Source organism: Falco punctatus (genome assembly GCF_963210335.1).
Source record: "Falco punctatus genome assembly, chromosome: 4".
Taxonomy (NCBI): Eukaryota; Metazoa; Chordata; class Aves; order Falconiformes; family Falconidae; genus Falco; species Falco punctatus.
In genome coordinates, this window is record NC_137583.1 from 77,935,342 (window position 1) to 78,079,520 (window position 144,179).

General features: G+C 39.7%; 1 protein-coding gene across 3 annotated transcripts; it reads right to left on the minus strand.

Moving 5' to 3' along the window:
• Positions 1-303: 303 nt before the first annotated feature.
• Positions 304-102,317, minus strand: SLC25A13 (solute carrier family 25 member 13). Of its 3 annotated transcripts, XM_080384597.1 has the most exons (19): positions 101,678-101,708; positions 99,408-99,422; positions 77,707-77,760; positions 73,559-73,701; positions 66,845-66,960; positions 51,124-51,263; positions 44,370-44,516; positions 42,643-42,781; positions 41,693-41,786; positions 41,437-41,521; positions 39,168-39,252; positions 38,555-38,713; positions 31,845-31,897; positions 30,723-30,803; positions 18,366-18,506; positions 6,485-6,623; positions 2,589-2,747; positions 2,418-2,508; positions 304-1,520 (listed from the first exon to the last, which is right to left on the minus strand). In XM_080384597.1, exons 1-19 carry the CDS (start codon positions 101,687-101,689, stop codon positions 1,331-1,333), a joined length of 2,043 nt encoding a protein of 680 aa, XP_080240723.1. In that variant the 5' UTR covers positions 101,690-101,708; the 3' UTR covers positions 304-1,330. The 3 variants fall into 3 exon arrangements, with proteins under 3 accessions (XP_080240723.1, XP_080240724.1, XP_080240725.1); XM_080384598.1 differs by lacking the exons at positions 99,408-99,422; positions 101,678-101,708 and adding an exon at positions 102,288-102,317; XM_080384599.1 differs by lacking the exon at positions 99,408-99,422 and having other exon boundaries at positions 101,678-101,777.
• Positions 102,318-144,179: the final 41,862 nt, after the last annotated feature.

The window sequence follows — 144,179 nt, forward strand, 5'->3', positions numbered from 1 at the left end:
CAGCTGACTAGGTAGTCAGACTCTTCAAAACCCATTAACCTCCCCCACAAAGTAGAGGTCAAAATATCAAAGCTTACGTCAATCCTGTTTTTACCTGAGGAAAAATGTCTTTTTTCAGTAACATTTACACCAACAGATGTCTTTTCTACACAGGGGTATTCAGGTAATTTGTTCTTAAGCTGCAGGTGTTTTTATAGCCTACACATCAAAGTATTAACTTTATCTTAAACTAAGTTTATAACTGGAGTTGAACAGGACATTTGATGTACTATGCTGTTTCTGTAACAGAATACCATGTGTGCATCTGTTTGAAACATTTATTTCTATCTTCATAAATACATAATCTTCTAAACACTGTGCAAGGCACCAAAAAATTAAGTAAAATCTTTTCTTTTAGAGTATTTTAATCTCTTTTGACTCAATGAAGTAAATAAGAATCTGAAACCACCTATTTGCCAATTACAAGCCAGCAGTTAAGGCAGGTACCATTGATACAGTGCATGAATTTTCTATTGCAGATATTTAAACAAGCAGCGTTTTACTATAGAGTGCATATACAAACTGAATTCCAAACACCAGCAACCCAAGATAGGCACCTAGTTATGAAACTTCCTCGTATGTGTAGTAGAATGCCAAAAGTTCTGCCATAAAGTGCAAAGACCATGGACAATAACACTTTCTTCTGAGCATTTTGATACCAGTAACATAATACAATGGCTAAACATTTATAAATGTGGTTTCCATTACAAAAACATGTTCCACATAAAAGCTTCATAATACAATCCAGAAACAGAACTTGTGCGTGTACATATTTAAAAAGTTGAAGCTGTACTGGCATACATAGGTACCGGGTATGTATTTGCTGACCTCTACAGATACACACTAAGTTCATAACCAATTTACACGTACAGTCAAGATAATTCCACTTTGAGCACCGTGACATCCACTGAGTTCTTCCATTTGAATGACGATGTGTAGCATCCGCCCTGCTCATCTGCAACTGAGCATTGCCTGTAAAATGATCTGGTTCGCAGCTCTCACCCAGCCCTCCCCAATAAACGGAACCTAAAATTAGTGTCTTCCCAACACAAGCACATGTCAGATGTGGACAAATACATTCATGGTCCCAAACTTAAAACAACTGGTAAGAATTTCACAGTGATCTGGTTAAGGAAGCACAAAGACAAATGATTACATTTAAGATGAAAACTGCCCTAAAACTCAAATGAAGCTAAACTGTTACATGATGAGAAGCTAAAGGAACAAAGTATTAACCAATTAGAAAAGTGGCTCTGTCCCAACTAATAACAAAAAGCCTACAGCAATAAACTTAGGGTCCTACTGCTGCAGCAGCCTTTGAGGTAGGTGGCGATGGCTTAAATCGAGGTAGGTAAAGTCCAAACTTGTTTTCGATCCCTGCAAAAGTGGCAACTGCCAGTTTGTAACCACCAACATGGTCAGGGTTAGGAGCAGGGAGCGTGATCCTAGATTTAGGAACTGGCTCTGATCCAGCTGGTTTTCTGCAAAATAATCAAAATGAGAAATTAATTTCCACAGAGTAAAAGTAGTGTTCACAAAAATCTCCTCCATAAAGTAATGTGAAGGAGACATCTGAGCGTATCTCTCAGTAACTAACTAAATTAAATGCTACAATGTAATGAGAAATGCCCTGTTTTAAAACCTTCCAGAACAGTTAGGAGCCTCCGTGTTGATTCAACTATGGCCAAATCCAAATAAGATTTGTAATGCGTTAATCTAAACTGCATTGTGGGGGAGGAGGGGTTCGTAAGTCTCTGCTACAGTGCACGACCACTCCAGGAGCCTAGCAAAGTCTAAGTAATTTTTGTGATGGCTTTCGAACTACTGTCCCCAAAGATTCATGAACAGTCTGCACCTGCTCCTGGGATCACATTCAACAGCAATATACACATCCATCTGTATCATCAGCAAAGGCAGGAGGCAGAGCTGAAGCTCCAACAAATAGGTTTTGGACTTGGTGACACACCTATAGACTGTTTTGGATGTCAAACGTCCTGCCTAATCAGGCACTCAGATCCTCTACCAAACTAATGAGGACTAATGCAGAGCATATTCTAACCTGGCAGGCATGACATTTCCTCTGCAGTTACATCCCCAGCCAATTATTTAGCCTCTCACCGTCTCTGTTGACACTAACACAGGTCCCCAGCTTGAAACTGTGATACAAAATGCGGTAATGTCTTGCTGTGAAACAGGTACTGGAATATCATCCTAACTTCCACCAGTGTAGCGTGGCATAAATAAAATTTACAAAGCCTTTGCAACGTGTCCTCTGTAATAGCGAGACCCTGACTCTGACATGTCAAGGAGCACCAAGAGCCACACAGAACCAAGTGCAGCTTCAAGGTCCCAAGCAGGTTCAACGAGAACATACTTACACTCCCCCAAAGTCCACGTAAAACCATCTCTGCAGTAGCTCGTAAGTCACCAGAGTAACGCCAAACTGAGGAGAAGATCGAAACACACGAGCTTGAAAGAAAAGAAAAGAGTTCCTAAGTGACAAAAACCACAATTAGAAATAGCTTACTAATCCAAGCTCTTTTACACACCTCCTGCTCCTTTCCACAGAGCTTTTGGACCTTCCTCTCGAAGGATCTTCGCAAAGCAGTCTACAACACCGCTGTAGGTGGTCTGTCCCGCCCGGGCTGCCACCTGTAGCCTTGTTTTGATTACATCTGCAGGGGTCACCAGAGAGGCTGCAGGCATACCTACACAACACAAAAATCATCAGGTGGGTACCACTGCCTTGCCACATATGCTACACACCTCATTTACCCAGGGATAGCTGTGCTTTGTGTCCTCACATCAGGAGAATCCAACAACATCTCATTTAAGCAGAAGCTGCAAAGGAAAACAAGCCACAAGAGGCAGCCGCTGTGGATGTGGCTTCACCCGGAGAGAGCTTCTCCTAGAGGAACAACCGTATCACGTGCTTCCTGCCGAGCTGGGAGGCATGGGCTGGATTTTTCAGCACTAACCAGAAACTTGCATAGTTAATAAAGCAGAAAGTTTTTGGAGGTGAGGTCGATCTTTCCCTTTCCTTTTCATGCCTCTCTGTGGTTCCTGGCATTCTGGTTGCACACTGTGCTAGAATAGCCTGTACACATGCACACACACACCCCCACCCTGCAGTAATGTCACCGAGAACTAGATAATGCTGTGCATGCTCAGCAAGGCATGAGAGCTAAGGTTCAGAAAAAAGGGTCATTCTTCTCATTAGGGATGGCAGACTGCTCAGCTGCAAAGCCACAGCTGACATCCTCAGCAGAACACTTGGAGAAAGATTTAAATTTACCCTGGCAGATAATCTTCTGAAAGCAAAAAAATCCAAATTACCAATGGGTGGTATTTCTAAAATCATTCCTATCCAAACTGGGGCTGCCCATGTTTAGAATTGGAAAAAAAAAAAAAAAAAAAAAAGCTGCCGCCCCCCCCCCCAAAAAAAAAAAAGCACTAAGACTGTACCCAGAAGACACTGTCTCTTACGGTTTTATTACTTTTCCATTCTGCATCTGTTCCAAACCAACTTGGTCAGACATAGATGCATAAATCTCCTTTGCTTTCTTTTTTTTAGGCTTCATAATTCTGTAACAACTTTTGTCCAAACCAGCGTGGTCTGGCTGCAAGCACCAGAGCACTCTTCCTGCAGACTGCTCTGAGAGATGTAAGTGTGTGCGTATCACCAAAATAAGAACCCCTCCGCCTCTCCCAGACCCCCCAAAATAACGCACACGCTGAACTTGCACAGTTGTCAGTCTGGCAGGCAAGTGCTAAAACCCAGCAAAGGTTTCTGAACTCCAGAAATGTTGAAATTCCTCTTTGCTTAGCCTTACCCACACCAGGATATTGGTTGAGTCTCCAATTTAAAGCCGTACTTTTGCCCTTCAGAAGCCAACCAGTGTTTTCAAGGAAAACCAAAGGACGTACTTAGAAACAGTTCTGCTTACTACACATTGACTTCCATCTCCTTATTACTGAGGATATTTTGCAGTTAAAGATGTTTTTAATCCTGCTTTTAGGAGCTATGTGTACAGGACAAAAGACTTTACAGACAAAAGTTTACAGGTCTCTGCTGTGAGGAACTTACAATCAAACTAAGACAAATGGCACAGCAGGAGCTTACAATAAAAAAAAGGAGGAGTGAGGGGAGGAGAAGGAAGTTCACGGAGGCAATAAGCAGATGGAGCAAATCAAGGAGAGATCCTGTAGCTGATATTAGGATTATCTCAGAAAACACCATGGCACAGCAGGTTGAGACATCTGGTGAACAGTGAAAACCAGAAGCAGATCAAGCTAGATAACATGCATGTTGCGTATGTCCCTAACAGCAATGAAAAGGAAGAAAACAGACCCAGCAAAAGCAACACCCGCTGGCAAAAGACGCAGGTGCATATCTGAGCACGGCCAGCGTGAATACGCCATTACCACAGGCTGTGGAAAGGCCGTGTTTCCCACGCCCAGACGGAGCTCATGCACACATCTGAAGTCTGACGACCAGGTGAGATTGCCGGCCAGAGCAGAGACATCAGCCCAGAGACCAAGCCAGCGTTTCAGAGATCGCGGGTTTCGTTTTGTCTTCCCCTTGACTTTCCTGTGGCAATACTGCGGACACGTACACCCTCACCACGCTTTACTTGTACCCAGTAAAACAAATTCCTTGGTTTTGTAAACAGTACGATGAGTGCTGTATCTTTAACAGTGTAATTTGCTCATGAGAGTTAACCTAGGATGGGATTCACAGGAAGCACTGGATAAAATTCACGTTATAGCTAGTTTGGTAAGCCATATCAGCAACAATAAAGACTGCTTCTGTGCCTGAACTTCAAAGGGATGGTTATCTCAGTCTGCAATCACCTGACAATAGCTAGAAAGAGAAAAATAGGAAAATCTAAGAAATTACTTGGCTTAAAAATGCCAGCTTATGTTTCAAGTCTGTAAATATGATCTAAAGTTCAAAAATTGTTTTGTTCCATTAAAATGGGTGAGAAATAAGCTGGCTGTAAGCTCCTGTTGGGGGGCTTGGGGGCTGGCTCTGGTTTGGGGTGGGGGAGGGGAGAAGACAAGGGGGTTTTAAGCACCAGTCATTTGAACACAGCTGGTTTTCCTGGTGCCAGGTCAATTCCTTTGGACTACGAGCTACTGAATACACAGCTATGTGCTTCAACAAGACAAACTAACTACTTCTTAAGGCCAGATACTGGCGATAAAAGGTCCCTGTTCCTCAAGAGACATAGCCCCATGTACAATCCTGATAAAGAACAGTTTCCCCAGGGAGAAGCAAGCTTAAAACCAAATGAGAAAACATAGCCAGACCACCTATCTGCAATGGATTCATGCCACTCCATCATTTTTCTCACCTAGCAGTTGCAGCAGCCTGTCAGGCCATGCTGGAGGAAGAACTTGGCTGCAGCTTGGTGAGACCAAGCAGACCTCGATGAACACGATGGAAATACCCCCTGATGTGAGCCCTCTGACTTGCTACACACTCCCCCAAAGGTCCTGTTGCACAAATTTTCAAGCCCATTTGTTTCCTAAGGGGAAAACCCTGGACACAGCAGGACTCTCAAGCTGCCCTCTCTAGGAAGCAGCTACTAAACGGTGCTCCCCTTTGCGAGTAGAAGCTGGGTGCCCTGCCAGGGACCAGCTACGCATAGACACAGAAGCAAGCTGAGGCTAAAAAGTGTGTCTCTGACTTTTCCCTTAGGCTTTGGTGCACTCCAGTTAAATCTGTGACAAGTTAAGCATGGTTTGGGTCTCCTATCTGCTCTGCAGAAGACTAAACTAAGAAAGTGCTCAAGATGACACTCAGCACCTCTGTCACATCTAGGTACACTAGGAATCGGCAACCTGTGGCACAGCAGAAATGTTTTCGAACTTTTCTGTTTTGTTTCATACTTTAAAAAAGCGGTAAGGGTAAAATCCTCATGAAACCAAGTAACTGCATAGGCTACCATGGCTAGCAAGTAATTGTTGTCGTTTTGTCACACTTTATGTCACCGTGTTTGGACAGCTATACTGCCAGCATGGCTTTTGGACTCTATATACCAAAATTCAAGAGTCTTCTGATCCTAAAGAAGTTCACGAATGACATGATTTTATTTATAAACCTCTTCAACAAAACTTTACCAGTCAGTCAGACACAAGCCAAAACCAGCACAGTAACTTCAATAGGAATGATGATACGTGTTAACAAAACATCAGCACTTAAATCTTTCCCGTTCTTTTGCCTCCTGAACATTATGGTTATACCAAGAACTTAACAGTGTCTTTATTTTTAACCCCAATTCACTCTACAGCATGGTAGATGTCTGTTATTTAGGCACAATATTGAAAAATACAGTATAATTGCATATAGTTCTTCAGAGCTTTTCTAAGTTCTCACTGCCATAACTATTGCACTGCAGATGCAATATAGTGCCATGCAACAAGAAATTTGGGCACTTACCAGCTATTGATCCAGCTAAGAGCAGGTTTCCAGGGCTAACCCTCCCATCTTCATTTGCAAATGAAGCTTTCAAATGAGCATAACAGGGGAAGTAAATAGCAGAGAAGGGGATGTCACGCAAAAAACATGCCTTAGCACCCTGTGTTGAAAAAGAGAACAAGTTTTGAGAATATGCAAATTTAACTATGGTTTACAAACAGCAGAGAGCAGAGCAACATTGTATTTTTTTTTGTTTTGTTTTGTTGCAAAGGGCTTACAGAAAAAGCAATTTCTTCTCTCAGAATTTTGAGATCCATGTTTTTCACCCTGCTGAGGAGACTCTGTGTGTTGTTTCTTGGTTCAGTAATTTCTGTCATTGTATTTATCTTGTCTACTTGTTCTCCCTCACTCCCTAGTACTGTAGTTATTTGCTGATAATAGAGAAAATGTCATGTGTTGGAGTAAACTCTGATAACACCTTTGCAGAATTTTAAATAGTTCACACTGTAGCTGTGCACATGTAGTGGGAGTTCAAGATGTGTCTGAAGTAGACTGAGCCACAGGACAGGTCTGTCACCTCTCATTCCCACTTACAGTAAGTACTTTAAGGAAGATAGTGCTTAGTCCATGCATCTATGCAGACGCTGCAGTTGCTAATGCAACACGTATCAAGGGAGAGAGGGAAAGAAAGAGCATAGGGACCTACCACAGAAAAGTGACAGGATTATTCACTTGTGATTTTTAAAGTACAAGCTATCTAGGGTACAGTTTGTTCCAAGTTTCAGTTCTTACTGTTGAATTTGCCCTGCTATCAAGTTGTGTAAGCAGTACAAACAGCCATCAAAGTTACCAGTAATGCATCTGGTTTCAAAACTTAAGAGGGTGGAAAACAGGCAAGGAAAGTTTTGGGGTAGCGGCAAGCAGTCAACTCTGTTCCAAGCAGGGGGCAAAGCAAAAAAGCCACTAGGGGAGGTCATCCAAAATAAGATACCAAATAATACCCATGCTCTAACAGCAGAAGGGACTTGCACTCTGCCTTTCCTCAATATGGAGATTCAGAGGACGCCACAGCCCGAACACACCAGGACTGAGACCAGCAGGAAGGCACAAACAGGAGGTAGCTTCATAAAATGGGTAAAATCTTTCAAGCTCGATCAAGAAATGGTTCACGGATGAGCCTAAGCCTCTTCTCTTTGAAGTAAGGGTGGAGTCACGGTGAAACTGCTCGAGGTACATCCATAAGCCCTCCTGGGGTGCCCTTGTTACTGTACTTATCTTGTATACAGATCTACTGGGGCCGTGGCTGAGCACCAGACATTTCACAGGGGACATGCTAATATCCACAGAATTTAATTAAATATAATGATATGCCTGGACATATCTGTAAGCTTAGCTGGTACTATAACACCAGTTAAAATATAGTGCTTATTCAAGTCGGATGCTGGTTACCAAGCAAAGACACCAGAGCTGCAAGGTATCAGGACAACTGAAAAGCTGCCTTTCAGCAAGGCAAGGCAGGGGCGGGCGAGCGGGAGGTGTGGCAGGAAAACCAGGTCCTGCGAGCCAGTTCACGGGAGATGCTAATAAGTGCAGCCTGCAGTCAGAGAATGCCTCTGAGAAAATAAAGATTTCTCTAAAAACAGCCATTAGATCTTCTAGTAAGACCTTCTGTGTCACTGACTCACTGAACGCAGTGAGCGCGTCGTGCTCTGCTCCAGCCCCAGCTGCTCTCCACCACGCTGCCTCAGGTTATTCCTTGACATTTTCAGACCAAGAAGGGACTGCCTCCCCTGACAATCCCTCCGTAGGTTAATGACCCTGCTGTTCAGACCCTTTGCCTTGTTGCTCAGCTGGATCTGTCTGATTTATGCTGCCAGTCACTGGTTCTCGTTATGCCTTCCCAGATACACTAAGGGAGATGCCGCAGAGGAACCTGATGCGCTGCTGTTGCAGCCGCTCCGCTGCTCGCCCGCATGGAATGGCATGATCAGCCACGGAACAAAGTGATGCTGGGCTGGATTCTCCTCACAAAGTTACCTGCAAAGCCCACACACTTTACCTTGAGAGCACAGAGATGGTAAAACTTTTGTACTGTATTCACCAGAGACACAAGAGTTCTGGCCTCTCAGTGCACAACAGAAGCCCATTTTACAGTTTACTTTTAACCTTCACATAAAAAGAAAAGACCAGGGGTTTACCAAGTTCTGTATGAAAAAAACAACGTTTTAACAACCAAATGTCTGCACTGTATTTTATCTCACAGAAAAAAATCATGAAACTCACTAATGAAACATTCACAGACCAACACGGTTTCTTCAGAAATTTATTTTTAGAGCATGCTTTTCCTCAGAACAAATCTCCTTGCTGCCTTTGCCCTCAGGGCACGTTACTTTTATTTTCTTGGCAATGCTGCCATTAAACACTGCACGCATTTTTCCCTCTGCATTTTTTTCATACTCTGAGATACCTCGACAAAAGTTAAAATAACTTACGGAAATCAATAAACTCCAAACGTGAGCAACTCTTAACCCGAGCTGCTAATATTCCTCCCCCTTCATTAACAGGCTCTTTTTCATGGGGCAGAAACGGCATATTGTTAGTATTGCTAATAATGTATGTTCAGGTACGCAGGGAGGGAGGGATGATCCATGAACTTGGTTGGCTCAGCATAAACAAAACCTGGATCAAAACTCGGGTCCACTTTAATAATAACGCAGCTTGGCTCCAGTCCAGCATCGCAACAGTCTAAAGTTTCCCCCCATCGTTCAGTTTAAAGTCTGGGAAAGCATGTTTAAAAGCAGGCCTCATTTAACTTCAAGTTAATCATCCGCAACCAGCCTAGGCCAATTAGGAAGGCTTAGGGAGATCGGCCACAGTATCTTGAAAAGCAAAAGAAACATTTATTTTACTTCCCGCACCTTTTTGATGTGGACAACATGCTGAAAGCCAAAAGGAGTTTTAATCAATCCCCAGAAAGCTGTAGGGATCATCCGCCGAGTTTATTCTGGCAGCCAAGGTGCAGACCTGCCAGGCATGAAATTGTTGGGAGATCCTACACACCACGACATGTGCCTCCCTCACACAACAGCCAGTTGGCTCCCATCTTCAATCTCTTTAATAACCTTAAAGCTCTTAATCTCGGCTAGTATCTCACTGAATAAACCAGCAGAGGAAAAAAAAACCCGATTGTCAAAGATTCGGCTAAATAAGCCCAAGTCAGTGCCGGGGCAGGTTCTTTAGCATGCTAATTCCTGCTTATACCAGCTCTACCTGCAAATAAGGCTCTAAACAAACTATTTCTATTACAAGGGGAGGGTAATTATACTGACAAAGGCACCTCTGTGTCGGGTTGGGCAGAAGGAGCCGGCAGGTCTGGGAGACGCAGGCTTAACCTAGTCTCCTGCAGTGAATGCACATTGTCTAGTGCAGGGGGGAAAATGCCAGACTGGGGGGACCTAGCAGCATTCAAGACAACAGTGGTGCACCTTGTCTGGGAGGGTTATTTAATGCTTCTGGCACCTGTACTTACAGCCACCCCCTCTTTTTCTCCTTTACAGGTTTAGAATTTATTTGGCATGTATAATTGTTATTTTGATCCTATAGCTACAAACAATAGGCAGCATGTCATTTCTTGATCATTTTGCATTCTTCTTGGGTTTTACTACAGACTTAACCCTTTGGAATCGGAGCCCTAACAGCACCTAACAGGTTTTGTAACAGTTAGTCAAATATTACTGGCATTTGCTTTCAAGGACTGTAATTTTTTCTACTGTAAAACGACATTACCTTAAAAGCTGCTTTAGTGTTTTATTCACATATATTTACACCAACCAAATATGAAACTGATTTAGCACAAAGTTAGAGGAATAAAATGCTGATTTGAAAAGTTGTGCCAGCAATTCAGATTCCGTTTGCAGACAAAAATTATAGTCTTCTTACCTGGAAGGGCTTTTTTGTTTGTTTGTTTTCAAAGAAAAATTCTGAAGAGCACGTTCCCATGTATGAGAACACAGTCATAAATAGGCATGGTGGATGCAAATTAACATAACTCAAAACTTCTACTACTCCGTTTCGTATGTTCATCATCCTGCTGTAAACCCACAAATTCAAGAGGTGAAAAACCTCAGCTGTTATCAAAGCAACCACGTGGGAGCTTGGTACACATCCTGTCACCTGAGATTACACTTTCCAGCTCAACACACCAGAAGCTTTATGAAGTTGTCAAAAATAAAAGAGAGACTTCTGAAAGCTTTTCTGACTAGTTTTGGAAATGCAAACTGTGTTGGCCATATCAACCAAAGCCCAAATCTGAGCTAAATACCTTCTAGTAATTGTAATCATAAACATTACCACAACCAACATATCCTTTCCTCAAGGATTCATTAACTACCGCATTATTTACCGTTATCTTGGGAGCACAGAACAACTTTGCTGTACAAAATTATGGAGTGGCGCTGTCTGTTAGGCTGTAAAGCACCATTCAGAATGATTACTTGCAAAAAGAGTAATATTTTATTAAACCTTTTGTGGCAGATATTATATGGACATGAGTTTCTATGATGTACAAAATTAGTAGGTGTACAATGTGTACATGAGCACTTTAAAGAAGTCTTTCAAAACCAATACAATATAAATTCAACTGACTTTAATGGGACTTTATGCATATTACTGCGTAAGATAGGCAGAAGACAGAAACTGTATTAGCTAATCTTGTAAGATTACGTCAATATTTAACCGTGACCAGAAATTAAATAAAATCTATTAAAATACTGAAAACTAGAAATGCGTCCTTTCCCATTTCTGCCAACACAAATGACATTTTGGGTTAGGTTAAATGATATCTTCCCTGACTGGGATATGTTGTCTCTGTATTATTAGGAGTTGCTGTCATCTCCAGAACATCTGTAGCTAAAGAATTTACTAGTTGTAAGTTTTCATGCCCTGGTGCTTTCATAGCAACAATTACTGGCAGAAAGAAGACAAACAGAGGAAACAAATTCCTTCTGCAAAAGTGCTGTTATGTGCCTCGCCAAAGGAGCAGCTGGGTTTTGAGAAGTATAATGCTTTAAAATACTTATTTACACAAGTAGTTCAGAATTTTAGACAAAGGCAGAAAAAAATATTTGCTTTCTAGCTTTAAAGAACTACAGGGGTTCAACCCAGCAGTTAGCCTAATGAGCTGTATGTGTCAAATCTTTTTATTGCTGGAATTAACACGCATTTTATTTCTAAGCTGCGTATCGTTACAGAATTGCTAGTATCTGAACACCCAGTGAAGGCGCAGTGAATCTGGGAGGAAGTTCTGACTTTAAATTGTTCTACTTACTATGATGGACAATTAGTTGAAGTGAAAAAATCTTTCTGTTTTTCCAGTCCCCCTGGTCTTTAGTTCTTTGGGAGGGAAGGAAGAGAAGGAGAGGAGATCTAAAACATCTGACCTGAAACTCTATGCATCATTATAGTAATTTTCCTTCAAATAAAAACTAATTTTAGCGTTACAAAGATATACCAGGATAATACCGGTCTTCCTGGACAGTCTCCTCTAAGCACTAGGATGGTCTATTCCACTGTGCAGAAGGTTGAGCAACCATGTCAGAAGGCCAGCATGGATGATCAGGGAACTCATGATTGAACTCAAATGCAGAAAGTAAAAAGAAAACAGAGGTGGGCATGGGCTGCCCGGGAGAAATACTGAACCACTGCTTGGGCATGCAGAAAATGAGTCAGAAAAGCCAAGGGTCAGCTGGAGTTCCATCTAGTAAGCAATGTGAAGGGGGAGTAAAATGGGTTTCTGTAAGCACAGCAGCAGCAAAACGACAACTAAACAAATTGTGAGGCTGTTGCTCAATGGGGGTAGGAAACCTAGCTACAAAAGTACATGGAAAAGGCAGAGAAATTACTTTCACCCTGCTTTTTACTAGTAAAATCTGTCCTCAACCCTCTCAGCTCCACAAGCTTACCAGGAAAGTTGGCAGAAGCAAAGCACTACGTACAGACAGAGCACCTAAGCCATCTGCACATACACAATCCGTGAGACCACAAGAGATACCTCCGGTGGTGCTGAGATAGCTGGCTGGTGTCACTGTGAGGCAGTCATTACCTTCAAAAGGTCAAGTCAGCCAAGAGGGTTCTGATGACTGGAACAAGACAAGCCACACCCATCTTGAAGAAAAGGAGGAAGGAAGATCTGGGAAACTACAAGCTGTTTGGGCACACCTCTGTCCCCGGGAGGTTTATGGAGCAAATGCTCTTGGAAGCCATTTCCAAGCATATGGAGGGCAAGAGAGAGATTGGGAAAAACCAATATGGATTTACCAAATCACGGCTGACCAACCTGTTTGCCAGACCTGTGGATGAGGGGACAGCAATGGATCTTGCACACCTTGACTATAAGCAAGACTTTTGGGATGGTCTGCCATAGTACCTTCATAGCTAAATCAGTGGAGCAGGAACTGCACTCTCGGCGGATTAGCGCATGAGATTGAATCAGGGCAGCAGCTAGTGTGCTACAGGGCAAGGCTGCTATCCAGAGACACCATCAGAGGATGGAGAAATAGGATGACAAGAACATCATGAAGTCGAAATTAGCAAATGCAAAGTCCTGCATCTGGACTGGAATAGTCCTATGCAGCAGTACAGGTTGAGGCTGAGTGGCCAGAAAGCAGCTTTGGAGAAAAGATCTGGAGGGTACTGGTGGGAAAATTGAGTATGGGTCAGCAACGCCTCTCTGCAGTGAAGACAGACAGCTGCCCCCTGGGCTGTAGTAGCAAGGGTGCAAGGGAAGTGATTATTCCCCTCCACTCAGCACTGGTTAGACCACACCTGCAGTCCTGTGTCCAGTTCTGGTCTCTCCCTTACAAGAAAGATGTGGCCACACTGGAGCGAGTCCAGTGCAGGGCCGACAAGCCAGCTGGGTAGCCTACGGTGTTATGAGGAGAAGCCAAGGGAACTTGGTGTGCTCAACTCCAAGAAGAGCAAGCTGTGGGGAGACCTTACTGCTCTCTTCAGCTACTTAAAAGGGAGGGTGCAGGGAAGACAACTCTTCTTGGAAGTGCACAGTGGAAGGACTAGAGGCAATAGACAGAAGCTGGAACATGGGCAGTTCTAATTAGCCATTAGAAAAAGGGTGAGGGGTTTTTGAGTTATTTTGTTTGTTTAAAACCGCGAAGGTGGTCAAATACTGAGTTGAGTTGCCCAGATGACCTCCAGACTGGCTTTCAACGCAAATTGTTCTGATTCTAACATCAAGTCTGCAAGTAGAGCACAGCACAGGTGTCTGCACAGTACTACTGTGAATTGTTTTGTGTCACTGGCACAGCAGAGCATCACGCTAACATACCAATGAATGACCCAAAAGAATATTAATCTCACTAATAGAGAGGGGCATCAAAACTATGCAAAGCCAGCTTCTCAGTGATCCTCAAATGGCTATTAATTTGGACTACAATGCTGGGGTAATTATGATCATAATCAATACAAGATTCACTCAGCTGAATGCAAAAAGGGTTTACATAGCATTTCCTTTGTGAATTTGTTGACATGAGACATAAGATTTATTTCTCCATGCCTTGGTTTTCTCTATTAATGCAAAATGGGAACATTGACATTACCTATATCAGGGGTGTGTGGGCATTTTATTTTAAAATCCACACAAGGTGCTCCACAGGTAGAAATTAATACAAAATAGAAGAATTCAAACAACAAGCAGTAGATCTTATTAAGACACGCAGGAATTTGCCTTATGAAGCTAAGACCAATATAGGTAATTCTTCACATCTTCTGGCTGTAGTTACAATTAACGAAAGTACATTCCTCCTCGCCGACTACTATATGGAAGACTTACAGATTTTCACCCAAATTTCAGCATAAAAGATTCACAGGAACTAAGCAGAGCATGCTGGATTGATGTATGGTGGTAAGAACAGCTTTCAAAATGATTTATTTCTGGACTGGGAAAAGAGAATTTTCACTGCACTCCTTGCAATGCAGTAAAGGAACAGCACCAAAGCAGAGCAAGACACAGAAAAGCCAGCGTGCAGCAGACTGGGTGGCCTGTTCTGATTTAAGAGGTTTGTAACAACACAGAAGTAAACTCACACTGATGAGCAATGGAAACACTTCAGCTCGGCTACGAGCATGCAGACTGACTGGTCATCACAAAAAACCAACTGCTTAAAAATATCAGGGCTCCCATTTTGAAAAATTATCATTATGATACTATTAGTTACAAGTTAACATCATGCCTTCTGGGCTCCAACTTCCTCTTAAATATGTGATATCTCTCCATTTATTCCATCTTCATAAGAAGCCTACTTTCTCCGCTGCCGGCAGTACAGACAAATCATTGATCCTCGCTCTCTGTGGATTTCGCCAGCTCACCATCAGGTTGAGGGAATGACTTTTCTTCCCATCTCAACACAACAGCTTTAAGGAAATGCTGTAAGCAACAGAGGATCCTGTCCCTCTGCACAGCTTCTCATACTATCCTGCCCTACTTGGCTTCATCTACACAATGGCCATCTTCACCTTTTCCAGGGACACATCACCTGATAATCATTAATGAAGATATCAGAAGTTTATTATTTGGGTGGTCGGTGGTGGAAACTGCTGTAGTAAACTGCAGTCAACCCTTCTTAGAGCAGTTTTACAAGAATTTCTAGCAAGTCAAGTAGAAAAGGAGGAACATTATGGTCTTGAACCAAAACTGATGCAATAATTCATTTTTGTTGGCTTTGCTTTCTTTTGGTCACAAAAGAAAGAAAAAAAAATCCAGAAAATATGTAGTTCAGGCCATACCAAACAGAAAAACATGAAAACAAAAATAATTTGTTGTCAATAATGAAATGAAATATTACATTTAAATTTTGGGTTGTTAAACTTTTTTTTTTAAAGAAAACTTACGGGGGGGCGGGGAGAAGACATCGATTTATTTCAAATTAAAATCCCTGAAATGAAAAGTCTACAGAATTTTGCTTTCAACACTTGCAAAAGTAATTTAATCAGTTGGTCTGAAATCATGGCTAAGATAGACCAGTGTTTAAATAGCTGGGATACTTACATGAAGGCCCATTAAGCCCACAAACAAACTTCCAAGATCTACAAATAAAACTGTTTTCTAAACCAAGTATCTATTCTGTTCTTCTGCAGCAGTATGCATCGAGTTTTACTTAGATTACTAAAATAAGTACATTCAGAGCTTGAGATACAAGCCGTGTGTCTTGAAAAACAAAAGACAAGGCTAAAACAAAGACTTAAGATGCAAATGAGAGTTGCTCACATTAGAGTGAACAGCATGAAAAGTACTGATATACACAAAATCCTCATTCCTGTTTTAGTTTTAAAGCTACTTTGACTCATTGAGAGTAAGCTTTCTAAATTTACTGAGACATTTCAGTTCTCATTAGTAGAACACTTATTATTTGATGGTCACTTGGTCATTATATTCATTAAATTAATCTACTAGAGGCAGCATCGAAGAAGGTAGCACCTATGAAATCTAGCCTCGTCTGAACTTCATTTTAAACCATTGATGTCTCTGGGTAGCATTTACTGGGGCTGGTGACTTTGATGAAGGAGTTATCCCTGTCTGGCCTCACCAACGCTGCCAGCTTCAGCACAAGCATTCAGGAGGGGACTGGTTTTGCCTCTAACACCACTGTTCCACAAGCACCTCAAGGCAGTATAAAATTCCTCTGATACAGACTGATGGGTTCCCCATGCCGGGAAGCCACTCCTCCCTTTGCCTGGGTACAACCATCCTGAGGAGCTACAGAGCTGGTCTGGGTTCAAAATAAAGTAAGCCATAAGGAGGAAGAAGCTTTACTTCTAACGCGTTAACTGTTCCAGATCATTATGTGGCTACACCAACACTCCTGCTGGCATATGGGAGAGGGGGCAGATAGGATTGCCATTGGTTTTTTGGCTACAGTGCCAAAGTGTTTGGTGGACAACAGCACAAACCTGCCCAGTGACAGAGCTGGCCGTGCCTAAGGGTGCACTTGGACGCACAAGCCTTCTGACATGGCCTGTGCTCTGCTGGGTGTATAACCATGATTGCCAGGTTAAATTCTCTAGTTTTGTCAGATCACTCAAGTTTTTGTAGGCAATGGATCCAAACCGGATATACAAATGGACATAAACATAAGGAACAGGGTGGAGGGGAAGACAGACAGAGAGAGAGAGAACAAAAGAGTAAAACCAAAACCCTTCTGTGGCTTTTCTTGTGGAGGTAAACAGACTTAATGAATGAACCAACGAAATGCGTAGCTTGTGATTAAATAACTGCCTGTTTCGATGCAGCATAGTGCTGTAACCAGCTCCTGTTCAGGTGTATTCCTTACAAACATTCATCAATTATCTACTCTAGAAAACAGAAATAATTCCTAATAAGACCCAAGACATTAATGCCATTTAAAAATGGAAAAATGGAGCAAATTCTGCTCAGCCATCAAAGCAGGTATTCAGAAAAAAAACCAACTAAAAATGCTAATTTTAGTAAGTCTTTCTCATTTTGTTTCATTTTTACTAGTCCAAGTAAAAGTCAGTAGTTGCCCTCCACTCCTGCACAGTCTCAGGGATGCAGACTGTTTACCATAGCCATGTTTTCACTTGTAAATGTTGACCCAATCAACACCATAATGTCATTTACTAGGAGTTTACACAATAGCATCAGCTTCAGTAAAACACCTAAAAAAATTAGCAAGTCAATTTAAAGGCAAAACCAACTCCCCATTAAATCTTATTCAGACCTGCAACTTCTCTCCAGGCCAAAACATACATACATCTGCTCGAAGGCAGACTTGCTCTTTGTAATGTTAACAGAACAATTTAAAAGAACTGGATGCCTAAAAATGGAGATAGAATTTATATACTTGGAGGAGGGGGACAGGGCTTATTTGGTGGTTTTCAAAGCATCTTCAATTTAGGTTACACTGCTGTAAATAAGAAACAGAGGAACACTGCCTGCTGCACTGGAAATACTGGGACAAAAATGGTAGTGTGAAAGCTTTCTACCAAGACGTAAGCTGCAGAATCTGAAGAAAGATCACACGGTGCCCTGCAGTATATGGCATTCATTACAACTTTTTTTTCAATACTGTGTGTAATTGCTATCTCAAAGTACTCCAAGAACTTTCATACTCCCCCACATCTAGTATCCTTCATCTAAAAGTAGAAGGCAGTACGTTAATCCTTTAAATGATTTGCAATATACATCCTATTAGATTCAACAGAAGATGTTTCTAATCCTGTTGCAGTTTAACGTTAAACCTAACTTTGTTTCAACATATTTACGTGTCTATGTGAGGACAGTAAAGTAGAAAGCAGAACTGTTGAGTTTGTAGTATACACTTGTAAAAGCAGCTTTTCCTGATATTATTTGTGGCAATGTTCTTCTAAAGTAGCAAGAAGAAACTTGCTTTAGGAGCTTATTTTTATGTGGGGCTCACTGTCTGTATTTCTTTGCTATTTTTGCGCTGCAATTAATTCCCCATCACCAAATTAACAATGACAGCTGGGAAAGTTGCTGATTCAGACACAAAAAAAAGCACAGCTTCAAAACTGTAAGCTCTATATCATGAAGCAGATGAAAATAGGTTTATTTTTGCACCAGGCAGAACATCAGGAGTCACAAAATAATCACCAATAAACAATACTTACACCTCACAAAGTGAGAAAAGAAATCTTAGTCAGATCCACAGGAACCACAGGCTCAAAAACACAAGACAGTTTCTTCCATAAGTTAGAAATGAAAAATGAAGATATACTATCACATAATAAGGAAGAATTTCTTAAAAAGTACAATTATGTCTACCTATGAAAGTCTGTGAGAACAATGAAATGATCCTATGATTTGAAACATTCATAATTTGTTTTAATTCATGTATATATTAAAAAAACATACCTTGTAGAGACCAAAAAAGCCTAAATCCCGTAATACAGTGAGGGCACTAACTCGTGGACCAGTAGTAATTTCTCCAGCCACCTGTAATCGAATCTTGACAATTTCCAGTGGATTCGTAAAGATCACTTGAGAACCTCCAGCCTGAAATTAGAAGTGGAAGACAATACATTAACTCGCTACATTATCTGCAGTGTACATCCATCCCATTAAATTCAAGAGAAGACATTTTTAATCCTGCTGCAGTCAGTCAAGCTATTAGCAGACAAGAGTTTTAGTATTAATTAATCAACTGCAGCTCACAAGGTAAGAAACCTACCCCCTCAAGAGATGAGTTGTCAGGAAAACCAGAGAGGAAGCAGGTCAGCCACTGCAGCACTCTGCAGTATTCAGACAGACACGAGTTCAATTCTTGTTGCAAGGATACATTCCCCAACACCAAGTTATGCAACACTGACAACCAAGAACACCGTAATGCAAGTAATGAAGTGAAAGGAAGAATTAGTAACTTAAGTAAAGAAACTGAGATGTGCATGCCAGTACACAGAAAGTGAAAACGTACCACTGAAGAGTAAAAGTCTGGCAGAAGCTTTTTCAGTTTTGGTGTGAGTTCACAAAACAAAGAACAAATGGATTCCAAAGACCAGAACTGCAGATATATTGTGCTTTTTTTTCAGACCCCACCGAACTACCGGTTTCAGTGTCGTTAAATGCTGTTTGATTCAAGAGTCTGAGCTCCACATCATTTGTGCACCAAGTAATAAGGAAAAGAAAGTCTACAGACTGAAGGATTCTGTTAATCAAGAACCGCTAGATGCTTTTAACATGTCAGCCTTGGTTGTCAGGTTGGGAAGACATCACTCAAACAAGTTTGAAAATTAGATTTGAAACACAACAGTGGCCAGCAAACTCCCCGCTAGTTCTTGTAAAGTTCATTTAATTCACAATATGTAATTGAGGGCATAACCTTTCTGTTATACTGACAGATCCCATTAAAAACTTGAAATGAGAAAAAAAAAGGTAACATGAAAGTTACCTAAGTGTGTGAAAAAAAAAATACTCATTCAAACTCCATCTGGCCAAAATTCAACTGTGTCATTCTAACTTCTGTTAATGTCTTAATTATGTGGCCCAACAGCTATGCCCTTCTCTAGGTTCTGAAATCACAAAAACTATGCAAAGGGCAGCCCTCACCCTCACCACAACAAAAAAACTTTTTCTAGTTTTTTTCTAGAAGGTAATGACTAAAGTGAAATAGGCTGCATTTAAAAGCACTTGCATCTAGCCATGTCTACTATGTAAACACCATGTGCACATCTTTTTTAAATTATCCAAATGTTAAAAGAATTAATCATAGCTGAGATTAACTATCATTCAAAATAAAAAATATGCACAGTAATATGGTTTAAATAATGTGCTGAAGAAATGGCAAATCGCACGAACAACTATTCTTGTCTACCACTTAGACTGAGCGTACACGGTGTGGTTACAAATTAAAGTCTTTACATAACCCCCAAAATATCCCAAATGTTTCCTATTTTGACCAGAAGAAGTATGCTCTTGTGTAACTCAACGGGTTTTGACTTTCAAATTGGCATAATTTAATTTAACTGCTTTTACCAAACCAGAATCCCGGTACATATATAACTGCTATTCTTGTTGCCATCAGAAATTAGGCTGATAAACTATTTGGCACGTACATGACTTCAGTTTTGCCCTTAAAATGAAATATATTAAGTAACTAAGTATTCAAAATAAAAAATTACCTTTTACTTGTCTACTCATCTAGCAAAGTCTCAAAATAATAAAAAAATCCTGGAAAGGTCCTTATGGTGAATTACAGATTCCTACATAATAAACATTTTAGTCTATGTATTATAAATATTAAGTGTTCCCACATGCCATCACACGTATTTTCTTCTTAAAAGGATAAAATCCCAATTGCAGGTGATAAAAGTACATTTGCAAGTTTGCTATACCACAGCCCTCCTATACTACTTAAAAACTCATACCAACTGACCTATATTAGCACAAATAAACTACTTTCCCTCAGTATGATATTCTTGCAGTTCATTGTGCCATGATTCCATGGGAAGTGCTCCTTTAATTTTCACTACGGGAAAACCATATTAAGACGTAAAAGATGTAATAATAATAATAATAATAGTAATAACAACAACAACAATAAACAATGCACCAAAACACTGAGCACTTTAAGAATCTATTAAAATGTTTATAAGTGTACGCTATAGTTAAAGACAGGAAATAGAAACATATCTGATTTTAACGGAGAAAAAAGGGAAATAATTTCTGACTTTAAGCACATGTAATTGTTTATGGTTGCATCTCCAACCCAGCTGCATTGACACTTGCAGTATCAGATATTTGTGGCTTTGCGTAAGTGACACAAGACTTCCTCTGCTTCAGCTTTCTATTTGAAAAATGGGGATGCAATTATCTACCCACCTCACACAATCAAGTTTGCTGCATTCAAATTTCTATGAGACCTGCGTGCACTACGCATTACTAAAAAGGCTACCAATTTTGCTGCCTGCAAAGCAGGTCTGAAGAAAGACAATGGAAATTTCCAATGAAGTCTTGCTACAAAACTGTCCAGGTGCTAGCCCAGAACTCCCTGAACAACCTTTGTCCTCCTCTGAATTTGATCAAAGATACACTAAAAAAATCACATGGTGAATAACCGAGGGTGATGAGCCAGACAACACCTGACAGAGGGTCTTGGTAGGAGGGTTTCTACCACCTGCCTGCTTTGTGATGGAGAGGAAGGCTGGTTTATCAGCCTGTGCTGAGGCTTTTTTAGCAGTAACAAGTACAGTCGCCTGGTGGGGAGCTTTTATCACTCTGTTATTCAACCATCAATGCTGGCAACTACAGCTCCTTACCCTCAAAATGGGGGAGAAGCAACTGGAGACGGCTACTGTACTCTTTAATGAAATGATTTCTTGCTTATCTAGTACTGGTAACTCCTATTGTGTCATTCATCACCACAGTGTGCAAGTGTCTCATAAATATTAATGGTATTTCCTCCCAGCGCTCCTGTGAGGAAAGTACAATGACTCTAGTTTTACAAGAAGGGGATTTGAGGTAAAGAGGTTAATTGTATGTGTGTGCATCCCCCTAGCTCAAACACACACAACTTGTAAGTCTCCAGATACCCTGATCTCCAAATCAGTAGCTTGAATCACAATAGCATGGCCTCTGTCTTCTGAGTTTTTGCATATGCAATGAAAGAAATCTCATCAATCTATTTTTTTTCCAGTCTCTTCAAGGTGCTGGTATAAACTGTTATGGAAAAAACAGACAAAACATCAGCTCATCATAGCACCCTGCTCATTCATTCTGTTTGGCCAAAGGTTGAAGAACATTGCCTTCTTGTTTGCTAACTTTTGCAGTTGAAAGTGTATCTCATTTTAAGATTTTTAACTATGTTCTCAAAGGTCAGGATTTGAAAACTATGAGGCCAGAATACACACAGTTTAAGCTCAGGTTGCTCAAGCTTAATAATTTCTCCACTAAGTGTCACAAATACCAGCCTCATCAACAGTTTATATTAAGAGTTTCCAGTAGCAGCAGTTTTTCTGTACTGAAGTTACAAACTTGAATACCCTCAGCTCTGAATTCCTTATCACCTTTTACAATCATTTTTTAAAGAAACAAATGATCTGACTGTAAAAGCAAATCTATCACTTTTCAATTATTATCATGTGATTAAAATAAAAATGGCAATTCTGAGTTATTTATAGGAGTAGATACCTAGAGGTACTGCACAGATAGTTATCTATAAGGGCCCACAAAGGGCCCATATGATTCTGAAAGAATTTAACATTTGACCTAATCTCAAGCACTTACAGTCTTGTTTAATATAACCAAGAAAATAAAAGGGAAATACCTCTGTCATTCAAGAACTTCTCATACACACATAGCTAGAAATCTGCACGCTTATAAAATGTTCAATGTGTTTTAACACACAGCTAGCTATGCATACACACACATGAATTTTTTAAAACAAGCTTTCTTCTTTTTTTTCTTTCATTTTTGCACTTCTTCAACTCTGTACTTGGTATGATATCACCCAACACCTCTCGATGGCAGTATAGTCTTGTACAGTAATACAGTACTGTCTATCACATGCCTCCTTCTACTTTCTTACTTTACTGAACAGAAAAGGGAAGTAGAAATAGTTGAGGTATTTTTTTTTGTCCATGGGGAAATAAAACTCACTCTGTAGTGAAAAACAAATAGTTTAATAACTACCACTTAACAACACTCCAGTTTAAGAAGTCAGAATGTTTTCTACTTCTTCATATGTTCAAATCACTTTGTAATAAACTTTACTGGAAAATAAACAGATTTTCACCCCCCTCATTACACTAAGACAAGAAATTCCTGTTCTTTTTAACGTTACTGCATTTTGTGCCTTTACAAGATTAGATAAGAAATGAGCACACAGGACGATCCTCTTATGGCTTTCACATCTCCATTTGAAAGCTTTGGTATAGGTTCTGAAGAGCTTGCAATTGCTTGCAATTGCGGAAGAAAATTCTGTTTTCCATCCCAGAAGTACTAGATTCTTCTCCTTTCATCACTACTGACCATCAACTGTTCTTGTGCCTCGAATTAACCTTATTACCTACTTCAAATCATAGCCTTTTTCCTGTTCATTCAGGGTCAGCCTAGATCTTTCTTCTGCATCCCATCCAACTTGTCATATGTCACATTTAAGGTTTCATGGATGAATAAAGGATTACTACTGCTATTAGAGTGTTAATATTTCCCAACAATATCACCCAGGGATAGCAATTATGACAATTAATGGCAACCATTAAAATACATAAGCAACATATTATATAATTATCCAAACTCAACCTTTGCAAAAGAAATAGTCTACAATGTCTCGGTTACTCATTCAGCCTACAAAAAGACAAGCAGGTGCAAGTTCCAAAATTTTTAGACAACTCTTTATTACATTCAGTCATACTGAATATCACACACGGTCCCAGGCCCTTACTCCTTGCCAGTTGCCAGATGCAGCTTGTTTTCCTGTGCATTTGCTAGCATCCATTAATTCTAATTAAAGTCAAAGTTCCTAAAGTGCTGAGCATTGTAAGACACAAAATAAAGGTTGTTCCCTGTCATAAGAAAAGATCTAAATTAAAAATGCACTCAAAGGGATGCAAGAATGGAAGAATTACCATCCTCATTGTATAATAAAAGGCAACTAAGACATAGATTCAACGATTTACCACAAAATCACATATTAACTCTACAACAGAACACGGCTTAGAAGCCAGATTTACGGAGTGCCACTGCAGTGCTTTAAAAAAGTCTTGGTGTTTGCATGGCAAAAGATCCCAAGAGCATCAGATGAATTACGCTGAGCTGCTGCAGAGGTGATTTAGCTATGGACTTGCCTGTTACCAGAAAATCCACCGAGTAACAGACATCTGTCCAAAGTAGCTGTTCTTCTTACAGATTTCAAAGGTTTCAAAAAAACCTTAATTACATGGTGCTGTATGTCAAAGATAAAACACACTGGGTTCTCAAAAGCTTGGTTCTATGTTAATTTTTTTTTTTCCAATAAAGCCAGGCTTCAAAAATCCAGACAAGCCATCTCATGCTATTTTGTGTCCTCTTCTCTGTGGTCCTATCTATACAGGATTCTGATAATGCTCTTTAGCAATGGGAGTTCATATAGTAAATACCTTTTCTTCAGATCACGAGGAGATTTCCTGAGCCCTCAGTCATCTACTTTTCACTACCTTGACCAGCCCAGCACAGAAACAGCTTTCATGCAGAACAGTGTTTCTCTCCAGCTAATCTTTCTTGCCTTCTGAGGACAGCCTTCTCTTGATCTGGCTAAGGTTTTACTTTGGGCAGCTCAAGCAGCAAATGCTGCTAGAATCGCAGAGTCTTGTTAACATCCAAGTGTACATAAAATGTAAAGCAAGCTCCTTCAAATGCTCACATAAAAGTGCTCATAAATAGAACTGCAATTAGTCTGAACAGAAGAACGTTTCTGCTACTGCTTCAGACAGATTTCCAAGACTCGGATACAAGTTGTGACGATTGTCCTATAATAGTATATTAATGACCTGGCTAAACAGAAACAAACAGGGCTATGGTTTGTTTATAAGCACTGATCAAGTCCGCAGTGGGAAAAAAATATTAAAATTGTAGATTTGATATTTTTCACGTTATAGCTAATTCACCCCTCAGAAGCCTAGCCAAAAAATCAAAGTGGAGTCTACTTGATTGGCATTATAAAAGCAATTAAGTTACAGTCCTGTCAAATATGTTAACATTTGGCTCTGTCTGCTCTACTTGTCTATTTTGACTAGTTGTAGAATCATTTAATGATTTACAGACCTTTCAAGTCTTAAGACATGGTAGCTGTATTAAAACTGTGACCCATTATTTCTTGGTCACATCATAAATTACTGTGACACCATAAATATCTTCCTTTTTCTCCTAGAAAGCAAGATTTTAATTCCTGATTTGAGTTTGAGGCTTTGTTTTTTGGTGGTTTTTTTGAACCTGCACTGGTAAACACTAAAATATTTTACTGCCAGTAAAAGAAGTAGTAATAGGAGAAAGGGATGTGTAATAAAATATAATTGTCAAAAAAAACCCCAAAAACTTTTGTACTGTAATGTATGCTTATTTAAAATTCTGCAGTCATTATTTCTAATATAACAGGAAAAAAACCCCCACGTTTCAAATGGAAAGAATAGTAAATATGCCTGTTGGAAAAAAATAGTCTTTTTAAGAGTTCGGAATTGTTCAGTTCTGCAATCAGAAACATACCAACCTAAAAGCTATGCATCCCTCCTTGGTTTACAGTTTGAAAATTTTATTCTCTCTCTTTTTTTTTTTTTTTTTTTAATGGAGAAGGGAAATGAAAAGGAAGAGGGGAGGGCAAGCAAAAGGGGAAAGCACCTCAATTCATTATGGGAAAATACCCTTGGAAAAAAAATAAAATTAACTAATCCAAAAGCAAAATTCAAACCACAGTGAAATCACGTTCTGCCTAACTCCTTACTCCTTTCAGGAAAGGCCAGTTTAAACAGGTATGACTGGGTGAAAATTTCAGCAAACTGTATTTTAAAATATTCAGACCTGCAAGGAAATATGGGCTGAGGTCAAAGAAAAGCAGGATCTCTACAACAGGAACTTCCCCACCCTTTGGTACAAGCTCTTGGAAGGGCTATCATATTACTGTATGATCCTTCCCAAACTTCACTGTAAGGCTTACATCTAAGATCAGCTGAAAATTAATCAGAGACAATTAAAACAGAGCAGTGTTGATATACAATGGATTTGCAAACATGAAGTTAAATTTAAGCCTATATCTAGCTGGCTTTTTTTTGTATCAAAGGTTTACAATTAGTTTACATTCTTTTCAGTACGCTGAAAATAACTACAGTTACAGTGGTTCAGAGGAGAAAAAGACATTTAAAAAATACCTAATTAATTACAGTATATTTTGTTACAATATATTAATTATATTAAATACTTTAAATCTAATTAATTTAACAACATAAATTTTATGTAAAAAGAAAATTGCTTTAAATTTAATCCAGGAGGAAAAAAAAAGTATTAGGAGCTGCTGAATCTTCCCCTAAACAAGAAACATGAATGTTAGGCTTTTACACATGCAGGTAGAACTCCCCTTGAAAGTAAGGGAAGTTAGATACCCTGACTGCAGGGAGAATAGACCTCTGAGAATAAATCTGTTAAAGAGTTCAAGGTATGTATGCCATTTGCTTTCAAAGCCAATATGAGCAATCATCAAGAAGACCATCACGACTTAACTACCTCAATAAATGATACCAAAACTTTTTTGTGTGATACCAGTTCTTTTCTTTTCTTTTCTTTCAGATACACAAGGAGAGATTTTTTTTCCCCTGGCATACATAAATGCTCAGTTTCATTTTACCCATAGCTCACCCTCCCTTGCCAAACAGAACAGAATTTTATCAGATTTATGTTTCTGAGTAATGAAAGCAAGAATGACACCTTCAGTCTCCTTTAGCCTACAACTGTGAAATGTCATTTTTTGCAAACAAGAAGTGTGGGAATTGCAGTCCATGTACCCTCTGCCTCTACTGAGATGCCACAGAGAAAATGCAGCTCAGATGTGGACTTACCTTTATTACTCTCTGAAACATAAAATAAATGTTGTAAGTAGCTTAATAAAACCATTTGCACTTGATCAGTTATTTGGCACAATTCATCTGGAATTTCACATAGTATTCCTTTATAAAAATTAATTCTGGGCAAGATTTTGCACCTTCTAGATGAACTCCATCTTAACTGTATCTGATTTTTACGTTCCATAGCAGAGCTGAGGTTGTCCAAGCAGGTCCAATATGTTTTAACTTTATTACGATTACTATAAAGTCTCTAGAAACATGCCTAAAATTGTCTTGACAACTTAAATAGAAGCAGATCTGTACGGGGTCTGTAATTGTACTGTGCTACATGATTTAAACTGGCTAATAGTGAGCACACACTGAGCAGCTGGGAAGGAAAAGACTGTGTGTGCTCAAAAAGAGGAGGGAGAGCAGAAAGAAAGGTTAATAAAGCAAGATGTTTTTCTCTTTTCTTGCTGAAATTAAGCCTCCGATCTACCTATGTAATCGTATCACTGTATGCAGACAAGGCAACATATATTATATAGCTTTTTTCTTTTTAGTTACGCTATAATACTTCCAGTTTTCTTAATATTTTGTGTGTTTTATGATCACTCTTTATTTCGCATCTTTGCATCTCTTTCCCAGTTACTTCCACACAATGTAAATCTTTCAATTAAATGTGGAACTGCTTTATTTAAGGAACTAAGTAAAATGACTGTCTCATCTAAAAGCTTAAGTGTTAAAGGCAATACCTCAAAATCCCAAAAATATTATTTTACAAACTCAAGCTTTCAATTGGTTAATATAACTCAAAAAATAAGAATAATGAGCAGTGCCGTATCAAAAAATCAGGTGACTTTTAACAGAAGCTTTTAAGTGAATTAAGTTTAAAGGAAGCAAGCAGCTAATCTCGGTATGACTAGTTATTATTTTTTATTTAAAATATAAAATGAACTGAAAAACAATGTAAAAAAAGCTTACAGAAACTTCAAGATTATTGACACTCTAAAAAAAAAGATTTCAAGTTTTATTTACAGCTTACTCAAGATCATCCTTTTATTAAAGAATCCCTGAAGGTAAGTTACAGCATTAGCAGAAATGAAACCTAGCATATTTGTGCACTTTTTCATTCAAGGAGACTAAGTCAGATTTGTGGTTCAGATGCTCAGCAGATCCTAGCTCTACAGTATCGTTACACTATGTCTTGGAACTGAAGCTTTTTACTAGTCTAATAACAATAAGGGCTATATAGGATCCACATGAGTGATGGAAGTGCTAAATGAACAGCAAAGACCAGAGTTCATGGTGGGTGTCGGGCATTGTGCAAATCTGGAAGTTACATGAATTTGTATGGGTAACAAATACCATAGTCAACAGGAAAATTTCTTACAAACAAAGGAGATGGAAATTCAGAGTTAACAATGTTCATAACAACCCTCCCTAAGATCCTGTATAAAAATATAAAGGTTATAAATACTTTTAAGTATATTCTTGGGGGTCTCGCAAAAAATAACTTCAACCGACTTATCACTTTCATCTTCACACAATAAAAAGCTATGAAACAGGCTGTTAACTGAACTAAGTGCCACAAGGTCATGAAGCAAAAGATCTATTTTCTTCTTTCTTTTTTTTTGTTAGGGAGAGAAAACAGTTTACAAAACAGAAAAAGACTTGTTCAAATGAAACAATCAGCTTTAGTTACAAGTGCAAAAGTCAGTCATGGGTACTAATTCTCAGTAATTATGATGCAAAGTGAACTCCTTGGGGACTCAAAAGTCAATGCCTGGCAATGGTTGGGCAAACAGCAGAGTGGAGCTACTCGGGTGATACTGACCCTTTCAAAGCCCTTTGTGTTACTGAACAACCTAAGCCATCCAAGCATCTGCTCAATTCCTCCCTTTTTTAGGTATTAATGCTATACTGTACTCACAGGGTTGGTATTTAAAACATCAAAATCTAAAATGCATCCCAGCACACAGCTATTGCATAGGCCGTGAATACACTCCCAGGAAACAAAAGCACAGAAGAAGGACAATTTAACATGTGTTTGTAACACAATCACAGCTGAGAATTGGATGTGGAGAGCGGAAGGTGATAGGGCATGTGTCTTTTATAAAATTCATCTTAATTGGCTGCCCCTTTTTAGACTCTAACACATCACACACTCCTGTCTTCTTGCCTCTCACGTAAGTGATTACTACATCGTGAAATGAGGTAAAAATCGAAGGCTGAAAATTTTCAAAACCATTCAACGGTGTCCTTACCGTTCCCACAGTGAAATCACACGTTTCACGTTGGCCTAAATGGGGACAAAAAGTTAGCCCAATACAATGCTGAAAGCTACAGGAAAAAGCCTGTCTTTTCACCTTATATTTTATGCATATATTTACACCATGAGAGAAAAATTCACCCCAAAAAACTAGGCAACACTTGTAATGAGAGTCTCTGTTGCTAGTCTGAATTGGGTTTAAAATTACAAAAAAAGCCCAAAGACCACCTGCAGAAAAGGCAAGTTGCAACCCATCTACCTGGCACTGGACTATACCCTTAAGTGGAGCGCTCCAGTTAAAAGAAAACTCAGGGCATTCTGCCACTGCACGTCTACTGCTACAACTTTATGCAGCATCTCATTGTTAATATGTATTTCAAATACCAAATAGGACAAGCCAACATTTACAGCACATTTAAAATATGTCTCAAACCACCTATCTCTTAAAGCAGATCCTTAGTTTACAATGAACTACTGGCAAAAAGCTTGCTGCAGCATTCTCATGAATGACAGGTCTCTGTAAAGAGTGCTTTTTGTACTGCATTAAAAAATTCACAGCAGTCTGTAAAAATAAAAACTCTAGATCAAATGACATTTTAAATGAAAATTTTGCTGAATTCTCTATGGCTGCTATGTTCATGAGACTTTTTATTAGTGTAAGGGGCAAATACTTTTTACTCTGCAAGCACTTTATTGCATTTTTCCTTCATTTACAGCATGCTTTTTATTTAGGGCTTCAGAGACCCACATTCTTCTCTCCCTCCCCTTCTTTTTTTTCCTCCCTTGAATGCTCCTAAAGTTACAGAACAAGGGGATCCTACCTGGCAGTCTACAACAGGTCAATGATCAAACAGAAGGAGCAGTGAGACAGCAGCCAAATCCTGCCCCATCTCCTGAGAATTACAGAAAGCCAGGGCTTCTCAGCCTGCAATGCAACTGAGCCACTGCACCCTGAGGCTCAGATAATCATAGTATGCTCTCTGCAAGCACATACAGCACAAATCTCCGCACCCAGTGAGGTTAAGACACAAGCATTTGTTTTTAAGTTGCTGCTCTCTGTAGTTTTTGACACAGGTAGAAGCTGCTTGAAAATGTGACCTCATCTGTCTTATGACAGCAGAAACAAAGATAGATTGAAAATATACCAAAATTGCTGTGCCCCAGTGATCAAAGCTGGTTTAAATAAACAGTGTTCTTTATCTGTAAAGTGCACTGGTCTTTGAACAACTATTCATTTTACCTAAAGTATTTACATTTGCCTGAACAAAATCAATACACCAGATAAAGTAAGCTGTAATATGAACAGACAGAACTAGACCAAACCATGAAGTATTATCATTTACCCAGTAATATGCCAGTTGTTCATTAAGATACTACTTTGTGCAAGCAAAACACTCTTAAATACTTAGCGGGTTTTAAATACAGCCTACACTCAGGAATGCATTATGTACTGAGTTAACATTACACAGCCTACGTCTGCTATGAACTCAAAGAAGCATGAGTAGTTTTTGCCATTTCAAAAAGCCAGTATCACTGCAAAAAGTGAAAATTAGTGGGTGCAATAACACATCAGGAAAGAAGTGACGTGGCAGAGTGGGTGCCACAAAGTAGTAACTAATTATTAACTTCTGGAAAGGTTAGCATGAATCCTCTTCAGGCCGTAAGCTACAACCAACATGAATAAAGACACATTCTTTATTAAGGAAACAAACTCTAAGCTGTGAGAATTATACAGCGCAGTTAAAAGGCACGATGCACAGAAACATTTACCCTTTCATCAAGAACGGCTGGCCTATCTAGGAAAGAATTGAGATGCTCTAGTAGAGTCTGCTCTTGAACCGGATCTGTGGTTAAACAGAAGCCTTAGTCCGCACAGTTAAATCTTACACAGTGCACTTTCATCAATCTCATATGAAGGAAATGAAAGATACTTACACAGCCACCAGCAAGAATTTCTGCAGCCAGTGGGACAGAGCCATCTTTAGTCATAAACTTATCTCTCACAAAATCATTAACCTTAAAAAACAAACATTTATGAAAGGAAAGATGACAAATTAAAGGGTCGGAGAAAACACTCATCAGCTGCAAATTGTGTGCAACTGATACATCCATGAATATAACAAACTAACAGATATCAAACAAGTCTTAGATTTTATTTGAAATACTGTAAAGCTGACTACATTTTTCTAACAAAGATATGCAGCATAATTCAAACAATTATTATTGGAAAACAGTAACAATCACTAATGAAAGAATAAAATTATCTGAAAATTAATGATAAAATAATTTCAGATTTTAGAAATGCTCATTACATTTACAAATGTAAATGTAATTTCAAATTAATATTAGAATGCTCAATAATAAATTTTAACACAATAGTAATTCAATTAATAGCATTGAGTACCTTTTTTTTTTAAATGCATCCTACTAGCTTTGGTGAATACTAGCTTATCAGTGAATAACCAATACATTAGGACTGGGTTATAATAAGAAATTCTTCAGTGCCTTAAAATCATTCAAGAAACAACAAAATTACAGAAGTAAAACACTTACAGGGAAAAAAAAAGCATGCAAGCAAGTTCCTTTCTTACTAAGACTTCACTACATGCTCATATTATCTCTTATTGCGCTAGATTTAAACATACAGGACCCACATGGAGATAAAAAAAAAAGCCCTGCAAGTCCAGTAAATAATTACTCATTTTTGCTATGAAATGAAACCAAAGGCCTGTGCTATTTACAAACAAGCAGACAAGCTGAACAGGTTGAATAAGCTTGTTATATTTTGAAGCGAGTCCAAAACTAAGTTTTCAGTAAGATTCTTAAACTGTACAAGCATATATTTGCATGTGACTTGTATGCCACTGTTCACAAATCAGACACACACAGTTGCTTTGTGCTTTTTGTAATTCAGTTTGCATCAAGCAAAAAATGATAGAATACACTCTACCATGTTTCTGACACATTAAGGATAAAAAAAATCCTTAACACACTAATTGTACTTAGATGAACTTTACAATGTGGAGAAATGTGAAAACAATCCATTTGCAAACTTACAGTAAGTTTTATGGCCTTCTCCGGTGCTACTCCTAATAGCTGCGGTAACAGACCTGCAACATGGAAACAGAATTCAATTCTTTGAGTAACTTGGTTTTAACTAAACAAATCAACAAATATACGTAGAGATCACCACGCAGAAACAGCCAATTTTTACAGTAATTTTGTGTTACTATATTTAATGACAGTGCTTAAACAGTCAATTTTGAAAACAAACGTTGTGCCACCCCTTCAAGTGCTACCACTGCCTGTATGTATTTGTTACTTTAGCTTTTTTAAATCTGTGATATTAGCTTACTTTACACTTAAACATTAATACAGATTTGCCAACTACGTTTCAGTACTCTGTCCTAAACCAACATCTATTTTCTGCATCTTCACACAAAAATTAAGAATTACTAATTAATTTTGTGAGATACACGATGCATTCAATGCAAATCGTGAGCGCAGTACCTTTTTCTGGCAAAACCAATGGCATTAGATGGCAGGACCCAAGAGGATAGGAATCAAAATAATGCAAACCATTCAAACATGTATGACTGCATTCTTGAGCTCTTTGCCCAGCAAACTCAACAGTTCTTAAAACAAAAAAAGTTTTTCCCCAGGTATGGAATTTCCTATGTGTTAGAAGTGATGCACTACAGAACTGGAAGCGGGAATCTCCATCAGCTTCACTTGCTTGAAGTGAACGGTTGATACTTTGTGAATTTTTGGAAAACACAACCTACAAATACGCAAAGCTTACCAACTAAGTCTGGGGCTAGAATGGTGTTGGCAAGCATTCATCAGCATGAAGAAACTAGGGCACTATTCAGAAATGCAAAAAAATCACCTTAGCTAGAGTTCCTGATGCAGACCCACTTTGTTTTAATAACTCAGGCAGCACCTTTGGGTACCTTCTACAAAACCTGGCATTTTCACCTCTCCATGGTTTTATTTTTGGGGAAAGCTGCCAATCAAGGTTTCAGCTCTTAAGAGCTAATGTGCCAAAAAGCCTTTTCCTGAAGAGCTAAATGTCAGACTAAGAAAGAGAAAAAACATATGTGCACTGGATTAGTGTATTATTCCACCTTGCTACGATCCATCAGCTTCACTGGTTACTACTGATGCTCTTAATAAGGAAATGAACTTGGAGAATATAACTATTTGGCTTGTGGCAACAGGAGGGCCAGTCATATTTATATACTAATGCCTTTAAAATTTTGCACCTGCATTAACATTTTTGTTTTTCAAGTGTCAAAAAGAGTAATTAATTGCATATACAGCTGATATACATACACATCTAACATTTGCCCAAGACAGCTATGTTGATATGGCTGAATATTCAAACAAAAGAATACACTAACACCCAGTTCATACACAGTTGCTCAAAAAAAGAGATTCTGCAGAGTAAGTTAAATTCCAAGATTTGAATTTCTCAAACAGTTTTAGTTGCACAGGTGACTTGAATTCAGACTTCAGTAAAAAACCATTAAGACAGTCAAAACTGTGTAATTAAATACTATGTTTTCTGTAGCACTATGAAGAAAACACAAGGACATGCAATGAATAGCATTTTTTTTTCAGTTTTAGCCTTATACAGACAAAATTATCTTTGTAACTGCTATGATACTTACGCCTTACTATAGGACATGTATAGCTTTGTATAGACATTATGGATAATGAATCTGTATCTTCAGAGATTCCATTTACTTTACAAGCACACTATCTGATCCTAAACCTAATCCAGTAGAATTAGAGCAGGTCTGTAAGCAGACATGTCATTCCAAAAGAACCTGGAGATCATAAATTTTAAAATCACGTATGCATGTATTACTATACCTAAGCTGTATGTAACATGACTTTGAAGTTACATCGTATCAAATAAATTACAGAAAAACACATTCTAAAATATCAAGATACAAAATCATAAAAATAGTCCAGTTGGAGATCTGTATGAACCTCTAGTTTTGGAAGCAACATAAGCAGGAGAAATTTTCACTAGATTGATCTGAAGATGGCCTTTTTACTATTTCTCATTTTTCAGCTCCTAAGACTTTGCATTTCTAAAGGCATTTGTAAAATCACAGGAAAAACATGTTTATCTTGGCACAAGTTATTTTTTCCCCATATGCTCCATTCCTTTTGAACTCAAATCTGAATGAAACTGTTACAACTCAAACCTTTCCATAAAACTTTAATGTAGAAGAGAAAGATTAAACAGAAAAGGCAGATGTTACAACACCCCCAAGAAAAACCACCCCAAAAACCCCAACTGAACAATCAAAACTCCAGCGCATTTTCTCTTTTTTTTCTCCCTACTGCACACAGAATTTTGGTATATATTTAGCATTATATATACAGCAGCTTAGGAAGGTAGAGGGACTATTCATCTGCCCTCATACCTATGTAATAAAGCCATCTGTAAGTGGTACCTGTGCATTCTAGAGGTTATGACCATCCAAACTAAATTCTCTTTTCTTTATTGCTTTGATGGGAGCCCTGAAACACTGTTGAAAGATTTCTGAACATGATAAAGGTGGTAAGTTTTGGAAGGAAGAAAGCACATCAAGGTACACATATGAAAATGTCATTTTTCTGTTGGGGTTATTCTGACATGCTAGAAATTTTTCAGTGTTACTATTCATTAGGAGATCAGCAATATGACACATACACAGATGTAGGACAGGCTTAGAAACATCTGACAGTGTCTCAAAAATGTTATTCTCTGATGCTATAAGTGGCATACGTTTCATTTTGCAGATAGGCAGCCTGCTAGTACAGTACACAGTAAACATGTTATTCAACCCATTTTCATATATCCAAGGCTTTTTAGTAGCAATTACCATGCACCACTTCATATTTGACACACTGTGTAGCAGGACTCTATGGGAAGGTGAAGGTATATGGGAGAGAGAGCACTAAGAACTGTATTCCGTTTATGACATCATACAAGTTACTTTCTGAAACCAGTCTAAATACATTGTGAATATACGCGCAACAGCTCATCCAGCCCAGCTGTAGTGCTTGCATCTAGTAAAAAAAAAAGAATATCTTATTTGGCTGAAGTATTTTTTCAGACATCTAACACTGAAACTTCAGTTTTACACTGTGCAACAGATGTGATTTCCCTTTCATATTAGAAAAAAATGACTGACTGAAGGAGTTGTTGCTCAGTGTAGGTAAAATATTTGAAAAAATGTGGACATCTGATAGAAAGGTGGCAATGGAACATTGCCACATTTTTCTATTACAGGATTCACATGAGAAACTGGACAATTAATCACCAGTTGCCATTCAAGCACAGCTCCCTCAACTGGAAATGGAAATTTCCTGAATTTTGTGCTCTGACTTGGGTAGGAGTAGGCTTGTACTTCCTTTCTACAGAAACGGTACTTCACTGCATACTTCTGGAGGAAAGCTTCTGCCATGGTCTTGTATCATTAGCATGGGAATCCAGCAGTCATAATGAAGCTGGATGATGAATGAATGATTAAAATCTAAGATTAGATGGCATGTGGAGTCACTGCAGTGCTAGAAGCACCATCAGAAGAAATTAACAAGTTCCTTAACAGTTAATGATCACCGGTGACAGTGTCTTCCACAGCATTTCCTGTCTTTTTCGTCCTCTGGGAGAAGTGGCATTAACAGCATGGCTACTGAACATTTTCATGAACTACATTTTATCTCTGGTACTTAAATTTCTCATAAAATTTCTATCAAGTATAGGTGAAATTACTAGATGCATTGCCTAAGACTGTGAATTATTCTGTGACTCATCAGATGGACTTCTGATTAAAGTTATTATTAAGAAATGTAGGTGACCTCATCAGTTGGAAGAGATGTTGACAAATCACAGCTTCCAAAATGTTCATATATTTGCATATATATAAATATTGTGATTTTCTAAATACGTATTTCAGGTATAAATGTAGACACAACAGTAAATTATAGGTATATGAGATGTGTAGTCTTTTCAGCCACGCTGAGAAAGAGACAGATTAAAAATTTAGTTCAGATGTACACTCTTGAAAAAAAAAAGTATCTAACAACACAGCATTCAAATAAAGCATATTTTAAAGATTCTGCAGAGGTTTATATCATGTTTGGATTTGGTGGTTTGGTTTTTTTTTAATCAATGTATCTTCCCAGTGGAAAGACTGATTTCCTTAGAAACAAACCGATATTAAACAAAATTTAGTCGTCTCTTCATATCCACAAGATGGTGTAATTTATCCTTATCTGAAATGGTGGTTTAGAACATGGTGGGTTTGTCCTTTGAAAGTTTGGAATAAAATAACGATACAAAATAGAAAAACCAGTTCACAGGATGAAAATATGTGCCTTGTATCAAAAATATGTGAAATGGCTGAGTTCAGAGTAGGGCTTATAATTCCTGCTTGCTTTCTTGCAGTGTGTCGTGACAAAGGGACCACTGCTCCAAATGTTTCTACTGTATTTTTTAAAAGGCTTGTATCACTATTCAGCTAAGTGGCAGAACTCTACCAATGACTACTCCCTCCTCCAGTGGGGACAAACCCCCACATTTACTTAACTGTGAATACACCACAGTGTAAGAAAGAACACCAGTTACCCATGAGCAGCAAAAAGTAATGCGCTCTGTAGTTTGTCTTACCTAGTGTAGTATTTAAGCCCAGAACAAGATGATTCTCACTCTAAGTTTACTGCATTAAATTGGGTCAAGATACTAATCTATAAAAAGTTCCTTTCAAATTTTCTTGTCCTTTCAAGCTTAACTGGAAACCTTTATTCTGCACTCTATTGCTCAGCCTTCTCCCACATCACCTCCTTAGAAAGCAAGCAACAGCCCGAATTTGTAGAACTGCGCAGAGGAAGCTCCAGATTTTTAAGCAGCTTTCTCTATTTAACTCTTTTAAGAAGAGAAGTTAAATAAGGGTGCCCTTCAAACAGAGAATCTGCAGAAACATAGGTCTCAATTTGCCTCTGAAATGATGGTGTTCTTTGCCATCACGCGATTTCTACTATATAATCCAGAAATGAGATTATTGCCCAGGGCTTAGAAATTCAGCTCCACCAAACTGAGATTTCACTATTCCATACTCCTTGGAAGCCTGAAAAGTAGTAAAGGGGATGGGGAATGGGAGGATAAGCTATACTAACAAAGGTTCCTAGAGTTCCCCATATTTGCCAATGAAAAAATCGTTCCAAAAACAAGACAAGTAAATGGGAGTTAAGAGTAAGCATTTATGACATTTCTGAAGGGTTTTTTTCCAGGTGGAAAAAAAATCACTGTGCTTCAGAGTTTTGGTAAGACAGAAACACATAACAGTGGAATTATGCATATCTACTTTTTCAGGATCCTGGAAAAAGCAGTCATCCATTTGCAGGGAATACATTTTGTTCTTTAGCCAATAACTGGAACTTTTTATGATTCTGATTGCTCTAATTCTTACAAAATAGAAACCATGTCAATACTCTTCATTAAATTATTAGGCCTACTCAAAAAACTGCCTCAAACTCAGTCAATAATAACTGAGCGTTCCCATCTCCAATTGTGCTGAAATAATTACAAAGTCTGTATTTTGCAGAGGAGCTACTTAGCCAACCTCCAGTAACTTGGGTCATACGTTAGCATGCACATGTATCACACCACTTACTTTTAATGTTGTTTCACATGTTGTCTTACAAACTTACTTTTTTTCTGGTGCATATAGCTTTGCCAGATCAGAACGATATTTTACTGAAATCCTCCATTCTTTATTTCTGACTCAACTGCTTTTAGCAATTAATTTCTGTCATTACAATATTCTTATTTTCAAAAGTTAAAAGAAGTTTCTAAGCAAGCGGGCTAAAAATGAGATCACTAACAGAAGTTTCAAATCCTCCCCAATGAATATGCCAGAGGGGAATAAGAGATCTCAATAACTGGGATACCAGAAATATAATTTGCTTTACCTCTGTGACAGAGAAGAACTGTAGTCTCATGCAGTAGTTCATAATTCCTTATGAATACTTCTGCATTATCTGAACTTACAACATTGATGCCGTAACTGGGACAAGGACAAAATAAATCAAAAAAGCCACCATGTAACTGCAAGCACTTACCTAAGATACCCAAGGTGAGGATGATTTACATCCTGAATAGAGTAAATGAGCTTTTGGAGCTTTCCCCACTGACTACAAGGGGAGTTTGGAGCAGCTAACTTCGTCATTGTGTGTATTGGTTACGTATATAAAGCTAAGTGGGTTGAAACCCAGTTAATCTCTCTGGCTGACTTAACAGTGACAAGCCAAGAAGAGGTATACATAAGACTTGACGACTGTTCGCAATGATTAGTGAAGCACATGCAACTGGTTCAGAGAGACGCTTTTGTCACAAAAGATATCACAAAAAGAGATCTGGTTAATAACAAGGTACCGTATTTTCTCTATATTTCGATGTTTTTAAATAGAAAGAATATAGATAAGAAAGAACACTGAAACAAAAAAACTAAAAATGGATGATCTAACTTCTTACCAAACGGGGCAAAACATTCTTGGTGGTACTAAGGACTACTAAAGAAATTAAAACTTGACTAGCAGTGTATTTTTTCTGTAGGAAATTGCTATTGTTGCCCTATTGCTGACAAGGAAGGAAAGGACAGAGATGTCCTACAGAAATGTTCTCATTACAATGAGGTTTTAACTATCAAGAAGTTTGCATATATATTATCATTACTTATCATTACTACATACTAACTTAAACTTACCTCTATAGAGCCCAAAGAAACCTTCATAACGTAGCACTTTCTTGAAGCAATCAAAGCTGTTTTTATACATAAGTTCTCCCACGAAAGAGCCTGTAGAGCGCTGGTTTTGCATTCGAGTTTTTACCAAATCAATTGGGTAGACTGCAGTGGCTCCAACAGCTGCAAAATAAAAATCAAGCTATAAGAAAACAGGATTTTGCATTTGCAGTGTTTGACTGCCACTGTCATCTTCCACATTTACATCTCAAGTATCAGTTGACACCTTTTTCTCCAAGATATATTCTGGATACTTTAAAGTACCTCCCACAGTTTTAACCAAAAGCACTCCTGGCCCTACCTCGTTATTAATCTGATTCTTTTGAAACTGGTTTGGTGACAAATCAGATAGCAACACCACCTGCAAACTCCAATGGCTTGTAAATTCCAAAACTCTTTTAGACCAGATGACCCCTTCCTCTTCAATCTTATAGTCATCCCATCCCTTAGACACAGCTCCAAGGGAAGACAGAGAAGCCTTCCACACTTAAATGAAAGGCAGAAGGGGAAAAAGGGCAGAAGAAGAAAAAAACCCAAACAGAGAAGACGAATACTCTTTTGCTCAGCCATGACTAACCTCCAGCAACTGAACCAAGGGCAAACCTGTACGCTGATTCTGCAATCTGGATGAGTATAGGTCGAGACACATCGCCTGGAGCTTTCTGTCAAGGCAGGATTTAAAACAAAAGGAAAGAAAAATAATCAGAATATCGTATTTGAAAAGAATGTCTCACAATCAGACAAATATAAGTATACAGATACCTGGAAAAAAATCCCACAGTACACTGGAGATCTTGTTTTCCATTATTATTGCTTTTCCACTGATTTCTAAGTGCCATATAATGTAGCCTCTTCAGAGTGGAATAGCAAAGAAAAGAAAGACTGATACTACAACAAAATTATACAACTCCAAAATCAATGGTCTAAATGTGCATATGAGGACACACATATTGCATCTTAAGTCACTCATTGTCTACAGCTAAAAGCAAGTCCAGTTTGGAATTTCTTTCTACTGTTGCCAAAACCAGGTATACATATTACTTCTCAGGCCATCAAAACAAGTATACAATCATTGTTCATACATATTAGCTAAAGGAAAATAACGTTTCATAAAGGACCCCACAATTTCATTTTGCTCACCGTCTGTGACTGCTAGATTCAACCCAATAAAAAATAAATTTCAGAAGAGCTCCAGATGTCAAATTGCTATCTAATGAAAGAATTGGAAAAATAGAAGTTCTGCACGGGCGTTAAGTCTTCCATACTTACTATCGCTTTTTGTAATTTTTTTTAAGGATACTAAAAATAAAACAACAAAATAAAAACATGGATGTATTTTTTCCTGACAATGGGTTTAGGTTTTAGCTAATATTCCAAGGTAGGTAGAGCTGGCCTGAAAATAAATTGAAGGTATCAGTGTAGCTGAAAATCTTTTCAGTCTCAGCATCAAGCAGTTGACGTTAAAAAGGAACTGGATGGAAAAATAAAAAGGTAGGACACATATGCAGAAGAAATGGTAAGATTTAAACAGGTTCATATGTCCTAGCCTCATAAAATGGCATAAATCATACTAACAAAGACACTGGCCCCAAAGCTAAAATTGAAGAAGCTGCTACTTTCAGCACCACATCTTTGGCTACATTTTACTGCCACCTATTGTAACTGATGTTACTTGATATTCAGTCCAATGCAAATGCTTTTAACTCCTTTAAGGAGTCTTCTAGGAATAGATGAGCTTTTGGGAGCCAACTCATTTGAATTCAACCCAAGATAGTCAACATTTAGTCACTGCTCAAACAAACAGAAAACCGCCACCCTAGATACTGTCTTGGAGCAGTGGTGGGGGCGTTCACATGTAGGGGAGGGAGGAGAAGAAGAGAAGCAAAAGAGACACATGGGTACACAGACACACAGGCCTGGCTTACGGCCTGGTAGTCCTAAAAATGTAGCCTGCATCAACTCATTGTGGTCAAACTGGCGTCTCTGCACAGACCCAGAGCAGGAAAAAAAAAAACCCAACCAAAAACCCCTTGGTCTCACAAGACACAAAGTTAAGACTGCCTTAAAATAGACACAGAAAGAAACAGAAACAGAGAGCTAGTTTTAAGTCTATCTGTATAGAAACTTGGGTCAATGAAAACATAAGATATGCTAGAATAACATGAAAACTAAAAGATCAACAGCTTTGACATTTAAAAACCACTCCTCTTTCTTTTTGCCTCAAACACAACCAAACTTCATTCGCTGTTGTGCCATCGAAGTCAATATCCTTTAGTTTTTGGAAATGCAGAGAACATTAATGCTTTTACTGAAACTATGACGGTAGACTATCTATCATCTCTATTTCGAGACTCAGCAGAGCACAAGGCAAAGCAGAGAATATTCTGAAGCCAGGGACATGCATGTGTGTTCAGAACAAGGGCTGCCATTTTAATAGCCTATATGCTGAATTTGCCATCCATACTGGAAGCAGGAAGTCTTCTTTCCTCATTAAAAAGAACAGAGAGTAACAGAACCACAAAACATTAACACCTTAATTAGGTATACACCTAATATTTACTGGATGGCTGGATGACACTCACGTACATTTTATCTTTCCGAAGTAAATTACATTTAACCTGTCAAAATGCAGGCCAAGAGAAAGGGGCAAAGACAAGAGAGGGAGAAGACATGACAAGTTTTTAAATTGATGTTTTAAATTAACAAAATTCTAACAAGTTATTCCTCGCAGATTATTACAGAACACATGAGAGAAGCAACTTGGCTGACAACACAGGAGAAGTTTGGCTATCAATTTACCTGGCACTGGAAACAGGTAATAGCATCATACTGGCTTCTGTTCTTACCTGCCTCTGAGCCTCAGCCAGGTTGTAGGGCAGTGTCCCTTCCTCCAGAGGAGCAATTCTTTCAATATCAGCTAACGTCATGCGCCTGAAGAAATTAATTCGGCTTAGTGTTTGCTTAGAGATGGGCTTTCAGATCACAAGAAGTTACCTGCATGCGGCTACTACACTACACTTCCCTGTTCCCCAACACCACCTCCCACTCCTTCCAAGGAGAGGAGAGGAGAGGAAAGGAGAGGACAGATAATTCTCCACTTACCCCCGTGGCTCATATAGATCTGCTAACTGAAACAAGATGTCAACTTCCATGGGTGTAACCTGACCAAATTTCTGAGCTGCCAGAACAAACTCCTCTGCAACAGAATAAGAATATAGAAAAAAAAAACAAAAACAAAAAAACAACCAAACAACAAATCAAACCAGAACAAATAATCCAGAGCACCCCAGAGTTGTTTTATATTTTAGTGTTAAGTAGAAGATGCTGGTGGGGGAGGGAGAAGGGAATAAAAGTGACCCACCACAAAAGTGCTCCTGCCACTACATAAATGTATGTTTTAAATGGTCTACACTTCATGCAAATAAGTACAACACTCTGGTCTGAAAGCTTAGCACTATCAGCAGGATTTAGGATATTTGACATACGGAATCAATCAGTTGCAGGTCAGAGGGAAAAAAAATTTAAAAAAAGCAAACAGAAAAACCAAACCAGGAGTCAAGAGATGTGGAACTTTTCAGGCATAGTCCCAGTAGGCCACATTAATGAAACTTTGGCATTGCACGGGGTATTATCTATAAAAGTGGTTAGATATAGCAGATAACATCTTGTTCCAAGCTTGTAGATCAGCTTACTGTGCCGCCAATACAAGTTTATGGAATTCTTCAACTACCCTTGAAGGTCACTTTAATAGGCTGCCAATTTGGCAGGAGTCCTAGGAAGTTTTTTAAACTTTTAAATATCTTTACATGCTTTCTTCACCCTGCCCCCACTGCCAGTTTACTAGGACCTTTTTCTGATTGAAACAAAATGAAAAACCTGGAGGGCGGACTCCAAAAGCAGTGTACAAAACTGAGTGGTGCACCAAGGAATGCTAACGAGGCTGGCTTTCTCCCCCTCCCATAGATTTAAAAGTATACAGATGAGGTCGTTCCCTCCACCCACCCCAACCAAATGCTCAAGGATACTTCCAGACTGCAATCATTTTTACCAACCCTTAGTGACTTCCACATCTTTTCTATTTCCAGCCAGAGTACTGTAGATCTTTCTAATGAGCTCCATGTTGTTAAGGAGAGAATTAAATCCATTAAAATAGGAAAAGCTGACCTGATGGGAAGTGGTACCTCCAGCAGCCTAGAGTAGAGACAGTAAAAGAAGAAAAGAGAAAGGAGACTGTTACAGACTAAGAAAAATCTGGAAATAAAGGTTTTCAAACAATGTTATTTTGCAAGAGCAACAGTAGCACTTGCTCTTTAAAAGGCTTGCTTTAAAAAAAAAACAAAAAACAACACCCTGCAAAATAAAGAAAACTATGGAAGATTCTTATGTTACTGAAACTAATCATAACCAGAATGTAAAACTCTCCCCACCCTACAAACCTAAACAAATACATATGCAGGATTATAACAACATAACCAGTAGTAATTTACAAAGTTCAAGTTTCAGTACTGCTTCAGTTGGAAATGTTTCATAAGCTGGCTTATTTCTAGTAATGAGGAAATCTACTTCTACATGTAAAGTATATTACTATACAGAAAATTTTAACAAAATCAAAACGCATTCTGGAAAAGGTCAACTGAAATATGAAATTCACAGGCACTTCAAGTCATGGAAAACCAGCAGTAAGCTCTCAGGCTTCTATCAGGCAGTCAAACAAAATGGGAACAATGAGGTTCAAACAGTTATTCATACTCAAATGTGAACTGAGCCTGAAGTTTTATTTTAAAGCGGTGCTGGGGCTGCACATAGAAAAACTATTGGACCAATTCCCTATTTAAAGTATATGATTCTTGATGAAGCAAATTTCTGAAAACAATACATAAGCTTACCAAAATTTAATTGACCTTGAAGGAGAATCAAAAATCTTATGTTTTGTGAGAGTATATGACCCAAGAAAGCTGACAAGACTGGGGAGAAAATCAACAAAGAAAGTATCAGATCTCGTTGTCAGTCCCCAAGTCTTGTGGCTATGCTTTTTGCTCTATGCTTCTTCCAATATTCTGTCCAGGGTATGCAGTTCTCATCACTTCACACATCTCCCTGGAATCCTCCCTTGCAAATCAAAGCACAACAGATTTCTTTAAACCTGGATACGGCCAGACTTTGGATTACTTGGAAAGTGCTGCTACAAGTTCCCAAGATTAGAAACTGTGGTGAAAACCAAATGTACCTTTGTTTTTTCTTCAGTGAAACTGCAGAATTGTAATATTTAATTTGGTTTAGGTACTTCAAGCTGAAAAAAAGCATACACTCAAGTGTAACAACTATCAGTTAATATATAGTGAATGTCCTTGGCTGACGTTCCAGTTCATACACTGTCCCATGTTCTTGGAGATGACACTTGGGAGCTTTGAATTGACATTACAAAGCAAGTCCTTTGAGGATGACTTCCTAAATGGGATGTAGAGGCATTCTAACATATTTGACACAGTCTACTGTGATGGAGTGACTGGAAATAGTCAGGCAAACTCTACATTTGTAGGCCATTACCTGCTTAGTCCACCTACCTGCTTAGTCTTTTATATCATATGATGAGGAACATTGAGGATACGTATTCTGCAATGAGGGTTAACTTTTATATGTGTAGATAATAACCACTAAACATAAAAACATGCATCCGTAAGCTGGACTACATGCCACGTATCATGGTCAAGGTACATAAAAAAGGAATCCCACATTTGTATCTCAGGTCTTTGCCAGTTAGGATACCAGAACTACTCACAGCTACTAGACATTCTTCTACAAATGGTGTCAGCATGTGTGGCCGGATAGTGACCATAATGTCCCTGAAGTCCATAGCAGTGACTCTTCCAGCCTGAGCATTGTCTCGCTGCACAAAAGCTTGTTTTGCATGTTCTAACTGTATCTCCTGAAAACATATGGGGGAAAAAACCCAAAAGTTAAGTTCAAAATCATCACCTTAATAGATTTTATATAACTTAATTCTACAAGATACCTCACACTTAACAAAACACAATTATACGTAATCTAAGTTTAACTGGATATTGTATGTGTAACTTTCAGCCTTTTCTACCAGTGGCATAAATGGTCTCCATCATTGAGCCCAGTATCTACGACAACCATCATGATTTCTTTGCTGTCTGGACATTAGGTCACACAATTCATTTAATTGAAAAATGAGGACATGTATCAACACACCAGTGCAGGTAATCTCCCACTCATGAACACTAAAGTGTCCCATGATGTGCATTAGCCATTTTGTTACGTGTGTCACAGCAGGTCAAAATACTTTCTGTAAAAGTATTCACGACTTCTTGAACAAGGACAATACAAGGATCAGAGATTTCCATGTAGACACCCACTAATCTTGAAAGCATCCCCTCAAAAAGCATCCTCATTTAAAACAAAGTTATTTATCTGCAAAAGACACCAGCAGTTTAACATAGAATTTCTTGTATCATGACTGATGAAAGCTAGTTCTCAATATTTCAGCACTAGTAACAGGCAGAGATCAATCACAAGTGTTATCTGATGCAACCACCTGATAATCTCATTTTGTGATTCAAATGTACCCCTGAGAGGACAAAAAAGGCATTTGATTTCCCAAAACTATCTTTTCCTACTGTGACCCACACCCTTTTTTCACAAATTACTGTTAGACTACTCTCTTATTTTTTAATTTTTCATTTAAAAGGAAAAATCCTGCACGGATAGTAACTTGGTAATACATATGAATTTTTTGTTCAGTTCTACAGGTTTGCCAAAACCAGAAATATCTTTTGGTGATGCAGTTAAGACTTCCCAATCTGTATTTCTTTGCTGAATGGAGGAAAACAAATCGTTGCCATGTCCTCCCTTTAAATTTTCATAAAAGGCTTTTAAAAACTTCTTCACTGGAAATACAGTGCTTAGTCCGAATACATATTCAAACTCAGTTATTCAGAAAATGGAATCAGAGCAAAAGTATGTCAGCAATACTAAGCAAGTCTTGCAGTGGACCATGATGCTATCCTATTATTTCTATTACATTTGCAAACATATGCTTTAAAAGTCATATTAAGCCAAGAATCACCAGCACACTGTATTCATGGTGATTATGATCTCCTGTAAGTTGGTATTTATCTCACAGCAGCATCCAAGGGAACAGAGAGTGAAGGGCGAAAGGCAAATTCAGCCAGTGTGGGATCAGACCTGCTGGCAGCACAGCCGCCATCCCTCCTTCTGCTCATTCAGCTCACGCCGACCACCGATGCACGCTGCCACTCAAACCATGCTTGTCTTTTCATTTCAGCCTCCTGACCTCTACAATTTTAGCCCTAATTTCTAATTAAACCATTGTACCCTGACCCAAAAGGTATGATGAAAAGTTCCCAATATATTAGGCAGAAGGAGGAAAGGGGCAGGGGGGTAAAGGACTGATCGATCCATGTTTCAACACTGCATTTCACTCACAGAATTATTCAGAAATTTCTGCTTTTGATGAGAAATGCTTGTGGGGGTTATAATTTGAAGTATTACAATTTCAGTTCTGTCACGTTTCCCTTACATTACAGCCCCTTATGTGGAGGTGTTACCATTCAGCAATAATATTCACTCTGGCTGGATGCAGCCATGTAAGTCCTTGCTTCACCCCAATTGTGACTATAATTTCAACAGAAATTTGAAAGCAAGCAATTTTGGGAGGCTTATGGTGGGAGGTGCACAAAAACAAAAAAAACTTTGTCAGCTTGAGGCAGGCAGCTACTCAGGAGGCAGAGAGCTCTGAAGAGGAGTTAGGTATAATAAGTCTTGTATGCCTAAATACTCACCACCTGGCAGGTGGAAACATATGAACAAACAAACAAAATATTTGTCATTAAGTGGCAGTATCACCAAAGAAAAAAAAATCATTTAGCAGAAGGATTAAATGAGAATGTAATGTTGCTGAATGTGAATGTTGCTGTTTTCTTCTCTCATTTGATTTGTTTTAACCACTGAAGCTGCTGGCAGTGTTGTGCTGGCAGAATCCGGCACTAAAATGCAGTAAAAAACCTGATCACCACCTGCAGAAGTCCAATGTGTCACCATCTGTGAACACCCATCAGCAAGTTTGGAGGTACGCACACCATCGGTGGGACCCTGGCTGACAGCGATGTCTCAGCCACAGAAAAAAGCAGGGTTCATGTTCCAAAAAGATTAAGTGCATGTTTCTTGTCATCACCCAGCTAACTGCAAAAAGTCTGTTAGTACTACAGTTGAGTTCAAGCCAAAACACCCCATCCTCTCTTGCTCACGTGACTCGTTCAATCCTTTTGGTACGTGTGGAAACCACTACAGAGAATTTATCCCACTTGATTAAACACGGTCAAGGACTCGGTGCTGTCATTTGCCTATGTTCTTGTGAGCTAGGAAAGAGCTGCTTAGCTGTTGATAAGACAGCAAGACAAAGCTGAATAGGATGATGTCAGTCTTTGGGAGTTCCCCATTTGCACCTCCTCCTTAGTTCAGAAATGAAATGGTTTAAGTATACTGCAAATAGATAGAGAAGATTCGTCCCACCTTCTCAGAAAGGTAGGGTCTTTTCAGGCTATGGTTATTTTGAGCTGTGCTACACATTTTCCAGTTGCACCAAGCAGAAAAAGGCACAGAGACCTTCAGCCATGTGACGTTCTCAAAAACCTGACCACGGCAGCAACACAGCATGTAAGAACATGCAGACCATTACATGGTAACACAGTCTCAAAACTAAATTTTACCTATAAAACCTGTCACAAAAAAACCCAGACAGATGTGACTTCTCTAATCACTGTACCCTGCATAACAACATAATAAACTCAAAGTGTTTAACTCAAAAGAAAGGCTATCTATTCCCTCAGTCTCCAAGCCTTAAAGTTGAGACATCTCACAGCGTGACTATGTTTCAAAATGAGGCTCAGTAGCTACTAACAGTTTATCAGGGAAATCTTTATGAGATGTTTGTAACATCATCTATGCTGTGTATACACAGCTAGTATTAAAAATACCACCTTAAACTGAAAACTAATAAAGCAAAGTCATGGTGTTCAGAGATGCTATCTGATTTGCAGTAATTTTTATTGTTTCACCTATTTCAGTCCAGTATTGTTTACCTAGACAGACTGTTTAAAGAAATACAATCCCCACTGCTTTGCAATACAAATTACACATCCTAAAGTACCTTCTCTGACTAGACTTTCTGTAAACTTGGATATACTTCGAAAACAAGTTTCTCCCTTGATGCTGAAATTCTAGAATTGCCCCAGGTAGTGTAAGACTTTGTGAAAAATTAATTTGCACATCATGGCAGGCACACTGGCACCAGAATTTTCATTAAATTGTTTCCTATCTAGAGATTTTTCTCAGCTTTCACTTACAGCTCATTAAAAGCTTCTTTAGTTTCCACTTAGATAGAAATTTATGTTGGGGTTCCATCCCAATGGGTCTACAAGTCATCAGATACAGCACAATCCTTTCCACTGGAGTAGATCCCGAGGTTCAATTATGAAGAGTACTACTTCATCAACTAATATGCTGGTCACAAGTAAATTCCCAGACAGTGTGGAAATGGATTTACCAGGCCCACACATAAACATGTTAAAATTCATCCTGCAGAATAGGTTGTATGTGCTGAGAAAGGGGCCAATGTTGCTCTTCATGAAGCAAGACTCGCCACTGAAAAGATGATGGAACATGACCATATCCAAACAGATACAGATGTGACAGGTATATAGTGGAGATACATGAGCTGCTTGTAAGCTAGCAAAATGAGAAGCAGGGTAAACCAAGACACCTTGAGCTCTGGGTTTATGCAAATAGATTGCTAACTTTATTCGAGCCAAGCAGTTTGGATGCTATACTTCTGGGTATCTCTGTCACTATAGATAAAAAAGTGTTGGCAGGATATAAATATTCAGACTCCCATCTAAACTCTTCTTATTTAAAGCCAGAAGAGATCCATCTTGCACATGGATAAAATATACTAATGTTATTTTCCACATACCTTCAGCTTTGCCAGAAGTGATGATTAGCCCAAATGCTGTGACAGATAATGAATATGTAACAACTTTGTGTGGCATAATAGGACCCAACGTAAATGAATTTGAATCTAGCTGGATTATTTCATTAAAAGTTGCAAGTTGCATTGTACTTACAAAGCAGTACCTGAAGCAACTTAGAACACCATCTGGTCCATGTTAAGTACAATGTAAAGAGCATTCACACATCAGGAATGCAGAAAGGTAATTTGGTATCCACTGTGGTCTCCTGCTGTCTAAGGTCCAAGGTCTAGACATCCTACCAAGAAGACTGACTCACGCACAGGCAGAATGTCAGTTGTCAGAGCACCAAAGGTTTCAGAGCTTAAAGGAAGACTTCTATGCCAGTGAACATTAACTCTCCAATCTGTGTTAAGAGTCATTACTGTACCCAAACTTCAGTATCTGTAACACAATGCTGCAAGGCAAGAGTCAGCAGGGAAACTTATGTGTTGCAAAGATTTACAGCTCTAGACAGTGGGTAAACAGATGTACCCAATTATGCTGGCTGACTGAGCGTCCTAACAGACTGTACCCGATAGCAGACAATTAATTTATTTGAAAGTTCTTGCTGCCTGCACCAATGCTGAGAGCATCTTTATTAGCAGCCTTAGAACTTTTCCTGAACACAGAATCGTCATCCTTATTTCTCCAGGTTTATGCTCTTCCTCCCTCTTTCTGTCCTGTATGGATCATCACCAAAAGGGCTGTCTGCCTCATGAGGACCACTGACATGTTCCAACACAACCTTTTACTCTGCTACTTTTTCCTCTGTCAACCTTTACACTGCAACTAGCTAATATTCACTTTTGCAGTAGAGCCAGGTTAAAAAAAAAAAATAGGAAGAAAGAAAAAGAGGCAGGGACAAGACACACCAAAACCAAATACAACTTTCCTGAGAATATGATCACATCCAAGAAAAGTAATTTCAGACAAGGAAAAAGGAACACCCCTCCACAGGAGAAAGCTTAGCAGTTAGGACTCATCTCCGAAGTCAGAGAACTCCTGCCTCAGCTCTTGCTTTTCCTAATTCAAAGAACAAACACAGAAGAACACAAAGACACAAAGGAAGAACTCAAATTCTCCAAATACCCAGCCATGAGGTTACAGGCTGGTTTAGCTCTGTGGCTTTAACCTCTCTCACCATCCCCACACTTTTGGTGTTTTTTTTAAATTGGCAAAAAAATGTCCTTTTTTCATTTTGGGGTTTTCTTCAGATCTCTAAACAGATTCATGAGGCAAACGGGTCTAGTACTCTGTTATGACTGTGATTTTAATCCATACATCCTGGGATACATATACAGGGACTATTCTGTAGCTGTAAGGCGGTAACACCAGAATATGTAGCCAGAGGCACTTTCCTAATCAAGTAACATATTTGCTTTTTTATCTAAAAGAGGTTCTAGTACACTATTCTGTCACAAAACTGGTCTATGTCTCAGCTACTGAGGAGTTACAATAGTCAATACAAAACCTAAGGGAATATGTTTTAATCATGTGATACCTGACGTCCTCTTCATACAAAATTAATTAGACTCTGTTCTACAAAGTCAATTTGAAACATTTGTCTCAATAGCATTATCTTAATTATTCCTCATCAAAATGATACCACCTCCTACTGTGAACTAACATACTTGTGTAAACAAGAAAAAAAGAAACCTTGTAGTCTTGAAGCAGGTTCCCATTTTAAAACTCTCTAGTGTAAATACTAATACAGGCATTAAGTATTCAGAAGGAATACAAATAAGAAACTCACATGTTTCACCACTTCAAGGATCATTTTTCCTACTGAAGACTATTTTTAACAGTACAGTTGAAATACAGATAGGTCTTTTTTTATTTGCACAATATTTTACTTTCTGTAAGAAAGTACCCCAAAGTATGAATAGCCATATTCCTTGCAAAAGAAAGATGGTATTTTATTCTCTGTATACCACAAGCAAAGCTAAGTAACATTACCCTATCTGAGATACTTTAATTCAAAAAAATCAAAAGTAAAGAAGTGCATGGAAAGGGCTTGCAGCAAAACATCTTTATTGGATACCAGCACTGAATTAAATACATGTTTGGTAAACATGCTGTTTACAGACAGAAGAACTTCTTAATACCAGTCTGGCAACTGGGTCCAAAATGTTCAATACTGTTATTTAACATTCTTTGACTCATGGATTTAAATATACAAGAGATTTTCAGGCTTAGAGGTCTACGTTTTTAATTTCATGTCTTTGTCTACCCAAGCGAAGAGATTACCTTCTGCACACAGCTGCCAAAAACAAAAGACTCCAGCTAGCCTGAATCAGCACTTTTACGATAAGCATTTCCTATTTATCAACACACTATAGAAGTCCACAACTCTGACTGTAAAAGCCTGCGCTTGGTCTACTTTCAACTTTCCTACCAGCATGGTATTGGGCAAGTTTGCAAATGCTTTGATTCCTGCATCATTCTTATTACTCTTGACAAACTGTACTCTATTAGACCCACCAGTAAAAACTGGGTGAATTCCGCATATGTTAGGTGTCTTTTTCTATCCTTTCCAAAATGCAGCTGTACGAACTCTGAATTCCAGTTAAAAGGAATGTGCTGGTGAATCGTGGTCTGGCCAAAAACTTGTTTAGCATCCTCTGGGAAGAAAAGAAAAATGTTCATTTAATAATCAAATCAAATAAAATAAAACAAAACAACAATAGAGGCAAGCATATAAACAAATATGATATTTTCAAACAGGAAAGCAATACTGTTCATATAAATTAGCAACATATTGTAAAGCAAACCTGATTTTTTTGTTTACCAAAATCATCATAAAGTTTTGAACACTGTCACAAATTCTGTCTGAATAATCTTTTTTATTTGTCAAGTTTTACATTCACAACAATTCATTAGAAGGGACTCAACTAGATATTTCAAGTTTCAAAGTCAAACAAGAAAAGATTAAAATTAAAACACAATTTATAAAAAGATGACTAAAGCCAACCAATTTTCAGCATAATCTTTTCAAGCTGCTAACAATGAAAGTTTTGTGCAACTATAATTCAGGCTTTTGTATTATTCCCAGAGTTCTCCAAATTCAAACAAATCAACTACAAAAATACCAGTATTTCAGGATCCACTTTTCTGTAGTTACCTTACAGAAGCATGCAAGACAGAGGTGGGAGGGACACGGCAGGCAGGAACACAAACTTACACCATTTCTAGCACTAAGCAGACTTTAACCCCAGTTCTCTGCTACAAGGAGAGGAGCAGCACAAGTCTGTTTGACCACATCTAAATGCAAGCCTCATAGTTTAGTTCAGTTTAGTAGTCATAACTGGGCAACAGTTTATTACAGGCTTGGCAGACTTTTTGGTAATACACAGCGTTTTTGGTGAAGAAACAACTGTTTGAAACACACCAAGTCTACAATCAGTAGAAAGGACCATACACTGCTGAAACAGGACAGTGCGTATTTTGACTAATAGAAACAGCAATAAGATCTGAGGAAGTACTTGTCTCGCACGACAGTGCCCTCACTTCGATGCGATAGTCTGTCTCGGCCAAAAATACAAGGCAAATATATCTTCTGAAGACAAGCTCAAGGCCAGAGCTTCCCAGCTGCTACACACCTTCCTAATTGCTGTGCGACTCCTCCAGCCACGCCAGGCAAGTGCCAGTTCTTGTCTCCTGTTAGTTCCTGCGAGCACAGAGAGCTGGTTCCCAGAAGACACTCCCTGCCCACAGGCAGGGCCAGGAGCTGTCTCCTGCTCCCTTCATGCTTTGTGGAAGAAAGACTAGGAGCCCAAACCCTCAGCTCCTGTCTGTCTCTGTAAGCAGCAGAGCTGGAAGCCAGTTCCCAAGCGTGGCTGGTGCCTGTGGTCAAGGAAATCAGTACAGCTTTGTGCTTGCCTTTGTCCGGAATGAGCTGGGAGCCACCTCGCTGGAGCCAGACTCTGGCTACCAGGCAGGCCTGGGAGATGCCTTCCAGCTCACCCCAGCACCACAAGCTCCTTGGGGCCGTGAGGTCCTGTCTCCTGCATAAGCTGAATTCTGGCTTCTGGTTCAGCCCATGCCAGCCAGGCACAGCGGCTCTGCTGACCTGGGAAAACCCAGCCAGGGCGGAATTCCCACTTTCAGGCAAGGAGGCAGGAAAAAGTGACGGTGGGATGGCACAGCCAAGAGCCAGGATGATGTCAGGAAGCGCCCAAGTGAATGAAAGATAAAGACAAAGGAAAAAATGGTCCCAAGCAGGTGAAAAGGGCACGTGCCCTGCTGCACTGACCCAGAAGCACTGCAGTTGGTGTTACCCATAAGGACAGCTTGTTCTACAGTGAGGGGACTTCACAGAGAAACCAGAGATGATACTGCAGACCTCTTCCCATCCCTCGACACAGTCAGTAGTTTCATCTTTAAAAACACAGCACCCACAGATCCCAGAGAATCAGTAGCGAAACAGCAAGTTGGATTTAACTTACAAACAGAAAGACTGACCCTAGTTAACCTCAAATTCATAACATTCAGAACTTCAAGTCCTATTGTACTGTGAGAATTTTCTCCAAGCAACATCAGCAGCCCCAGCACAGCATTGTTCATTCATGTCTTCAAGCTCCATCAAAGCCAGCTTGGATCTTGTCCGCCAGCATTCTTCAGGAGCAAAATTCTGCTCTCAAGGCAACCGGAGGGAAAGCCAACTGGTTCAGGGTGAGGTCCTGTCCCTCTGCCGAAAGTCTTTTATTTAGGATGCTTCCTACTGACACAGCTCAAGGCACCTTGCCACATGTCATTGGAAATCACCTTTATGAAGTTCCTGCTTTTTGCCAGACTTCCTTCAAAGGCGGCAACCAGCATGAAGACGACAACCTGTCCTGCCCACAAACAAGAGGAAATGAAGGCTGTCTCTTCCTGTTAGCGAGCACTCTTGCTTTTCCAGAGGAATGATGCTATTCCCAGAACAGCTCCGGTACCTCTCTCTCGCACAGAAATCGGATGCTCGTCAGTTTCCTCCTTCCCTCTCATCCAACCTCCAGAACTTCCCCAGAGCAAGACACTGATACTGTTTGGATGAAATTAGGAACAAGTCACCATTACCAAAAACTATGTTTGTTTGGACTCCAGATTTGTCTTTGTCAGAGAAAAAAGGTGCTTTATTACTTGATGTGAGGTAAAAGATATGAAAGTCTTAGCTAGTATAAAGCAGTCTCAAATTCCTTCTGATTGGGCCAGGCTCCCCACAATCTTTACTTTAACTGTTAAAATATGAAAGTTACAGAATGCCCTCTGGGTATGCCGCTGTAATTTTATTTTAATTCATTATTATACATTAGCTATGTTGAAGGAACAATGCATCTTGCTCCCCAACTCTGTGCCTTGTAAACCTTCCTTAGCTGGGGCCCAAAATAAAAATTGGAGCTCAAGAGAACATCAGGAAGTGAAAAAGCTCAAACATCAAGAAGTGAAAAAAGGGTAGTTTCAGACTAAACACAATGTTTAATTATGGGCATTATAAATGGCAAAGGAAGCCACAGCAATGGCACTTAAAACATCATCAAGCCAGCTAGGAACACAGCAAGGTCTACATCCAGGGCATCTGTATTTGCCTTGTCTATTTTAGAGATCAAAGGCTACACGTCTGCTTCAGAGGTTCACATAAGTACAAATATTCCTCCAAACAGTCCAAGCAGGAGACGTACGCTTAATATTTCCTACGACTTGGAAAACACAGACTACCACATTAGTGTTGGTATTTAGAACAATAGTAAGAGAACTCCCTTACACTACTTGATCTTTTCAAAATCATACTGTATATTGATGTCAATATGACTTGGCAACTAATACCAGATGCTTTTCTGACAGACTGCATGTCGGACTGTAGTGCTGGCAGCTGACTGGAAGATCGCCTACTGTGCTTCTACTGATTCTTTGACAGCACAAGATGTGGTATCCTGCTTGCCACTACCTTTTTACACATACCCTGTACTTCCTTTTTGCAACTAGTTCTGGTTCACAAACTCTTTTATATACTCAGGGGACAGTGTTTTCCCTCTTTTCTTGCTAGGTGTCATCATCCATTCATCTACCACAATGTCACTGATGCAAGTCTCATCTTAGTAGTCAGACTGCCTGATTCAGACACTAAAGACCATTCATACTCCATTACAAATCTTAGGTGTTTTAACCTGTGATTTACTGATCAAAAGGTATCCGATTTATAGAACTCACTCAAAGTTATTGATCAGTTCTAACAGTATCATCTCCTAATCATGTAAGTCTAGTATTAAAATAAAAAATGGATAATTTTTAAATGTACTTTTGCCTTAAACCTGCAGCTGAAGTTCCACAGCTACCCACAAGTCGCTGAACTAAACAAAGTAAAACACAGAAGCAGCAATGTTCTTCAGTAGCCAAGAGTTACTTTGTGTGTATAGACCTTTTTTCAAAGGAACCTCACAGAGTTACAGAAGGACTCGTGACAGAAAGGGCATCTGGATATCAACTGGTCCACTCTCCTGCCAAAGAATGTCCAACCACGTCAGGCTGCTCAGGGCATGGACAGCTGAGATTTGAGCATCTCCAACGATGGACATTCAACAACCTCTCTGGGCAACTGTGGTTTGATGTGATATTTTATCAATAGCTTTTAAATCCATAACAAAACAGTTCAATTGTTTTAGTTTCAGTTTTAAAAAGGCAAAATATTAATGCTCCTACACCTGGAGCCATAAGAGCACAAGATCTAAAGGTAGCAAAACATAAATTTCTGTGTTTGCTCTGTTCAAACCACAGCTGTTGGAAAGCAAAACGAACAACAGGTTGAAGAAATTTTTTAAATACTCATTTTTAGAAATCCATGCTGTCATTTTGTCCATATTTAAAAAAATTAACTTTGAAACTCAATTTTAAAATAAATTGCAAAGTTCTAAAACAAATAGTTCTTTGTCCCTGCGCTGCCTCTAATTAAAAAATTGATACCTTGTCATTGGTTTCTGATCACTGTACAAAAAAGTTGTTCTTTTTCCTCCAGGTGAGTTGCCTACTGGTCTCCAGTGGGGGTTTTTGGTCCTTTGAGTCCTGGGGTCTTTCTTCTCTCCAACGTACTGATGTCTATGTGCAAATGCTTACTGTATAAAGAAGTATACTGCATTCACATTTCCATACTGTGACTAAGAATTATAATAGAAATAAAGCAAGCTTTGGAATAACTACAGGCACTCTTGACACAACACAGACCACTAATATTCCCCATGAGAATATTATCTATTTGGAAATGCGAAATTTTAAAAGGAAAAAACCTGAAAGTCATTATCACACCACATTTTATATTTAAGAAAGGTCACTTGACAGAATAAGCTACTAAAATCTTTACAGGGTACAGTCCATAAATACCTGATGTATTAAATCTGACTTCTTTTGAACTATTTATTTCCACAAGTACATAAATTTTTCAAGCAGCATCACTGTTAAGTCCAATATAGTTAATACTATCTCATTGTATAGCTAGAAAAAATCTCACGATCATCTACAACAATGTCACTGCCCTTACAAAACAGTTGCAACATTCTGTAGAAAAGCTGTCCTCATGGTCTCTATTTTATGTAAATTATAGGTTCTACACATTTTATATATGTTATACCTTTACACAATTAAGCTATTTGTGGTATAGAAAACCTGTACCAAAACCCTGGACTTTGAGAAAAGAAGATATTATCCTGATGATACTGGCAATGGCAACTACGAATAACACAGGCTACCTTCCGCAAAGAGGAAAACAAAAGACAAATTTGAAAGGACATGAATTATTCTAAGTTAACAAGAGTTCCCCATGCACCGATAACCTTTTCAAACCCTTCTAGCAGTAACTGCTTCTATATCCATCACACTTAAGGCCCTGAAGAGGAACATAAAAGCATCATAGCTACAACTTGGATTAATGAAGCAAAATTTATGCAAAAAGTGTGGAATAGATATTTTATATAAAGAGATAAGGTTTTTGAAACCTGAATGTGTAAATCCCTGTCACTCTGCTTAGACAAAAGGTGATACCTTTATAAAATCATGTCTTGTTAATGGTTAAGAACTTCTGTTCATGTGTTTGGCAACAGTTTTCCTTTAAATAGCTGTAATAAAAAGTGTATTTTTTCCCCAGTCATTTAAAATAAATCTTACACGAAAGAAAAGGCAAAGACGGAAGTCCAGTTGGTCAAATTAAACTACTGATGATAACAGCTGTTTCACCATCGTGACTAGAAAATCCCAGCACTCTGCCAACTGCCAAGCAAGACCTGACCTAAAGCTCAGCAAAGATGAGAACAGAATGATTTCCACAGGCTTTGGTCTTCACTGACCATTCCAAACAACTCCACATTTTCCACAAGTTTCATGTCCCTGTGTGCACCACCAGGTTCTACAACCTCTTCTCCATGACCCATCCATCAGCACAAGAGATCAGGGTCCAAAGAGCTGCAGGAGAAAGAGCTAGGAGAAGCCTCATCTCAGGTCCTTGATCCTCCTTTCCTGAGCCATGCCATAAGGACACCTGCATCTCAGTGGCCCCAGCCCCCTGACGTGACTTCCCAGCCCTACCCTGGACCTGCCTCATCCCTGTGGACTTCTCTAGCTGACCCTGGTCACTGTCACCAGACCTGCTCTTCTGCCCTTGCTCAGGTAGTGTGGGGCTGTGCCCCTCATCAGTGAGATCTGTGCCCATGCCCTGCTTGCTCGACTGCCAGCTCACCTGCCTGGCAGAGCAGCTAGCCATTGCTGTTCCTGGCCACCGAAAAAGTACAATAAACTTGTGCAAAACCACATGTGTACAGATAGAAATATATACATGCCAAACACTCAAGTAATATTTTGTATCATCTTGTTTTACTGGAATTGTTAGGGTTTATCCAAGGTTTGAGTTGACTGGGGCTTTTTGTTCAGGTTTTTTGTTTTATTTTGTTGGGGTTTTATTTACTGATGTGAACTTCAAATATACAGCAAGTTAGGGGTCATTCCTATCCTTCTACAGTCTGGCACTAAGTGTTCTATAATGATTACTTTTTGTTTTGGAAAACAAATGTCGACATCACATCTGCTCAGCTAAGTTGTGGAATGATGGGTAGTCCAAGAACTTGACTGGGTTGTCTGTTTATCCCCATTCACCCAGAAGAGGTACAATGCTCTGGAAGTACAAGCGCTAGTACCACCTTCATGTCCCTGCTACTCTGTCAAGGAAATGGGTTGAAATAGTTTTATAGCAGCCATGCTGTAAATGAAATAAGACATTGGAATAGCTTGATTACTAAGGATTGCAAAGGAAAGGTACTCATCCCTCCAACTCCCCTCGACAAAGCAGTAAGGTCTGTCACAGCCACCTTTTCCACAGGTTAGAAGCCCTGAAATAATACACTGATGCTGTATTTTCACTGCTTCTTAATTCTGTGCAAAACATGGACCACAACCTATTCTGCAATTCTGAATAATAAAAAAAAAAATATACTAGCTCCTTTCCTTCTTAAAATATTACAAGGAAAGTATCTGGCAGAACACTCAAACTGAAGCTGGCAGAGTAGAAGCAGAGCACATAATTTGAAGATAATGGGATTGTACCACACGACTTGAGGAGGGTGGGGGCACTGGTACGAAAAAAGACAGCAGCTCAGGTCAGTGCAATTTATCTGCACTCTATCATGCAGCGTCGTTATTGTTTTAAAACAGATTCATTCACAAGAGTGCAAAACCCTCCATTAGTGCACCTGATCCATTTAGACTAAGAGCAGTTTCACCTGCACCTGAAAAATGTGGCTGCACATATACACCTAGAAAAATTCAGTTCATTTTATAATTTTGTGTGTGTACATGCATGTGTAAGTGGTAGGTTATTTTTTGATAGGACTAGTTACTCCAAATTAAAAAAAAAAAAAATCCCCAAAGATGAAATTAAGCTAAAATAATAAAAATGGTAATTTTAACCAATTTAACTATGTTGAGCTAGTCCAGCTGTGGACTAGTGCTGAATTGTAACAGACAAGCAGGAGTTTCCACTGCTTAACAGGAGGCAGCATTGCTTGTGTGTAACCAAAGCTGTCGTACCAAATTCAATGCCCCCGTTTCCATGTGGGTAAGTGAAATCATCATCTGGACTCATTTCTGTTATTCCCATCACGAGATGTTAAAAACACTGGACTTTCAGAATCCAGACTGACTCAACACCTTTTTCTATACTGGCAGAGGCTGACTTCACTGTAGCTGTCCAGGAAATACAAATTTACTTCAGAACTCATATGATTGTTTCCTACAGCAGTTTAATACACAACCAAAGTGATAAAAGCAAACTCCTGGCTTAAACAAATTATCCTAAACTTTACACTTTACTCTCCAGTACAGACTTGAGAGCTCTATTTCTTTAACAGCTATTTTGCTTAGATAGATGGTATAAAAAAAAAAAAAATCACTTTCTTGCAAAGCATTAACATACATTTTCCCCCACTTAAATACTTGAATTTCAAATGCAGCATAAAATGTACTCCCACAACAGTACTGTATTAGTATAAAACTATTTTAGTTCAATTAAAATGTCTAACTATCTACCCCCAAACCTACCTAAACTGTAATTTTCACTTTGAGCACTTCCAATATGTTCTCAGTTTTGTTTTCTTTTATCAGCTTATCAAATCAGGTCCTGCATTCCAAATGTTGGAAAAAAATAGTCATTAACTGCTAGGTAACAGCAGATTTTCCAATTTAGAAAACTAAATTACACACACTGCAAAAGTACGTGTATTTTGCTCTCTGAAATTTCGTATTAAAATTTGTAATAACAAAATACTTTCTTCTAATCTGTAATTCCAGGACAATTTGAAAAGGGGATAGGGGAAAAATTAAAATAAAAATCAAGATTAAAGTGGTATACTGCTGCTGCCGTAGTTTAAATATATTCTGGTGAGGAAGCTTCTGGTTCCTCCCCAAATGCTGCCTAGTAATCATGTTGGTATTTTGGGGTTTTTTTTTCCCAACAGGATATACAGCTATATGAAAGATGGCTAACCCTCAGCTTACTGTTAACCAAAGAGTGACCTCATACAGTGGAAACATACTCTCAAGTTGGCTTTTCCCCGCCTTTTCCATACTTTTTTTTTTCTTTTTTAAGTAGCATAAAGTAGCAGCAGAAAGCATAGTATTTTAGCCATCTAAGCATGCAGTATTCTTGAATTATCCCATCAACTGGAAGTGCTCTCTGTTTCCTCTGTATTTTAAAACTGGAGCCATTATAGTCAATTGTGCAAATCTACAGTTAGTCTTTCATAAAAACTGGATTTTTGACCCACTGAACTGGAACAGATTCTAAGCAGTTCTTCTGATCTCTGACAAGATACCATACAACACATACATGCCAATCTGGTATTGGTGTGTATCTACAGTCAGTCATTCAGAAAACACTGCTCCTAAGTCACTAAGAATGTTCCAAAAATCAAGGTCGTTCTTTTTGCAGTACAAACGGATTATTTAAAGAAGTGCAATAAATCTCCACATATATGAAAAAATGGCTGCCTTCACAACGGTTTTTCACCTCCAGGTAACATCTGGAGCATGTCAATGGAAAGCAAAAGCATACGGTGTTTCTTGGGCTGCCCTCATAAAATGAACTGGTTAACTCGGCACATCTCCAGGCAGAAAATGTACTGTACTGTGTAAGGCCCAACGGAGTGCCAGCACCCTCAGAGACAGTCACAGCAGGGCAGAGAAGCAGGAGGCTGGAGTCTCTCACTAAAAGTGGCTTCCATTCAGATGTGAACCCCATCCATTTTGTGGTTAGAAGAAGCAACAAAGGCTGTATAGCACCTGTTATACACAGAGGTGAGATTAAGATCAGTATTCCTAACCAAATGTCTTTCAGATGTCATAAGCAGAGTTTAAAGATACCAACAACCAAAAAAATCCCCCCAAAGCCCCCACCAAACCATGAAGTCAGTACGAATCCTAACAAAAAGTTCAGCATGCATCCCCCTTTAGGAGAGAGGCACTAGCTACTGAACAAAATTCATCTGGTTATAACTTCCTTGCCCTATCCAAACTTTTCAACAAGGACAGAGCAGTCTTACAGGTTAATTTTATGTTAATGAAAACATTACCACAGAGAACACGTTTGTGCCTTCATGATTTCTGCCAATCAAAAGATCCACAATAAGCTTCTAGTTTCACCCCTCCACTGAAAATGTTCTTACTTTTTTATCTTCTTACCCTCCCCACGCTCTGGCTTTTGTGCTCTTGTCACTTCTAAGAACTGTGAATTCATTTCCTCGTGACGTAACCATACACTGTCCAGTTCAACCTGGCCCTGACTTTTGGCTGAGATACGTGAGTGCTTCTGTTACCTCTGCTAAGCACTGCAAATATCCCCAAAAAAGCAGGCTCTTTCCAAGAGTACCATCGCTCACAGCGGTTAAGATTTTGGATCCAAGCTCGTCTGCTTCTTCTATCCTCCTTGGATGTAAGGGGAAATAACACGAACTTATACACATACTATTGCATAATTGGCTTACAGAAATGTTTTTCAACATTCTTCCAAGATGCAGTCCCTTAAAAATATTTCTACTTGAGCTGCGGATATCCATAATTTCAGTTTACAGGCATCAGCCTTACACTTCTTTATTACCTTTCTTGGCCTCCTTAGAAGTAAGCAACAAACTACCAAAGACCACAGGTTTGGAAAGCACCAGGTCCCATAAGAGCATAAAACCTAAATTTACCACTTTTGCCCTGAAAAAGAATAATAAAAAACCCAGATCACTGCCACCAAGGTAAACAGCATAACCTGGCTAACTAAAATAAAACACCACTTCTATTTTCTCCATATAAAATAGCCTGGGGTTGATGTCCATGACGTATAGAGAGGCTGGTGGTATGGGGTTTTCTCAGCCTGGAGAAAGGTGAGCTAAAGGAGGACATCATCGCTGTCGGCAACTACCCAACAGGGCAGTGAAGGTAAGATGGAGATGCACAGTGGAAGGACAAAAGGCAATGGATGCAAGCTGGAACATGGGAAATCACAACTTGGCACCAGGGAATTATTTTTCACTGTAACGGTGGTTGAAGACTGGAAGATGCTTGCTCAGAGGCCGCAGTCTCCATCCTCAGAGATACTGACTGGATGTTGCCCCCAGAGCAACCTAATCTTGATGGCCCTGCAAGGGTATGAACCTGCAAGGTGGCTACCACAGTCCCTTCCAGGCTAAACTGTTTGATAATTCTATGATCCTTCCTTGGGTTTTGGTAATAAAGAAGAGAGATGCTCACCTTCAAGCTGATGTTTCTGAGTAGGTAACTTTGATTTTGAAAAAAAAAAAAGACAAAACAGAGCCAACAACAAAGAACAAATCAAAACACCACATTTCATTTCTGGATTATTATAGAAAATTCAACTGTATTTTCTAGACCAAATGAACACATTGCAATAAAAGGATGGAGCTTCTCCTAATATTTCAAACGACAGATTCTCTTTGTGACTAAACAGGCTTTGTTTTACTTATGATGCCTTCATGAAAGCCTGCCTGGTTACATAACATTTTAGTTAAAAGAAAAACCAAAACAAGAAAAACTTGCCAAGTTGACATATGTCTAGAAATTAAATTCTCCAAAAACAGTAACAAGAAGATTTCAAAAATGTTTTGAAGAAAATAAATATTCTAACAAGCCCTCCTTACATCCTCTTTTAATTAAAACTGGCCATTATTTTGGCAAAATCTAGTATAAACAACAAAAAATATCAGACTAAACAAATTTTGCTTTGTAATGTTGCTGTTGGGATCATCATGTCTAGGCAACTGTCATTTATATACCAACAAATGTTTCACTGTATAGGTGTAAGCTAACACATCACTAGCAACAAATGGTTTCTAACCAATTTGAACCAGCAATGGAAATTTCAGAGAAACAGTGAAATTTATCAAGTGATCGATGTTTACAGCCTCAGCCATTTATTTTGGTAGTTTAGATTTAATTTTTTCTTGCTTTACATGATATTCAGTGTACTAGGCTGGGCATCACTAACCTAGGTGTTGTAAGAAAAAAATACAGTTAGAGATCCCATAAGGAGAGTCAAGTCATACCAAGCAATTACAGGGCAAAGCATAAAATAAACAATCCTCTGTATCAAAAGTAAGAGCTAGCCTAGACAGTCTGAACCTAATCCTTTGGTCAGGAAAGCAATTGTGAGACTCCTGTAATAATTCTTTGCATATTGAAAAAGTATCAGAGCATTACAGAGGAAAAACTCTGAAGCTCGTCACAATAGCTGTAGAGCTATTTAAACCTCTGTTAAGAGCTATGTGCTTTTAGAGAGTTTACAAACAAGTATTCAGGCAATTCCAAGTATCTGGTAAGTAAACAGGAGTGCTTACTAAGATGTATCCTTAATTAATGTGTTTATCTAAGAACTGTACTGATATAATTAATAACAGAAGAGGAGACCCACAATAGCTGCTGTCTATATGTAAATAAAAGTTTTGTTTTGAGACAAAAGCAGAGTACATTGCTCAATTCTGCAGCAGTTATACTAAACAAACAACAATTTGGGGTTTGGGCTCCCTATTCCCTTCCCATTTTTGTTGGGGGGGGGGGTGTGTTTTTAATTTTTTAATTTTTTTTTAATGAAAGACTGACTTGCTTTACAGCATACTCATATTATCCAAGCAGCACAGCACAGCACCCATTTTGAACCAGCTTCAGGTTGAATTAGATGAACTTAGAAAAAAAAAAAAACAAAAACAAAACCAGGAAAACACACACTATACCACAGCTACATTGCATTAAGTATGAGAGCAAGAATTTCTGCCTGGTGGGAAATTCTACTTTAAAACAAATCAGAAAGAAAATCTTCAAAGCCAGGTTCAACACCAGTTGACAGCACAGAATCAGGCAATCGCATCCCTTTTTGTGCCTCTCCTTTCTCTGTGAGCAAAACCAACGTGTTCAATGCTTATTTTGCCCTTCACTAGTGCTGTGAGAATGGGTATAAGAAAAGTTCCAGTCACTAGGTATCACCACTGCATTATTCACAGCTCAAAACTGTTAGCTCCCATCATTTCATTTATCCATCCAAAATTAGAGACGGAGGTTAAAATGACTTAGTTTTTAAACAGTGAAATTTTTACCCAACAATCTCGCCTTTTTTTAAACACCATCTAGTAAAGAATTTCAAAGGGCTCTGCTTCTTTAATGAGGCATTAAAATACAGTCATATGACAAAAAAGCAACTCTACTAAGTCTCTTAAACCCCTGGACTTACATTATCAGCTTTTATGTGCCTGTCAACACTCAACAGTAAGAAGCAATGGTTTGCTCTTTGCCTCAAATTTAAAAGCCAGCTAAACTTCCTCTCACATTCCTGCTGAGAGCTTTAACTCCTTGCAAACTGTCAAAGCTTTGACACTTCAGCAGCAGGTAAATCTACGACATGATGCAACAGCCAGGTGTAGTCTCAATCAGCCACTGGTCACTAATTTACCAGTGGCCATTTCATTCACCTCGAAAAGCAATAAACTAGAAATACTTCTCTCTCTCTCACACACACACACGTACCCACGCTGTTTTCCGATCAGCCCTTTTAAACAGATGCTAGCTCTGTTGAAGGACCAGGTACAGTTAACTTCCAACTTGAAAGAAACGAAACATTTAAAATTGTACTGATGTCAACATATGGCTAAAATGCAAAGGCATTTCCAACCCAGAAGCTAAAGTAAGTGCAGCATTTTTCAAGAAAAGTAAATGCAAAGTATTAAATACTGGAACTTCTTTACCCAGAACATTCTCTTAAATATCCACAGCCTGGATGTGGCATTCAGTGTAAAAGTTCACTGATGCAAAGCCCATTATTTGTTTTACAAAGGTGCCAAGCTAAGTGCACCTGTGGAAGAGTAAGACTCAGATGATTTGCTTAGTAGAAAATGTGAAATTCACAGCTGGGAAGCCCTATATTCCATTTGGTGTAAGCTAAAATATTTATACCGTTAACCTCAGTATACAGAAAAACAATGGCTGCACAGATAAGCCATACTGTTTCTTTGCAACAATAAAATGAGATACAGACTTAAAATGGGATCCTTGAGATACTACACCTAACAGCAGTACAGCGAAAAACGGTATTTTCCCTTTTCTTTCTTCTGTTCCTTTCACGCTGTAATTCCACAGTATACAAAACCCCTATTTAAGTCTCCTAACCTTGATAAGGACTTGATCCCACTCTCATTCAAGTAAATGGAAAAAGATCTCATAATTGACCTCTAAGATGCAGGACTGAGGCACCGAGTGTCCAAGTTACAGGATAGCATTGTAATAATTTATTTGTGAAAATATTAAGGGGGTGGGGTGGGGGTGTCAGAATTTGGGGAACAAAAGGGTTTTTTTCTTACGATAGAAAGTAAAAACCAGCTTTGGCTAAAGGTCAACTGTTCCTGCTGAGAATGCACAACACTGAGACAGTTCTCACATCCTCCTCACTCTAGACATTTGCTGGGTTGGTAGCCACAAGGTACTATACAGAAGTTGCAAATGCATTTATGTTTTCAAAGTGGGAGAGGACAGAATTAAAAAAAACCTATCTGAGGTTCTGCCAATGTTGGCATGTCTCCTCTTTCAAATACCTTAAATACAGCCTGGCATAGGAGTTTCTCTCATCACTAGAAGGACTTCAATGGACTTCAAACGCCAAACAAATCCCTTGACTCACTACGTCAAACCCCAAGGGAAGCATGTGCCAGCAGGAAAAATAAGAACAAGAATGCCAAGAGTTAAAAAAGTTAAGTCAGACTGATTCAGCATTCAGATCAAACAACTACAGTTTCTCCTAGATTATTAACGAGTGCTCCAAGCAACCGGAGGCTCTGATGAAGACAAGAACCTGCACATCACAGGCATTCCAGGAACCCTGGTTTGTCTGCACCGGAACAAAACCTCTGCAGAATACGTGTGCACTGCTGATTTAAAAGCATGCCATCTCTCCTTGCCTCTGTTCATACACATGCACAAGACTGTTAGGCACAAGATACTTCCTTCATCGAGGTTATGATCAGCAGAACTTTTTCCTGAAATTCTTTCAAATCTTTTAGCATCCATAGTAATTTTTACAAAAATGTTCTAACAAGCAGTATCGCACAAAAAAAGCACATCTTTCACAAACTCAACAGACAACCAAAACAATGAAAAAACAAAATAGACACAAGAAGAGACAGCAAGTCTTCTCACCAGCCGCAACTTCAAATACAGATTTTTGGAGATAGTAAAAGGAATATAATGATGTGCTTCAAGCAACGATAACAGGATCTTGTCAGTTCAAATGGAAAGGGAAGGACTTTTTTAACAGAGTATAAAACATGTGTGGGGAATACTAGCAAAAAACAAAAGACATGTGAACCATGCATTTTGGAAAGACAAAGTCAATGTCATCCAACTTTCCTTTTACTTAAAAGTGTTTAACAACCAATTAATAAAAATTGAGACATATGGATAATTGTGTCCAAATGTAGATTATCCAGCAATTTTATCCAGCGTAGGTACTGAGGGCAAAAAAATCCCCCATGCTTTTTGAAGTGCAAGCTCCATGTCTCGAGTTACTCAAAACTGCTAATTTCTGAATCCTTCTTCTAGACAGAATGGCCCTTATCATTAAGCAGATGGCAGACAGTCCTGCACATATCAAAAGCTAAACACTCCCCATAATCAAGTTTTAAACTGGCCTGAGCATTTCTCATGTTGTCAGTGTAAACATCACACCTCCAACGCAAAGCTGAATTTTTGGGGGGAGCCAGGTAATAATGGATTTATTACTGTAAAACCTCACAGAAGAAAGTTTTAAGCCTTAAAAGGAAGGCAGCTTGAAATATAGCCAATTTAAACAAAAAATAATTCACGGTAATTTCAAACTGAACATTCACCCAAGTCTTCTGGCAACTTTCTTGCGGTTTCACAATCATTTCCTATAGTCACCTTTCACTGCTGTTCTGAAGACCTGCACAAGCACACTGGGGAAGAGAAAAAGAGAAGTGACCAGTTTCCCTGAGAAAACCACCAAGATGACCATGACCTTGAATTCATATTGTACACGTGTAAATGAGTTATACTCAGCCAGAAAGTTGCTTGGCACTAGTGTAGTTCCACTACCAATCACAATGTTTCCTGCAGTAACAGAAGGTGAAATAGTTTGCCATAAGCAGGGGGGGTTACATTAACAGTGTACATTTAACAACAGTCTTACCAAAAGTAACTTCTCCTTTGCCAGTCTTGTCAAACAGCTGAAAGGCTACTATGAACAATGCGTCTGGAGCACACAGGACTGATTCAAATGCCACAAACTCTTGAAACGATATCAACCTAAGGGATGAAGGAGAAAGCAGGAGCTATGAAACCACTTGCTTGCAGAAAACTGAAACACAATATAACATAGATTATATAAAAGAAATAAGATCACAACCAAAATGTGTATAAAATGTTATCTATAGGGATTAAAATTTATCCTAAAATGCCCTATCACCAGTGCTGTCAGGAGGCCTTTATATTGCAAGATGGAAATTACTTTGTTGAACAAGGAATTATTCCTCTCAGCAAGTCACAACAGAACACAAAACAAGCAAAGCACTCAGTGTGGCTATTCACCTCAGCTTTAATGTCTAACTGAACTGCCCTCTGGGGGAGCCTACCTCCCTCCTCTGGCAAGACAGAGAGCCAATAAAGATATGAGTAACTTCCTTCAAGACTCAGTACTTAAGGCTTCCGGAAAGCAAATCCACTCAAGGCCTGTATGCTGCCACTCACTTCTGAAGGAACCGATCAGAATGTGTTATCTGTTTGCTACCAACTTATTAGTCATCCATCGCAGCCCTCCAGTCCTGCGTGTTGAGTCACAAATTTCAAGCAGTAGTCTGCACGTTCTTCCTCAACCCAAGAGCAGTTTATTCAAATTCATCATTACAGCCAGGTTCCCAATACACCAGCGCAGTAGCAGAGCAAAGATAAAAGCAGAGGTGCCCTTCCTTAAGTTCATTAATAAGCAGAAATATGTAATTAGACAACTTGGCACTGTTTCCAGCTGCAGATTTGATACAGCAAACACCTTGAGCAGTTCTCATTTCTCTCGGTCACACCCAAGAGTTCAAACAGAGATCAAACTCATATTCATAAAGAGGCAAAGGCCAACCATTCTTCTGGTTCACTACTTTAATGTCTAGGCAGTGTAGTTTAAAATCACCTTCAAATGTGTGGCTGCAGGGCCTACTTGCAGTCTGGGAGATTTAAGATTTGCCCTCTCTCCAGGCTGCTTTACGTCAGTGTAGCAAGAGTGTAGCTTTAATGGGTTCACATGGCAGTAGCTGAGAACAAAGATTTATTTCTGAGAAGCACAAAATTCAGCATAACAAATGTCAAGAAACACACACAAAACCATTTTTTTTAATTAGAAACTAACTGTATCCTTAGAACTTTGACTTAAAATGGCACTGCAGCCAATTCAATGAAAACTTCCACTCTCTACACAGCAACAGCAAAGCATAGTGTGTTTAAGTAGGTTGAAAAGGATGTTCATTCCATCAAGGTATGATGACCAATGACTATATATAGCAATTTCCAGTCACCCTGTCTTAAGGGAATGAATTTCAAGTCACAATGAAGTGCACTTGCTGCCCATCAGCAGCCAAACATCCACAGGACAACAGAAGCTGATTTCCATGAAGAACATGAAAACATGAGAAGATAAACTAAAGAGGACATTAAAAAAAAAAGCATGACACAGAGAAGGCCAAAAAGCTGTTCTACTTTACCGCCTCAACATATATGCACTAAATAAAAGTAAAAGAAAGCATAAGTAGAGTCAGAAATAGTCTAACAAATAATTAGCTCTGGGAACTTGCCACCATAGGTTATTATGTAGTGTGAGAAATAAATAAAAAGAAACCTCCTCAGGTATTCTTAATATTAAACTCACAATTGATGATGCCAGTAAACATATAAGCATGCCTTAAGCTTTACTGGCAGAGAAGCCAATGAATTGCTACATATGCACGTTAGCACATGGGGGCCATCGAGTCATTTATTTTAAACTCCTTGGGAGCTCTCAGTACTCCTTACTGTTAGACGCAGAATATAGAGATACTGAGTCTTTAAATGGAAGAAAACATTCCTCTCTCCTAAGCCAAAATATTTTTTTTAAATGCAGCATCTTCTTCAATTTCAAACCAATATATCACAATAAATATGCATAAATGCAAAACCATGTGACTTACAGGTTATAAATGCTCACTATTACGGCTTACATGCCTGACAACTTCCACAGCAGCAAACAGATACAATGCACTGGTTCTTATGTCCCAAAGATTCTAAACTCCACACACAGAAAGAATGAAACAGACAGCAGGCGACAAGACTCTAGAATAGGATTCTTTATAATTAAAGATGTAAAATATCTGCCAACACCATTTTGGTAAAACCACTTTTTTGTCTGAAACAACAACCAGCATATCCCAACACAGCGCTGAGAGCACAGAAAAGAAATACATTACCTATCCCAGCACCACACTAAGAACATATTCTATGTTATTAGGCCTAGATTTCATTAAAACTCCATGTATTAACACTGCTACAGGATTTTATACTGATAGAAGCATTCTTTGCCAGTATTTGCAAGTAATAACCCCCCCTAATAAGTCAGTAAGCGATGCTTAAAATAACCCCATACCCATTTTTAAAAACAATTATTCATAGTACTAGGAAGATTAAAAACGTACAAATTGTGTGGTTCTAGCCAGACTGGTAAAGAAGAGACATTAATATCTGCTGTGCCAGCTGAATTCAAATTAACCCAATTTTTACATGTTAATTAAACCAGCTATTTTCTTCTTATTGTATTTTTGCTCCCTAAGTAGACTAGCCTGCTAGTGATTCCCAACAGATCTATTCTAACAACGACGTATTCATTTACTCCTATTATGACCATACAATACAGTAACTGAGCAGTAATTTTTCACAGTCAATTACACGTGTGATTCTTAATGCTTAAAGATGCTGAAATAATGTGTACCACATAGCCATATGCTCACTTCTCTATACTGCACAAGGGTAGTTGCCTGGGTAACACATTTTCTCTCCAGTTTAGCATCACCCTTTTGGGTTTAGCATAACCCTTCACTGAATATCATTAGGTGTCATTAAACAGCACATACTAACATGGACTTCAATATACTACTTAAAGAGTTATTTCATCTACCTAAACAAGTGTTCATTTATGTTACAAAAGCAGAGAAAAGCCTAGTGATTTTAACAGTGCAAAGAGAAGAACCTGAAATGTTTACAGAATTTTACTACAGTCTACCTGTAGTAATCCTACCCAACCAGTCAAAGTCTTCCTTCACCTTCACATCAGCATTACCAGTGCCAATATTGCACAATTTATTTGGGAAGGCTGAAATTCTTGATATTTTCAAAACATCCACAGACAAGAGCTAGAGTCCAAATACAACAACTGGGTATGGTGCAGCAGAACCACTATTTACTGCTCTCCCCTTTCTTCCATGCTTCTTCTTTTGGTGCTCACACCCACGGTATCTGGGCACAACACAGACATGATGCATTCTGAACCACAGAAAGTGCACATGTAGCCATGCAAAATAAAAAAGCCATTACCCACTGTAATAATACAAACGCAATGATGAAGAGGCTTCCTCAGAAATCAATGCATATGTTTTTACTGTATCAGCAATTTAAACATGGTAACATAATGGGACACAAATTGAACCTACATCTATTATTTTTACGCTGCAACCTAGGTAAACTAAGTATAGTGTAAATTGGTGCATTAGAGGATAAATTTATATCCAATAATAATGGAAAATGCTGGCATTTCCAAGTGTTATTTTTGAATAGTTTGTCCTTTCTAAAAATAAAGCATACAGTATTTCTCAGTAAAGTGTTAGTTACAACAGTCCAAACAGAGATGTGCAGTAAATATTTATTTTGTTAGACAGATGTTTAAAAGTACAACAAAAGACTGAAACACAATATGTTACAGTAGACAGGATGGAAAATGCCTGGCCTGTTGCTGATAGGTCTTGAGAAAGCCACTGTATTTTGGGGGAGTTTCTGATCCAGCTGACGCCAAAAGAAGCATTTTTTTGGAACTAAAATTAGCAATGAGAAGCTTAACGCCAGGAACCAGCTCTTAAGCCCATTTCATACAAAATACAGCCACACAATACAATTCTTTAAAAAAATCTGTGTTCTTACCAGTTGACCACTTTGAAAGCCTTCTCTGGCCATTGGCAAGAAAAGCATTTCCTTTTCTTAAAGGAAAACTTTAAAAGATGCCTCCAGAAGAGGACAGAAGGAAAGCCTACCTCCAAATAACCCTATGCCCTGACTTAACATGGAGGCAAAACTTGCCCCTATAGCAACAGATACTCACTGAAGGACAAAGTCTGCCTTAAGAAGTCCTTGTACCTTGTACCTTTGTCACACCAACAGCAGGTTCGGTAAATACCTTCAAATTCTTAATCTCTGGCAATGCAGGAATTGTGCTAGACCTACACAACAGATCTCATCCACAGCAACCACAGCGAGATTGTACGTAAGAGCTACTGTTCTTTATACTTCACACTTGGGGCTTCTTCAGCTCTGGGGTAAACAACTCTTTGCCCATTTATTTGCTCTGCTCATGAATCAGAAGCTCTTCTGCTGTCTTTTGCCCACATGACTTACTTATTTTAGCATTTCTCACTGATTACACTTGGTACCTATACCTAACTTCTCACCAAAATCAGAAGGAATTAAAAAGCATTTTAAGAAGTGCTAGGAACAACCCTGGTGATTCTGGGCTCAGACCCTTTTAGTGAAGGGTGGTCATGCTCACCAGTTATGAAGAACAGATGCTTCTTCAGAGGAAAACCAGGGATCCAAGACAGTAGATAAATGCTTCTAGAGGTATCCTAGCAGTATTTTCAGAACTGCACTACTTCAAGCTACTAACACTATAACAAAATTAACTTGTCACTGCTCTTGCAAGCTACCTTCTATTTTATACCAGAAATAAAGCTGAATTACTGAACAGACTCTTATGACCTTAAATACGTTTGAGTGTCTAAACACTGACCAGACTATTAAAAAAGATCACTAACAAAAGCAGTTTTGTACTAGGAGCTCTGGACTGCCAAGTTGGAAATAATTCAATACGAGAAGAGCAGCTGGTCCTACTGCCGTCCCTAGGAGATGTCATTCCAGGAACCAAAAGTGATTGATCCTTGCTTCAGATGATCACTTTGTGAATTACTTTATGCCCCATTAGAACAAGGTACAAATGCCTGGCCACATGGCAAAAAGTGCTACAATGCCAGGTTAGAGAGAGATGGATGCTAATCACTTTCTGAACTTTCTCCATTCTTTCACGTATTAGTATAGCAGCTAAACAGGAAGACAGCCTTAATACCAGAAGAGACTCTCCGAAGACACATTAGAAACATGCAGTCCTCTGTCACTGCACAGTCTGGACTGCAGAAACAGTCCTTACCCATGGCAGAAAGCAGCAATTAGAAGCCTCAATACTACACCGCAAAATTCCTACAAGATCATGCCAAGTTATGAAATCCCAACTTGTCAACAAGTTCACGTAGGCTACAGTTTTACACTTTGCTCTTCCTGACACCAGCTTCTGCTTGTGAGGGAGAGATCCAAATCACAAGGTATGGATTATACTCTCAATCTTATTACAAAATGGATTTGAAGCCATGTAATTTGGAAAATGCTGTTTTTACAGGCGTCAAACCAAGGCAAGTAATCTGAGAAATGTTTAACATTTTCAGACCAATGCTATCTGAAGCCACCACTTTCTTACTGCCATCATGCCAATGTGAGCAATGTAATCTTTTAGAGAATTCTTTTACCAGGGGTAACAATCATCACATTAACTCATATGCAAGGTTTAAAGTGCCCAGCTGCCAGATACATAAGGCTGGCTGAGCAGAAAAGACAGCACAGAAACTACTGCAAAAGTTCTCGCTTATGCATGTATCTGTTCCATCGGAAGCCTGCATTCTCTAGTCATGCCTTATTTATCTCACATTTTGCTCTCTCCAGCCACTGATATGAGTCATGCCTGAGGTTTTCTAGTTTCTAGAAATGCCACAACTACAGACCTTAAGTCCATAGCTAATTATTCTAAAGTTTCTCTAAAGATACTTTAAAGGCAGGGTTCCAAAAATGCATTCATATAGGTGAAGAGACAGCTTGCCTGGGCAAGTACCAAAAGCAAAAGCTAGGATTTCATTAAAGAAAGGGGGAGGAAGATGGAGGGGTAGCTAATCTTGCCTATTGGCAAAGTCAGCCTTTCAAATGCAAACCATGTGCAACCAACTTCCCTGCTGTCTTCCCAAGCTTGCAAAGTGGCTCCCTAAATACCTTAGTTACTCCTCCTCCCTCTTAAGGGAAAATACAGTGGCAAAAACCTTTAACAGTGCTAAGACAAAATAAAGCAGGGGCACTTTTTCCTACAACCTCTTCCTACACCATCTAAACTTAATTTGGATTGCTATTTGAATGTGTTTTTGACAGATACTTGAAGTAAACAGAGACAGAAAGACTCATGGAAGTAAAGAAGAGCAGGAGTTAGGGGAGCCAGCCAACAAACATAAAAGGTTCAATGAATTAAAAATACACAGTAGACAGAAAATGGTTTGCTCAGCTAAATGGTACATGCAGTCCAAAATATTGTTTCTACTCTTTCCACTTAAAAGATACAGTATTCCTTCATGTATCTGCAGGCAAAAAAAAAAAAAAAAAAAAAAAAAAAACAAAACCAAAAAGCAAAACACCACAAAACAAAACCCTACCACCCTTCAAGGGACTAGACTGTTTTAGAAGAATGGTTTTGTATTTTTTAAACAAACAACAGAAAAAGAAGAGGAAAAAAAAAAACAACACAAAAACCACTTACCCATCCTTTGTCTGATCCACCACACCTGCAAGGAGCTGTACAGTGCTTGCATTAGGCAAACCATCTCCAATTATCTTCAGGTACCGTGTGACAAAGTCATTAGGAGACATGAAGAATTCGCCATTCTTCTCCACACTTGCATACTGCCAAATGAATACAATATTCAGTGCCTCAAACACATCCTTCTCCAGGCATTTATTACCACCACCCATAGTTTCCTACCAGGAGCAGGCTCCGAAGAATCTACAGCCTACAAGGCTACAACCCAAACAAGGAAGAGTTAAGTAGGGGCTACTCAAGCAGCTGAAGGCTTTGCTTCCCAGCCAGGAAAGTAGCAGATACATGATTTTTTGTTTATCATGTCAACGTTTCTCCATGGTAGTCTAGAAATGCTCCAGTACCAAATGTTTTCTTGAAGTACACACACATTTGCCAACATGGATGTGGCACCTCAGGCCCACTGAAATTCTGACAGCAACGGGATACTCCAGCATATCTTATTTAAATGAAATGACTCCTTTGTGTAGCCATTCTACTTCGGAATAACAAGGCAGATTTACACCCACAACATGACATTGCAGTACTAGTGGAGTAAATGACCCCGTAGGACTGTCCACCTGGGGGTGCTATTTTGGAGGAACTCCACCCCACCACCTTCAGCCACTGCTGGTCCCTAAGTAAAGACCCTACAGATACTCCTTGGTTGAACTGCTGAAAGGAGGCCAAAGAACAGCATTTGCAGAAAAATGTAAGAGAGAACAAAAACTTCGACAATTCAGCACACTGAAGAAACAAGAAAAGAGGTCTGACACCTCACCAAACGCTGCTGGCATACATTACTCCCACTTAATACCATAGTTACTGGCATATTACTCCAGAAAACAGCTATTGACAGACCCAAGCTTATTCACTCCCAAGGGAAGCCTCCAGTAACATGTTGCATATCAAGGAAAACGAATATTAAAGTATTTTTAAGACAATACATAAACAAATAAAATTGCCTTTGTTTCCACCCTTACCCTGATTCCTCAGTCACCCCTCAAAATTTAAAGCCTTCATTTTCTGTAGAAGGGTAAAACTGAAATCGACCCTAAAAATGTTTTTTAAGGGAAGAAAACAAGGACAATAATTAAGAAGAAAAGAAATCCCAGGCAACATTTGCAAAACCATGTGTTAGCTCTAAGGGAAACAGGTTTGTCTTGAGATAACAAATGTGCACGGAGAACAGGAAAGCAACTGTTAATTTCTCTTTTTTTTAAAAGGCAAGGTAGAATGATAAACCATTGTTGCAGCTCCCCACAGAGCATTATCCACAGTAAAGTAATAAATAAATTAGATGCTTATTGCTATTTTGTAGTGTACTTCAAAGACACATGTTTTGGTTTACATTGCTATGGCTCTGCTAAGGGAAGGAAACTGCCAGTTTTCATTTCATAGAGCCACACTGGTGCCTGCAGAGTACCGTTATACCTGCTGTAGGCATGTACCTCTCAGAGGGATGCCAAAGTCTAACGCTAAGTAGATTATTTTCTTCTAGTGCTATATAAATACAGTCTTCAGATACAGCAATATCTTCAAGAAACAAGGCTTCAGAGAAGCAAGACCAAACAAAAAATTACTTGCTTTGGCATCTATGTATTGGTTAGCATTTAAGGATTCCTGTTTCAATAGGCAACGTTCATAATGCAAGCTTTCTAGCTGATACACTGCAAGGAATTGTGAATTGTATACTTTTATAAGAACTAGCAGATCAATTGATTTCAATGTAATCATTTGCAGGGAGACAGAACCTTTCAGAATCCCAGCCTCAGAAACTTTTTAACACAGCTGCTATTGAGAAACAAATCAAATAAGTCAGACAGCCTATGCTCCTGTATTTCTTTTTTTTTCATTCAGGCTAACCCCCTGCTAGGGCACTCAATAACAGAAAACAGTACAAGGTTTCAGTGTCCCCCTGTTTCTTGTCATTGTGATTTACTCAAGTGTATTTGAAATCCAATCACGTACTCTATACTACATATAGAAAATGACCTTGGAAAATGTCAGCTTGATCACTTTGACTAAAATCTAATCTCTTAGGGGTTATGGTAGAAGACTTAGAAAAAGTAGAGTTACTCTTGGAAATTATCATAACAAAAAGAGAAAAACATCAATTCTATTGGTTTTGGAGGAGAGACATTTAAAAAAATGGTTCTTCACAATTGTATTTTTCCCCACTTTGGCAATTATACCCACAGAGAATTTGATATTATACAACAGTACTTAATGGCTTTTTGGTAACTTATTTACATACATTTTAGATAGTCAAGTATTAACCAGTTCAACCCCATTTTAAATAAGATTTGCAAACATTATATTGGGGGGTTGATGTATTAAATATACTAAAAGTTGACTGTAATCAACTACTTCAGCTGGTAGCTTCACATTTATTTCTACACAGTGGGTACCACTCCTACCAGGCAACCATATTTTTTAATTCTTAATTGAAGCAGAATGAATGGCTGTCAAGTAACTTTACAAGTGAAGATCCCACAACCTGCAAAAGCAACTGTATTGGCCTCATCACTTACAATTGTCTGAGGCAGCTTAATTAACACCCCGGCCATCATTTATCCGTAGGGCACAAAACAACATACCACATTCACTCATCCTTTCTCCTCCTCAGCACTAATCAGCACAACAAATTCTGTATTGCATTGAATATTTACCTCATATTTCATTACTCCACTTTACTGAGAGCCCTTCTTTTCAGTGGAAGGGAAAGCAGAAAAGGGAAAAAAATAAACTGGAGGTGGTATTTCGTGTGCTTAACCACGACCCACTCAATCCACCAAAACTGAAAGCTGAGGGAGCTACCATCTTCAGAAACACAAAACAGGTGAATACTCACAGGCAGACAGGAAACAATTTTGCCACTATTCTCAGCAAACCAACCAACTCCCCACACACACACACAACTGAGCATCACCTCCTACTGCAGAAGGGACCAGGCTTCTCTCCACTATGTTTATTCCCTTCCTCAATGCTACCACCTTCTTGGGTCAATGGTCTACTCCCCATCTGCCTTTTCTGCTACCTTGCTCCTGCTCTTACAGCATTTACCCCTGAAAATCACATTATCCCATCTTTCTTCAAGAGCCTTTTTGCTCTCCTGACAGATACATGTTCCAGGACTTCATAAGTTAAATTCTGGCTTTCTCAACTGAAAATCTGATTTCAGAGCTATAAATACTGACAGTATATGATAAAACTATAAATACTGGCAACATACATAGTGACACCTACACATGTTGTTAATAATAGCTCACTAGGGACAATGGAAAACATGCCAAGAAGTGCACAGAGTGCGGTGCATGATGCTGGAGAGAGGGAACTAGGAAAGGTATGAGCTCTCTTAGGCACTCAACACCTTCATAAAAATAATTTGGATACAACAGCTCCCTGTAGCACTGTGGCACCTACCTCGTGTATATATATTCTCCAGACCCACTAATTTCTGTACTCTTTTTTTCACACCAGATTACCAAACTAATACAGAAACTGTACTAATAAATCTTAGGAAGGTTAGGAATAGTTATTTAAATTTATGAAATGGGTCAAAGAAAGCCAATTTCCAGCAAAACATTAAAGCACACTTCTCTCAAGTATAGAAGCAAGTACACAAGTCATTTCTTTATTTGCATACTTCTACAGCAGGCCAGCACAGAAGGAATTTTAGTTAAATAATAAATACAGCCACCCCTTCAGAAGGTGATCTTACCAACACTTCTGCAAATTAAAGAAGTAAAAAAGCAAGGAAGGAGGGAAGGAGAAAGTTTCCCAAATGGTCTAACAGCAAGGTGTCTACATGAACATTTTACCATGTGCAGGAGCAATACTGAAACTCCCACCGCATTCTCCGAACAATGCAGGTTTTTTTCTAAGATAGTAATACTTCTTTCTGAGTCAATACAATAATCACTCAGGAGTGTATCTGACTTCTTGTTGAGCATTGTTCAATTCTGATAATGGTATTTAAATCTAACATGGTAATAATACAGTGAATGATTAATGGTTGGAAAAACTATCAAGAGTTGTATGCTGCAATAAAGGAGCAAAAGATATGAAAAATTTAAGCAGAAAGAGTAAAATATTTACTTTATACATACCTTCAAAAATATTGTTTTTAACTCAGCTGGATCAGCTCTCTTGGTTAGAGCCACCTACAAGTAAATAAAATTACATTAATATGCGTAATTTATACAAAAGATGTCAAAGTGTCATTTAAAAGGAAGCATTCAAGCAACAGAATGAGTGATGAAAACAAATGTTCACCTTAGATAAATTAGGTACTGCTTTAGCTGGCCATGCTTATTTTACTCACACTAAGTTATTCAACATTGTTGTTGTAAATGCTTCCCTTATGCAACCCTGCAATTCTTAAACAAGCACACATTAACAAGTTATAAAGACGTTCAAGTATCAAATCTTTTCTACATACCTCTCTGCTGGGATTCAGCATTATACCATCTTTACCATATACATTTTTATACTTCCAGCATCTTTCCTCTACGAATTTCAGAGTACCATACGCAGCCCCCAACTGACAGATGGCAAGAATAAAACACTCAGACTTACAAACTTGTCCAAGAAAGCAACTCTGTAACAGACTGAATTCCAATGTAATTATTTGGTTTATTGGTACTTCTACTTCCAGCATTTTAAACTATTTAAACTTATAGCGTAGACCTTTTTGATGAGGAAAATTCAGAAAGCACAGTATCTAGATTTTTCTGCAGATCATAAAACTAGCCAGTTCCAACTAAATCCTGTTACATTTAGCACAAAAAACTCAAAATTAATTAAAATATTTTTTTCCCAAAATACTGAATTAAAAAATATTCTATATCCACTACGGAGTAAGCCCATCAATATTTTCCTTGTTGACAGATTGTGCCATCCATTAGCTGCTTTTGGCAGTAATTGGGATTCATCCCCTCAAGTCTGTGCCTGCTATATAGTTTCCCATTCCTTCTTCAGGATACTTTGTAAGATGTGCTTGCCAACATAATAACCATTATCTGAGAAGTCAATTAATCACATCAATCTATTTCTAATAAAATAAGAACATTACTTTGCCCGCAAACCTGGATTTTTAAAAAGCTTGCGAAAATGTCTCTGTAATGGGGGATAAACAGCCAAAGGGCAAGATGTAAAATCTCACCTAAGAATTGAACATCAGAAACATTATCAATAAAACACGACTACCTACTTTCTTGACTCTCCAGCGCAACGGCAGGCTGTAAAGGCAAATGTCACTGCTAGTACATTTCTAGTAGCACCCTAAACTACTGCAGAAAATGGTAGGAGTCTGTACCACAGTATTATGACCTCATGTACATTTAATGAAGAATCTTCAGTAAGTTTTTCCTTACCCTAAAATGGGTCATTTAAAAACTAAACAAAAAAAAAAAAAAAAAAAAACACACCACAACAAAGAACACCCTCCAAAAAAAAAAATCCAGAGTATTTTAAGAAATCTGTAGGAATAAGGTTTCTTGTAAAATTCTAGAAGTTTCGTTTGTTTGTTTTTTATAAGGGAAAAACCACACCTGAAGTTATGCTAGGATTCAACTGACACAGTCCCACAGCTGGAGTCCCAATACTGTGTTTGCACAGAAATCTGTGTGGAGGCAGTTGCAAAAAAACGAAGTGTAATCGGGAATCTTCATAGAAAATGTGTATTTTTCTAAAGTACAAGCTATCCTAAACGTAAACATTGTGTAGTAAGCAGAGATTTAATCTAACCCCATTTGTAAAAATCTGGTTACCCTAGAGCAATTGGGAACTACTTTGTGAAAAGAAAAAAACCCAACATTTGTATATTGCTGCAATCCAGTATCTTGCCACTATACAGGCAAACAAAAGACACTTCAAACACCTATAGCCATTAAAAACAAATCACTGTCAAACTTCATCTGCATTGAAGTTTAAATTTTTCACTGTCCCAGAAATCTAAGCCTAAAGAAACCAGGGATGAAAGGGTACACGCTGATATTTGAACTTACACTCACTTTCCTTTGGTTTCACTGACATTAACAATCTTGAGAAACTTGGGAGATAAAACATGCTCTCAGCCCAGCTACCACTTTTCAGCCCCCTTTGATTAGAGGGGCAATTCTACTGGGTTTTTTACAGCAAGTTTCTTTCAAACGATACGCTGAAAGACAGGCTGAAGTCAGTCAGGTCAATGAATGCAGAGGCACTGCAGACCAGCAACCCAAGCAGTGGCTGCAGACCACAGCTTCCCTCCATTCCCCACAGTCTACTTCCATATTCTTCCATTTCCTGGGAAACAGGAGAGGAAAGGGATGGTTAGCACTGCATTATTTGGTTTGCCCACGTCATTTACCAATCTCCATTTTGAAAGGTCTATTTGATCCCAGTTAAGGAACAGACCCTCTATTACTCTATGTTACAGCTTCAGGAGGACCGACGCTAATGCAGCAATACCAGTGCTAAGAGCAGAAGGATTTAATGCAGCCTTTCATCCGTCCCCAGCTGTGGGCAAAGCTGAAGCTGCACACCCAGAAGAACTGATCCCTATGACAAGCATTACTAGCAGATTCCCCTTCTGGAAAATGTCAAAATATCGCTCTCAATACCATTCTGAAAATTGCTGTCAGTTACATTAGCAGTTGAAGGTGGGCTAAGTACCCTGATGCCCACAAGACTGCAAGCCAACAGGTAACATGCCTCATGAAAAGTCACCCACAGACACAAGCTGCTTCTCCTTCAGTCAACTCAGATGATACTTATTGACCTTCATATAACTGAACTTAGGTGATGTGTTTTGTTACTGGAAAGACTTCTCCATTTTACTTTATCTTCTCTCCATAAAGACAAAAAACAGCCTGAGATAAAACCAGCTATGAGCTGGTAGGCATGATATCTCTCTAGTTGCGTGACGAGGCATTTGATAAAGCAGATCCGAGGGAAATAATGTTTGTTACTGCTCTTTACAAAGAGGTGCTATGTAACAGATACTGACACTTGAAAAAAAACCCAGTAATTTTTATTAAGTAAGATTCAGCGAAGAAAGCTCTCCAACAAACAACATTTATTTTTAAAAAACAGGAGACAACAGGGAGTACAGAAACTAAGGTGCAGGATTATAACAAGGTCAGGACATACTACAGAAAAGACAGGGATAACGTACAGAAAACATCAGCAGAGATTTTCATTCTTAAAGTGGATGTAAGTTTTAGCCAACATACTATGCGTACATGTGCATTACAATGTATATGAAGAACCAGCCAGCACAGGCAATATAAGAATTGAATTTAAAAATGCCATATCCCTCCCATTAGCAATGACATTAAGCAAAGGGAGACAGACGGTGCACAGAAAAAGGGAAAGCTCTGTGACGGACAGTAACACACAGGTTGATTTGCACACTGAAGCTGTTCATATCCTTAGATTCCCTTGCTCTCTTGATGTTAATTTCAGCCCATTTTTCTCCAATGGAGCTATTTTCTCCTTGTTGACCTATGCTCAATTTACAACGGCAGGCATTTTCAGTCTCACTTCCACCCTCAACAACACATGCAAACAGACTCTTCCCAGACAAATTTAACTGCACAACTGCAAGAAAATAGAATCCTGTGGGAATCAAAGAAAATTGTAGTACATTTCCCATCAACTCTATTAGTATTTTTGCCATACACAAGGCAGAACAAACAGGTTGCCAGATGGTATATAATATCAGAAGACACAAAAGGACTAATAAAGCAGTGAGTGTGCTCCACCCAATAAAGAGAAAAACAACATGGGTGGGCAAGAGAGAAGAGCAGTAGGAAAATCAGAATTAACACCAAAATAGCATTATTCTAATGGCAAATATAAAACGTCTGACTTTCTCACCTTTATGGTTAAGATCACTTTAGTAGTAGAAAGGTGATGGGGATCCAGGAATACTTAGGAATTGCTATAATATTCCAAAAGTCTAATGGGACAACAGTAAGTCCTAACTCAAGGTAAAGAGATAAACATCTCTTACCTTGTTTCTTCTTCTTTGTTTAACCTGAATAGTGCTCAAGTGCGAAGGAGAAAGTTGATGGAGGTAAAGATGTACCCCTCTACCTCATTATCTTTAAAAACTCTTGACACTGATCAGGTAAGGTGCTGGAGAGCAGCCCTTCTCCAAGCAGAGAACTGAAGCCTTGGCAGGGCTACCTCTCTGCTAGGCTCTGGTGAGCTCAGTCTGTTTAGTTCTAGAGGACACAATCTATAGGCATATACAGAGAGATATTTGATGTAAGGCCTAACAAGTGATCACAAGCTCTAGTAGCTTCATGTTGAAACTAATACTGTTTGTTCTTCCATTCCTAAACACAACTAAAGAATGCAATGTATTTGACACCACAAAAAGACCTCAAATCAAGATTGAAATCTCCTGTCTTCTAGAGGTATTCTTGAGTTTCATCACAAGTTATTGAGTCCACCTGTAAGACTCAAACACATGTGGCCCAGTTTATGTAAGTGGTCCATTGTAATATTTCCTTCTGGCTAAAAGTATGTGCAACTCAAAAGGAGATCACACCAGGGTCTGACCTTACATTCTTGTTTAAATGAGTGACTGGAGTATCAAAAACCAGTTAAAGTGCAGTTACTGGCCAAGTTTGAATCAGACCAGTAATTTATTAATACTGTGTAAGTATTTGCTAAAACAACACTCTAGTTTCTATTTTAATACAACTAACCTGCTTATTTAGGTGAATCACCCTTCTCACACATTTACATTAATACTACCACATACACATACCATTTTTCTAACCTAGCAACTCCCCTTGGTCACCTTCCATCATCACACACAGCATCCTAAGTTACAAGTGTTTTGCATCAACATCTGTCCAGGGCACTGTCTCCTGTTTCAGCTGCCCCAATAACCATTTTTCATTAGCCCAACATGCTTCAGCATATTCTGACCTCAGTAAAAGCACTGCCATTCCTTCTGTGCGACAGAATCCAAGTAAAAGAACTTGACTGTGATCTGCAATGGATAGCAAACTACACAGACCTCAGCATCACGGGGAAGTTTGCAAGCAAGATGTGGACCAGCTCACCACGCAGGGAAGCAGATAACTGCAAGGATTGCTGGCACAGAATGCAGATCAAAAAGATCTTCTCGCTAGACCTTCTTAACAGTAAGTTGAGTATTTCTCCTCAAAAAATAGAATCAGATGGCATTTGCCATACCTACCTAAAGGCTTAGGGTAAGAAGCACTGTAACAGAAGCTGATAACTACTAAGCAGGTACATTCAGTCTGACCAGTCTGACTTGAGACAAAAACATTTATTTTCTAAAAACAGTTCTCATCCTCCAGGTTGAACATTACAATCACATTTTGCAAAAATGTAATCCTACACTAAGCAGCAGTTACTGCCTTCCTTTGTCCAGTAACACCTAGCTAAGCTAAGAAAAAGAAATGTTATTAACACTAATCAACAAAGTCTTCTCAGATCCTACAGGCTGATTCAGTGTGCAGAAATACAGAATAAACACTACCAAAACTGGACGCTTTTGCTGAGTCTACTCCACACAATAGTGAAGCAGAACAAAGTCTCCTAGCTAACAGAGGCAGAAAATCTCAAGCAGAACTATTCGCATCCATCTTCCCTCTGTCACAATTATAAATCTCCAGGCAATTCCAGTCCGTCTTCTGCATCATGGTAAGTGAAAGGTTCACTTCCCCCAAGTGCATCAAAGCTAGACCTACTTTATTGGGCAATTACCTGCTAGCTTTGATCCTACTTTCAAAGTCCCAAAGCAAATGCAGCTGGCTTATTCCTAAGATAGTTCTCACACACAATATTCCCAATAAACCATAGTATTTTTGCAAGCAAATTGAACAGAGACCAACACACAGTTATCAATTACATACATACAGGAAAACACTTGTCCATTTTGTCCAATGCTTCGAAGTAGGTACAGAAACCAAGGTAAAAGCAGTGTATTTCTTAAGGAAAACCACTACAAGAATTTCCAAGAACGGCTAATTAATGCTATGTAAAAATACATTTAGACTGTGTACTTCTAAAATTTTCCTACTTAAAGACCTGGAAAACAGAAGGACCATAAAACTAGCCCAATACTAAGGTAAAAACAGCTAGGCATTGTCATTGCTCAGCAAAACTGTTTAACAAAAGGAAAAAGCATCACACTGTGACCAATAATATCCATTCCAAACTTTAAGCACAAATCAGAAGATGCAGTTAGGAACTAACTGGACTATTAGTTTGTAGTCTGCCTCAGGATGAGGACAAGGATGCAATTGCTGTCACTCCTACAACAAAACATGATGCACTACACTACAGCAAGAAACTGAACCTGAAAACCAACTCTTTGTGAAAACCAGAAACTTCTCTTCCACTTTTCTTTCATGTTGCTAACAGAAAAAGCTCAGCTCTCCCATCATTTTCTATACCTATCATAAAGTGCTACAGTAGTCTGACTGCATCAGTCCATCCTCTTCCTCAAAAGTAATATTCCCTGTTGTCTCATAGCTCCTCTACAACACATTTTTACTCAGATGATCTTCAGGACTGTGATCCAAAGATACACAAACAAGCTACTTTGCTATGGCCATTATGTAATATTAACATATCCCAATGTATCTCAGCAAACTAGAGCTCACCACTCACTTGAAGAAATGCAATAATTATACATAAGATATATTAGGGGGTTTTCAATGAAAAAGTTTATTTCCACATGAGCTACTAAAGAGAACAGTCAAATGACTTTTCCATCAACTCTTGGGTATTTTTCAAAAATACCCCCCTCTTGCTCACCATAGATGGTTGGGATGATAAGATGCTAACACTGTTACTCCGCTCTCCCTTTTGCTTCCTTACACTTTTCAGAACTGGAGGCATACCTAAGCATCACCAAGGTCAACCTGCTAAGACATACTTGTTTCCTACCTCAGCTCAACTAGTTTACAGACTTCTTTTCATTGTCCTAGGGCTTGCTCTGTTACTACAGTGCTACTGTATAACCACTGCATTGATCATCAGCTCAAAACAACTGTCTCCAGTCCATCTTCCAAAAGCAGTCACCCCAGTGCTACTACTAGAGCTCAACTTCAGGCTTGCATCTGACAGGAAAATAGTCATCTCTCCCAAAAAAGCAAAGGATAGGAAAATTCTCCAGGGCAACTCCAAGATCAAAAGTAGCTCCTGGAGGACGCTGAAGATTAGATACCTGTTACCATTTAAAAACTGTCAGGGAGAAGCGGCAGACTATCAGGGCAGCATGAATTTTATTTGGCATCCAATGTTATTAGCATAAAACATGTATTTGGACCAGAATTAAGCAATGGGTAAGCCACAATCAAGACAGAAGGCCATTTAACACCATGGTTTGCTTCAGGAAGCATCATTTCACAGCTGTGCAGAGCCCTAGTGAGCTCTGGGAGAGGCATCACTGAATGGAACACACAAGCCACCAACGTGCCTCTCCAAGGTTCCCACACTCATGGTGCTCAAGGTTCCAAACAGCTCACACAGCTCAATGGAGACAATCACTCCCAGTTTCACTTGGGTCCCAGCTCCAGCCCCCAACACCCAAACACTCATTCTGCCTTTGGCATGGCACAAAGTAGCTTTTGCAGCCTGAATGATCAGGTGTTCTACCAACACGAGTCACAATCAAAAAATTCAAAACAATAGGTAGATAAAACAATATAAACAGATATAGCTGCACTACCAAGGAACTTCTTGAGAGTCCTGCACTGCACCTGCTGCCTTGCAGTGCACACAGCGATCTAGAAAGTGTCCCATGCTTTATCTGGCACCTTCACAATTTACAGAATGAAGACAGAAAACAATGGCAGGAATAGACAACCTGAACAGTGTTACAAAAGGTTTCTCTGTGATTTTCTCTCCTGGATGTCAATGCAATGGAAGTTACGCTGTGAAACAGGTTCCAGCAGCAAGTGAGCAGGATCGTTTGCAGTGATAAATAAAAACCTGCTGCCCTTAGAAGAAAGCAAACCTGGAAAACAGCCACACACAAGCATCATAACAGAATGGTCTGCTCTTAGAAAACTACTAATTCTGTGATAAGGGGAAAAAAATTATACGGATGTGCCATCAGTGCCCATAAACTTGTGGAAAGGTCTGTCTCAAGTTGTTGCTAGAGTAACTGTTGTTATTTGCAACTTCACGCTTGTGAATGAGCAAGTAAAAGAAACGTGCTGGAGAAAAGTTCCTATACATTATATGTCTTGACTAATAATTGCGTGACAGGAATTATGTAGGAATAACTGACAGGTACATGTATTTTGTTTCAGTGTTGTGTTTTGTTCTTTGAACACAGAAGTTCACTTTTCAAGATCCTATTTATAATCAAATCCATCTATTCAACTCTATTCAAAATGCTACACCTCAGCAGCTCAGAGAACTGGGAAGGGTGTGGGAGTGGGCATGAATCCCTGTGTGTGCATGGATCCAATTCTACAACCTTAAAAAGAACAAAAGACAACTGCACAATGGAAACAGCATCTCACACACAAAGCAAACTTACTAAAGGCTACGTTATGATAAGACTCAAAGAAAAGCTTAAGTCCTGCAGTCAGGAACCCTTCCTCATAGCTAACAAAAATAACAGCAGCATTCCAACATACTTGGACAAATAATGACACTGTATTACTTGAAACAATAATAAGAAAAAAGGGTTCTTCCTTTCTTTTTTGTCTGTACAGCACTCAGCACAGCAGAATACTGGGTCACGGGGAGCACGCCAATGCTCTGTGAAAGCTGAGTCACAGTAACTACCCACCTTTCCTCAGTAAACATGCTAGTCGACCTCTGACTATGGAAAACCTGGATTTTCAAATAACTTTATCTCTCTCCCTTAAAGATTTTCATCTGTCATCTCAAAATACATATGCCAAAATATGAGTTTGCAAACATGCTCTCTTTTGCCTGCAAGCAACAGTATCACCATTTGTCCAATTCCCATCATACAGGTTTTAGTTCTAAATTATTAGAACATCTCCCTGAAGACAGGGCAATTACAAAGCAAAGGCACCTTCTTTTACAATTCTTATCTTCAGTATTAACAATAAACAAATGCTTGGTGCTTAAATATTAGCAGGTTACACAGTTGTCACAAGCTACTGTAGGCAGGTGACCTTCACTCTTGCTACGGACCTGAATGGGAAGTTGAAGCTATCAAAAAGGGAACTTGGAAATAATCTGCAGTTTCGCATGGGAATATAAAATAATCCAAAGACGACCTAAATCATTTACGTAAGGCAGTGACTGTAACACTAAAAGTTTACCTGCCAGTGACTAGCTGCAACTCAATCAAATTATTAAAGACTTCACAGTAACCCTCCATAATTTACGAAAGTTGTAAGATACCTGACAACAATAACTAAAAACTTCTCATCTCCTTAAGAAACTGCAGAAACATTTCCAGCATTTTAATACATTTTAATTATAAAGTATTCTGATTTTAGCTTGAATGATTTTGGCTTGTCATCTGTGAGTCTATTTTATCACATATATTTGCATAAAGCAATAACTGTTTCATTAAAACATTAAATTTACTTCTGCTGAACTGCCCTCAGAATATTTTTGTGAGATCATTTGGTTGCAGTGGAAATTATGATGTCGTCAAACTAAGCATTTTGATTTAAGGACAAGAATCTAAAAAAACAATCCTAAAATTACCTTCAGGCATGTATGTATGTACTTACATACAGAAATAGATATTTATTTTTTTTTTTTTGCCAGAAAAGAGAGTTCCATTTTCTTTGGGAGCACTGCAGTTAAACTAAAATCTAAACATACCAGATTAACCAAACACAGAGCAGAGGTTAAGACACTAGAGAAATTTTAGCACTATTCTTTCAATGTCTCATTAACCAGGAGTTCTTTCATTTCATGCCTTGGACATTGGGTTTATGTCAGAACCCTGACAGCACCAAATGAATTCAGAGCAATGTCTGCCATCCCATAGTAAGCTACTGGTTATCAGCAGACAATGCAGTTCACTTTTTTGTCATCAACTGTCAAAAACACAGTTAAATTCCAAAACCTTCTTTCTGACCAGTTGATCCAGCCCTTTACATACAAAAATTTATTCCTTTGCCTCATGAAAATACTGGGTAATCAGTCAGCAGTTACTCCTTGCAGCTTTCACAACCTGTCCAGACCAGGAAGTCTTCAAACAGTGAACAGAAAAGCCAGGAGACCTCACATTAGTTTTCATTACATATCCCTTTGTTGAATCAAACTGTGGGTCACACACAACATGAAGTACCCCCAGAGGCTTTCAAAGCCACAAATGAATTGTGGATACGTATTCTGTATAAAACTTTCTAAAAACACTGAAGGAAAACAGTGTATTTGACAGTCCTTTTGTGCATACTTTGCAAAGGTCTTTCCATCATTTTCAAAAGCTCAGTGCCCTCTTTCCCTCCTCCTCTCCCCGCTCATTCACAAGAAAAAGGGGGAAAGTTGGTTTACTAGCCTTAACTTGTCAATGACACGAAGAATAAGGAACTATTAACTGATATTTTAATTATACAGTATTTGGGTTGAATGTTTACACACTTGAGAATTAAGTATTCTGGTTTGGGCTATTCTCGTAACTGACATACTGTATCTATAGGTTACATGGAACGCCAAAAGTAAATTGCAAGATGTTTACAGTCACTATCATTTTCTTTACTGCGAGAAGAAAAGAGAAGCACAGAACTTTTGTAGTACAATGTTCACAATGCACAACACACTGAACCCACTGCTTCACACCAGTCGGTCTTGAAAGAAAAGATGCAGACCAAGTAACTAACTGATTTGGGCATGTGAACAGAGTAAAAGCAATTGTTGAAAGTTTGTTGTTGCCATGTTTTTCTTCCTTTTGAACAGCATCAACATGGGACTAATTCATGATCTTTACAAAGTAGTTTCCAGTTAGACTGACACACAATGGCAAGCAGCGCTAGACAGGTGAAATGACAGGAAGGAGGAAGGCTGACTTGATGTCAGTGACAAAAACTATTTTAATGGAAATGTGAAATTATTCAAAAATTTCTTCCCCGAAACACGTGAAGATTTCTCTAGTCAGATTCAGACTGCACAATGGGCTGAGAGTAGGCACCTGCCAGACACAGTATTTTTACATACCATGTTTTTTCTAATGGCTTTTCATATTCGATGCCTCACTTAAAGTTGTTTCTTCTGCCAAAGATCTGTTAAATCAGTGATGTTCATCAAACAGTGGTTGTCAAACATGATAAAAACCTACAATAATAAAATACGTGACCAAGAGGTTTTAGTAGCCAAGGATTCAGGGAAGAGCGGAAATAGGTCGTACTTCCAAGGAACAGAAAGATGACAACAGTAACGAACAGCCTGCTGTTCAGTCATACTAATTTTCAGACCTCTTCTATCCTAAAATCAGACCTGTGTATCAGGTCACGTGATGGATGGATGTGACAGGGAAGTCACATAATAAAAGGATAGATAATAATGCTTGACTGCACCTGCAGAACATACCTTTCAACTAAGTCCTTTAAGTAGGGAGCCTCCCGCTCTGGTACTGATACAGGACAACATCCTAGTCTCTCCCCAGCACTGTAACATCACGTATCAAACCAGAAACTCAACTAAGAAGCTGTAGTGGTCACGTGGTGTAAAAGAACTGCAGAAAAAATGCAAAGCAACACCACAAACACGTAAAAGTAGGAACCATCAAGGCAGGAGATCTCATTTCTCAATGTAGGAAACCATGTGTGCACACGTTTGAACGCAGACCTCTAAACCAGAGTTGCTTGCACAGACATAGAATCTTTGTGTCATGATCCTGCCGACAGCCTTTTATGTTTTGGAGATGTTACCTGCATTTTGATTAACACTTATCAGTCTTTGATGAAAGACGTAGTCAGATGCTGCTCAAGCTACTCCAACACTGAATAATTAGCTTTAATTTATTTCTTAAAAACTATTCTAATTTACTGCTTTACTTAGATGAAGTGGTACCTTTGCTAACTTCCCAGAATGAAATATCCATTGACTGAGACAAAACCCCAAAACCCTGAGTAAGTGATGGCTTTATTGGCTGAGAGAGTTCAGGGAAGTTGGGATAGGAAACAGCAACTTAAATATAAAGACAATTAGAATTTCTTCCTCCTGCTGCCAGGATGGCTGGCATTTGGCTCGGGATCACCCTTGTGAAAGCATCTTACCCTGTTGACTAAGTGCACTTTTAGGCAGTATGCAAACTCTATCAAGAATAAGGTAGAAAAATGTGTACCCTTCTATGACTCCATATTCTGAAATCTACAGGGACTTTTCCCATCACACAAGGTCAGAAAGAAAAACAAATAATAGAGAGTGCTAGTTGTTGTTCTCTCCTCATCTCCTTGCAAACCCAGCACTAAAAAAAGACTCCAACCTGCCAAGGAACTTTCTTTGAACCTTCCATTTCCTGATAAATTTAAACTTATCTGCTCAGACAGAAATGAAGGTCAGCTCCAGGAAAGAACATTTTTAAATCTTCAGTGAATAAAGAGCAGGTAGTATTCATCCACAGAAACTGAAATATGTGAAAAGATAAATACAAAATTGTGCATGAAGCTGAAAAAATCTGTGGTCAATTGCATTTTACAAAACAATCTGAATTCCAGTAAATCAATTCCAATTACAAAGGAAGTATCAACAAGATTACAGTGTCACAAATAGAGAGTGGGAAAGAATAAACTCCATTGGGGAAATAATAAATGGAATTCAAATAAATCAAATCACTGGTTTCGCCCTTTTCCTAAAGTCTTCAGTTTTAGAAAAATTTGTTCAACTGTATCAGAAATGTTCAGACTTCAATCCCCTATGCTTCCCCTCTCCCTGTGCAGTTCCACAACTGCTCAGAAATGTCACATTTTAAATTTGCTCAACTGCTGTTTAGCTCAACAGCCAAGGTTTTAATACTCCATAATACTAATTACGTAAAGGCATCTGAAGGAGTAGGGGGAAAAAAGTCTGCTTCTACCTATTTGTAACGTTGGCTAATAATTATGGTCATCTAGCTACACAACACCTCCTGTATTCTATCTTTGGAATTAAGGTTGCTCTTTGCAATTCTTCAATTGCCCTAATCATCAAGGACACAAAAATCATAGTTGTAAAAAGCGCATCTATTATTCTCCTGGTAGGTCCCCATAATTGCAAAAAACAGCCTTTAAAACCTTGAAATTTTTATACTGATGAGAATTCTTTAAAAAACTAGACTTTAAGAGTTTGAGGGTACATTATCTTCACATGGGATTGAATTATGTTGGGACCTGAAGATTGGAAAAAAATTATAAAGACTACATGTTAATATCCTTCAAGTAAAACTATTCTCTTAATATTTGTTTTGAACGAAAGACATAATCAAGTTCCAGCTACATAATTTGTGTCTAATCCCCATATAACTTAATGACAGTTCTACAGATAACTACAACTCTAAGATTATCATTGCCGGCTTATGAAAACTTAAGACCTTAGCAGGTAAATTTACTTCTATATTCTGGCAGCTTTTAGAAAGTAACGTACACTGGTCAAATGACATTTAATGGGCTTTAAAAAGGTCAGTTTCTAAAAGACTCTTCTTCAATTTACAACATATCATTAACCATCTGCCTCCCTGATCAGTCTGTTTTGTTGTCAGACACTCCTGTCCCAGATAACTGAGAGAGGTGCTGGAGCAGTACCTTCTTTATCTGCTTTCTGTGAAGCACTGCACTTCACAAAACAGGTTATCCTACATGTCTGAATAAAGACACATGTCCATGCATTTCTTTCCACATTACATCAGATTTATCTAGCAGTATGCGATAAGATGCAGTGTTAACATCTTTTTTCACTATTTGCACCTATTTTTAATCAAAGAGAGATAGTAATAATTCAAACAGCACTAATACAGCTGAGAAGTCCTCACCTGTTACAAGGACAGTTTGTGGAGCAAGATTTCACATTTCAGGAGTGGTTATCTGTCCTATCCATTGCAATCACAGCCACCTAAAATATTAACAGTAAGAATGCCAAAATTCTTAAAGGAGACTAAGGAGACAAGACAGGCTCATATGACAATCTGCAACATCTACTGAGAAAAAGAGGCTATTTGGACACTAGCTTACAGACAGCTCAGGTGAGAACCAAAACTGTCACCTTCTCAGCTTCCACAGCAAACACTGTGTATTTCTATGCCCTACCTAAAATGAAATGATGCTCTTGCTGATCCTCAAAAAAACCTACATTTAAATTCAGTAAACTCAAGCGATGGTGCTTCAGAAGCAACACAAACTGTCAGGCATAAGAAAGCCTGCTGTGGGGACAAAAACACTCTCTATTCCATAGACAGGAGACATTGAAAGTAAGGAAAATGTATCACTTAATAATGGAAACATATTTTAGAATAACTAAAGCAATCACAAGTTGCAGTAGCACTATTTATTACAATAAGTTCAGATTGTATAAGTTTTCCCAATATGATACCTGTGTTAAAAAAAACCACAAACCCACCACGACAATGATGACCCCCATAAAAGGTCCCAGGTGCCTGTTCCCAGAGGGATATCAACCTCCCTCCGGCTCTGGTCCAAAGCCTTTGAGATTGGGTCTCATGCTGAAGGGATGAACAAAGCACCAACATTATTTATGCTAACATGGGCTGGCTGGCAGGGAGCAAGACTGAGGTGATGTGGAGATCAGACCGATAAAGGCAAAAGTAACTTAAAACACAAAAGCATGAAATCTCTTGTGGCTAGCTTTTTAATTTTGTCCTTTATACATTTTAATATGGAGAACTCATAAATTGCCATAGTGCTTAACAATTCAAAAAACACTAGTTAGGAAAAAACCATAAGGATTACTGCATCACATGCAAGGTTCCATCATCTTCACCACCAAGGTCGCTCCCCTTTACTCTCCCACATTTCTAAAGGGAGAAAAAAGCCTCAGAGCTAGGATTTCACCACCTGCCTGACTCCTACCAGCGCTGACTGCAGTCATCTTCTCTGTGTGGTGCTGAGCTAGAACTGATCAGCACTGTCAGAAAAACGTGTAAGTTCCAGCTAGGCTAATCAAGGCAAATACAACCATATACTTGCCTAAAACAAGAGGCAGTTATTCCTTCTACTGCAAAAATCAGTTCATGTTCAAATACATAAATAAGCCAATCAGAGACACAACTTCTAAAAAACAAAACCAAAACCAACAGAACAATAAACCATTTGCAAGGACAGTCTGATTTTTTTCCTCCTGCTTCCATGGGAAATTCACATCCAAGTTTTCCTTTTAAAAATGCTCCTATCAGTCCAGTTACTAGGCTATATACAGAAAATGGACAAAACACTTTCAAAAATGGTGACAAAGTTCTCTTGGTGTTTCAGTACCATTTTTTACATTCCCTCTTCTGAATATTTAAACTGGCTGCTGCCCCACAGCATTTAAATAACCAGTGGGTACATTAGTTGACCCATTAGTTCTAGAACAATCTCACAGTTTTGCCTATGCAAAACTTGCAGTTACATCCCCATGGCTACGTTCTTGTACCATGCTTCTTACATTTAGGGAAAAAGCCCTAGCACCTTTAAAGTTATCCCTTTGTGAGCCAAGCATGCAGGGTTGTCAATGAACAAACCACCTGATCCACACAAAACTGCATAGACCTAATATTTGTGAAAAACAATTCCTTCTCATTTCTCTGCTGAGCAGTAGAAAACGCTAAAATATCTACAAATGCAAGGCAGTAAAGCCCTATGGTTGCCATATAAAACAACGCCTCGCAGGTTTCCAGCTTAAGGTATTTCTGTGCTGAATGCTACATTAGAGCATGCCGCCCGCATAATGCTTTATGCTGCTTTGCTGTGAAACGTATTAGGGAACTGATCTGATTTAAAGGAAAAGAAAACAATTTATACAGATTTATTTAAAAAGAAACCGTGCTACTTTTTGCCAAGTCCGTTACCCACTCTAATTCAGCCCAGCACCATTACATTACCCTCCTAGTATTGCTACTGAAAGTTTAGTATTATCCAAGTTGAATCACAGCTTCATGGCTACCACTGGCTTTTAACCAGGTGGTTCAGGAAACAAACAGGTACCCCTCCATGCCAACCGAACCAACAGGACAGCTACTGTGAGTTCAACCCTATCATCAGAGCAGAGACACAGCCAGCCTGGTATCAGGAAGGCAGAACAGGCACAGAATCAGTCCCAGAGAGCTGGTTGGTCCAGCCTAGCCTATGACTCTAAAAAAGAACCAGTAACCTCCTAAAACTATAAAAGTAGTGATGACAGTAAGATTTTTAAACTGTTTTTAAAAGGTTTGGCTGTCTGGGCACAAGTCTGCCAATCTCAATGTGCTCTCTACAAATAAAACATGTTTGTGCATTTGCAAACTCCACTTTGCTCGGCCTCTGAGGGTCAGACCCATTAGCACGCTCCACTACCTCAGTCACAGCATGATGCAAAAACCAATCCGTCCATGAGCAGAAAGGCACATGCAATTTAAGATTTTCAGGATTCCAGAAGATCCATAAAGGTGCACATCTAGAACCACCACAGCCATGGCTGAGTACATACAGACATATCAGACATGCCGACCAGGTGTTCCCAGTCCAGCCCAGCAATCATGCATGCAACACATCTAATGTGCATTGGCTGAACAGGAGTAAGCATCAAGCACAGGAACCCTCCGAAACTGTGGCAGGTGAGGGTATGATTCATGCAAAATGTCTAAGTGCTGCTGGCAACAGAGAATCCAAATCTCCCCCGTCCCAGCAGGGTGCCCTAGGTGCCAGCAACTGAACCCTGTTCTGGCCCACACCTCTGTCCCCACAGTCCTTGTGATGCTAATTACACAGCATCCCTGCCTGAAACAGATGCAAGCCTTGATGTTTGAACATCCTCCTAGGACATCCCTATCCTTTCACTTCCCACAGGCTGACCTAGATGCTCCCTAGTCAGCAAGCTGGCTGTTGTGGTACCTGTTTCTGAACAGCTCAGACACGTTTCCTAATTCTACTTCCACAGCCAAGTGGATAAAAGTTAGGCATGGAGATCTTAATCAAGAGAAAACCAAAAAGTCAACTTAGCCTCAATTCCAGGCTCTGGTTTTCACACGGCCAAGAGTAAGCCAGGGAGTAAGACAGATCTTCAAGGAGACCCAAAGAGTGACCTTACTGGTCAGCACAGAAACAGTCCTTGCAGGCTGCCAAGGCATGCAAGACATCAGAAGCATATGAATCCAGCAGCTGAGGTTAGGGGCCTCACAAGTATCCAACAAGAGGAATTCGATCATGCTTGCAACTAGTTCTATTTCTTCTCTAAATGTATGTAGTTTGATGCACTTGCATTTGCTTCTCCACTGTCTCTCAAGTGTTTCTTTTTTTCCCTCTTCAGAGAAAAAGAAAAATGCCAACAACCCACTCCTTATAAGCAATTTCATCCTTTAACACACTGGATTTTCTGCAGGCCAAGTAACAGTTTTGGTTAAGAATACAATTGCAATTGCACGTTTCTAAGGTATTGTAAATAGCATGAAATTATTTTAAAATGTTATGAAAAATGCATTTGCAGTGTTCCTTTAAGTTTTAACAAAGCTTTGGTTAAAATTGCTTTATTCCAAAGCAATCAAATATAAGAGTATTTTTATAAGGACCTCTTTATCTCCCTGCAAATGACTGAGATACAGATACTTTCCAGAAAGGGAATGCACCAGAAAATATGTAACCTTTCATTTTATTAGCCATCGTTATCTAGCACCATAAAACATCAGCTGCTGTTTCTGAAGACTGTATTGTAGCTAAAGCAAACCGGCATGATTAGCAGAGCCACAAGCAGTGCCCAGAGGCCTTATGCAAGTTTAGATTTGGTGCCATACAAATGTAACGTACAGGCTCTATTCAGTATGGTGAAGCCATTCTATAGCCAAAGCAGCAGCAATTCCACAGACGAAAAGCAAAAATTAAGCTAAAATTAAGCAGCATATTCATGCCATCTTCCAGGAAATACGGTACCACATACCTCCTTGTCATACTCCTTGGACAACATAGATAAATAAAATAGATATTGGCCTAAACAAGCTGGTCAGAAGACACATTGTTATCATTCAGGGCTATAAGCTTGTCTAGGTTACAGGATCAGGAGAAGCACCTTTAACATATTGTTTGAAACACACTTGGAAGAGCTTCTCTAACCTCCTGGGACACAAAGCTGCATAGAAAAAGGAATAAATTTCCTGATGTGGTAAGATAAATTCAAATACTTTTCAATGCACATTACAACAACACAACAGACAAGACGCACATAAAGATGTACACGTAACTGTTGGGTCGAGCAACACTCTCCAACAGCTATCCTTTAAGTGAGGTCACCCTGCGATTCCTCTTACAGGGACACCATAATGGAAAAGAGCAAGTTCAAAAAACTTGTTAAAACCACTGGCAGTTGCAACATGCAATCCCATTAACACCTCTCCACTGTATTAAAGACATAAATCAATCTCTTTCACCACCTCCTCCCACTACCACCTTGCTCTGATAAAGAAAAGGGGCAGGGGGTGGGTAGAAAAACAGTAGTACAAAGGAACAGGTAAGTCAATTGAGACAAAAACCCCAGTGTAATAAAGCTCCTTTTCAGGGTAACTTGGCCTTCACTGCAGAAGAGAGCTGTGTGTAATTTTTCCACAAGAGAGTTGCTCCACAAGTGCTTTTCCTGGGATTTTTCTTGCCAGTGGGCCCCGTAACCTGCTGTGCACCTTGTGGAATTGAGACTCAAACAGTCCTCCTAAGAGTAAATGTTATAAGCAAAGACTTATGCAGTAAAAGAAACCAAATGAAAATAAACACACAAACAATAGCAGAGAGGACAGGGAAGGAGCATAAAGGATTTGCTTTCTCCTTCATTTCAGCTGCAGTCATCATACGTGCTACTTTGTACTTAGAAACAGTTTGAAGTTCTCAGCACTCATACAAATTCAGCGTCCCTTCATCAGGCAAATTCTGGTCTCTTAAGTCAAGATGCAGCCATAAGTCATAAGCAGCATAAATACTTGTTTTTTTCTGAGGGGGGAAGCGGAAATAATAGTCTCATGATACATAAGGTGTTTTAAGAATTTACACACTTACACACAGTTCCAAAATGTAACTACCTATCAGCAAGCACCGCTGGATCTGTACAGACTAGTAAAGGTCCTTCTACACAGATCTTACATTGTGTTATCACATCCAAAAAAAATTAGCATGGTGCCACTAAGTGTGATGACACTATAAAGTTTACAGTACACAAACTCTGTGATGCATCAGGGAAAGAGAGACTGCTTTCTCCTTACTCACCAACCACTTTACCCCCACAATGTTGGTCTCACCGAGTGGCTGGAGCCTGTCCGTAAGGGACTCCACTCCTTTCATGGACACAGTAGCCATCATGATGCTAGGATCCCTCACCTGTTCCCTTCTGAGGACTCAATGAACCCACATGCAACGCAATGCAATTCTTCTCTTCCATTTGGCTGGAGGAAGAATGGCATTGAGGGCAGGAAGAATGAATTCAGTCTGCTCCCAGGCACACCCCACCCTACTGTTACCGTAGGGGAGAAGAAGCTGAACAGAGAGGCATGATGGAGCTGTGTGATGCACAAAGGGACACAATGGTGTGCATGATAGCAAAATATTTGATGTGGCATGGTTGCACCAGCATCTAATAGTTGTGGTACTGTTTGGAATCAGTATTCCAAATTTAGAATTGCATTGCCATAGTGTTTGTATTTCAACCATTGCTTATCCAAACCTCATTAATTCACACTGCCCAGTGCAGGCACTGGACCATTTCTGCACTCAAAAAGGCCCACAGAGCCAGGGCAGCAGCATTAATCCTTCACAGAACTCCAATTAATTCAGTCAAGGTGATGCATCTTGCAGGACCAGGATGTTCAGTGGAAAATGTCTGACTATATTAACACCAAGACATACAAGGCGCCTGTGATGGGAACTGATTATTTTTGATATGACAAGGTTTAGGATTTTAAAGGTAAATACAGCAGTAACTGGAAAGAACATGTAACTCCACTGATACAGCTTCCATAGTAAACAGTTCCAGAAAAAGACAAGTGGAAAGAGAATTTTAAAATTGTTAAATATACAAAAACTGCGCAACAAATTTTCTTTAGTTTGCATTACAAACATCTCAAATATTCTCTTGTAAGTAAAGTCAGCAACAAATCTCTGTGTTACCTTATTGCTATATTTCTGACAGGCACTTGTTCTTCAAAAGACTTACGCATGCACTTAAAATTAAGCATGCAAGTAGTCCTACCAGGTACTGATGTAAGGTTCATGCCTTCACTGGAACAGTCATTTCACAATGAGCCCTTTTAGCATGTGATATTTGTGTTCACTTCATTTGTAAGACAATGATTTTAAAATAACTTACACATTCTGGGTAACAGAGGCAACCAGTATGTGCTCAATTGAGTAAAGTTCACACATGCACAAAAAAAACAATTAGGATCAGAGAGATATTCCACAGTATTTAATAAACAACTCCTATATCAGTACTATGCAGTTCAATGCAAGTATCAAAATTTATTCACATGCTATCTATAGCAGAGGTGGAGTTTAATGGTGTACAAGTGCTTCCATGATAAGCCCACTGCTTTTACAGTTTTTAAGTTTTAAATTATCTATCAAAATTACTCGAGTTTAGAATTTTCATTAATGCAATTTTTAACTGTTTTGAATGTAGCTTAGTGGTCATGAAACACTAAGTTTAAAAATATTATATATATTAGCTCCTATTACAAATACCAGTTTCTGACCTTAAATTGAACAAAGTAGCAGAGTGGTGAAGGCAAAATCAGCTATGGAAATAGGTCTCATTGAGAAGTACCTTAGAACTTCCCACTGAAAATAAGTTTATATTTTACCAAGTAGTAGGACCTTAAAAAGATAGCAAGTCACACTTTGCACATGCATGAGACAACAGCTATGCCGAGAACTGCGTAGCAGTATGAGGACCAAGGGTAGCTTACAGTCACTCAACAGGCCCAGTTAATTTTGCTGCAAAATACACTGCATGAATGGCAAGGGGCATTAGCTAGACTAGGTAATTTCTCTTTAGAAGTATCTAGCTAAAGGGCAGAAAAAACATTCTGATTGCATTGTTAAACACTCAAAATGAAGAAATAAAGCATGACGCTATATAAAACATCATTATTGCTCTGTACATGCACTACCATAAAGACTTTCCACATAGCCAGTTTTCCATGCCATTCATAAAAAAAGCCAGTACCTATGATGGTAATTTAGTTACCAATGGGGTAAAAATCGACTGGAACATCTCACCTGCAGTTTTTACTGGCAATTTGTGCAAATACAATTTGCAATGCAGTTTTCACAAAACACTCTCAGAAAGTGTTTTCAAAGATTAAGAAAAGACAGTGATGTGCAATATACATTGTTTAAAACATTGTATAAATTGCAAGACACTGAGTAACATACAAGAAGGAAAATTAAATGGCACTGTAATGGACATTAAAGATTCCATGCATAAAAGCTTTGCCTATTTCTTGATACCCGAGTGCTTAACTATGCACCCTTAACAGTATTCTGTTTGGGTTTTCCTTTTGACAGACTGAATTCCTAGAGTCTGCTTAAAATGTCAACATTTGAAATCTTGCAAGCAAAGAACAATTACATTCAATCCCAAAGACTTGTATGCCTAAAAGGGTATAATTAAAAAATTAAAGGAAGCGGTCATGCAGGATACTGGCAAGGAAAAGGTACCAAAGGGATTTTAGAAAAATCATTTGACTCACCAGTCCATTGTTTGGCTGAGGTGAAAAAGGCAAACATTACTGAGATGCATCAGTGAGGAAGTCAGAACACAAGTCAAGGCCCATGCCTGTAAGCACATGTGAATAACTTCAGGCCCAGAAGCTCTTTTACGTGGCAAAGTTATTCATACGTGTGCTTGCAGAACATGAGCTCAGACATTACCGTTAAAAAGTACAAAACGCTACTTACATTTTGTCACTGACTTCAATAAAAATAGAAATTCACCCGTGTTTAACAGCAATTATTTCACCTCAAGAAGATAAAAATCCTTTTAAGTCTCACAAGATAACTTAATAATTAACCTGTTCTAGCTGTTTCCAGTTCTACTTCTTGGGGTTTTTTTTAAACACAAATCTCTCAAAACACATTCAAGCCTGCAACCAGAAGCCTTCCTCAGAAGCTACAGGAGGGCTGTAAACCCTGCAGCACAAAGTGCTGTATCTGTCTTGCAATGCACCAAGGATGCTTATGACACTGGTGACAAGCCATTATTCTATCAGGTATCTCTCTGCCAAGCCTGACGTAATTGGAAACTTACGATATTCAATTCAGTTTGTCTTTAAGTGTTGAGTCTTTCCAACATATGCTTGTATAGATTTTGGTGACCTGAACTGTGCAATAAACCAAGCCACAAGAAAAAGCACACCACACAGATGTGTAGCATGGAGCGCACAGGTCTACCTGAGTAGAGAAACATTAACTACATATACAACTTTTTTAAAGTATATGGGACTAGTATGGATTCAAATGGATTGCAGATTAAGAACTGCTGCTTGGAGACGAAAAGATATGTTCATAAATTCAGGGAATGAAAGACTTTTAAGTCTTTTAAGACCAACAGTTCAGTAAAATGAAGCTGATATGCTGGGTGTATGGACCAGTGGGCAATCAAAAAAAAAAAAAAAAGAGCTAGACAGGACAGCTAAGATTTATAAATAAGAAACATATGATTTGGGGATGAATGTTTCATATATCCTAGCAAATAAGAATCACACATTACCCAATCCATTAAAACAGCATGCAACACAGATAACCCAAGTTCTTTCTGAGGAAGGTGCTGACAGGCGCAGCTCTATCACGGCCTCACTGCAATAAAGGAGCACACAACTCGGCCAGACCCAGCACGTGCTGCTTTGCGTTGCTTGGGGAAGTTTAGTTTTCTGATGTTTTCTTGATGTAACTTTCATCACTGACTTCAACAAAAGCTGGATGTGGTCCAGTATTTTTTAAAAGTCTCAAAAAAGAAACCTAATGAAAGCCTAGGAGTAAGTTTTGAAACACCAACACTACATGTAATTTTATCTGCCACTGGAATTAGCATACCTACTTTTTATATCGCTTTGATCCAGCTAATGGGTAATACTATTTTTTTTCTGGGATGGAAGTGTGTTATGAAACAACTGATGAAAATATTTCAATTTAGTATCTTTCTGAAGCAGCAGCAAAGCCTCACTAACAGGTATCAATCTGACAGGAGAGCACCAAGAAGTGAAACCGGCTGGAAATTATAATCAAATATGAAAACACAAGGTAAAAACAGGTATATGGAGAAAATGGGAAACAAAGCATTATCTCGCCGAGGCCTGCAAGCGGGGCAGGGCCAGCACCAGCGCCCGCCCCGGGCACGGCGAGCCCCGCCAGGCCCTGACCCGCCAGCCCCGGGCACACACAGCGTGTACGTACTCTCTTCATACACCGACGTGCCGTGTAAGCACGAGTGCGGCAGGGCGCTCTCCGGGGCACAGCTGGGCCTAACGGCGCCGTGCGGGTACCGGCGGGGCAGCAAGCGGGCCGGCCCGGTGAGGCCGCAGCACCGCGGGCACGGCGGGACCCGCCGCCCCTGCCCTCCCCGGCGGCGGGAGGCGGCCGTGCAGATGGTGCATCACGAGCAGCGCGCAGGCCCGCTCCCCGCGGCTGGCAGGTGGGGAGCACCGCCGCGCCGGCTCTGTACCCGCCGGCACCCAACCCTGACAGCCGGGGCCGGGGGGAGGCCGCCCCCGCCGCGGTCGCTCGCAGCCCAGCAGCCCAGCCCCCCTCCTCTCCCCTGGGGCCGGCGGCGAGGGGCCGCGGAGCTGCGAGGAGGAGGAGAAGACGCCACCCGCCGAGTTTCGCCAAGGACAGGCCCGAGGTCAAACCCGGCAGCCGCCCGCCTCCCGCCGCGGCCCCTTCCCCGCCGCCAACGGCCGCGCTGGTGCGCGTCGGGAGCCCGCCGCCCGCGCCGCCTCCCCGCCCGCCGCCGGCGGTGACTTACCTTGGCAGCCATGCTGTGCCCGGCGCGGCCACCCCCTTCCCGTCCCTTCCCTTCCTCCCCTCCCCTCCCCTCCCTTCCGACCGCGGCAGGCAGCTTCCCCGCCTGCGCACCAGCCCGCCAGCGCCGGCCGTCACCGCTCTCCCAGGCACGGACGGGGCGCTCGGCGCCGCCAGCCCATTGGCTGCACCCCGCCCGGCCCGGCTGCAGCGCGCCTGATCGCCCGGCCCGGCCAGGCCCGGCCGCGCCGAGGGTTGCGGGGTTCGCGCTGGCCGAGCCGGGCCGAGCCGAGCCGAGCCGAGCCGAGCCAAGCCGGCGGGCGATGCGTGCTCTGGCACCGGCCGGCCGCGGGCGTTTGGGGCGGCCACTGCCTCACCCCTGTGAGGGGAACCCCGTTTACCTCAGATTTTCTCCGTTTACGGCTGCTGGCCTGGCAGCCTCCGAGCCGCCTCAACGGGGCTCCGAGCTCGGAGGGGCCCCATGGCCCCTCCAGCCGCTGGAGAGAGGCCTGAGTGACCGTGTCTCCAGCGAGCGTCTCGTACCATTAACCCGAGGAAATGCCTGCGGCGTGCTCGTAGGACGCCAGGGCAAGCTGTGGAGAGATGCCACACACCTTCACAGCAGCCATGCTGGTGTGCCTCAGCAAACCCTGCTCTCCTGCCTAGAGCTGTTTTCTTCCCCATGAGTCACGCTGCTGTTTGAGGGATGCTTCATCCCGTTGCTGTATCCCAAGGCTTCGTTCTGGGATGTCCCAAGAACGAGCCATGCTTCCAACCAAATTTTTTAGTGCTGTTTCAGTTCGTAAGTCGGCATGAACGTGACATGTCAGCAGCCCCGCTAGAGCCCACGGCTGTACCCAGGATGACCACAGGCATGGCACGCTGCGCCTCACAGACAGTTTGCAGACTGTCTACAGACAGCCTGTCTGGGCATGTTTGGCAGCAAACCATTTGGCATGCAGGCCTGCGGCTGTGACCAGGGCAAGCACCAGCCCTTCGATGCCTGTTCTGGCTGGCCTGGGGGCTTCTGGCTCCTGGGGGGATTCTAGGTGGGCCTGAGGCTGGTAGTGCAGGCAAGGAACTCGGCACATGCCTGTAACAAAAGGTTGCTTATCAGAGTAGCTCGGGGGTGAGGTTTTTGTGTTTATAATGGGCTATAAAGTTAGTCATAGCTTTGAGGAGGATCTTCCAGCACTTCCCCTAAAGTGAGTTTCATGAAGATACTGAAAAGGCAAAGGATTGCAAAGACAGATATATTACAATATAAACAGAACAATTAACTCTTTAATTGTTTTTAATTGTCTTAGAGGGAGACAGTAGAGAAATGGTAAGGACTGATAAATGCATCTGTGCCTGCCTGCTATAAATCTTTGCAGGATGGCTCTTTTTATGTTTGTTCTCAGTCCAATGAATTAATGACTGTTTTTCAGCAAATTGCAGTCTCCTCTGTGTCCCTTGGAAGTTTCTTCCACCACCTGTGAGGCCCAGCAACATATCTGCCTCCTTCACTTCTCAGCAGTCTTCCAGCCTCTGCTTCATGTAAAACCCTACCACTTGCTGGATTCTCTTTCTTTCTCCCTGCCCAACATCCATGTGCCTGCTGCACGTGCTGAAGCTGTTCTGTGACACAGCACAGCCCTTCTCCCTGCATCTCTCTGACCTAGAAAACAGCAGTTACAGCAAAGCAGACTTCAAGCCTTCCTCCAACCACACCTTTTGAAATGAACACAAAAAACAGATTATGCCATGCCTATCTGCAAACTAGATAAGTAAATACTGTCACCTTGTCATAAACGAATAGATAATAGCAGTCCATTTATAAACAATGGAAAACAATCTCAGATTACTTTAGTAATACCACTAAGAAGAGAAAAATTACAGAGAGAAAATAGCATAACAATTGTCTTAGAATACAAATACAACATTCTGTGAATATACAGAAGCCAGAATATTTAGATGTGAGGCTGCAAGTCTGTCCTATTGAGCTTAAATTTTGTGAAAGCAGGCTTCCATGGGATTTTTTTTTCCATATTAAGACTGCTAAGAAAACAACTACAGTTCCCACATTATACTGACACATGGTCTTGAGCCAATTTCCAAGGAAAAACACAAGCAATAAACCTGCCTATGTTCCAAGTAGACTGGTGGTAAAATTCAGAGAGGTAAATAAAAAAGGATGACCCTGGAAAGCCTCATTTCAGCTGCTCCCCAAATACGACGTCATGTGAGCTCTTCTAGCATTTAGAATCATGAAATCATAGAATGGTTTGGGTTGGAAGGGACCTGTAAAGGTCATCTAGTCCAACCCCCTGCAATAAGAAGGGACATGTCCTTATTCTATTCCTATATTTAGTCTGAATCTACTTATTTCCCAATCTTCAACAGCTCCAGGTGCCTCAAGTCCTGAGCATGCCTTCAGGAGTGCCTTGGTCCTGATAAGGCTGGAAGGTCATTGCCTAGCTTACATGAAAACCTGAGTGTGATCAGCATTAAAGGTTTGGCCTGGCAGGTCTCTGACATTGTCCAACACGCACATACAGGCCTGAGTTCCTTATCTTTATAGAAAAGGCACTGAAGGCAAATGTTCACTTTCTAAATGGCACACAGTATGACTGTAGTGGATATTGGCACTCTCTTTGGCTACATAAGCAAATTGTCTTCAAAGTCTCCTGTTGACTGAAGATTCAGAGCCATGTGTCATACTCCTTTCTGTATGTTTTAACCACAAAGCCCTATAGTCTGGGGAATAGATGAGGGACATTTTTCATTCTTTCTAGTGAAGCTGTGTCATTGTGCAAAGGAGAATCCAAGATCAGCTGGACTGGAAAGAAGCATGACTCTTTCCATCATATTTTATCATATAGTAAAATGCAATGGGGTGAGGGTAAAATTGTGAGTGTGTTTTCATTACAAAGCATATAAGCATTTCTTGGAAAGTTAGGAGATTGTTTCTTCTCAACCAACGTTTTTTTCTGTCTTACACATAACACTCAAGAAAGAGAGCGCACAGACATTCCAGGGCTCCCCTCTGCAATGAGAAATGACCTAGTTTGCTCCTTCTTGTGCCCTTTTCTGATACAGGGCGTCTTGAGTTTGTTTGTACATATGGGGATGGGTTTTGCAGGAGGAGCTGTAGCTTGTTTCCAAAATAAGCCACAACCTAGTATCTGGACACTGTCCTTGAGGTGAAAAATTAGGCTTTCATTGCTTTCATGTAGAAGAGAGAATGAGAGCTGATGTATTACTTGGTGTTTTAACTATTAGGGTATTGTATAGCAGGGCAACTGTATCTCAGTAGGCACATATGATCTTTTCTGAGCTTAGTAAAAATTACCTTGGGAAGACTGACAGCGTGGGGCTCATGATTTTGTAGACTTGATAAAAGGCTGATAAAGAATCAACATTTCCTATTGACTAGTGTAACAAAATGCTCAGTGTGCTAGCTATTTTGGATCTTTTTCTGACATTCATTACTCTTTCTATGATTTCTCTTACAATGTTCTGGATTTTGCATTGGCAGACATGTCTAAAATGTAGGCATTGCACTATGTAGCTTAAAGGCAAGAAAAAATTTCTTGGATCTGGAAAGATCTGAGTGCATCTGGAGAGATCTGAAAAGGACTGGATCTGGAAAGACAAGATATGGAAAGATCCAAACATGCTGAGTACCTTGGTGAAAGGCTGAGGTAAAGCAAAGACTGACCCAAGGTCCTCAAGACCTATGATACTATCCAAATTATTGAGCTGTTGTCCCCAATATTCTTTCTGACTGCCCCACAACATAGTAACAGTCTTCCAGGTGGCTTCTTTTGTGTTATAATATACATACAGCAGCATGGCTAGCATGCTGTATGTTAACTTACCACAACCTTGCACCAAGTATGTTGTCCTAGAAGTATAGCTTGTAGTAAAAATAAAGAATTGGCCTCATTCCTAGCTGGAAAGAGCTGAATGTTCAAAAGAAATGAGCACAAAGGCTTCCTGAGCAGATTTTGTTTAAATAGTTATTAAAACTTTTTATTGACTCCTCTACTTCAGTGAAGCCTCAAGGAAAGGCATGAAGCAGTATCCTCTTCCTTAGGTCAAAGGTTTGGTCGGTTTTTCTGTTGTTTCTGTAGTTTTGTGTTTTGTGGGGGTTTTTTTCAATGAAGGATGTCTGGCTGATGTGTTAGCACATCAGTTTTAGCCAATCTTGGCCAAGAATTTGTGCTCACACAGTAGGCCTAATCCTGAGTATTTCTCTAATAAAATAAAGTATGACTCAGTCTGAATGAATCCATCACAATTCTTCTTTCCCTGTTAGAAAAATATTCACAGCAGATCTGTTTTCCTCAAATATATTTGCCGTTTTTCTGGTTATTTTATAACATTGTCTGACGATTATCAATGTTTCCTTAGTGGCTGTTGTTTTTACAACATATTCACACATATTTGCAATTTAAGCCCTGTTGTTTATCTGTGATTGCTGAGGAGGTCAGCCAAACATGATCTTGTTTCCTGTTACTTAGAACATAAGATTTACAAATATTTTCACACACATGTCTAAAATTCATCATCTATCAGTGGTTCTGCCAGTGAAAAACCAAACTGGTCATTTAAACAGTTCAAAGAAAAGTGAACATTAAAGCAGCATGTAGAAGTACGAATTCATTTAAAGATCCATACAAATGGTAGTATATTTTCATGGCTTTCCCATCTCAAAATATGACACTATCCCCCACTGTGTGTATTACATCTACCAGGAGAGTAGAATTCACAGAGTTGGAAGGCGACAGCTATGATTCTGTCTTACAGCTGATAATGGCATTTACACAGACATTACTGTTAAAATGGAACAGTTGGCAACACTTTACCAGGGCTGTGTTTTAGAAATGCATGTGAATAACTCAGGAAATACTGATGATGATGCTGATGAATAGAGGGTTAATCCTGTTGGTGTAAATCAGCATAGCTGGTAGATTTGTGCAGATTTACGTTGGTAAAACCCAGAAAGTAGAGGGGATATACGACAAACAAAAGATGCTATATTTATTTCATAAGTGAAAAGTACTTCATAACTAGGCACACCATTGGCATGAATAAGTTATGAAAAATCTTCACAGCCAAAAGAACATAATCATCCTTCATGTATAACAGATTTGTTTATTCTGTAAAGATTCATTTCAGTTGATTAATTATCAGTATCTGCTGATGGTGGAGGTAACAAGCCATCTCTGATGAGAGAATCATTTTAGGACATGCTCAGAATATTTTATCACCCAGCACAAGTTGTGTATGCTTAGAATATTCATCATACTGTGTACTAATAGTATCACGTTTTTAAAGCTAAGTAGTAAATGTGAATTATATTACAGATATAGGCATCATCTATATTTTTCTTGGGTTTTTTTTAATAAAGGGATATAAAAAAAATAAACACAGTAACAGTTGTATTTGCATGTCAAGTGCCAAACTGTGCTGCTGCATTAAATCGTTGTTATTCTGAACCAGTAAAAAATTAGCATATGTGCAAATGCCAGCTCCTAACAATAACATCAGAATTGTTTCTGCTTACACCAAATCCAATCTGTACCAGCCACATTACATGCTCACTGGCCATTATTCACAGATGGAAGTTAACAAGATGGAGGTTTATCAAGGGGTAAATTACCTTCTTTTTAATGCAGTTTTATTTATTAAGTAAACAAAATTGCAACACCAAGTTAAAATGCCAAAAGAGGGATTGGATCTTCTCAATTCTGAAGCATTTATGAAGAGGAAAAAATTATAAGACTGTCAATAAATGCAAAATATAGAGCAAAAGTAGATCAGATTTTCAACATGGTGTATTAATGTGCTATTTCTAAAGTTAACCTAGTTACCAAAATACTAAGAATGTAAAGCATTATCCATAACAAGATAGGGTGCAATCTGTTAATAAATACATTTGCCAAGGTGTTGGCCATATTTGAATAGACACACTACTTTAACCAGACTTTACTCACAGAAGAGACTAGGCATCGTTTAATAAAACACGTGTATGTCTATAAAGTGTATGTATGAATATCTGCACACACTGAACATACATTGTGTGAAAGAAGACAGCTGGATTTTAATTAGTCAAAACTTTGTGGAAAGTAATAGAACCTCTGCAAAGTTTTGTACAAAGCACTGAGTTTCTCTTAGCTTCAACAAACTTAGGTGTTTGAAAATATAAACATTTGGTCATCTTGAAACTCAGTGTTTTCTTTCATTCTCCAGCCAAACCCCATCGTTTTTTATTTTCCATGGAGATACAACATTTATTAATCATTAGTACACATTTCCAGAGGACCCACTATGAGCTAGTCTTTTTCCATAGCTGAAGAAAGATGGTCTATCTCAAAGTCCGTTAAAGCCAGCTGGAGCTTTTCAATTAGTTTCAGTGCTTTGCTTAGACTCTACGAATATCACCCACCTAGGTATTTACAGCTCTCCATTATCAGTGTATGCCAGCTTTTGGTATTTGTCTTGTTAAAACAAGCTGCATAAAGACAAAAGTTCAAAAGGTTTTTAATGACTTACAAGACTGGAAGCATTGATAGCAAGCGTGTTTACCTAGGGAAGATTATAACTTCTAATTATTTTGAGCACTTGTATTTAATTTCATTACCAAGAAAAGCAGGTCACATTGCTTTTGTATGCATCTGGTCAAAAGTCAGCTGTCAGCCGGTTTCAACAAGGCCTGAGAGAAAAGTAGCAGTCTCAGAAGTATTACATTCCTCCAGATACTGTAAAAAAAACCAGCAGCCTGATAAAGAATAAAGGCTTACTGCTTCCACTGAAGAGCAGGCTACACTGTAAGTTTGTCTCTTAATAGACTCCAGAGAGTCTCTCCAAAGAGAGACTAGGAGAGCCTAACCACAGAGGAAGACGTCAGCCCAGCTACTGATCTCTTCAAACTCCAGAAGAATCCATAGGAAATCAGACTTTCTGGGTTGCTCGGCTCAAATAGCTGCTTGTTTGGTAGAATGTTTCTCTCCTCTTTTCTCTTTTCTTTTTATATGTTGTTGTTTTCAGTTTGGTTGGAGCCAGCCTTGGAAAGGTGGGAAGAAACCATCTGCATCTATGGTTTCATGCTTCAGAAGCAGGCGTGATATTTCAGGATGAGTTGCATGCATTGAGGTGACTCAGTCAAAATGTGTTGTGCAGCTTTTGTATTCAGTGGCTCAGAGCTTTTCCGGCCAGATATCACACTGTATTTCAAAAGAAGATTTTAGGGTCTTTCAGCTAAGTTCGTGAAAGTTGAACTGCAACAGATATTTTGATTGTTTAGTCCACTATTTCTGCGGGTAGCAAGATTTAAACAATAAATGCAGAAAATCCCCTGCTATGCTCTCTGAAATCAATAGGAAAATTCCCATCTGAGAATATGATTTATCCTCTGTTAGGTTTTGTGGGTGGATAGTGATGTGTGAGGCAGAAAAGAATCCAGCTCTCTACTCCTTTTCTACTGCTTCTACTACAGTGATGGCTAATAAGATGTGAGTCAGCAAAGCATCCTTTCCCAGGGAGAGGAAAACCTGCAAAAAGGAAAAAAAATGTTTATCTCTGCCATGGTGAAGAGAACCACTCTGTCATATACTGCTTTGCTTGTATATATTAATATAGAATGACTTACAGTGCACATCATTTAAATGTCCATTTTCTGGTGAGGGAATCCATTAACTTTGCCTTTTGTAGGAGAACCAGGGAAGTAGTCATAAAATGCTCTTGAGTTCTGTGCACTTTCCTCTTCTTCTGGTATTTCCCTGCCAGTGCATAGCATGTACAATCACTGTGAGGCTCATTACTAGATTCAGCCAGATAACACAAATAGGTAGGATATATTGAGAGAATACGTGCAACTTCTGCTACTGAGATTTGAAAGCAATACCTTTCTCAAATCTTCAGCCACAACTTGGATGCTAAGATGATAACCAGCGCTAGAGAGCTACAGGTCAGTTGTTTTTTCATAAGGGACTGGCATTTTCTTTGAGCGTCGATCCACTCACTTTTGTTTTGCCTCTGAAACTGGGCTTGGTGAGGTCCACATAGAAGTTGAACCTGAAGAACATTTGGAACTTCAGAAGAGTATTGGTGTCTACTTAATAGCATGGCTATTGGGGGAATTGTATCTTTACGAGATTCCTGAAGGAGCCTGCTAGTATTGTTACATTTATCAGAAACTCATAAAGAATAGCAGTTAGCATCTGGAACTCTTGCTGTGTTGAATCTTTCAGACTTCTTGACTCTAAGCGATTGCAAAATGCAATGCTTATCTCCACTCTGTCAGGCTTGTATTGGCTCCCAAACAGTTCCTAGGTACATAGTGGAGGTTCTGGTCTTGGTATATTTGCCCTTAAGAACTAAGCAAACTAACAGCCTTTGGTTTGTTCCCTTGTTGTGCTTGATAGCAAGTAGCAGACCCATATCCTGTGAAGGTTGAGCATGAGCAGAAACGACCTTCAGCTCCATAACATGCTCTCCTCCCTACACTGAAAGGCCTGAGTTTTCTGACCTGCAGTGCCTGTTGCAGAGCCTGTTGTTCAGTGCTTTTTTGGAAAAGAACGAAGGAGATGAGTTCTGACCAGGTTTTGTGGGATTGTCAATCTAACTTTGCATTGGCACATTTTAAGTGAAGCTTAATGAATCACATCTCTTGAGAGTCTTATTAGTACAAGTCAGAGCATAATCTCTGGAGAAAAGAAAGTATTCCACAAGTGGTTATGTAGACACAAGCTGAGCCTGGGCATCTAAGATACCACTCTGTATTTCAGGGAGGAACTTTAACTACTCAGGTCAAGTATCACAATAGCTGAGCTTTCAGTTTCCCTTCAGGTAGATCTATATCATTGTTGCTAAAACAAAAGATACTCATTTCAGTGCCGCTAAGTTTGAAGTGCTTATGTAAATCATTAACACAAACCATTTATTCTGACCACAGCTGCATGGTCTAAAGTTGATATCTGGAATCTGTTAATCATTACTCGTCAGCTACTTGCTGCATATCAGAAGGTGATTCCAAGTGGTCCTGCCAGATTTTCAGAGGTCGGTACCTCTGCCTCTCTTTGCAATATTAACCTCCACCCAGCTCCTGTTAGAGGACTGAAGTGCCTAGTCAGGTCTTTTCATAACCATACTGCTACCTGAAAAGAGACCCTCAATTCTCTGGGTCATATCCATGAAAGGATGGCAAAAGGGTTGGGAATGTGATCCCAAATCTGTGTTTTTAATAGAGTCTGGTGGTACCACGGTGCCACAGAAGCCTCCCTGTACAGCTTTGCAGGTGACCAAGGTGGTGTCCCCACTCAAGTCCTCACCTGGACCATTCATGTTAGAGCTGAGCAGCTTAGTTCATAGCTCAGCCAAGGTTTTACAGGCCAGGAACTGGCACTGCCTCAGAGAGCTTGGTCCAGCAGGGATCCAGCAGGGACACTGACCAGATTTTCACACAGTGTGACTTGTAGTGGGTACGTGACGGCCAGTGAAAGATTCAGAAATACCTGCAGAAGGAAATGGTGGTACCCCCCGGTTGCTTGGTGGCTGCAGATTTTAATTATTCCTAGCAAATTTTACTCTGGTGCAGAAAATATCTTTGTCTTTCCCCAACAGCTACGCCTCATGAAACTCTTTATCTGGCCCATCAATTTTCTCTTCTTGGTCCCCATTTTATTCTTTCTGCCACTGAGCAGCCTTCTCTACTCTGACTCATTTCTATTCCTGGTATTTCCAACCTCATCCCTCTACAGTTGATCTGGTTTACTTCTTAGCCCAGTGCTTGAAGTCTTTGCCATTCCCTTTACATTTTTTTCAATGACTTCTCTTCCTCGGTCTCAGTTTTCTTACTTCAAACTCTGCTTCTGTTTCCGAACACATCAGTTCTGACTCATTTCTCTTGTGCCCTAATTGAGCCATTTTATCTTCTTTTGTGCACTGAAAGCAGAAAAGAAATTCCCTAATTTAAATTTGAATCTAAAGTGCTGCATTAGCCAACAATAGCAAAAAGTAGTCATCCCATGGAAATGCGGAGAGCCTACCTACATCCTTCAGCTGCTGGCTCAACTTAGAACAAATATTTAAAGAATTTAGGCAGCAACCCTGAGCAAACCATTACAGCAAATCTGCAGATTTCAAATTTTCCTAAGTTTTCATCTTGTCCAAATTAAATCATTTTACTGGCATGAGGTAATAAAAAAGTACGTCCCTAATACAAGCATTAGCTGTCTATTAGTTTTCATCCATCTGTTCCAAACTATGGTGGATGCTAACTCTGAAAATTTTCTAGCATTGAAAAAACATTATTTTCATCTTGTTCCTCAAAAAGACTGCATTGGTTTTGTTAAAACTTTCAAAAAAAGGTCACTGTGAGCCAGCCAGCTACCATGAAATGTTCCAGCCCAGAGTGATGGGTTAATATGTAAGCAATTGAAAATAAGATACTATGATGGAAAATGCTGAAGAAAGCTTATATTTTATTTCCAATTGTATGATGAATTAGTTATTTGTATAATCTCTTTTTTTCTTTACTGCATTCTTTTCTTTTTTGAGACATAGAATGTAAGTAGATACAATTAGAAACAGTACATCAGCAGAAAAATAAATGTGATAGCTTGTTGTATCAAAGTTCTAGATGAGAGAGTCCACTTGCTTTGAAGAAAAGGACAGGTTACAAAAAAATAATTCAGATAGAAAAAATGTTTTTTGTCAGAATTAAAGTGCTTTGTATTTTCAGTCTTCTAGAAACATAAATGGCTGCACAGAATGGGCTGCATAGGCAGTCTTGACATCCCTTGAAACAATCATTGATCAGACATGAAAGCCTCAAATAAAGCCAGGTACGTTGGTGCTTAGAGAATGACAGAAAATTAGAACAGTGTAAGAATATTTACTTTGGCAAGACAGAACCAAAGTTTCTGAAGCAAGATGTTTTTTCACACAGTTGAAGTATTCAAGTAACAGCAGAAAGCATTCCAACTAGAAATGGAATTTGTACAAATCACTGTTTTTTTTGTTGCCTTTTGCTTCAGCTGGTATCCAGTTTTAGTGCTGTAACTATTCTTTAATTTGGAACTAATTGTAGATATAGGGTATGAACGGATCACAGATTTGTGTCTGCAAATGCAAAAGAAATACCAGTTCTACACTACTGGGAAAATAAAATCATTTACTTGAGTACAACTTTTGATGTAAAAGTTATGATCCCAGATTTAACAACAAAATCTTATCGATTACAGATATTATTTCAGCACTCGTGGTTTAGCAGTGTAGGGATACACTGTAGTGATACACTGTTTCTGAATGGTTGTGTCAGGAATTCATTCCTCAGATGAGCAGTACCCTAAAGCATAATTGGTTTCATGAGGGAGAGTGGTGCTCTCCTGAATTTAGAAGTTATTGTTCATAAGGGTCACAGATCCCACTTTTAGGTTTGCACAGTCCTTTTGCTGAATAACTGGGGGAAAAAAAAAAGAAAAAAAGAAAGTTTGCGTTGACAATATGTACCACTCATTTTTAATGGGAACTGAAGTTTAGTGTGCTACAGCATACTCGTACAGTTCTCCTGAGTGGAAGTGACATATATATGACTGTTTTCATCTGATGCCTGGGAGAAATTCTGAGTTCAGGCTGCAGTAGTCCCGCTGGATTAGCTGGAAGTTGAGGGAAAAGTTTTTGAATAGATGCACAGAAAATAACTGGCTAAAGGCTACTGCTGTGAAGAACAGAGTTCGCCAAGAATAAACCAAAGGCTGAACTGAAAGATTTAATTTTTAATTATAGATCAATTATAAATTGTTAATGTTCACTACTCCTCAAGAAACACAAAACAGTGCTTTAATTTTAACCTGAAGGCGACATTAACTGTAAATCCTAGTTGTCATTAATACAAAGCAAATACAAAAAGTATTCTTCCACTACAGAGATGTGTTGGTAATTCTGAGAAATTCTGTTATCTTCAGTGTACCCTACTTTGTAAAGGACCGCTTTTCAAGCTGAAGGACATTCCTGAAAACTTTTCTTTTTCTTCGGAATGTTTTTTCTGCAATCCGTTCTGCACAGCTTTGACATTTTTAAGCTGCAGATCTCCAGTGTTGTTTTCCAAGAGAAGCTATTTCCGTGGCCTGAGCTGTGGACTGTGCAAAACAGGCCACAGAGCAGGGAAAGGAGAACGAGCGTCTGCAGGAAAACAACCACAACTATGAACAACAATTGCAACGAATGAACTGGAGGAGTCTGAGGTTTTATGACTCTCTCAAACTAGCCTTTAGAAAGCAAAAGTAGATTCAAGTCACAAACATGTTTACTCGCTGGGACAGTTTTGTGATGTGTATTTTCCTTAAGGTCCCAGTCAGGCAATTTCTGCCAAGGGGTGTATGGCAGCATAAGCAATGGCTTAGAATTCAGATTTCAGTTAAGGATACCCACAGCAAGACCTCATTAAGGAAACTAATCACATTCTCCAGAGCAGATCTAGTAGCCTTGATTCATGCAAGTTAAAATCCTTCTGAAGTCAACAGAATTATTTGCTGGAGTGGAGAAGACTAAAGAAAAATGAGCCATCCTGTATTCAGTCTACAGCTTTAGATAAAGCTGGTATTTGCGTACACCGTATGTTCTGGCATTTATAGCAGTCAACTGTTGACTATGAGCATGCAGACACAGGGGTATCCTCTTCTTCTTCACTCATGTCTCTTCTCCTTTGCTCATGTCATACCATAGTCATTACTGATTCAGGAAGCAATTTACAGAAACGTGTCTCCTCAGCTGAATAACCATGACCTCCAGCATCTCTCTGATTATTTGCTGTGAGCTTTGCTTGGACAAATCCCCATTCATATATAGGATCATGTCAGCTTGTCTGCAAATTGTCTGTTGTAAATCCTAGAAAGTGGAGATAACAAAGAGTATTCAAGCTCTTTTCATCCCGAGGATATCCTATTCATTTTCATTGTGGTTTGTCTAGTCCAGCTGGAATGGATTCAGGTGATACAGATGTCAACATTTTCCTTGGAAACTGGTAAGAAATTCTGCTAGTAGGAGAATATTCATAGTATTACACCTAAATTTTCTTTTTTTTATGTCTGCATTTCTTTTACTGTTTCCAGCTATGGCTACCTGAAACTTGGCATCCATAGGGGCTCCTTTTTGAGGTAGAACAGCAAGTGGTAATAGGACACGTGCATGGAGGGAATGGTGAGGAGATCCCTTTAGAATTTTATGAACTCCACTCCTTAGGGTATATGGGACAAAGAAGTGATGGTAAGCAGGAGGAATGTATTTTAAATGCTGGTCTGTCTACTTTTTCTCTCTCCATACAGGCTGGTGTATAACACTTTGTGAGATTAAAAGAAAAGCAGAAAATTGTTGTGAAAGGGCACCTGCTCCTGTTAGCCCATTCCATCTCGCATAGAGTCCTTAGACTGCTTTCAGCATCCTCCTATAAACATCAAAGTCCACCAGGGAGAAAACAGAAAGCAGGAGCAAACAACATGGTAGGTTATTAAGAGTGAAAGCAGCTAATGGTCCTTATAATATAACTGGAATTATAGAAGTAAACAATTACGGCATTTCTGATACAGTTGCATTTGTGGATATCTGACTGTGGATATCACATCTAATTTCCATCACATTAATCTCCAAACACTGAGCAAGCAAAAGCAAGCAAAAGACAAGATGTCAGAGGACCGGAAAGGGAAGAGTCTGAGGGGACACTGAAAACAACTAAAGGTCTTTGTTTCATGAAGGAGATGATAGTCACATTGTAAGAAAAGGATTGTTCCAGGAAAAAAAAAATATGAGCTTGGTAGTCTCTGTTCTCTCAAAAATGCAGGAGCAGACTGACTTTACAAGAAATTGAAAGGCAATAAAGCTAAAACTACACAAAGAGATGCCCTTTTCCACTGCACATAATTACATTTTAGAACACACCGCTACAAAATGCTGCTGCATTAAGGTACTCAGTAATAAGTCCAAAAGGATTATTATTTTTTGTTATGAATACTAAGGATCCCATCCTGTTACATTTACTAGAATGAAACTGTGTTGAGCCCACAATTTATGTTTGAATTTTAGGAAATTCTGCTGAAGCCAAGAGAAGATAACTTCTCTCCAGTGATTTTTTCTTTCTGGGCTTTCTTTTTACTTAAAATTGTGTTCTGTGGGTAATTTTTATTATGATTTGAAACAATGACTACTTTTGAGTAATAAGAATGCTGTATTGCCTGAGATGGAAAGACTCTATTGCTGTGCATACATCCTGAAATAAGAAATAAGTTTTCTTTTTTATAATGCTTCATCATTTTTTCCCCTTTTTTGGACGCTCTGTTCATTAGACAGTTACCTCTTTAGATTCAGGTTTGATTACAAACATTTGCATTACTTCAAAAGAGGTTTCAACTTTATGATCTCTTTGGTTCCACTTTTTCCTAAAGCCCCTTGGTTTCTAGCATTGGAATACTCCAGTCTGGGTCTTCAGCCGTTCTTTGTTATTGGTGTTATCATTCATTCATTTTATATTAGTAGCAGTGACTCCAGCAGAAATCAGGGCTTCACTGTGTTAGGTGCAATATAACAAATCTGTAGGATTTTTAAAAATTTAATTATTTATTTATATAGGAGGCACAATTTATAATCTATTCATAAATTGTGCTTTCTCTAAAAAATATTAGAGAACTGCTTGTCATTTTCTTTGTCTTTGAAAATCACTCTGAAATAACTTCTGTGGAGTGTTTGGCCCTTTGTTCACAGTTTTTGTTCCATCCAGGTTGGGTTTGAGCCATGCTGATGAGACAAGGGTGTTGTACTGCTAGCATCAGCATTGGAAAATATGCTTGTATTGCTTCTGACACGTGAGTTGGCTTGTTCGGAACAAGCAGGGGTCTCTCTGCCTGGTAGTATGTTACGCTGTGCAAGAATCACCTTTATGCTGATGTAAAAGGGATTTCATTCTATGGAATTATCAATAGGTAATTATTAGCCATGTTCAGTAATGATAAACTGTTGTGATATGCCCATTTTAGGCACATATTGGTCCTTCTATCATCACATCACGAGACGCTTGTAGCGGTGTGGCTGTGCAGCCCAGATTTGGCTCATTGCCTCCCTGGCCCCAAGAAGCCTCAGCTTCTGCTTGTCTTCATTTACAAGGTGCACTCGGTTTTCAAAGGTGCTGAGCTGTATGAAATGTCAGACTGGTTTCACAGCACAGTCCAGGTAGCCTTTCGCACATAAGATCTTGAGGGTAATGACAAAATGGTCTCCAGTGTGGCCAGAACCCACATATGTAGTCCACTGAGGTCTGCCGAGGTCATTCAGGATCAGATCTCTATATAGGAGTGACAGAGCTTTTTATAAACTTCAGAAGAAAGAATGAAGCTTTCCACAAAAGCCCGGAAGCCACTTTCACTGTAAACTAACAAAAAGTAGATTATATAGCTGACATTTTAGCGGACTTGCTATTTTGGACACGAGGATGAAAATGATGCAGTTCTTCCATTTTCCCTTTTTCTAGACTTGCATTGGTTAGAGTGTGGTAGCCAGCAGACCAGAGCCTTTTCTGTGTAAAGTGAAGACCTACCACATGAAGTCCCAGTCCTGCAATCAGACACGTGGGGAGAGCTTCCCATGAGTCCAGAGGGCCATTACAGCCAACAGAAACATCAAAGATCACTTTTGAAGGTATAAGTTCAGAAACTGAGACTTAAATACTTTGCCATTTTTCTTCCATCAAAATGCAGACAGATTTGATATTTCTTTTTTCATACATCTCTTCAATTGTTAGTATCGTTAATTATCTAAAAATGTACAAAATTTTCTAAAATATGACATGAGATGTGATATAAAAATGTGTTTTAATTCCTAATATAGAGGATTATAATTATGTGATTCTATGATATTTTTTTTTCTCCTTCCCTGATGTTTTCCAGAATGTGCTATAAAAATAAAAACTTACCACTGTCTCCTGGCATGTGGTAACATGGTACTGGCTTGCTTTATTTTTCTTTTCCGGCCAATTCAAAGTCACTATTTTGAAAAATCAAAGTCTTTTTATTTATCTTCCTCTGGATCACTTTGTCCAGAGTAAGTGTCCAATATCAACAAAGAAGAGATGTAGTAACTTAGTGTGTCCCTTTGTTCCCTCTGTAAAAAACAACAGCACTATACATCTTTGCTCCCACTGGCTGCATGGCTGTCAGACATCAGCATACCAGCGTTTTTGGAGTCACTTTCTCAAATGCAGTTCGTATTTATGCAGACTAATTTATGTGTAATGGAGGAGTCTTACAGTAAAGGAGGTAGAGCTCCTGAATTAACCAGCATCTCCTCTCCTACAGAAAGCTGGAAACAGGAGTTAACGGAGGCCTTTTTGATCAATGTTAGTTTGTAGAAAACAGCACAAAACTAAATCTAACTGCTTGTTTTTATTGATATCTTCCTGCTGGCAAGGTGTGGAAAACCATGTCATTTCAGAATGAGGTCATTTCAGGCACTTAAGAAATGTATATATATTATGATAAATAACCTCAAAAAAGGAAGGAAAAATAATGCTATGGCCAATGAATGACAAGTTATATGGTATAAATGTCATACCTTGCGATATAAGGTACAGTAAGCTGTTACATACCACATGACCCTTTGGAAGATGAGACCTTCTTCATCTCAAGTGCCTGAGGGGTCTAGTCTTAATGACTGTCCATATTACTGAGATACCCTAAGCCCCGAGATTTCAGTGGGCTAGTGCAATGCAGTACACATACCCCTTCTCAAAAATAGGTGCCTGCCCCAGAGAACCTCCAATTTCAAAAGGCCTTAATTTGCTGTCAGGGAGAGGGCTTGAAATTCAAACACTTGATTAAGTCATTAGCAATTATACAGTAAGAGGCTTTGTAGTGATCGTAACATACAAATAAGCCTTTAGGCTTTAAGTATATGTTGGTTTTATTATACTGTAACTAGTTTACCATTATGTTTCCTTGTGACAGATGGTTTTCTTCCCTGAGGGACACAGCCATCACTAATATTTCCATTATGCTAATATTCTAAGGGCCAATTATTGATATTGACATCACAACCTTTTTGAAAAAAAGTACCATTCATGAGTCCATGCCATTCATTTTCCTAGAACGAGTTAATTTTTTTTTTACCATTAGCATGTCAATTACTTGAGTCTCCATTGATTACCCAGTTCCTGTGGATACTGCTGTTTGTCATTGCTGCTGAACACTGATTACTATTCAAGAGCCTGTCATACCATAGAATATTTTTGTAAAACCAAACTGGTTCACTTCAGACACACAAGACCTAGGAATTCAAATGGCCAACCCCAGTCTCCAAGAACTAAACAAACCACACAGCTGAGCTCAGATATGGAAAATCCTGCAAACCAAGCAACCAACTTAGCATGCAGAGCAAGCCAAAAAGTCTCACAGATACAGAGCCAGAACAGCCAGCCGAGAGTGGCTATTGCTCAGCAGGAAAGCGTGCAGGCAGGAGCTGCTTAAGCTAGCAAAAAGTAGGCAAGAATGTTTGAGACAGAACAGGGCTTAGCACAGCAGTGATGTAGTCTGAATGTCTTGCTTTGCAAAATATTGTGCGTTGTCAGGATGCTTCTTCTTTTGCCGTCAGTGCTCATGGAGCAGAAATTCTGCAGAGAATATGCAAAGAAGTGGGTGTGAGGACAGCAAGAAGCCTCAGGTGGAGGTGTCCCCCTGGGCATACACCAGCGAGGTCAGGAAGAGCCCTACTTCTCTGGATTGCAGCACCAACAACTCACAGCAACTGTTAGGTTTACCAGCTTCCTCACCTGCCTGGCCTGAAGCTGAGTGCCAGGATCATCTCACAGTATTTTCTGGTATTGGTGGTTACCTGGGGCTGGAAAGCCTGGGAAGCAAATGAGGAATAATATGGCTAGCATGTGTGAGGGACTGCAGAGGAGGCCAAAAGAGGAGGGTAGAAAGCTGGATTAGGCACCGCCTGTTACCTTGAATAGCCTTGGAAGGGAATGGTTGCAAGGATTAAAAATTAATGTGATTATTCTAACAAGTTAGGTATTCAAGAAGAGTAAGAGGAGCAAGTTCCAAGCAAAAATGTCTATGAGACTGTGAAACAATTTCCAAAGAGAAATGGTTCCCAAAGATCCCTTGTTAAGAGTTATTTTAAACTACTTTGGACCAGACACATAAACAAGGAGGAAATAATGCTTTAAATAATGAAAATAGTTTCTTAGCTAGTAAAACAAATGCCTAAAAAGCAAGATAAAGCCAACTTTGAGTATGTCAGATTGAAAAGAAATATTCCAGTTTTAAGATCTTGTTTGTGCCAGAGGTCAGTATCTCTCTACATCAGGAAGAAATTTGCAACATTTAGATTCCTATTCTTTGTGCAGATTCTGCAGACCAGCAGTGAGATATTTTGCAAAATAGAATAATTTCCTAAAAACTACAGTGCACATAATTTCTTGTGACCAGCACATAACTTTGCACAAATAACTGTCACGTTAGCACAACAAATATACTGCTCTCTCAGATGACGAAAGACTCTTGAGGAGCCATTCTTTTGTGATATGTGGCACCTGTTTGCTCTAATTTGTGGGGGTTTTAAAAAATATTTAATAGCTTAGGAGAAAAGGCAATACTTATGTCCAAATTCCTTGAAAATTTCAGAGAAGGACCAGAATATTAAGGTGGCTATTTCATGGCAGTTCCTTATCAGTGTGTAATTTTAATTCCTAACACTTCCTGGGGCTGTTCTGTACTTTAAATTATTTTTAAGGTAACATGGATTTAACTAGGTAGAATTCAACCAAAACTAATCTGGTATAGATTTCCATTAGTTCCTAGGAGCTACATGTATTTTAATGTACTTAGCTAGCATAACAATTTGGTTAGCAGGGAAGAACCTTCAAGCCCCTTTCACAGATGAGTAACTGTGGTCCAGAGATACTGCAAGTAACATCACCAAAAATATGTAAGTCACATCTTCAAAAGCAGGTTATGCATCCAAAGAACAAATCTCAGAATTGAATGTGCTGTCAGCTCCTGCTGAAATAATTGGGAATTAGACCTGGAAAAATGTGAATACCTTGACCTTGTTAGTTGAAAGTCAATTATATTATCACTTACAAGCCCAGAATGAGAACAAAACAAGTGCCCAGTTCCTATAGTCAAACCATTGGGTCTTTCATTAGACATTTATTTTCCATATACACCTCTAAAGGACATTTGTGTGCTTCAGAATGGGTGTCTTCATGTCTTTTGCAATGCCTTATGCTTCTAAAGCACTTTAAGAAAAAATAAGAATTCAGGCCCATATGTTCCTTAGGTGCCTCTGAGGTTAAGCTGTAGTTGAGCAGGAATTGGCAGGATTACAGTCTTGGTCACAGGTACTTAAAACCTCCCTAAGTTCCATTTTAATCACATAAGCCCTTTTCTAGATCTAGGCTTAATGTCCAAATCCCTCTTGGAAATTTTATCCTAAGAGAATGTCCTGAGGTCATGCAGAAAAACTATGAGAGAAGGAATTGAAATTAGGTAATGTCCTCAGATAATGCTTTGCCTCTCTGAATATCCAGCCCCCAAAAGTTGCTTTGTGTTGTAATATACTAACAGTGATTTTTGGTGTTCTAAAATGTATCAGAAAATCATTAGGAAGCTACCTATTTTCAGAGCAGATACAAGATGTCTTTAAAAAGGGGTAGATATTTACATCCGAAGGCTTTTTAAAAGCGGGAAAATGAACAGTTCCAGATTATTTAGGGCGTATTTACTTTGCATGAAAATCACAGATAGAAAGCCAGGTGGCATCAGGAGTGGGTTTAGGATGTCTTAGTGTGAGATATTCACTGCGGCTGTCACAGAGCACATTGGCAACTGTGAATGAAAGGGAAGGTGAGAGGACTATCTGGAGCTGGACAGCAGTGTTAAAATAGGTGATGACTTCCATGGTGTGCATAGCTAAGCGAGTATAGAGCAACATTGTTCCCGTTGCCCTAGATAGGAGGCATGGCTGAACACAGAGAATGAGCAAAGTCACTTGCTGTAATTACAAAATACATTAGAGGTGGTTTATGCCTCCTTTCAACTAAATTAGTGTAGCATTCTTAATGGTAGAAGGTAAGAATACATAAATTATGTAGTCCTTCACTGAGGACAATATAGAGATGGCACTTTACAGTTTTATGGGTAAGCAAGTTGGAAAGAAAACCCTGGGACTCTCCTGATGTAAATTGTTCTTACCTTATGAAGTCAATGAATGGTGACAGTTACAATGCTTGAAGATTTTCCTTCTATTTCTAAGTAATCTGCGTTTATGAAAACAGACAACACCATAAATCTGTCAGTAGAAACAGTTAGCTATTCCACTTAACACCAAGAAATTAGAATCAATTGATTGCAATGCTGTGTCTGCATGAAGTTAGTCTTCGAGTTACATGTGAAATTGTTTCTAAAATGTATTATTTGATGTTGTATGTTCAGTTAATGCAGAAAATGCCATTACCATATTTAGGTTTTGGCAAACTTTCATTAGGTTCAGATAAAAGCTGATGCCAAGTAATAAAATCATATAAATGCAAAAAAAACCCCAATAAGGCAAGTGAATTCATGTTCGTGTTCTTTATTGAATAAAGCTTCTTAAAGTTACTTGCAAATGTAGCCTGTGGATTTTATACCTTCAATCTTTCTTACTCACATCCTTTTCTTTCCAGTCCTGTATATGAAGCCATAAACACTCTTTTTATTAGAGAGTGGGAAAAAAGTAAAATTTATACAGTTAAAGAAGCCTTTCCATGCTTATTTACTCCCAGATCTCTGAAAAGTAGCTTTTAAAATAAAGCAGAAAAGATGGCTGTCTGACATGCAGGGAAGACATAATTCTTCAAATACATTTTAATGAATGTGAAGGGTTTTAAACTCTCTCTGACTGTACAGCTTGCTATTCCCTTTGAAAGTAGTTTAATTTTATAAGCATGCAGAGGCTGCTGAGACTCCACTAAAACAATTACAACCATACCCTGAGCTGTGATACTAGAGGGGGAAAAAAGTCTAATTTTATCAGGAAATCTGTTCCAGTATCTAACTTTTGCTTTTATTAGTTGCTTATTGCATGAGATCACAGGTCAATAGACTCAGAGACCAAAAGAAAGGCTCTTCACTCCACGCTTCGCCTGCTATACTATTTGAAACTTCAAAAAGTCGCATGGTGAACACATCAAAGATATTTCTTTTTAATACAGTAAAGGTATATAATAGAGCTTTTGTGTTTTCTCCCAAAAGTTAATAAGCATCCTGAACTTTTAACATAAACAAAATCCTGACATTAATTCAGTTGGGGAAATTGAGCAAATCCAATGTTGTGACATGAAACAATCTCTTGTTCTCATCAGATGGAGATTAATATCCTGGTATTTTAGGTGCAGGAGTCTGAAAATGTCAGAGCAGTTTATGCCCGTGGAGAGGTATCGGGAGGAAATGTCATCAAGAAAGAAAGCCAATGGATTGATTTCTTAATACACTCGGGTTTATTATTTCACCTTGCTTTCAGATAAGCAGCAGCTCATACGTTGCACAGGCCGGCATCCCAAACAGGGCACGCTTCTACCTGCAAAGTCAGGCAGAGCACTTAGGAATGGTGGGGAGTATCTTATTGCACGGCCTCAGGTTTGGTGGTGGCAGTTTATTATCCAGCTGACACGACATGTCATCATGACACAGCACGTACATAGCTTGATCGAGCAAATGTGAAGAGGCTTCTCTGAGGGACCAAGGAAGCACCACAGCTCTGCACCCACCACCCCTCTGTTCCTCCTCCTGGTGACTGCGGTAGCCGTGTGTAGTTGAAAGCTTGGAGGCTGGTGAAAGACAGGGTTCATGTGGACAGCTTGCAGTGGAAAAGGGACACTGTGAAATTATTAGAACTAGAAACATAAGGCAGCAGAAGTACCTCTGCTTCAGCCTTGGCTAGCCTTTTATTTTGAGGGGGAAAAGTTAACAAATGCTTCATGCCGAGGTTCACAGATGCTCTGAGCCTTCCTGTACTACTCTGGCAATGCTAGAGGGCCTTAAAGTTATATGCTTCCTATACAATGCATTGGTGCAAAATAAACTGTCTCAGTACTGGACTTAACATGCAACAGTCCTAACCTTAGGACTAAGCCAGGTGTCTAAGACCACAGTAACAAAAATACATAGTAGTAACAAAACAGACATGAGATAACTCAAGATATTGGGTCCTTCTGGATAAGAGTAACTATAGGAGTGATCAGAGAGAGGGAATCCACCATTCAACCTAAATAGAAATAATCCTTTCACATTTTGAGTCAAGGGCTGTACAAGCTATTGGCAAGAATAATTGAAAAACTGGCCAAAAAAGGGAAGTAAATAAAAAACTAAAATAAAAAAAAAAGCAGGGAAGGAATGAGTCACCCACTGACTGATGTTCCATAAATATTTCTCTGGTTCTCTCTCTTCTTCCTGCAAGGTGATGCAAAAGATACTCTTTAAAATTAAATCCCTCTTTCTTCTGACGCTGGTTGCTTCTTTCTTGTCCTCCATGGGTTTACAAGAACACTTGTGAAACAAGGAACTGGATGGTGGAACTAGTGTGGTTCTTTTCTGAATAGCTGGGTTTAACCTAAGTAATTCCCAGACCTTCTTGCAAAGGCAGGAGTGGGAAAGAGAATTCACATCTCCAGGCAGACAAAAGGGCAGAACTCCTTTTGCCTGAAAGTGCACCATTGCATGAGCCATCCTTAATAAGCAAAAATGAGAGGTAATCTACCTTAGGGACAAACTGTCCTGTAAAGCCTTATTGCAAGGACTTGTGCATCTTCCTTTGAAGCAGCTGGTACTGGTCACTATGGCAGAGCAAACCAGTTGATCCCATATGGCCATTCTGCAATTTCTAGCTACAAAGCCCAACTGCCATAGATGTTGGCATAACAAATGTTATACAGCATGTGCCCGCATGCTAGAAGTTTTCCAAGTGTGTATTCAAACGTTCACACTGCCAGCACGCTGAGGATTAAGTATGTCTAAAAGTGAGAATCTAGGAGAAATTTAACTGCCAATCTGGCAAAAAAAGCAGTGACCACGCTGTCAAAAGGGAGGTTGTGCACCTCCTTTTTCTCCCTGAAACTGGAAATCTGGCTGCCCCACAAATGCCTTGTCAACACACCTCCCAGTTACAGCTCAAAAGCTCAGTTTTAAGTTTTAGAATTGAGTTTCAGTTTTGAGCTTTAACAAAGCATGCTTGCAGCATGTAGAACTGTATTTTTATGACCCCCGTAAGAGCTCTGTGTCACACACAGACGTTCGGGGAGAATTTGACTGACATTGTTGGCAGATTTTACAGAAATTTGGGGTTCCTGGCCCTGCTGCCACGAATATTCACTGCTTCCTGATGGCCTGCATATGTAGACTTTCCTCTGAATTGTTTCATTAAAAAAAATATCCCAACTGTCAAAAGAAGGGGGGAAAAGAAAGAAAGAAAACCGAAAATGCAGTATAGTGATAAAAGACAAATGAAGCATAGGCTTGGGCAGTGAAATGGTTAATTAAGAAACAGTTACAAAAAAAGATCTCTGAAGTTATAGTGAGCTCAAGAATGACTTCTTTATGAAGGATGAAATTAAGCTGTGTTAGACCATCACTTTGATTTTACCGATCTAACTAAGGAAGAGGTATTATTATTTTCATAGTAGGGGTTGATCTACTGAATTACACATTGCTGATCTGTCACTCAAAATGACAACACAGACAAGGGATCTTCTTTGATCTCGAGACAGTTGAGGCTTCAGACAGGAATCCACAGGGAAGACAGAGTTAATTTTTCAGACCCTGAACCTCAGAACATCCACAGCAAAGGGAAGAGGATATTACAGAGCATATTTGTAAGTCATCAGTGAAGGCCATTGATTTGCCTCCTAATAGCTATTATGATAAGAATCTGGTAAAGCTTAGAAGCCAATTACCAATTGCATTACTACCATTACATCGCAGTTTAACTTAATTTACCAACAGTTTGAAAATAAAACAGTTAATTCTTCACATAAGTTAGGCTGGCCAGATCTCCAGTTCGTTTATACCAAGGTCTGTCCTTTAAATTCACTGTAGTTATTCAGTTTTACAACATTTGAGGATGCAGCCCTCTAATTATACAACATTGCAGATGGTACTTGAAAATATAGGGGCTTATTCAAAATTAGAAGTAAACACTTTTTCCACAAATATTTGGATGATAAAGAGTAAATGAGATTGTTTGGAAATGAGGCAGCAGATTTACCAAGGCAGTCCATTTAAAACAGTTGGTCGATTTAGCCTCGGATCCTGATTCAAAGCCTCAGGAGTGTCTATGTAGTTTTCCATTCTGCTGGCATTTGCAAGCAAATATTTATACGAGAGCCTCTTGAAGTGTGAATGTATTACTGACAGCGCATAAAATAAAATAGAAACTACCTGAACTCTTGACAGCTGGGTTTTTTCAGCTAAGTTTGCAGAATATTTTTAACCTCTGGCATCTTAACTGTCAATTTGATTTTCATAATGTAAATAGCAAACAATGGAAGAAGCGCACTGCCCCAGGTTTCCACACAGGATGTGTAAATCTGTTTATTCCCTGACCACTGACATTTCTGTTTACCTGCTAGCACAAATTAGTAATTGTAAGCATGTACAATCACTTGCATTTACATGTAAGCTTTCACAAATTCCTTAGCCCAGCGCTTACTCACAGAGACATTCAGCCGTGGGTCGGCTCCCAAAGGTGGGCAGCTGGGACTAAGTCAATGTAAAATCAGTGTTTCTGTTCACCTCATGTTGAATGATAGGACATCAGTGCTTGGGGAAAAGGAACATCTTCAAAACAAAGAGGGGCAGCTGTGGCTTCTGCAAGGGAGGTGTGGAAGAGGAAGGGGCAGTGGAGGTGCATGTGCTATACGTGGGGCTCTCACACTGGTCCAGGCTCTCAGCAGCATCCCTGCCCTGTCCACTGTTTGTCCATGATGTGTGCTGACAGACGCTGTGAAGCCAAGGGGATTCTGCTGGAAAACCACTTTCCAGAAACAAAGAGGAGAGGAAAGCTATGCAGAAAATCCATGCAAGAAAAACTGTGAAAAATATTACAATCAGGTAAAAAAGCAAAATAGTAGAATAACGATGCATATTTCTGTGCCCTTATTATTTCCTGTCACTCTTCTACCACAAGACTGGAAGGGTAATATTTTGAACTGCTGTTACCAGCCTGTGTTTGAGTAAATGAACAAACATACTCTCTTAATTCCAACATGCACGTTGCTAAGCCACTGTTGTACCAATTCAGTGTGAGAAAGCAAAAACTCTGCAAGAGCACAGAACTAGCTTTTTCATGCAAACCATGCCTGGCTATCCCCAAGGGTGGAGAACTTTCAAAAGGACAAATGCTGAGTTCCCTAAGGTCCCACTCATTTTCTCTTATATATTTATATTATTCTTTTGTAACTCTTTGCTTGAAATGAGAATCTGACAGAGCTCTGTGCTTTGCAGTCCTGGCCTCATACGTGGTCAGCACCAACTTCTCCCGCCCAGTCCCCTGGTCCCACAACCGATATAATCCTCTGCTCTATTTTCTCCTGGTATCCTCTTGCGCTGTCAATAGCTGAACCCAAAACTTTTACCTGGATTTTCAGTCATCCCATTAAAAGTGATTTAAATATACTGTAGGTGCAGAAATTTCCATTCTTAAGGAGATTAAAAAACATCCCTCCTGCTGCTCTGAGCCATCCAGAGGATATGAGCACCCCACATCTGTAGGACTATGGGACACGGACCTTTGCCACTTCATATTTCTGCAAAATAAAGAGCCCTTCACACATGCTGGAGAAAACCCTCAATAACTAGATGCAAAACCTGTTTTGTTTTTTTCTCAAAGGAGTTCAGTCTCAACTGTACTAAGACAACATTCACATTTCTTCTGAGTTTTAAGAGGGATAAAAAGCAGTATTTACAGCTTTTGCCATGGGGCCAGTAAAAGACATGAAAAAAATAAACAGTCTCTGGTGGGTGATGATGCCCGAATGACTCCAGTATGTGGATGGGGTCAAGCAGCCTAAGGGCTTCTTTACCACTGCCCTGTTTTGCTGGAAGCCAAAAGCCACTGTCCAGGTGGGAGTCTGTGGCCCGAGGTGAGGTGAGCGAGGGCACACAGGCAGAGTCTGAGGATGAGGTGCAGCATGGGACCTGGCTGCAGGACGAAGGGGACCTGGCTGCACGCCTCCAACAGCATCCCCTGCCAGCTCATCTGCAAGAGTGGCCTTGGCAGCAGGCTCATGAGGTTATTTAGTTGTGCTTCTGTCTGGGGTAAAGATTTTACAGTGACAAAAACAAAACTTCGCTTTGGTAATGATGTGAAGAGGCAATAGGAAAAAGCAAGACAAAATAGTAAATGTTGCTTTAGCAGAGGGAAGAAATACAGTGCAGAGCACTCCACCTTGTATGGCAAATGTCCTTCAGCATCCCAAAAAGCAAAACATCTCCCCTTTTCAGTTTCATGTCCCATAGTCTGACCAAAAAAAGATATCTGTGCCTATTATGTTATATGACATCTATATACATATAAGTGCACAACTTGCCAATAAAGCTGGGTCTGATTTGAAAATACTGTTGATGGGATTTTCAAAAACACTCAATTTTTACTGATGCTGTTCCTTCTGATGCCAATGAAATCTGTCATTGTAAAAAGAAAGGACTCCCCTTTACTTCTGCGGGAGAACCATTAAACCAGGAGTGAATACATTGGCAGTCTCAGCTACTAATATTCCATGCCTGTTGGGTTTTTATTTAGCGGTGAAGATACATAAATACCTCTTCTGAAACTGCCTAATCATTTTTCCCTGCTCATTTGGCTGATTTCTTTGGAAAGACTACCCAAATGTATGTTGGTGATAAAGGGAGACTTCTGTGTTCTTTGTATTCAAGCAAAGAGGCAAGGCTTAGAGTCCATGAAATGACTTCCATTGCTACATAAAATAGGAAAAAACATTGCAATAAATGGGATCTAAAACTCTCTACATCTTGATTCACCTCCTGAATGGCGGGTGATGTTTGACCTTTGTAGTTACACCCAATGTCTTTCATAATAAAAACAGCTATTTCGATGCTGCTCCCAGATAGGTATACACTTGCTATATCCTGTTTTAACCCACTATTACCAAGAGTGAATGAGTGAGTGAGTTAAATCCTCAAACAATATGAGATTTTTATTTGCTGTGATGTTTAGAATCATCTTTAAATAATGAAACTTGAAGACCTTTGTTATTGTTTGACTTTTTAAAGTGCTTAAAAATCCATGATAGAATTGCAAGGATTAGCAGCATTATTAGCCCTCTTTTAATGTGAAGACATCTGTGCTAACATATTGAAAATGTAAGCTGCTACAGAGAAGGTAAGGTTCTAGTTCTCCCACTGTTCATTTTTGCATTTCTGAACATCTTTAAGTTTGAGCTTAAATTTACTGCTTTTTACAGCTTTTCTTTTTGTGATAGATTACACCAAGCTTGAGTTAAATTGCTGTTGGTCTTTATATGCAATTTGGATATATGCTGGGATATCTTGCTGGAATTTGAGAAAAGGGACATTTAACAGATGTGTTTCATTGGTGTGACCCAGCCATCCCATGTGCTTGCTTCACCTGCCATGCCTTCTCAGGACTTGCAATGAGACATGATGAGATGCTTCCTTCAATCCAGCGCTGCAGTGTAGTGGGGGAGATCTTTCTGAGTGCTTTTTGTTGACTGTCCTTATGATAAGTTTACTTAGGTGAGATGGCAGCTTCACCAGGGAGAAGTCGCAGCCCTGTGGTTTTCCTGTTGCTCTTCCACCTCATCCTGAGTGGTCCTGAACTTCAGAGCATATTACAAGCACATGATTTTGGCTCAACACTTTTTTGAATTTATAGCTCATTGATTAGAAAGATCTTATATCAATGGTAACAGTGCAAAAAGATCTGTGCAGCCACAGAGACTTATTTGTCTTTGCTTCCCTTCAAAACCTGCAGGCAATCGTTGGATGAACTGGTTCAGACAGAAATCCTAATTTCATGTGCTGGAAGTACTCGGCAGCAGAAGCCTGCTAGCACCACAGCGGCCTGCTGCTTGGGGAAAGACAGAATGAGAAGTGCCAGGGAAGAGATGAAACAGTAATACTGCACAACAGAGAACTGGCAGAGAGGTTGAGAAGAACAGATGAAAGAAAGAGAGCAGAAAAGGTCCCACGATCTGGTGGGCAACACAGGCCTGCAGCAAGGACCCTGCTCAGGGACACGGGGAGCCGTGGTAGCCCTCGAGCAAGAAGCCCCTAACACTGGCAGGGGTCACGAAGGGAAGAGTTAGGAGCACGGTGGCAGAGCTGAGTGACGGCTCTGCGTGCACCGAAAGGTTACTGGGCTGGTTCAGGCAGGGAACTGGCAGAACAGGAGGAGGTTGCACTTTTCAAGGACTTGGAGGCAGGTCAAATGTAATCACACTAAGCTTGTAAAACTGTTCAGCCCGTGGGAAGTGGTGCGATGATGAGCACTTGTCTACAGGAACGTTCCTTCTAATGGATGCCGGCGTGTGGCCGCAGACGTGGCACGGTGTACGTTCCCAAGCCAAGCACAATTTCCCCCAAGAAGGGCCCCGCTTCAGTGCGTAACCTCTGCTCTGGCACACGTGGAGCCCTGGTCTGCTGAGGGCCCCTTGGGAGGCTGCTCAGTGAGCCCAGAAATTTCGAGTGGGGTTTGAGCCAGTGCTATTCACTTATTCTGGGAGGAGCCTCCAGATTTCTGAATGCCACGTTTGTTACTTCCTACAATGGCTGGCAGTGGGGTACAACTGAATAAACAAACAGAATTATGTTTGATGAAATATGATGTGATTTCTCATCTCAGAATTGAACTACTGTCCATCTGAGTGGCTCTCTATGCATTTTTATAATCCCTGTACAGTGTTTGGATATTACAGCGACAGACACTTTCGAAACATTTCTAGCTAAATCACAGCTGGGAATCATGGCACCATCGTTCTACTTAACGAAGTGCCTATTCTTATTTGTAAGCCTATCGCTAAGATTAGCAGATTTTAAAAAATCTTTGCTGCCACAATATCTACTGACTAGAAATTTTCTTCTGAAAAATACTGTGACCCTCAGACATCACCTTAAAAGGATCCTGCTTACTTTGGAAGACCTCATTGTCTTCTGTTTGTGTGTCCAGTTGGTAGGGACTAGGAAGTGGCAGTCGGATTTCAAAAAGTCCTTTATCAAAGGTACCTTTTAAGGCCCTTCAAGGCAGCATCATGACGCTGGGCTGAGAAGTGTCTGTTGGAGAAGCGAGGCTGCTCTGGAAGTTAATCTGTTCTGGGGTGCTGCAGCCAGACTTTGTATTCCAGAAGCAGGCTGAAGAAGACAAGCAGCCCCAAGATCCTTTGGATGTCACCCCCAGCAACTTCTTAGGGACCAACATCTGCATCCACTTAGAAATAAAGTTTTTCTATTGCATCTCTGGCTAATACCAACAGGAATTAACACCACGTGCTTCCATCCGGAACAACCCTGAAGAGGCTTGTTCAAACCTCAGTGAAATACAGCCATGCACACCATTAAAATATAGCAGATATTTTTTCTCCAGCAGCACTATATGAGAGTCCTTAGGAGAGGAAAAGAGAAATGACTTCCCATTTTGGAAGCGAAGGGAGGTAGGAAGGGTATCATTAAGCAGTTTGGGATATGTCCAGGGCTATGTGTATGCAGTAAGTCACTGCACAGAGACGAAGAGCAGCAAACTACGAGCTGGAAGAAAAAAAAGAGGAAGAAAAAAAAAGAAACTGGACACAAATTATTGTTTTCAAAATAATAAACCAGGGATCAATTCGGTACACAGGAGCAGGAAGGATTTGGCACAGAGAAGAGAGCAAATGCTGATTTGTGGACATAAAGCCAATGCCCAGCTTGCCTTCTGAGGAAAATCTTATGTAAGCTGAGCTCAGCACCTACAGGACTTCTAACTATTCCGGGGAAAACCCATCTCTTTCTGCACATACAAACCCTTTCTTTACTCAAATATCCAAAAATGCAATCATCCTGTTGTCAGGAAAATGTGGTGCTGCTACTGTGGTAGCTAGCAAAACCTTTATCCTCTATGACACGTCAGCTGCATATACACTGTCTTTATATTATCATACATTTGAGTCAAATTAATTAAATCATATAGTCATTTAGACTGTGTCAGCTATGCCTGTGTAACAAATCCCCCAGTCAGACAGTTGTGTGTATGGGTGATGGCAGAATGCCACTGCGTTCCCACAAAGGGAAAAGCAGCTATTTTTAAAATGTGTGAGATCAAAAACTCTGCACTGTAAGTTTTGGTACCATTTTATTTATAAACTTTTTAAGTACAATGAGTGCAACTGCAAGAAAAGAATCCATATTGAAAGAAAACTGAAGAATACTTTTGAAAACCTTCTAAAAAATGTACGTATTCTCAGACAAACCTACACATATATAGTATAAAAGTATAAATAAAAGCATAGCTGTTTCTCAGATTAAAGGCATCTGTGGCAAAGACTCCAGCTTCCTTCAGGGTTCTTAACCACTTGAATTTTTTTTCATAGCAAAATATTTTTCAGTACCTAGAGTCTAATAAAGGTGTTTCTAAACAAAAGGAATAGCTTTACAAAGCCCATAAGGGCACAGCAAAGAGGCAACTCACTGAAGTATTGTGAACAGCCAAAGAGGATTGTCATGTCTCTGACAATAAAGAAGATCAGTTCACAATTTGGAAATTCCTTCAGAGTTAGAGAGGTGGGGTTGTTTTTAAGGCTACCATTTCTCTTTCAGAGTGAATACAGCTGCAGTGAAGCACGTAACTCAAATGCGTTCCTGAAATATCCAGGAATGCAAATCCAGGAGGCTGGATGAGTGGCTGCAGTGTTACTCAGGGCAGCACTGAACCAGCACTAACCCAAGTTGCAAGCATACCAGCTTGTGCTATTTGCAACTGAGTGCACAGGCAGTTTAAGCCTTCTGTGATAAGACTGGAGTGGGGCGGCATCAGATGTTGAAGTCTGTCCATTAATGAGAAGCTCATATAATTATGTTTTATAGAAGATAACAAGCAAGAGAAATCTTAATACGCCTTGAGAAATGGACTCTGGATGACTATGAGTAGAAATACTGGGGTTTTTTTTGTCTTGGTGTGCCTACAAGCTACATCTGGCAGGGCAACCTAAATGAGCACGCGTGAGTTGTTAAATGCAGGCTTAAGCCATGCTGTGGTGTCACTTCCAAGGCAGGGCACCCACTGAAGATTGATGCTCCAGGTCTCTCTTTGTCCTGCTGCTGCCATCTAGGGCAGGATTCAGGTGCCTAAACCTGGTGCCAGGGAGATGCCTTAAGGTAATCAAGACATCTGCCTAGGACTAGGAAAATCATGCAGCAAATCTGCAGCAGGTTCCTAGTGGTAATGTTTGCTTCTACAGCCATTGTGGCTCTTTGCAACAGGGGTAAGGGGGAGCTTGGGGCAGGAGCCTAAGTTTAGAGAGAGCTTACAGCTAGTTTGTTTGCAGTACCACTGTCTGAGTCCCTTCTGCTCTGCAGGACTCCAGCCAGTACATGCTGGAGTGTCCCTTGGCATCCCTCATCCCCTCTGTGGTCCACAGTTCAAGGATTTGATTGCTTCTTTCTGGTGGAGCCAAGGAGGCCTGGCCAGAGACAACCAGAGTCCAGTCTTGCCCCAAAACATGTCATGAGATATTTGGGAAAAGAAGGGAGGATATTTCTGGGATTTATAGAGGTGAGGTGAGCCCTTCTTCAGATGAGGTGTATGTCATCTTGCAGCAGGTAACTGTCAGTGAGAACCAAAAATAAAAAGCTTTTTTCAGACATAAAAACTGTTGGTAAACTGAGAATCTGGTGTGGGATTGATGCCCTGTGGTGGCAGAAAGCCATCTTCCTGGTGGTGGCAGGGATGGTGGGACATCCACGTGGTCAATCCAGCAGGCAGGAAGGCTGAGTTCCCTGCTGGTACCACAGAAACTGAAGAAATATGCTGTGTCTGGGAGCAAAGACTTAGTGTAAGGGTGTGGAGGTGTTGGCTCAGATGTGCTATCACAAGAGGCTCATGTTGGTGGGTGGAGGTGACTCCAGGCAGGGAGACGCACAGCTATAGGATCAGGGAGCATCTGCAGGCACTGCAGGCTCGGTATGCATGCAAGGGTGCAAAGGAGCATTACTCAGCGTGGATAATCTCTGCCTCCTGAACCTCTGTCTGTGTGAGGCTGCTTTTATGATCTGTGCTAAGGCCGAGGCGATATGTAGCTGGGGAATACATCCTTAACTGTGTTCGGGGCAGGGGGGAGGGGGGTCAGAACAGCAGGGCTCCAGACATAAGCCCCTTCCCTCCTAATCAGTGGTGCAACCAGCTCTCAGCTGCAACAGAGATCAGAGACTAGGCTCCTGTGTAAACTTAGTCTATCGAGGTCCTGATTAGCCCATGCTAGCCTGAAAAGTCTGCAAGTTTGGATGGAAGTGGTGAATTCTCTGATAATAACCTCTAAGAGAATAAAAAACAAAGTGCAGCAGCTGTTCCCAGAGCAATGAGAACAGAGATGCTAGCAGGTATCTCTCAAGGGCAAATTCAGAATTATAATTAGTGAGTAGAGAGAATGCTCATCAGAGAAATAACTTGGAGATGCAGATGGAATATGGACTTAATGTAGCACTTCTGCATAAGCAAAATTTTTAAAACATGCAAAATTTATCATTCGTGAAATACCAGAACACTCTTGCAAATTACAGGAATAGAATTATTCTCTTGGCATAGTAATGGATATGTATTTCTATGGGAATATATCTTGTTTTGAAATAGCAAGCCCTAAGTCCACTGTCTACAACAGTGCTGTGATCTGTGTGTGGTGCACTTGCTAACGCAGAAGACCTTTTACTCTGTATGGGAAGTACTGGGAATAATACTCTGCTATATATTCCACCAGAGCTGTACCTGAGACATCCATTGCAGCAGGCATGTTGAAATGCAGAAACCGCTCCTGCTTTCCCAGGCATGTGTGCTCCCACGTGCTTTCTATCAGCAGCCATAAAACAGGGCACCAAAATGCCATCACATTATACAGCATGAAGTTCAGTAAGCAATCCCGATGAGTACAGGGTGAGTCAGTATGCCTGTGAAATGCGGTTGTTTCTGATACCACCTGATCTCTAACCCAGAACCCCCTGGTTCCCTAAAACTGCAACTTGAGAAACTCACAGACGGTTAACAAAAGATTTGTTGTGAACTAAAAATAGAAAAATATCCCATGGGGCTGATGCTCCATGCTGCCTACCAGCTTCAGCAGCTGGAGATGCTGGAGAGAAGGATGGGAATGGATGTATCAGAAGGTGCCGGTGATGTGGGGGAGCTGTACCTCTGGTAGGAAGACCTTTGGGGAGAGGTCGGTATGAGTTAGCCTGGTCAGATAAAAGTCTTGTTACTGAATTAAGCTTTTGACAACCTGCTCGGCCCAGAGTAATAGTGAAGAAATTCCAGAAAAGGTTTTTTCACTAAAAGCAAAATCTCATCTCATTCAAAGCCAGGGATCCACAAGGAGGAAGATGTGACCCAGAAGATGGTATCAGCCACCACCGAGCGAGCAAGATCTTAGCAGTGTTCTGAATTATTTAACACTGAAGTTGCCACCAGGTTTAAGCACTGTATGAAAGTGCACTAAATAATGGATCCAGTCTCAAAGATGTTACTGTTGTTTGTATTGTGCCTCAATGCATGCACAGTGGTTACCAGACAAATAAAACTGAAACGGTTTCAACCTGAAGGAGGTTTTTTTTATCAGACATAGTGCATGACATTAAATCACAAGTCAGTAGGGGACTGGGAGAGATAGGGGTTTCAACAGACTGTGAGTAGCAGTAGCGTTATTGCCCCTATCTAGTACAATCAGCCGTGCACTCCAAAATAATAATCCGTCAGAAATTTGTCAGACATCTAAGGCTGTCCTCATAACTTCCATTTCAGACAATGCCTTCTGAAGAGGTAGGAACTCAGAAAATTATTTTTCTCAACAGGAAGAAAAACTAAAATTAGCAATTGCTGGCCTGCTGGCCAATAAAATAGCCAGGTATCTTTGTGGCTGCAAAGCTGACAGGTCAAACTGCCGTGGTGTAGTGAACAGAGAATTTTAAAATGAAGAAGAGGAGCTAAGATTTTGGGAAAAATAGATCCAAAATGTAAGGATTTTATTTTCTTTTATTCCCATTAAGTAAAATCCCATTGAAATACAATTTTCCAATACATGAAAGTCTCCAGTACATTTGCCTAAAAACCACATCCCTCAATGTTCTTTGGCTAAAATCTCATAGAACTCTAAACAGGTATTAAGGGTACATTACTGTTCAGGTTGGAGAAGAAAATGCATTTTATTTTAAAAGAAAAGCAACAATTCATAAAGGGATTTAACATTCTGGGCATGAGAAAGTATCAGAAGAGATGGGGCTTTTGTGTGGAAAAAAAAAAATCTGCAAATAAAACCAAAACAGAGGAAGGTTTTCTAAGAGAGTGATTTGCTAAAAATATGCCTCAAGTAAGTATTTTAAAAAGCCTACTTAGATGCTTCCTATTTCTCCTCAGAATTTCATTCTAGTTCCATGCTTTTTCCTGCGAAGTCACACACTGGCTTCATCTATGCATATAGCTAGCTATACCAAAATACAAATATATTAAAATGACTGTAAGGTTAATAATATATAACAGTAACCTAAGACTAAATAAAGAAATTACAGTTATATCAACATTATCTGAAGCCCAAGTACTATGCACACAGAAGTTTACTAAACAAAATCACCCTCAAAAATGAATTTGAGGAACTCAAGTTTTTTTAAAAAAATGCTCAGGTAAACATCTAAAGATCCTGAATTGTCCTTACAGACAACCCATGCAATCAGCATACTATTAAAATATTTTAGCAGTGATCACTCCTGCTTCAATGACTTTGATTTTTAAAGATATTGTCCTTCAAAAAAAATTACTCACCTTCCTGATGTACTTGCTCTGCCATAAGTGTTATTTTCCCTTCATGTTTACAAATACAGATTTGTAAACAAGTAACAAATCCCATCTTTCTTTATTCCTCAGATATAATCACCACATGAAGCTGGTTTGGTTTATGACGCACTTTACTACAAAAATGATAATTAACTTTTACGACAAAAGAACCTCTTTGAAATCTAATAATGTCTTAATAGTTTTAGGAGGGAAGTAAGAGAAGCTCGATTGTTTTAGTAGAAAAACCCACCCACAAAGTCTTATTTTTAGTGAACCTATTTTTAGCATTCTAAAATTAGCGTTAGAATAACAAAGTAGTAAACCAAGGTCCTAGACTACTTCATTATCTTAGTTATTAGCCTGACAGCCTAAGTGACTCGATTAAACATCAGTGACAGAAGAGCTGAAGGGTTTAAAGGTCAATAAATACGGCGATAGGAATCCTTCGATGTAGCCTTTTGCTGCAGAATTCTAGGGTTTAAATGTTGACAAGCTAATTGCTTTTCTTCCCTAATTAAGCAAGCCATTCTTGATCAGCTGGTCAGTGAACAGCTGATCACAACTGCTCATTTTGAAGTTCACAGAGGTCTAACCCAATCTGCTTGTAAACAGCAGAAATGAAAGCCAGATCCCAACTTGTTGATGTTCTTAATTGAACTACTGGAGAAAACTCTGTTCCCAAGTTTTAAAACCAATTAAGTCATTCAGCCAAATTCTGGTTTGCAGTCCCACAGGAATGAGCCACCTCACCCATCTCCATCCAGGTGGATGAGACTTGAGGGTATGAAGACTTAATGCAAAAAGTGTCAAAGGAAACAGACTAACTTTCTCCATTGCCTTCTTCCATCTCTCATAATCTCTCTGTTTTCCCCATTGAGTGAGGATTTCTACAATTATGCTGAAAGATATAATCTAAATCCTCTATGAATTCAGAGGGCTGCAGGTAGAAGAGGGCAGGTAAAGGTGGCTCCTCTGCCTCTATGGTCAATGCACAACATACTCGTTGGCCGGGTTAGGAACCGCTGATCCTTATGGCATCCTGCTTGGGCTATGGTGTACCAAAGAAATGGCTAGGGTGGAAGAAATCTTCCAGGCCTCTTCATCCCTTTCCTGTCAGGGAAGGATTTGAAAAAAATCCTAAAAGCTTTCATGGGAAGCGTGAAGCCCCTTCAGTTCTCCGCTAGCCTATTATTAACACTGTTTGTCTCCTATTCCTGCCATTAATGACCTTGCAACTACCAGTATCAAAAAGCAGTGTATTCTTTCATATAGATGTATGTCCTGTGGTGGCTTTTCAATAGCTCTGCTGGCCATTTGTGCTAGCTGCCCCTCTTTTTTATAAAGGGAATTTGAAATGGTATTTACATACAAATACAGATAAGAAGTAGAAAATGCAGCAGTCATAGAAAAAATTAATTTTACATCCTTTTCTCTAAGCTATAAAGCTACATGAGGATTGGTAAGAACAGGGGAAACAGAAAAGAAAACAATATACTGTGCAGAGGGGGGCAGGACATTCAGGCATTGACAGAAAAAAAAAAGGATCCTGGGGATGCAAGGACAAAGCAGTGCAGGGGATAAGATAAAAAATAGAGCAAACACCAGACAAGAAGACCCTGGAAGGAAAGAGACAGCAAAACTTTCTCCCCAGTCCCAGATAGAATTATTCCTTCCTCTTTGCAGTTTCTCTTCAAATGTTCCCTGTGCTTTGACTGACCCTGGCTGCTTTGTGGCCCACTTTCACCATGCCTGTAGGCGATGTGTTGGATGGAAGAGCTTCCAGCTGAGTACTACAGAGGAGAATCAGGATACGAAATGGCATATGTGCATGATAAGAAGAGTCCAAGGAACAGACCAGGCCAAATAAAAGAAAAATCAGGGTGTCAGCTTCACTGGAAAGGCTGGAGGACTCCACTGGGGCTGCTGAAAAATTATATCCTAATGGAGAGAGCTAGGGTTTGATGGCATCGTCATCACAAGTTTTTTGATAAAGTGCACTCCATCATCATGAGTTCTCCCCTCTGTTAGCTAAAACATGTATCAATCAGGTTTTCACGTTGTAAAATGAATATAAGGCTGGAGACAAGTGGGGTTTCCACCGTTTTCAACTGACTTTTAGTTACTGAAATGGAAAGCCTGGCTCTCTGATATCACATTGATTTATTCCAAAATCTAGGCAGCAATAATCTAATGTTTGGAGGTGTGGGTGGGTGGATGTAAGCATCTACTTATCTAGTTAAATATTATAGCTTCAATCTCTGTCCCATGAAAGGAACCCAGAAACCTGGTGACGTGGTTGAGTGCTCAGAGGTGGCAATATTTGTCCACTCACAACCAGTGAGTCCGAAAGAAAAAAAAAAAGCAAAATTTCCCAGGATAGGGAACATCAAACAGAAAAACAGCAATATGGTAGTAAGTTGAAGCCATACTTCTGATCTCCCCATCTTTGCTCCCTAGTTGTGGGTGGCTGATGATGCTCCTCCTCCACAGCTGGGCTGCAGCCCCTTGTCTGGGCTTGGCGGTTCATCAGGTCACATTGACTCTGTCCATGCTAATAAATTAAATCGTACTGAAGAATGTTTCCAGGCGCTAGAAATCAATCATTCATCCTTTTAAATTGTCGGGGGAGGGGGGCGGACAGTTTAATAGCACAGACACAGGCCTTTCCATGCCAGCCAGCCTCAGGGCCAGAACAGCCCTGGGCACATTGACTGGAGGTCCCCAGCCACTGCCCCTTGCCTCCCATTGACAGGCTCAAACTGAAGCAGTCATAGTCCTGGCGTGGAGCCTGTGGAGAGAGGTTGTCCCAGCTCTTGCTGCTGAACTGTGCCTCTGAGGCTCAGCCCATGCCGAGTTCAGAGTTATTTGAACCGTCACGGTGGTGTCCTATTTACCCCAATTGAGACATTAAGGGTCAAAACTGGTGCCAGGACGTCCCAGGGAGCCCCCAGTTCCTCAGTAAGAGGTACCAGGTCCCCAGCCTGTTAATGCTTCAGAGCACTTGCAGTCCCATTCACTACACAAACACGAAATATATATTTTGCACATGGAGAGTCTCAGTGGGACGCTCTTGGCATTCACCCAGCCAGGAATGAGGAGCCATGGCTGCCACGGCTGCACCCTGCTGCCTTTGGCTGCTCTTTGTGCCCTGCTTCATCTCTAAGCTTCAGGCACAACTTTTTAGGAAACTGAAATGAACCTGCAGTAGACAAAGGAAATTATAATTTCTCATGCAAAATGTAAGAAAGGATATAGACTGGTGGAGTTACTCGTTTGCTAAGGAATATTTGGTAGAGGTCTTCTTTGATTCTCATACAAGGAAAATTCTGGTCTGTTGACTGTCCTGAATCACAATGAAACTCTGGTCAACAAAGCTACCCAAGCAGATGAAAATATGTTAATAAGAAACTGTCTCTGAACGCAAAGGTCATTCTACTCATCTTTTGCAGTGTTCAGAGCTGCAGATGTGCAAATCTACCTTACCAGAAAAAAATCTTGTCCCACATTTAACTGCCCCATAGACAGGGGAGTAAAGCAGTGACCCTCTCTGTCACAGCTGCCTCTTCCTTGCATGTAACATACTGCAGTTGTGTTCGGATCAGGACCTGGTTCCCTCTTGCATAGGCTTGACCAGCAGATCACAGTGTCTCAGGTGTGGGACCTGAGTCAGCAAGCTTTAGCAGCATAATTTTAGTGCTGTTTATTTGTTTGGCTCAAAGATCAACAGCTGTTTTATTTCTTTCCTCTCCTTGGCCATTCAACCACTGCTGAGCTGCTATGGCTGTGATTCCCTAAGTGCATTATCGTAACTTCCACAGTGCAGCAGGAGCAATTATTCTACCCAAAGTTGCATCTCCTTCCACCTGGATATATGTTAAATACATGGCCAGAGGGGACCACCCTCGGCAAAAAGATATTTCTAATCTGAATATCAGATGCCTAAACCTCATCCCCAGACACTTTATAAAGTGTTTCAGTTTAACTGAAAATTGAGATGGGAACAGCAGTGTTGGCAGAAGCTTAGCTCCCGTTGATACTGTAATTACTTTTACTGATCATTTCATTCACACGTGGTCTGCACACAAGGACAGAAGCACTACTCCCCTGGCAAACACAGGAAAGGTGGAGCAGGTAGCAGCATCGTTTCCAGAAAGAAGCTGTATGAGGAAAATGTATGAGTTTCAGCAAGCCGGTAACCCTGCTGCATGTTTATGATAAACATGGTGAGTAAAACTATTAACTGTTATTAACTCCTATGAGTTTTGCAAGGAGAAAAAAATAATTTTTGCTGCCATAGCCACTCAGCAGTGCAAATTACAAGTCTTTAAGGGTTTAAACAAAAAAAGGGTCCTACACACACAGGTGGTTTTTTCCCAGAAATAATATCACTTGCAGAATCACAGACCAAGTTTAAAAATATTCAGGTCCATCGCAAAAGAATAGCGCACAATTTTTTTTCTCTATAGTGTTTATGGATGTTGGTATTTTGTAAGCAACAAACTCCGTTATTGTTTTGACAATGTATGGACATTTAAAGCGTAGTCACTGTTGCATTATTCAAAATTGTAAATTAATGCCTATTTTTTGGTTTGAACAGGAATTGCCAGCCAAACTCTGATTGAGGGCTCACTGAGAAGCAGTTAATCAGATTCTGTGTTTTACCAGCTGAAAGGGTATGAAAACTTCCAAGCAAAATATCACCTTGTGTTCTCAAGCCTGGGTGTAAAAAACATCATTCAATTTAACCGTCTATAATCAAACAAAAACTCAAGTCTGTTTTCTTCAAGAGCTGTTGCAAAGAAACATATACAGCTGCACTAATAGTGACTAAAATTTTATTTGACAACCAATAGGGTAATTAGTAAATTAAAGCTTGTTTGTTTTGATGTCTGATTTATTTGAGTGACATCAGGATTTTCACTCTAAACCAGTCACTCACTGGATTTTGTTCTTTCAAGTGTATTCCTTTGGCACGCAGTTCTGCTTCCTCCCACTGTAGAAGACCAGCAGATGTAAGTCAGATCCCAGTGGTTTTTTTTTTTATTTCTCAAAGAAATCTTGTATTTGTCAGTTTGCTTAACACTAAAGACTTCAGTGCCAAACCTGACTACAATACGTCAAGGGTAAGTCTACTTATGGAGGAAGTAAAGTTACATAATCTCATTTTCAATTACGTTTCATTTAGGGCATATTCTCATCATCACCCACTATTAAATACAAAGATTCTTGACAAGGAACTCCTTGAGGAAAACATGTCATGTTTAAGGATGTATAGCACACATGTTTCGTAAAGGGCCAGAAACCTTGTTTAAAAAATCCTAACAGCTCAGTGCTTTAATTATCCCGGGAGGAGCTTTTGCAAATCTGAGCTGCGTATAGCTCCTGTTAGGGGAAGTCTGGCGATTTCAGCTCGGATGCAATCTCTTCATCAGCGGGCCATGCTTTCATGCCACGTGTTAATGGCATCTTTAGGGTGGAAGCTCACAAGTCAAATGTCCTGTGAAGCGACGGACATGTTACGTTCAGGATTAAAGGAAGCTACAAGACACTTCAGACAATCCAAGTTTCTGGTGTTGCTTAGATGTTATGGGTTAAATCGGTCTCTGGTGCAGGCCAGGGAGTTATTGCTAAGATGAACTTGACACGGTTTATTTTTGCTTTGCACGCATGCATCCTTGCATGAGTGGCAACGAAAAACTGTGCAAAGTGGATATATCTAAGAGCTATCACCTTGTTATTCAAAACAAACCTGGCTTCCTTGAAACCTCCCAAAACTGGAGACAGACTTGCCTGCTCAGCAGGTCACGTTGTTACCATAGCCAGGCTGGTGCCACGTGCTCTGCAGAACAGGACACTCGAGGCGGGAGAAGAGCCCCGAAAGGGGCTCTTAACCATCCCCCTTCGTGCTCTGCCAAGGGACAGCAGGGACGGGCCCCAGGCCGGGGGGGGGTGTCAGCGCAGCGGCACCCTGCTCTGTAGGGGACGGCAGCAGGTGAGGCGCAGGGACTGGCAGCTTTAAAGCCAAACTGAAATGTGTATAAATTAAGCAAGATTTTAAAGCACCTCGGACTAAATTAGTCTCTGGTGGAACTTTGCTGGTGTTTGTGGAGTTACGCCCTGGATGAATCGGGTTCTCTGGCATGAGAAATGAATGCTGCCTCACTTTAAATAGAGCATGAGCTGTTTGCAGTTGAGCCAGGCTTGTTTCCTCTTGGAAAAAATTTTCCTTGCAACCTTTGTACCCGGTGATTTTGTGTCCTTATAAATGGGCTGACTGAACGAGACAAAAAGTAGTGGGGTACCATGCTGCATATATATGACAGGCAGACTAATTTAAAGTCCTAACTTATGAGCTGGGTTTTTCCAGGGCCATAGATTTTCATTAGCTATTTGCTGTGTTAATAAGAGACAACCACAGCAACAAGTGGTACAAATGTTAGCTTTGAAATACAGAGCACCTCTTAAACCAACAGTACCAGCAATAAATGGTGTGTGTATATTTGCTCATTTGGCAAAGGTAGAAGTTCAAATTATGTCTTACAGCCAGTTGACATATACCTGACCAAATTCATCCCTAGGGCAACTCCACCAACTTCAGAGGAGCTACTCAGGGAATGAATTTGCAATTTTTTCTCTTAATGCCACTTCATTACAAACATAATTATTTTTTCATGGGCTATTCAATATGGTCTAGCTGATATGACACAGAAATGGGACTGCAAAGACCTGTATATTGTTTCTGGTTCTTCCTTTGTGCTTCTGTTGCAATTACTACTTCTAATGTGTAGCCATCTGCTTCACACAGTTTTTGGGGAGCAGGAACTGTTTCTTATTTTGTGTTTTATACTGCACAAGAAAGCGTTTTTATGCTTCATTAAAGACTTTTAAACTAATCAAATAAAAAAAAAACCCGCAGGACATTAACAATGCCTGTTCATTGAAAGGATAACAAGTTAACCCAAGGAATGGTCAGCAGATTTAGTTCAATCTGCCATCCTGTGTTAAATTTTGCTGAGGTTGAGGTAGCTGGCCCTTATCCGCATCTATCACCACATGGCATCAGAGGATACAGATGAAACCGGCAGGTAATTCCACAATTTTATTCTGGCTTTGCTTTCTTGCTTTAAAAAGTTGGACACATCTCAGCAGGCATGGCAAAGTCCCATCTGGCTAAATTCTCCCTCATTCATTTTTCCTTTTGGCTCAGACAGAATATGTGCACATATAAACCTGAATACACAAATATAACCTCACTGTAAAGCCCCAGAAGGGCATTTACTTATGTGCTACCACTCTCTTTGATCATACTCCACTGGGAGCCAGTAGATAATACAGCTGTTCACAAGCGATGAGCAATTTGGTGAGCTGAGGCTCTGTCAGGAGATGGCTACTGAGACCCCAGCCATGGGAGAAGAGATCTCTTTGCACCTCTCCAGATGGAGTGAGACCCGTGG

Bases quoted from the DNA above. Each gene is read 5' to 3' on its own strand.
- SLC25A13 (XM_080384597.1), bottom strand. The intron at 73,702-77,706 runs GTATGTATAAAG...TTCATTTGGCAG, and splicing joins TAAAAACAATATTTTTGAAG to TATGCAAGTGTGGAGAAGAA. The intron at 51,264-66,844 runs GTAAGACTGTTG...TTTTCTTCCCAG, and splicing joins CAAAGGAGAAGTTACTTTTG to AGGATGCTAAACAAGTTTTT.